This window comes from Carcharhinus amblyrhynchos, unplaced genomic scaffold (assembly GCF_965287045.1).
Source record: "Carcharhinus amblyrhynchos unplaced genomic scaffold, sCarAmb.v2.hapA scaffold_86, whole genome shotgun sequence".
Lineage (NCBI taxonomy): Eukaryota > Metazoa > Chordata > Chondrichthyes > Carcharhiniformes > Carcharhinidae > Carcharhinus > Carcharhinus amblyrhynchos.
In genome coordinates this window covers 556,871-701,049 of record NW_027649826.1, presented here as the reverse complement: position 1 = coordinate 701,049, position 144,179 = coordinate 556,871, and the positions used below count along the sequence as shown (strand labels likewise).

At 45.1% G+C, this 144,179-nt stretch overlaps 2 protein-coding genes across 2 annotated transcripts; one reads left to right on the top strand and one right to left on the bottom strand.

The window, feature by feature from the left end:
• Positions 1 to 12,815: 12,815 nt before the first annotated feature.
• On the bottom strand, positions 12,816 to 15,525 carry LOC145337962 (putative G-protein coupled receptor 139). Its single transcript, XM_080182741.1, has 2 exons — positions 15,426 to 15,525; positions 12,816 to 13,726 (listed from the first exon to the last, which is right to left on the bottom strand). Exons 1-2 carry the CDS (start codon positions 15,523 to 15,525, stop codon positions 12,816 to 12,818), a joined length of 1,011 nt encoding a protein of 336 aa, XP_080038867.1.
• A 14,071-nt stretch (positions 15,526 to 29,596) lies between these two features.
• LOC145337961 (NACHT, LRR and PYD domains-containing protein 3-like) lies at positions 29,597 to 118,545 on the top strand. Its single transcript, XM_080182740.1, has 12 exons — positions 29,597 to 29,670; positions 46,845 to 46,940; positions 54,349 to 54,515; positions 61,029 to 61,200; positions 61,304 to 61,369; positions 63,292 to 65,029; positions 75,463 to 75,549; positions 80,109 to 80,279; positions 98,717 to 98,887; positions 108,458 to 108,628; positions 116,129 to 116,296; positions 118,458 to 118,545. Exons 2-12 carry the CDS (start codon positions 46,877 to 46,879, stop codon positions 118,543 to 118,545), a joined length of 3,063 nt encoding a protein of 1,020 aa, XP_080038866.1. The 5' UTR covers positions 29,597 to 29,670; positions 46,845 to 46,876.
• The last annotated feature ends 25,634 nt before the right edge of the window (positions 118,546 to 144,179 follow it).

The window sequence follows — 144,179 nt, the reverse complement described above, 5'->3', positions numbered from 1 at the left end:
CTTGGTCACCCTATTATAGAGAGGATATTATTAAACTAGAAGGATTTACTAGGATGATATCGGGAGTTGATGGATTGAGTTAGAAGGAGAGACTGGATAGACTGGGACTTTTTTCTCTGGAGTGTAGGAAGCTGAGGGGTGACCTTATAGAGGTCAATAAAATAATGAGGGACACAGATCAGCTAGATAGTCAATATATGTTCCCAAAGGTTGGAGAGTCTAAAATTAGAGGGCATAGATTTAATGTAAGAGGGAAGAGATATAAAAGTGTCCAGAGGGACATGTTTTTTTTCCCACCCAGGCTGCAGAGATCCTGGAACAAGCTGCCAGAGGCAGTAGGTGGGTACAATTTTATATTCTAGAAAACATTTAGTTACATGGGTACGATGAGAATGGAGGGATATGGGCTAAATATGGGATTAACTTTGGGGTTTATAAAAAGGGGCAGCATGGACAAGTTGGGCTGAAGGGTCTGTTTCCCTGCTGTCAGCCTCTATGACACAATGAATGATGACGCACAGAAGTCCCGCCCACTCAGTGACGTTCGGGAAGCGGCCGTTAAACGGTTTCTGCGCGCGGCTGGAGGGGGGCGGGGGCGCTCTGACATCACTGCCCACGCACAGCACGTGTCTTGGATCTGACCAATAGGCGAGTGGAAATTCAGCAGCCCCCGCCTCCAGGCGCCGTAGCGCATCTCACTGCGCATGTGAGACTTTCCCAGTGGCGGGAAGACCGAATTTTTGAAAAACGGTAATGAATGAAATAAGAGGAAAAAGTCTCAACTTCAGCGGCGCTGCCTCTCGCTGTCTGGGATTGTCCCCAATGGCAGCGAATCCACGGCGAGTCGCTGCTTCATCACAATCTGTCCGGCTCCACCCACACTGCCTGTCAATCACTCTGCTGGAGAGGGTTCCTATTGGCTGACAGCAGAATGGACCAATGAGAGTGCAGTGAGGTCCCGCCCCCTGAGTGAAACCAGCGCGCGGCCGGAGAGGGAGTCTGACGTGTCTTCCCGCTCATAGCACGTCACCGGGATCTGACCAATCGGCGAGCCCGAAACCAGCGGCAGCCGCCAGGAGTGCGCATGCGCGGATTTCGCTCCGGGACGGTGCGCGCAGGCGCGGTGCCGTTTGTCAGTGCGGGGATTTGTGAATAACGGTAAGGAATTAACGGCTGAGAAAAAGGTTCAACATTCAGCTTCAGGATTAAAATGGTGATTTACTGTGTAAATACAGCGTGTCTCTGTATAATATTAACAGAGCCGGGGGGATGGTCAGTTACACTGTGAGGCGGCACGGTGGGGGCTCAGTGGTTGGTGCTGCGCTCTCACAGCGTCAGGGAGGCCCCGGCTTCAATTGGCGGCCTTGGGCTCAGTGTCTGTTTCCGGGGACACACTCCGAGACAAATATCAACTACTGCTGGAGGGTCATCAACTCGGTGAAGGATGCACTTTGGTCCGCCTGAAACTTGCTGACCTTCCAGCAGAAAGAACTGTCCTCAACCGAGTGTTGCAGACTAGCACATTCCAAGGTCCAGGCAGCCGCCGCAAAGGCACAGTGGGGAAAGGCCACACTGTAAGGCCTTTTAACAGAGGGAGACCGAGGGCCCAGGAACTGCAGAATACCCTCGACCTGCGGAGCTGTGTGCCAATCTGAGCACTAACGGCACACAGTAATTTATTGAGGCATGTAGAAAGGTTTAGGTATTGAAATGTAATCATTGTAATCACAACAAATCTGTAAATATTGAGGCATGGTTTTGAAATGTAGTCATTGTAGTTTGTACAGATCTGTAAAAGTGTTTTGATTCCACGTTGTGTTTGCTGTTCAAAGCCCTGTATATTTGAAATAGATTAATCGAGTTTTTTTTATGAATAAAGTATATTTTTGGTTAAAAAAAAGTCTGTGTGGAGTCTCTGCTGAAAGAGCTATCGGATTTCGATGGACGTTGTGGATTGAAGAAGCAGGCGTCGGACGACCGGGAGACGACCGTTTGTAACACGTGAGCTCTGCTGCTACTGGTGGATCTTAATGCTGGTTTCAAGCCTCTGGCTTGGACCTAACGCCGGTACAGTAAGACTCAGTGTCATCGAGCTATGGCTGCAGCTGCATCGAGAGCTACAGGCCAAGGTCTGCCCAACACCATCCGGGTGAAGGCTTCGGGAGGAGACTCGCCCGTGGGCCGCGACTTCGTGGTGAAGAAGGTTCTGTTCGAGTGCTGTGGGTTCCAGGCAGCAGACGTCTACGGTGTGGCTGAATACAACAACCAGCCCTACGTGGACGTCAGCTTCAGGAGCCTGTCAGGATGCCTCAAGTTCCTGACAGCCCTCAAGGAGAAAGGCAAAGAGGGGCCCCTCTCCATCCTGACGGCGGAGCCCCTGTTCACCGTACCGTCCCAGCGGAACCGGGTTATCACCTTCCAAATGTATAACCCCTACGTCCCTGCGGCTGACGTTCCTCTCCAGGTACATGGAAGTGAAGGGTGAGAGTGTGGACGTGATGGACAAGTACGGGATCTGGACCTGTAAGAGACAGGTGAGACTAACTCTCAAGACTGACCCCAACGGAGGCCTCCTGCACCCGCCCTCCAATTTTGCCATCGGGGGGAATCGAGGCTTCCTGTACTATGTGGGACAGCCACGAGTGTGCCGAATCTGCGGAAAAACCGGCCATTTTGCCGCAAGCTGCAGCACCACCTTCTGCAGAAACTGCCTGAAGGAGGGGCACACGACAAAGGACTGCAGAGACAGCAAATGTTGCAACCTGTGTGGGGAGGCTGGCCACGTTTACAGAGCCTGCCCCAAGCGGAAGGTCACTTACACCCAGATCACCGGAGGAGGAGTGAAGAAGGCAAGCGCCCCTGTCACCTCAGAGGAAAAGACGACCGGTACAGAAGCGGGCCCAGAGAAAGCTCCTGAAGGACGAGTGGACCCCCCAGTGCAGCAGGAGGACGCATCGTCAGCACCACCAACAGAGGACGCAGAGGCCATGGAACAGGAGAGCGCAGACCTTGAGAACCCCTGGCAGTGCGTCAAATCCAGGAGAAACATCCGGAAAAGGAAATCCGTGGCAGCGAAACCCTTCAGTGGTGACATCTCCTCAGATGATGAGAGAAAAGCTTCGTGGAGGAATTTTTCCAGAAACACACCTTTGACCACAGGGTGATTAAGCAGTGGTCAGCACGTAACGTCCTTGGGGGCCCTGAGAGAAAAGGAGATGACGGATCCTGTCGGAAGGTTCCCTGAGCAGACTGCCAGTGTCATCTGGCAGAACGCCTCATCGGCAGAACGCCTCATCACCAGAACTGACAAACAAGCACCAAGGTCTGGCTTGGCTGGTGGTGAGAAGGGCACTCCCTGTCAGATCCTTTATGCACGCTCGAGGTCTCAACAGCACCGCACGCTGCCCTCAAAGCGGCTGCGGGGCTGATAAGACGGTCACACACCTCCTTGTGGAATGTGCCTTTGCAAAGAAGGTCTGGAGTGAGATGCAGTGGTATTTGTCGAGGTTCGTCCCCAACAGCTCGGTGACGCAGGACTCTGTGCTCTACGGGCTGTTTCCGGGAACGCACACCGAGACAAATATCAACTGCTGCTGGAGGGTCATCAACTCGGTGAAGGACACACTTTGGTCCGCCCGAAACTTGCTGACCTTCCAGCTGAAAGAACTGTCCTCGACCGAGTGTTGCAGACTGGCACATTCCAAGGTCCAGGACTACGTGCTGAGGGACGGGCTGAAGCTTGGGGCAGCTGCCGCAAAGGCACAGTGGGGAAAGGCCACACTGTAAGGCCTTTTAACGGAGGCAGACCGAGGGCCCGGGAACTGCAGAACACCCTCGACCTGCGGAGCTGTGTGCCAATCTGAGCACTAACGGCACACAGTAATTTATTGAGGCATGGATATAGTCTTAAGTTTTGAAATGTAGTCATTATAATTTGTACAGATCTGTAAAAAATTTTTTGATTCCACATTGTTTTTGCTATTCAAAGCCCTGTATATTTGCAATAGATTAATTGAGATTTTTATGAATAAAGTATATTTTTGGGAAAAAAAATCTGTCAGCCATTCCAGCAGCTTTGAGCAAGTTTCCGTTGGAAAATGTGTTGTGCTTGTTCAGTCTTTAGTTGCTGAACTAAATTGTGTTCAGAAAGATACATCTCCCCTGCCGTTATTTGCCTGGATTGATTGCCTATTTACAGTTGAGGGGAATGCTGCCAGTTCAGTTAAAGGAAAGTTTGTGTCTGTGCCGTGAATCGATGGATAGGGCTTTATCCTTGTGGTTTGATGTTATTGCTGCAGGCAATTCTTGGATAACATTTGAATATTTGTCTGCTGCTTTTGCTCTGTCTTGAACTTCTGTATACAATCAGGGAGGGCAATGCATTCGATGATTGAAACTTGGCCAGTGTATGATGAATGTAGCCAAAGTGATTTTGTTTGGGAAGTATGACCAACACATTGCTTTGAAAATTTCAAGGTTAATGGCTGAAATGTGCTCATTATAAATGGATATGGTACAATAATAATGTTTTTTTTTCTCCTTTTCATTCACAGGTTTTAAGTCAGTCCGCCTTGTGTCCAACGAGGGGCATACAGGCGATGGGTCGTACTGGGGCTGCTCTTGGTTGTTCGAGATTGGCCTAGTGCTTCATGTCGTTAGTGTGTGCCTAAACTGGACAAGATACTAGGCAAGACGACAGCTCAGTGACTATCGCTGATTGCTGTTCAGACACATGGATTTGGGCCAGTGTCTGTGGGAGTTTGTGCATTCTCCCCGTGCTTGTGTGGGTTTTCTCCGGGTGCTCCGGTTTCCTTCCACACCCCAAAGATGTCCTGTTAGGCTGATTGACAGGAAGAAATTGTCCCTAGATCAGTTTTCCTCAATCTGGATGGCCATAAAACATTAGACAGGGGTCGTGGGGGGAGAGGGGGACTGGTGGTGTTGAGATGGCGGCGCGGGCTCGTTGGGCCGAAGGGCCTGTTTCCCGGGCTGATTTTGTTCTTTGTCTTTGTTTGTATTGGCTTTTGCCAGAACACTTTTCTGATCAACGCCAAACCCAATATCAGAGCAAGGTACCTCAACCCGAAAAAGGAAGCAGCTACAGCTCTGTTCCAACTCCTTACAGTGGCTCTGAAGCCTGAGATAATGGTGCTCCAAGTGTGTGGAAATTAGACATTTTTATTGAGCTGTTGTGGATCAGTAACTGTCTGAGTGAAAGCGGACATTTATTTTGAAAAATTGGTGTGGGGGAGAGGGGTGGAATTCTGCTTACGGGACGTTAGCGGTGTCCCTGCGATATCCACACTGAGGATAATGTTCTGGGCACTTGCCTTCAAATTCAAACTTGGTATTTGGTGCAATTTGAATTTGGGGGAAAAAATCTGGAATTTGAAGTTTCGGAATGGGTCCTTTATGTTTCATGTTTATAAACATAAAACCATTTGCAAAAATGCCTCTGGTGTTCTAACACCTGAACTGGTCTTGCTGACATGTGATTCCAGACCAACACCAGTGCTGTTGACTCTTAACTAACCTCTGAAATTTCTCTGTCTGGCTATTAGAGATGGACAATTTATTTTGTTCCAGCTGTCGATGTCCCCATTTCATGAACACATTTTTAATAAAAGCATGTAGTTTTTTGGGAGTGTATGAAGGACAGGGCTAGGTTGGCTGAATGGTCTTCCAGTCGTCAGGTGAAAACTGGTGGACCCCAGGGTCCATCCCAGTGACCATGTCTGTAGTAAGTGCAGGTTGCTGGAGGAGCTCCAGCTCAAGGTAAATGAGCTGGCCTCTGAGCTACAGACACTGAGGCTCATCAAGGGGAGAGAGGGTGTCATTGTCAATGGGGTACAAGTAAAATCCACCCTCCCTAGACTGGCTAACTCTAAGGGACAGGGACAAGAAGGGGCTACTGGGAGGAGGTAGGGGGGTGAGGAGTGGAGGCCTCAGCCTCTTAATCTGCGTAAGAGGTTTGAGGTTCTTACTTCCACTCTGGAAGAGGACGAGGCAGGTGAGGTTGGTGAGCAAACTGCACAAGGTACAGTGATGCAGCGTGACAAGAAAAGGAAAAGGAACATAGTAGTGATTGGGGATAGTGGGGTGAAGGGTATTGACACTGTCCTTTGTCACAATGACAAAGTGCACAGAAGGGTGTGTTGTCTGCCTGGTGCTCAGGTACAGGATGTCGCAGCTGGGCTGCAGAGGAACCTGGAGTGGGAGGGTGAAAATCCAGTCGTAGTTGTTCATGTGGGTGCCGACGACGTAGGCAAAATGCGAACTGAGGATCTGGGGAGGGAGTATGAAAAGCTGGGAATAGAATTAAAAAGCAGAACCGACAAAGTGGTTATCTCTGGGCTACTGCCTGAACCGAGTGCAGACGGGCGTAGGGTTGATAAGATTAAGGAAGTGAATGGGTGGCTCAGGGATTGGTGTGGGAAGAATGGGTTTGAATTTATGGGACATTGGCACCAGTATTGGGGTAGGTGGGACCTGTTCGGGTGGGATGGGGTGGGTCTGAACCGTGCTGGGATCAGAGTGCTGGCTAATTGTGTAAAGAGGACTGTAAACAGGGCTTTAAACTAATTAGGGGGGGGCGGGGAGGGTGTGAGGGTAGGTGACATTACAGGGTCTAAAGTTAAGGAGACTGTACAAGGAAGGGAAGAGGCTGAGGATGTCCCAAAAATAGAAGGAGTAAGGAGAGTGAGTATGGTTGGTGATGTTCTGGCAAAAAAGGTCCAGGTGAAGGCTGGGATGAAGGTGCTTTATCTGAATGCACGAAGCATTAGGAATAAAGTGGATGAGCTGGTGGCGCAGATCGACACAAATGGATATGATCTGGTGGCCATTACAGAGACATGGTTGCAAGATGACAGGGACTGGGAGCTGAATGTTCAGGGCTATCAAGTGTTTAGGAAGGATAGGCGGGAGGGAAAAGAGGGGTGCGTAGCTCTGTTGATTAAGGATAGCATCAGGGTGGTAGCGAGGAATGATATTGGAGCCAAGGAGCAGAGGGTGGAATCGTTGTGGGTAGAGATTAGGAACAGCAAAGGGAGGAAGACACTGGTAGGTGTCGTCTATAGACCCCCCAATAATGATCTGGAGGTGGGGAGAGCTGTTAACACACAAATAAGTGTGGCGTGCAGGAATGGGACGGCCATAGTTATGGGGGATTTCAATCTGCATATTGATTGGTCGACCCATATTGGACGCGGTGGGCTCGAAGAGGAGTTCTTAGAATGCTGCCGGGATAGTTTCCTGGAACAGTGTGTGTTGGAGCCGACGAGGGAGCGAGCTATCTTGGATCTGGTGCTATGTAACGAGGCGGGTAGAATTAGGGAACTTGCGGTGAAGGACCCTCTTGGGGAGAGTGATCATTGTATGGTGGAGTTTCTGGTGCAGATGGAGGACAACAAATTGGGTTCCCGGACATGCGTCCTTTTTTTGAACAGAGGGGATTATGGTAGGATGAGAGAAGAATTGGCGAATGTGGACTGGGAAAGAGCGTTGGAAGGTAGGTCTGCTGAGGAACAGTGGAGGATCTTTAAAGAGATCTTTCTTGGTGCTCAGCGGAAATTTATTCCGATGGTAAAAAAGGACCGTAGGAGGAGAGGAAATAAGCCGTGGATAACGAAGGAGATAAAGGAAATTATTAAATTAAAAGCAGACGCATATAGAGTAGCTAAGAGTAGTGGGCGAGAAGAGGATTGGAAGAAGTTTAAATGTCAACAAAGATTGACAAAGAAGTTGATAAAGAAAGGTAGGATAAACTATGAAGCTGGGCTAGCGCTTAATATAAAAAAGGATAGCAAGAGTTTTTATAAATATATAAAAAGGAAGAGGCTGGCTAAGGTGAACGTTGGACCCTTAGAGGACGAAAAAGGGGACTTAGTGGTAGGGGATGGAGATATGGCGGAGGTCTTGAATAACTTTTTTGTTTCGGTCTTTACGGAGGAGGATGTGAATAATTTGCCGGATGTTAGAAATGGAAAGGTGGTAGGACTAGAGGGTCTTGATGACATTACTGTTACTAGAGAGGCGGTGCTCGACAGACTGAAGGAACTGATTGTGGACAAGTCCCCAGGACCGGATGGAATGCATCCAAGGGTTCTGAAAGAAATGGCGGAAGTGATAGTGGATGCCTTGGTGGTTATTTTCCAGACATCGCTGGATTCCGGGGAAGTGCCGGAAGATTGGAAAACGGCTAATGTTACGCCGTTGTTTAAGAAAGGTACCAGGCAAAAGGCGGGAAATTATAGGCCGGTTAGTTTAACGTCTGTTGTAGGTAAAATGTTAGAATCCGTCATCAAGGAGGAAATAGCGAAGCATCTTGAGGAGAACTGCTTGATAGAGCAGACACAGCACGGTTTCTTTAAAAGGAAGTCGTGTCTGACAAATTTACTGGAGTTCTATGAGGATGTGTCTAGGGCGGTGGATAGAGGAGAGCCGGTGGATGTGGTCTTCCTGGATTTTCAGAAGGCGTTTGACAAGGTACCTCACGAGGTTATTACAGAAGATCAGGGGGCATGGAGTTGGGGGTAGGGTGTTAGCGTGGATAGAGGATTGGTTGTCAAATAGGAGGCAGAGAGTGGGGGTCAATGGGTGTTATTCGGATTGGCGGATGGTGACTAGTGGAGTGCCCCAGGGGTCGGTGCTGGGGCCTCAGCTATTTAACATTTATATAAATGATCTGGAGGAGGGAACTGAGTGTAGGGTGTCGAAATTTGCTGATGACACCAAAATTGGTGGAAAGGCAAATTGAGCGGAGGGTAGGGAGAGTCTACAGGAGGATCTGGATAGGCTGGGCGAATGGGCCAGGAAATGGCAAATGGAATTTAATGTTGGTAAGTGCGAGGTGGTTCAGTTTGGTAGGAATAATGGTAGGAAGGATTATTACTTACGTGGAGAAAAACTGCAGCAGGCGACGGTGCAGAGGGACCTCGGGGTCCTTGTGCATGAGTCGCAAAAACCCAGCTTGCAGGTGCAGCAAGTGATCAGGAAGGCAAATGGGATGCTGGCTTTCATCGTGAAGGGGATTGAATATAAAAGTAGGGAAGTCTTGCTGCGGCTGTATAGGGCGTTGGTGAGGCCGCAGCTGGAGTACTGTGTACAGTTTTGGGCGCCGTACTTGCGCAAGGATATTTTAGCATTGGAGGGAGTGCAGAGGAGGTTTACTAGGCTGATTCCAGAGTTGAGGGAGTTGAGCTATGAGGAGAGGCTAACTAGATTAGGCTTGTATTCGTTCGAGTTTAGAAGAATGAGGGGAGATCTCATTGAGACGTATAAGATGATAAATGGGATGGATAGGATAGAGGTGGAAAGACTCTTACCGCTCAGAAAGGATAGTAGGACTAGGGGGCCATAGCCTCAAGATAAAGGGGGGGCGGTTCAGGACAGAGTTGAGGAGGAACTTCTTCACTCAAAGGGTGGTGAATCTCTGGAATTCTCTGCCCATTGAAGTTGTGGAGGCTGCCTCGTTAAATATTTTTAAGACGTGGGTTGATGATTTTTTGATGAGAGAGGGGATTAAGGGTTATGGGGAGAGGGCGGTAATGTGGAACTGAGATCAGCCATGATCTTGAATGGCAGAGCAGGCTCGGGGGGCTGGTTGGCCTACTCCTGCTCCTATTTCTTATGTACTTATGTACTGGAGGGCACAGCCTCGAGATGGGGGGGCTGCAGTTTGGAGCAGAGTTGGGGAGGAACTTCTTCGCTCGGGGGTGGTGAATCTCTGAAGTTCTCTGCCCGTTGAGGTGGTGGATGCCACCTCGCTGAATATGTTTGGGACGCGGGTAGATGGGTATTTGGTAGGCAAGGGGATTGGGGGTTATGGGGGGAAAGTGGAAAGTGGAACTGAGCCACTTCAGATCAGCCATGATCTTATTGAATGGCGGGGTAGGCTCGAAGGGCTAGATGGCCTACTCCTGCTCCTATTTCTTATGTTCTTATGACCAAGGTATCACACATAAGGCAGGTATTGGAGTGATAGTGCAGAGAGAATTCAAGATGATTTATTCCAACAATGAAGGATATTAGTTAAAGAGATAAATGGGTGGAATTTGTAGTATTTCTTTTGTAGAAGAGGAATAGGAGCAGATGTTTATTTGAAGTGTTCTTTATCATGAGGGGCTTTGGAAAGTGAAGGTGAGGATAACATTTTGGTATTGGTCATAGAAGCGAGCAGAGAGGGCACATGTTTGGGAAGCTTGACAGAAACACCAGATATGACATGAGGCAAATGTAATGATGCAGTGTGTTGTCCACATGCAGAATGCACTGCCTGAGTGTATGGTCATTTCCAATCAATAATGGGTTTGAAATGGGAATTGGGTGATGAGCAGTTTTGTTTAAATAAATAAAAGAGCACAGACGGGGAGTGAATCTCAGGAATTTTACTTACAGATTTTCAGTACAGACACGTGGGGACAAATAACATCCTTCTGAACAGGGACTACTGCATGATCCACATTTCATAGCTGGTAAGAAGCTTTTCTTTCCTCAAACTATGGTGATTCTTTGGAACTCTCTTCCTGAGGGAGTTTTAATTTAAGTTTCACTTCGGTGGTAGATAAACACCTAACCAGTCTCATTTTCAGCTTTTTGTGGCCCTTGTATGAAGTACATTTGATATTATGATCAGATCAGCCATGATGGTTGTATTGACAGGGGAGACATGGCCAGGCTGACAAGCCTATTCATTCTCAGATCTCATATGTTCATCTGCTCCAATTATATTATCATTACAGTATTTGTATATGCTTGTTGTCCAGAAATGAGCAGAACTCATTCATCCACCTTTCTTGTTAGCTGGTGAAGGGCAAAGGGCAGAAGAAAATTGATGATCTGATCCTGGGCCCTGGTTTGCCCCCCCACCCCCTCCCCTGTCCCCATTCCCCCCGCCCCTTAGCTGTTAAAGCTGTGTTTGACATGCACCACTTAATAAATGCTGGGTATCTGGCATTCTTTGTTTTGAAATGATTTTATTTGAGAGGTATGTGATTAGTAAGTGAATAGAAGTTTGAGGTTCAGTGTCCAAGTCGGAGTGGCAGAAATGCTCGGGCACTGATACCCTACACCACCCTGAATCCATGCAGAGAGAGTTTAAATTTCAGTATTGAATGTCACCATCTCAGACTGCACTGTGAGACTTACAGCTCACCAAGTGAAAAAAAAATTGGAAATACATTTCAGAAGGATAGAAACATCAAAACCTTACAACGTAACATCTATTTGAGAAAAAAGGCTGGCATTCCTCCAGTACTGTTGACTGAGTGATGGATATTTTGCAAAATTCACATGTGAATCTTCTCCTCCATTCCTCCCTTGCCCTTTGTAATGAAGACGGTGAGATATTCCAGTTCTCTGAAGAACATGGGCTGCTACCTGAACTACATTGTGTCAGTGGACTCAGACTAAATACAAATGAACATCTATTTGACTATAAAACTTATTATAATCTCAAGAGGTGTTGGAGGGATCAGGAAGAATGCAAGTCCTTATTATAATATGCAAAGCGGGACAATTTTAACTTCAGCCAGAGAAACACCTTCATATGGTTACTGTTTGTTATAATGTTGACAAGTTGGATGTGACTCGAATCCGTATTGGAACTGGCTGATTATATCAGAAAACATTGACAAGGAGACTCTCGATTAGCCAGATGCTGGTCCCAAATCTGACTGCAACCACCCACTCACCGCCACCCCCCCCTCAACCTGATGCTTCCCGACCCGTTGTTCTACTCGGACAGTTAACTGGACCTGGGGAATCGTCCCCTATATCATCAATCAATGATAATTATTGGGGCAATTATCCGACTGTTCACACTGGTGGAATTCTCCTGTACTGCCAGCAGCACACAGCCCGATCCGGGTTTCCAGCATGACATCAATGGGAATTCCCATTAACAGTTGTAGGGCCAGATAATCACCACTAGAACACAATCTGCCACCAGCTGGGAGGCCAGAGAGTCTGGCACGTCATTTCTGACTAATTGAATATCAACCTCCAATTTCCTTCCATTTCCATTGCTCCTTCATCTAACACGTGAGCTGCAGTTGCACATCATTTTATTATTTTTTTCTGCTCCTATTACATTATTAAAGCTGCTGTTGTAACGGGGAATGATATGTTCCTTGAAACGAAACTTGGTCTGCCTCACTCAAGACCGGTGTTTTTTTTTCCCAGAGAGGTTTCTGTCATTTCTAATCTTGTCTGATTATTAACACTTTCATTGTCACTGTGGTATGTCACCTTATTCCGTTTCACTGAAAGTTGTTCGCATTCATTGCCATCTCATTGTTGGGGCCACACGCTGGCACCATGAAACATACATTTGCCAGAGTGCAGGTCACGAAGGATCACCACAAACTCCATGATTCACAAATGACTTCATATATCAGGCAACTCTTGCCCTCGATTGCTTCAGTGCCTCACCGGGCTACAAAACACATGGTTTCTTTTTGACTTATCAATTAACTCAATTACAAAGACTTACACTAATTTGTTTACAGTACCATCAGTTGTAAAGGATGTGTGTATAGTGAACTTCGAAAGGCCTAAAGCTGCATTTCGTCCCCACAGATTTCCCACAGGTTGGACAAACCCCATTGGTTCTCCCAACTGTCAAAGCACTGCATGATCAATAGGTTTCAATGTGGCCACTGAAATACTTTGAATGTGTGATTGACCATTAAAGTTGGCAGATCAGGCCTTCATGCTGCATGGTTTGCATAGTGACAAGAAGAAGCTTGAAGCTTGGTAAAAGTAATCATAGTAACCATATGAAAATGCTCATCCACTGAGTCAACTATCAGTCATCAGGGGAATTTCCCCAATTGGATGAGTCTCTGTGTAATTGTTTTGAGAGGATATGTCAACATCAAAATGAATTGTTCCCTAAACTTGCTAAGAGTGGCCACATAAATAAATGTGTTTGTGCAGCAATTTAAATTGAGCATTGGGCCTCCGACAGCTTGTAATATATACGCAGAGTCATTGATGGAAAATAAACCTACCACCTTAACATATATGAATTGTACAACATTGACTGACCACAGTAGAATGAACATTCCGGATATAGTGAAGAGTAAAATCATTGACTTTCTTCTGCTCTCCATCTCTGGATCAATGTTATTTCCATCCTTATGGGGAACAACCAGTCTTTTACGGACTCTACTAGTTATCAAAATATGTCTGACTGTCAGAGCATTAATCAATAGAATTAAACCAAATGGGAGCAATGGAGTCACAGCCTTATCAAACCATTGGAATCCGACCCATATGGGATCAGTAAATGTGCTTACCTTTGTTTCACAGCCCCACGGTACATTTTTAAATATGAACATAGGGCCCTTTGTAAAGTAGAAGGGAATATTTTTTAAACGAAGCAGAACACCAGTTGTTACAAGAATCACTGTTGCAGTTTTCCCAGTGCAATATTTCATTTTCAACGTCTGACAACGAATGGCCACAAATCGATCAAACGAAAATGTCACGGTGAACCAGACTGAACAATCTGTGGCTGCACCCATTAGGACAGATTTGAAACTACACACAGCCGTGATATACAGGAAACTACCAGGAAAATAATAGTCATTGATGGTGGTAAGTATAACCACAATGATAATGACCAGTAGATCCGCTGTTGCCATTGCGAGCAGGTAGCGAGTTGTGCAGATGGAGAGGCCACATTTATCCCGGGACAGGACCAGAATGTCCAGTAAATTAACTGTAAGACAGAGACGGTGGAAAAGCAGGATCAGTATTACTGCTGTTGCATTCTACTTTTCTGGTTCAGGCACTAAGGGAAGTGGTTTTGCACTAAACATTTTGCGGATTTGATCTCCGTCAGAAATTATTGTTTTAAAATCTCGATCCTGGCTTCATCCACCTATCTCAATTCCACACCAGATAAAGGATTAATACAGTCAGAGATCAGGCTTACAGGGGGAGGGTGGTTGATATTTCAAATGTTTTGATGAGTTTGGAGTTTGATTTAATGTTTTTGACAGAGTTAACAGATGACAGGTCACGTTTCGATATCGGACACCAAGGATTGGCATCAGTTGATCCGAACATCCCTCCAAATAAATATCTTAGATTGACACCCACGTTGACTGAATGCTTAGCGTTTGTAACAAATGGGGGATTGTCACATTGTTGAAGAATTACCAAGCACGTTCTGTGGCCAGATCATTTACCAGGATAACAAAGATAAGGAAATACAAGATGCAGACACAGACACAAATACTGCTGAGACATTCTATTCAGGAATAAAGCCTTGTTCATCCCCTCCCATGGCACACACTGCCCATGAATAGACTGTCCTCAGAGTGTCCATTTAACCCAATTATCAGGCGCACAACCAGAAGATGGCACTTGTCCCATGATGGCTTCTGTTTCACTATTGGACGCATGGATGTTGGGGTTCAGCTAGATACACACAGGAAGATATTGTGGCATCACAAGGAATGTTCACCTTTCAGGTTCAGGTCCACATGCAGATTTAGAACATAGAACATTACAGCCCAGAACAGGCCCTTTGGCCCACGATGTTGTGCCGACCAGTTAAAAAGCAATGACCCTCTAACCTAAACCAATCCCTTTCCATCCATAAACCTATCCACGGATCTCTTAAACGCCCCCAAACTAGGCACATTTACAACTGCAGCAGGCAGGGCATTCCAGTCCCTCACCACCCTCTGGGTAAAGAACCTACCCCTGACATCCGTCCTATAACTACCACCCCTTAATTTAAAGCCGTGCCCCCTCGTGCTAGCTTTCTCCATCCGAGGAAACAGGCTATCACTATCCACCCTATCTAAACCTCTAATCATCTTATATGTTTCTATAAGATCCTCTCGCAGCCGCCTTCTCCCAGGATCAATCATTCCACCCTCACACTGAGGGACTGTGCTTTCTCAGAATTAGAATAATACTGAGGATCACATGTTTCAACAAAATTGATGGTCAGACTTCCTTCACAATCATCCTCCTCCCTCTCCGCACCTTTAGCAATGAAAAATATTTCCAGGGGACAGACACCCTGAGTTGGAAATAATGCCTGCTGCTGGATGAAAACTGTCATTCATATAGCAACGACAGTTAGTATTACATATTTCACTGTGGATGAACCCCCCTCACACCCATCCTCCCTCTGCACCAAACACAGGTTAATACAACACACAGAAGTAGTACACATTCAGGATCCCACCCTGTCCTGATCAGGTAACTTCATCAAAATTAGCCACACACAAGTGTGTACGGGGGGTCTGAACATAAACAGGAAATGTTGGAAGACTCTCAACAGGTCTGACAGCACCTGTGAAGAGAGGATACAGTGAACACTTCAGTATTATAAAATAGTTTGACAGCTATGATTGTCACACTGGTAGCACATCTCAGTATTTGGAATACTTGGCTCATACTGTTCAGGAGCTCCTCAGGATTAGATCCTTTTCCTACATCAACAATGTCAGTATCGGAGAGCCCTCCACTTTCAGAATTGACCCCTAATAGCATGAACATGTCCCTCGATCAAAAAAGACACACAATTCTCTGGGACTGGATCAGCTCACTGTGAACAGTGAATGAAAGACTATTCCAACACACTGCCAGCCAAACTGTGAACAGATCCCCACATCCGTTATTGGACCCCAACCCCGGGTGCAAACTTCACATTTTCTTTGCGTGCTATAAATGCAGGCATGTCTTTCAGACTGCCTGAGGAAACAGGAGGAAACCCACACAGACACAGGGAAAACATGCAGATCCCACACAGGCACTGATCCCAGCCGGGTCCCTGGCGCTGTGAGGCAGCAGTGTTAACCCACTGTGCCACCATATATATAAAACAAAATGTCATTCCCTAACCCAGAATCCACCCCGGGCCACGGTGGTGTATGAAGCATTCCCGTGTACAAAGTAAAGGCAAACACACTTGTGGATAATGGAATCTGCGAACAACAAAGCGGAAAATGCTGGAAGACAGCAGGTCTGAGAGCATCTGTAGCGGGAATATAAAGGCAATGATTCTCCACAGATGTTTTTTTTCCCCATGTTTCTCGTCTTTGTCCTATGTATAAGGTATTCATGACAGTTCTAAACGTTTATGTGTTTGTGTGTATATGTCATCGTGTGTGTCTGTCTGTTGTGTTTGTATGTGCCTCTTCAGGCCGTGGACAGATGGGGTATGGAGGGGAGGCTGCATTGATGAAGAACAGTGTTAGAGTACTGGAGGGATTGTTGTCCAGGTAAACGACAGACAGAATTGGTTTGGCAGGAAATATGGAACAATGCAAGAACAATTGTACTCATTGTTCTAGTAAACAGACAAACAACCAGATGTTCAGGAACAAATTGGAATATTGCTCAGGCTTCAGCTTCAGTGACAGAATGTCAAGGCCAATGATTGAGAGCTCATACCCAGTGGAGTGCAGAACTGAAGGAACAAACAAATGGAGACACAGAATGGGGCTGGCAAACTGAATCTCAGCAAAACGGTGACACAATCTGTGCACGTACTTCTCCCAGTGTACAGGAGAATCCATTGGCGCTGTGGATACATTTACAGAAATACATAAACTTCCTGAACATCACTTTTTTTGAGCTGGAATGTGTGCTTGTCATTTTGGAATGTGGAAGATGTGGAGGTAAATGGACGTGTTTACATCTCCTGTATTTGCATGCAGGATGACAAAAAGAGTTATTTTTGGTTTGGGTGAGGCATATAAGTGGGACGGTTGTCGCATCAGTTAAAATTTTGTATTATGTAGTAGTGTTTATGGCAAGGTGAACTTTAACTTTATACAACATTTTAATTGCAGTCACATGATCAAGCAAATGTGGCATTTTCTTACAATGTTCAACTAAAAAAAGAACAATTGTCTGCTGCCAATTGTACCTGATAACAGGTCATAAAGTAAATTCATTCTGATTATAATGGGGCTTAGCCGAATAATGCCATCGCTGTCCTGTTAATGCAGAAACTCAACTAATGTTCTGGAGACCCGGCTTCCAATCCTGTCACTGCATATGTTGGAATTTCAATTCAATAAAAACAAAATCTGGAATTAATAATCTGTTTATGACCATGAAACCATTGCCGATTGCCAGAGAATAACAACATCTGGTTTACCAATGTTCTTTAGGGATGGAAATGTGCTGTCCTTACCTGATCTGGTGTATATGTGACTCCAAAGTGATTGAATCTCTGCTATCCTCTGGAATGGCCTAACAAGCCCCTTAGCGCAAGTGCAAGTGGGGTAGGGCGATAAACACCTGGCCAACCAGCGACACTCTTGTCCCACAATTGAATGAAAAAAGGAGAATACCTCAGCCGATGGATGAATGAAGGGGATGAGCTGAAGCTAAATTGCAGATGATACAATGATATGTACAGGGTCAGGTAGTATTGAGGAAGGAGGGGGGCTGCAGAAGGACTTGGAAAGATTAGGAGAGTGGGCAAAGAAGTGGCAGATGGAATACAATGTGTAAATAGATGTTGTGCAGTTTGGAAGGAGGAATGGAGACATAGACTATTTTATAAATGAGGAAATGCTTAGGAAATCAGAAACACAAAGGAGCTTGTGGGTCATCATTCAGGATTCCCTTCAGGTTAGCATGTAGGTTCAGTCAGCAGTTAGGAAGGTAAATGCAATGTTAACATTTATGTCGAGAGGGATGGAATATAAGAGCAGGGATGCACTGCTGAGGCTGGATAAGGCTCTAGTCAGACACCATTTGGAATATTGTGAGCAGTTTTGGGTGCTGTATCTAAGGAAGGGTATGCTGGCCTTGCAAAGGGTCCAGAAGAGGTTCACAAGAATGATCCATGTAATGAAGAGCTTGTCGTATGAGGAACAGTTTGGTACAGTTCTGAGGAACAGCTCTGGTTCGGTACTCGCTGGAATTTAGAAAGGGGAAGGGGGAACTTATTGAAACTTACAGAATACTGCGAGGCCTGAAGAGAGTGGAAGCAGAGAGAACGTTTCCAACTGTAGGAAAAACTAGAACCAGAGGGCACAAACTCAGGCTAAATGGACAATCCATTAAAACAGAGATGAGGAGGAATTTCTTCAGCCAGAGAGTGGTGAATCTGTGGAACTTTTTGCCGCAGAAGGCTCTGAAGGCCAGGTCATTGGGTATCTTTAAGACAGAGATAGATAGGGTTTTGATCAATAAGGGGATCAGGGGTTTGGGGGGAAAGGCAGGAGAATGGGGATGTGAGATGTATCAGAAATGATTGAACGGCGGAGCAGACTCGATGGGCCGAGTGGCCTAATTCTGCTCCTATGTCTTATGGTCTAGACAAACATTGAATAATTCATAATAAATTGAACACTTTAGACGGTTTAATTTCGTGTGAGCATTCATCTGTTTGATAAATTTGCTGAGAGATGACATTTAAATGTGTTGCCAGCTGAATGAACTGGCCTCATAATAAATTGAGCACAATGTGAAAAATCAGGATGTGATCAAGGCCAAGATAAGGATGGCATTGCGGGAGATTGGGAGGATTCATGTCTTGTAGTGACCAAAGGTGGATGTGGAATAAATGTCGAATCTGTGTGTTGAATGTATTTTCTGGTAACATGGAATTTGTGAATGAGGAAACTTTATGATTTCCACAAATGAAAGGTGAAGAGATGAAATAAATACATTCGGATTAGATACGATCGAGGGACCGTTTGAAAAGGAAAAGGGTTATCTGGGTTCAGGAATAATGCAAAAATACCAGAACCAATGTCTGGTAGGCAGCATTGTCAGAAATTATGGGTCAGAGCTCTAGTTAATGGAAAATACAAATACACAGTCTCTCCAAGAAGCTTTAGGGAGTGCGGACGTGCACATTTATTGGTGGAGAATTCATTGTGTTATTAGGAACAGAGCTGCAGGACTCGGAAAGATCATCATTACATAAGGTGGATATCTCGTTATGTTGAATGGAGTTTGATACATCGAGTGCTTGAAGGGGTTTGTAAGAAGGAGAACGTTGCAGAGAGTATGTCAGATACAAGTTCAAGGCGAATGCATTGAAATATTTATTTCAAGCAAACTAAGTACATCATTCCAACAAATAGATCTAAGTACACAGGCATGTGAGAAGGATTAAAACAGAGAATGAACAAAGAACAAGGAACAAAGAAAGTTACAGGGCAGGAACAGACCGTTTGGCCCTCTAAGCCTGCGCCAATCATGTACCTGACTTAACTTAATCCTTCTACCCTTCAGGGGACCATTTCCCTCTATTCCCATCGTGTTAATGCATTTGTCAGGATGCCCCTTAAAATTCACGACTGTATCCGCTTCCACTACATCCCCAGGCAAGAGTTCCAGGCACCTATATTGTACATCTCCTTTAAACCTTGTCTCTCACACCTTAAACCTGTCCCCCCTAGTAATTGACTCTTCCACCCTGGGGAAAAAGCTTCTGACTATCCACTCTCCATACCCCTGATAATCTTGTAGACTTCTATCAGGTTGCCCCTCAACCCCCGTTGTTCCATTGAGATCAATCCAAATTTCTCCAACCTCTCCTCATAGCGAATGCCCTCCATCCAAGGCAACATCCTGGTAAATCTTTTCTGCACCCTCTCCAAAGCCTCCACATCCTTCTGGTAGTGTGGCAACCAGAATTGAACACTGTATTCCAAGGGAGCCTAAATAATGTCCTATAAAGCTGCAATATGATTTGCCATTTTTTTTAAACTCAATGCTGCTGCTGATGAAGGCCAGCATGCTGTGTATGCCTTCTTAACTATCCTCTCCACCTGCTTTGCCACTTTCAGTGATCTGTGTTCTGTTCATCCAGATCCCTTTGCTCCTCAATATTCTTAAGTGTTCTTCCATTTACCAGATTTTCCCTATCTGTATTGGACCTTCCAAAATGCACTACCTCGCATTTGTCCGGATTAAACTCCATCTGCCATCTCTCCGCCCAAGTCTCCAACTGATCTCTATCCTGCTGTATCCTCTGATGGTCCTCGTCACGATCTGCAAATCCACCAAACTGTGTGTCGTAGCAAAAGTCCTAGCACTGATGCCTGAGGAACGCCACTTATCACAGCCCTCCTTTCAGATATGTACCCTTCCACTGATACGCTCTGTCTTCTGTGACCGAGTCAGTTTTGGACCCACCTTGTCAGCTCACCTCTGATCCCATATAACTTCATCTTCTGCACCAGTCTGCCATGAGGGACCTTGTCAAAGGCCTTCCTGAAGTCCATGTAGACAATATCCTCTGCCCTAATCTCAGCAATCATCTTTGTCACTTCCTCGAAAACTCGATCAAGTTTGTGAGACATGACCTCCCCTTTAAAAAAAAAACCATGTTGTCTCATTCATGTGTTCACCTATTTCCGAATGGGAATAAATCCTGTTTCGAAGAATCCTCTCCAATAATTTCCCTCCCACTGATATAAGGCTCACTGGCCTGTAATTACCTGGATTATACTTGATACCCTTCTTAATCAAAGGAAAACCATTGGCTATTCTCCAGTCCTATGGGACCTCCCCTATAGCAGTGAGGATACAAGGATTTCTGTCAAGGCCCCAACAATTTCCTCCCTTGCCTCTCTCAGTATTCTGGGCTATATCCCATCAGGCCTTGGGGACTTGTCTACCTGAATGTTGCTCAGGAACCCCAATAACTCCTCTTTCTTTTTGATCTCAACATGCCTCAACCTATCTACCTATCTAACCCTCATTATCCACCAATTCCTTCTCTTTGGTGAATACTGACACAAAGTACTCATTTAACAGATTGTACATTTCCTCTGTCTCCACGCATAGACTCCCTTCCTTGTCCTTGAATGGGTCAATTCTCTCCCTGGCCACCCTCTTGCTCTTTTTATATATGCATACCAAGCCTTGGAATTTTCCTTAATCCTGCTGTCTGATGTATCTTGTGACTCCTTTTAGCTCTCCTTACTCCTTGCTTAAGTTTTTTGTATGTCACACTTGCTTCATGTGTTCCCAGCCTCCTGGCTTTGACAAATCTTTTTTCCCTCTTTGACTAGGCTCACAGTAACTATCGTTATCCAAGGTTCTCAAAACTGACCATAATTAACTTCTGTCCTTACTGGAATGTGCCGTTCCCGAATCCTTATCAACCTACACTTGAAAGTCTTCCACATGCCAGATGTTGATTTGCCCCCAATCCACAGCCTTCAGTTCCAGCCTAGTATTGTTGTAATTAGCCTTCCCCCAATTTAGCACCTTAACTTGGGGACTACACTTATCTTTGTCCAGCAATACACTAAACCATACTGTTCCAGAGCTTCTCCCCTACTGAAACATCGACAACCTGGCCAGGGCCATTCAACACTACCAGGTCCAGTCTGACCCCTTCCCTAGTTGGACAATCTACATCCTGTATCTCCTTACATGTCCTGAGCACTTAGTGAGTCCCAGTCAATACAGGAGATGTTAAAATCTACCACCACAACAAACTCTGTTACTTTTACACCTTGCCAAAATACTCACTGAATGCTGTACACCATAGCTAGTGTAGTTACATTTCTTCTAAACAAAGGCTGCATAGCCAACATACATATAGAGAGACACATTGACAATGGATTAACCCTCGGGTTTCATGTGAACTCTGCACAACTATAACGGAGATCGGGGCATTGTATCAAATTCATACTGAGGAATCTGCCAGAGTTTAAATTTCAGCAATGGATATTATTAGGCCGGGAAGAGTTAAACTGATATTCGGAAGTGAGTAAAACTAACCACTAAAAAATGTCCTCACAATATCCAAGCTGAAAATGATGGAATGGAGTTGGCTGTGAGTTACTGAAAGCTGGGAATAACAAGAGTAATAACACACACACACACACACACACACAGATGGAAAAACACAAATGGAATTTTGGAGCACAGTTTCGAGCTCAGAATGATGGAACTGACACAAACTTTGGGATTGTCCTTGCAGAAGGAACCATTTCAGGAACATTCATGGCTTAAAGAAAGAACAAAATTTTCTGAGCAGGGGGAACTATACAGTCAAATAAAAGAGAATGAACTCAAATATATTTAAAGTGGAAAATTGATACATTATTCGAAAACTTCCAGTTGTGGATTACATCTGAAGGTATTAAAGCGAATGAAAAGGCAGGAAGGCTACTATTAATTGTTCAGTATTAATGCAGATAACAATATAAAAGGACTCATGGGGAATCAAAGTCAATCTTATATTTCAAACAGAGAATAGCACAAGCTCGAAAAATAATAGACATGATAAAACAATGTCCGTTTTAGGAAAAAATAATGAGAGCAAAACACAATATCTAATAAAACATGTATAAACACAAAATATGATCAGCATTACTCGGCAAAATGTACTGCAAACGCCCACACTTCAATACGTTATTCGACTGAATGTCAGAAATTAAAGATGACAGATTACAGTACAATAGAACACAGTACTTTAAGTTTAAAGAGAAATTCTGGAAATCAGAAGACAGCATACTCATGTCTAATCTCAACAAAATTACACTTAGGGGACAAAGGAACAGTACAGACAAAGATTAAAAAATGTCCTTTGTGGGTAAAAGGATTAAATCAGATCCAAGAATAGCGAGAAGTGGTCCTGCACATGACCATCTCTGGGATTGCTGTCTTTCAACATTTACAGAAAATATCTGGAATCATAAAGAATAAAGCTCATTGAGGTGTCCAATTGGAACATTGAAATTGAGAATATAGAAGAGGAAACAAGCAACATAATTCCTGAAGCCATGAAGTATAAATTAATAAACCTTAGAGTGAACATTTCAATGCTAAATTAATTTCATTACAGCTAACTATCAAGTGCTGCATTTTGTCTAAAATCATTACTTTTCCTTATGGTTCCTTTAAAATAATCTGATGTGTGCAGTCCATTGGTTCAGTGGTACACTAGGTTAAAAAACCCAGAAATCGAAAAGAACACATTGGAATGAACATAAGAACATAAGAAATAGGAGCAGGAGTAGGCCATCTAGCCCTTCGAGCCTGCCCCGCCATTCAATAAGATCATGGCTGATCTGTCGTGGCTCAGTTCCACTTTCCCGCCCTCTCCCCATAACCCTTAATCCCCTCTCTTATCAAGAACCCATCAACCTGCTTCTTAAAAATATTTAGCGAGGCAGCCTCCACCACTTCAACGGGCAGAGAATTCCAGAGATTCACCACCCTTTGAGTGAAGAAGTTCCTCCTCAACTCCGTTCTAAACCGCCTCCCCTTTATCTTGAGGCTGTGCCCCCTAGTCCTACTGTCTTTTTTGAGCGGGAAGAGTCTCTCCACCTCTATCCTATCCATCCCATTCATCATCTTATACGTCTCAATGAGATCTCCCCTCATTCTTCTAAACTCTAACGAGTACAAGCCTGCATTACCAAAAGAACAGAAGTGGGATAAAAATGCAACGTGCATTGGAATTTTTTTTAGCTTATTTTCTGAATTTCGGAATGCCAGCATTGAGTTGATATTTATTTGGTGGGAGAAGTTCACATCAAAGGGAGGCATAGTTAGACATTTCAGTCTCAATAACGCTTTATATCCTCTAGAAGTAAACAATTTCCGTTGTAAGTCGAACCTGTTATTTAAATACAGAACAATACTCAACATCTGGTGTCAATTATTCCACTCTGTTTGTGAACTCATCAGGTAAAGTCTGACATCGGCAGATACTCCCAGGAAGATGTGGTCACCAAGCTCAGACATTCCACTCTTTTTGGTGAACCACATTTAATACAATTCTACACTGAAAGTCTCTATAAGGGACAATCACTGTGGTCAGGCATTTCATCATGGTTCCTGTTCAATGTTCAGTTCCACACAGATATAAATCATCTTTGGGGTTCGGGATTCTAATGTGTTTACTGAGAGATATTTAATGATACGGTGCAGCTTCCCACAGTCATATTTACTTTCAAAGCATTTTCATTCACTGCCATCGATTTCACATTACATGGTATTCTCCTAATTGTGGCAGGTTGATATTTCAGAGAGTATATGAGTTATAAACTAGGTTTTTTATCTGTTGAAGGAACAGAATAATGCCGCAAGTCAGCCGGTATCACTGATAATGGGTTTCCTGAATGCTGTCCACTCTGTCATCATGAAGCTTATGAGAACAAACCAGAGGCAGCTTAAAAACAGATGTTTGCACATTCAATGGTCATAGCCACTTACCAGGGACACCAACGACGGCAAGTGCTGGGTAGAATATTTTATTTAACATTCGTAGAAGCATGTTGAATGCAGTGATGTGATATTATACACTGCAGGTATTCTCTCCGTATTAAACCCAGATTGAAAAATCCAGTCATTTATATCGTTTCCTTTCACCTCTGGGATATTCAGCTAGCAAAGTCTTCCTAAATAATGTTCTTCTTCCGTGAAAAAAAACATATAACGTCATCCAGTTCAGAAATAGAATGCATTATCTTTGGACTGAATTGCTGGTGATCAAAAAACTGGACATTACAAACCAAATGAGTTTTCTGATGAAAAGGTAAACTGCTGTATTTTCCCAGCTGCAGTGTCTCCACATGGTTTCAGGGTATTGCTGTGGTAGTGCCTTCCTATTTGGTTATCAAAGCTGGAACTGAAATAGTCACAGAGGATGGGAAGCAACTGTGTCCGACTCTCAGTGGGAGGGACAAAGGATACGACAAAGGACAATATAGCACAGGGCCAGGCCCTTCAGCCCTCCAAGCCTGCACCGATCATGTGTTCCTAACTAAACCATCCGTCTGTATCCCTCTATCCCCAGGATGGCCCATGTGGCCATCTAGATAAGTGTTAGATGTTCTTAATGTGTCTGCTTCATCCAGCTTGCTTGGTAGTGCATTCCAGGCCCCCACCACCCTCTGTGTAAAAAACATCCCTCGTATATCTGTGTTGAACCTTGCCCCACCCCCACCTCCCTTTCCTGGAACTTGTGACCCCTTTTGTTTGTCATTTCCGACCTGGGGAATAAAAGCTTCCAATTGTTCACCCTGTCTATGTCCTTCACAATTTGATAAACTTGTATTAGCTCGTCCCTCAATCTCCGTCTTTCCAGGGAGAACAATCCTAGTTTACTCAATCTCACCTCATCGCTAACATCCTCCGGACCAGCAACATCCTGGTAAACCGTTTCTGCTCCCTCTCCAAAGTCCCCAAGTCCTTCTGGTAGTGTGGCGACCGGAACTGGAAGTAATATTCCAAATGTGGCCCATCCAACATTCTGTATAACTGCAATATCATATGCCAACTTTTATCTTCTATTCCCCTTCCAATAAAGGCAAGTAGTCCGTATACCTTTTTCATTACCTTTTCCAGTCGTGTTGCCACCTTTAAGGATCTGTGGACTTGCAAACCCAGATCCCTCAGTGTATCTATACTCCTGAGGGTTCTGTCATTTATTGTATAGCTCCCCCCGCATTAGATCTACCGAAATGTGTCACTTTGTATTTATCAAGATTAAATTTCAACTGTCATTTCTACACCCAATTTTCCAACCTATCGAAATCCTGCTGTATTCTCTGACAATGTTCATCACAATCTGTAACTCCAGCAATCTTTGTGTCGTCTGCAAACTTACTAATCAGGCCAGCTACATCCTCTTACATAGATATATGTATCAGAAACAGCAGAGGTCCCAGTGCAGATCCCTGCGAAACACTACCAGTCACCGACCTCTAATCAGAAAAAGACCCCCTCCCCCCCCCGCCCCCCACCCTGCCCCCACTGCTTCCCTCTGTCTTCTGTGGCCAAACCAGTTCTGTATCCGTCCTTCTAGTTCACCTTTGATCCCTTGAGATTTAACTTTTTGCACCAGCCTGCCATGACATAGATCAGATATGGATCAGCTCCTTCAGTACCGATTGGTGCTGGAGGGCCCCTTCTCTGCCTGGCTGTGGTGGAGGAGCAGTTTGAATGAGTTTTAGGAAACCCGCCTATCCTTTGAGCTGGGAGTCCTGGATTATAACATGGGCCAACAAAATTCAGGGCCATATCTTCTAAAGGGGATTCACAGCTGGCAATATGTAGGACTTGGCCTCTATTAGTGCAGAACAGAAATCCGGCAGCAAAGTCTCCACTGTGGACAATACTCAGGCCGTGCTGACCTGTTTGACTAGGAGTGCTGGCACGCCTTCCTTGGACAGGGGGCTTCGAACACCTCCATGCTACCTTGCAATCTGAAGAGTGATAGGGATATGATTACCTGATGATGCCCTCTCTGCTCCTGGAGTAACAGAATAGAATAGAATAGAATAATAGAATCCCACAATAGAATAGAAACCTGGGTACCGAGATTAATGGATCAACAATATCAATAAATTATATTTACACGGATAGAATTGTAGCAAATTGGAGTGAAAATCTAGCGATTGAAAACGAATATATTTCAACGGCGAAGTTCAGTATTTCCTATCGCTGGTGTCTGAACCCAATGAAGCAATAATGTTTGAATTTTGAACTTTGGTCTCTTTGAAAATGTATGGTCCAATAATAGATACATTACACAGTAGGTAATAAAAAGAGAGAAAAATAAAAACACAAAAAATAAATATAGACTATTTCTCCGTGTGTCTAAAAGAGCAGGGGAAATGTAATCACTATCAACAGGCACAACATCCTTGTCAAAATGTATCAGTGAATAATCAAAATAATTCAATTAAAATGATATGCCGTTTAATTCAGAGCCAGCTCTAAATAAAAGTACAATGTGTTAATGGTTTGTGCTGAACAGGGTGAAGGTTTTGTTTCTGACCCTGATGTGTAGTTATTCTTTACCCAGGGTGTGTTCGATAATCTGCTCTAAGCTCTACACTAATTTATCAGGACTCCCTGGAACCAGAATCAAGAACCGCAGCACAAGGTAAGAACCGAGAATATACTGACAACTATTCCAGTGATGTAAGAAAGGAAACATGAGCCTTTGTAGCATTTTACAGAGTGCTCCAATAGATTAATTGAATGGTTGACAGCACTGAAGAACGTCAGCGAGTCTGATCAATCTCGCCCAAAAACCTTCAATCGCAAATATCCTGCCTTGCTTGTTGCCCTATTTCCTTCAAATTGATTTGATTTCTTTGGAAGAGATTGGAGAAATTGAGACAAAGATTTTCATTTTTCCAACAACAGTTACAGTTTCTCTGTATTTTGTCTACATCGCTCAGTACTTGTCTGTCACCTACAGAAAGTGTAGGCAGCAGACAAGAATAATAACACGATATTGAAGTTAACTAGTTGTAATATTACTGTTCAGAGATAAGGCTTAAAAGACAGAAATATCACGTAACTAAATAGGGACCATGTATAGGACATTCGGTCATTACTCTACTGTTAGTTGGTTTAAAAAAATCATGGAGGGAGCAGCACATAGTCAAGGCTGTATAAATGAGGTAACATGATAGAGACCTGATACCGAGATAAATCGAACCAAGTTGCAAATACATTCCATTTACTGAGATAAAATTGTAGCAAAATAGAATTGAAGATCTTATGGTTGAAAACAAAGTTTATTTAACACATATTTCAACACATTTCCTACATGATGATGTCTGAACCCAATAAAGGAACAATGCTCTTTGCACATTGCTCTGTCTGGACGTTTATATTCAAATAATAAAGACATTATACAGTGGGTAATAAAATAAGGAAAACATCAAATCTAACAACTGCGTAATGTTTCCCGGTAGATCTGAATTTACCAGGGGATGTATTACTCTCAACAGGCGCACAAAATGACTGACTTTGTTTAACTTGATCAGTGAATTATCGGTATAAGTTATAATATAATAGATAAGTTAGACAGTGGGTAATAACATCTAACAACTGCTGACTATTTCTCTGTGGGTCTTAAAGAATCTGTGGAAAATACTCTCGGTTATTAGGTACACAGATTGAATGACTTTGTTTAAACTGATTACGGATTTATTGAAAGGATTCAGTAAAATTATACTGTTTAATTCAGATCCAGCTGGCATTAAGAGGAAGGTGTGGTGAGGAGTTGCACTGATCAGACTGAAGGTCGTATTTATGACTGTGTGTAACTGATCTTTACCCAGGGTGTGTTTGATAAACGGTTGAATCCACTGTACTAATTTGTTCAGACTTTCTGGAACCAGGAGCGGGAACGGCTGCTCACGGTAAGAGCCCAGAATATCCTCACCACCTTTACATTGTTTTAATGTAGGGAATCTGAACAATCTCGAGTTTTGGTGCAGTAGTTCCATAGATCCATAGGTTAGAAAGTTCAAGGAGGTCAGAGTGTCTGTGTTAGTTCTCCCCAAGAACAATCCAGCCAGTCCTTCTAGCCTCCATTTGTCCATGTACCCCCTCATCCTTTCCTTCAATAATTCTTTGTTTCTGTTTAAACAAAGTGAAATGGGATAAAAATGCTTCCCAATCCTTCTAACAATGATAACAGTTTGTCTGCATTTAATATTGAACTGTTCAGTGTTTGTAACATCACATGAAACCTTCTGTTGAACCTTTTTTTACATGTGCCGACAGTAATCATGCAACTGAGTTCCTTCATCCATGTATGATTTTCCTCCTTTTCTTCATTCTCTGTGAACCTTACATCTTCACTCTAGTGTGTGTCTTTTATTTGAGGGGATATTCCTGCTTGAAGCCAGAACAAAGTTTCATAAAGTTTCATCGTAACCTCCTAGGTCTGAGCAAGTCACGTCTGACATGCAGTGTGGGGCCGGGGACATCCTAACTGTGAGGTATCCAAAGATGTCCCTACAACAGGCCAGAGGTCCTTTAGTCAGGGTTGTACCACATTGCCGAGAAGTTCAATTCTGAGGGTTCCCACCACCTCTCCTGTGATAATACTGTCACTCCCTCTGGTAGATCTGTTCTCTCATGGGACAGACATTGAGTGATTCCATTCCAAAAAATGGAACCAGCAGACAAAGCTAATTACCAAATATTGAGGCTAATTAGCTGCTATATTCCTGATCACATCTCAGGCTGTGAACAAAATAAAACGCAGATAACCAACTGAAGACTAGTCTGAGACATTCTCCTCATTAATCTACTGTTGCTGAGAGAATAACTGATGATGGAAAACACACACGTTCAGGGCAGTAGAATAGAATAGAAGATTAATGGATCAACAATATCAATAAATTACATTTACACAGATAGAATTGTGGCAAAGTAGAGTGAAAATCTAGTGATTGAAAATGAAGATATTTTAACAGTAAATCTCAGTGTTTCCTATCCTCTGGTGTCTGAACCCAATAAACCAACAATGTTTGAGTTTTGAACTTTGCTATGTTTGAAAGTTGATATTCCAATAATAAAGACGTTATACAATACGTAATACAAAGAGAAAAAAAAACATCACAGCCAGTAAATGGAGACTGTTTCTCCGTGTTTCTAAAAGAACAGGGGGAAATGTAATCACTGTCAACAGGCAACAAAATGAACATCCTTGTCAAAATTGATCAATGAATAATCAGAATAATTCAATTAAAATGATATGTCATTTAATCCGGATGCAGCTCTAAATAAAAGTACAATGTGTTAATGGTTTGTGCTGATCAGGGTGAAGGTCTTGTTTATGACCCTGATGTGTAGTTAATCTTTACCCAGGGTGTGTTCGATAATCTGCTGTAAGCTCTACACTAATTTATCAGGACTCTCTGGAACCAGAATCAAGAACCACAGCACAAGGTAAGAACCGAGAATATACTAACAACTATTCCAGTGATTTAAGAAAGGAAACATGAGCCTTTGTTGCATTTTACAGAGTGGTCCAGTAGATTTATTGAATAGTTAACAGCACTGAGGAATGTCAGCGAGTCTGTGCCGGACAGTGCAAGATCAATCCTTCTAACCCAAATATCCTGCCTCCCTTATCACCCTGTTTCCTTCAAATCGATTGGTTTTCTTTGGAAGAGATTGGAGAAATTGAAACAAAGATTTTCATTTGTTCAAACAACAGTTACAGTTTCTCTGCACTTTGTCGAAACCGCTCAGAACTTTAAACATCTATCGAAAAAACCTCTTAATTCTGTTCTCCATGTTGCTAATGTAAATTAATATTACTAATGTAACTGACTGTTATCAATATAACTGAATGTAATGATACCAATGTAACTGAAGATCGTCATTTCTGGCACCATTTTAATCAACATTTTCTTCACCTCTCTGAACAGGTTATGTTCTTTTTTAAGTATGTGTCCAATGTTCAACTCAATATTCCTGCGTAAGGCTGAACTAATAGTTTAGGTTATCTTCATTCAATTCGGGCTCATAGATTTCGCACTCTGAGACATCCTAATTGGGCATACCCAAAAAAGATGCTGGGGACACCCACGCCACACCCCAGAAATCCCCGGTAAATCTTGTGTGACAATTAACCGAGAAGTTCATAGAACATAGAACATTACAGCGCGGAACAGGCCCTTCGGCCCACAATGTTGCGCCGACCAGTCTTATTTTTAAAAAAAACCATTGACCCACTAATCTAAACCAATCCCTTTTCGTCCATAAACCTATCCACCAATCTCTTAAACGCCCCCAAACTAGGCGCATTTACAACTGCAGCAGGCAGGGCATTCCAGTCCCTCACCACCCTCTGGGTAAAGAACCTGCCCCTGACATCCGTCCTATAACTATCCCCCCTTAATTTAAAGCCATGCCCCCTCGTGCTAGCTTTCTCCATCCGAGGAAACAGGCTATCACCATCCACCCTATCTAAACCTCTAATCATTTTATATGTTTCTATAAGATCCCCTCTTAGCCGCCTTCTTTCCAGTGAAAACAACCCCAAATCCCTCAGTCTCTCCTCATAGGACCTCCCCTGCATACCAGTCAACATCCTGGTAAACCTCCTCTGCACCCTCTCCAAAGCCTCCACATCCTTCCTGTAATGTGGGGACCAGAACTGCACACAGTACTCCAAGTGCGGCCGCACCAGAGTTGTGTACAGTTGCAACATGACGCTGCGACTCCTAAATTCAATCCCCCTACCAATAAACGCCAAGACACCGTACGCCTTCTTAACAACCTTATCTACTTGATTCCCAACTTTCAGGGATCTATGTACACATACACCTAGATCCCTCTGCTCCTCCACTCTATTCAAAGTCCTCCCGTTAGCCCTATACTCAACACATCTGTTATTCCTACCGAAATGGATTACCTCACACTTCTCCGCATTAAACTCCATCCGCCACCTCGCGGCCCAGCTCTGCAACCTGTCCAAGTCACCCTGCAAACTTCGACACCCTTCCTCACAATCTACCACACCTCCGACTTTGGTGTCATCAGCAAACTTACTAATCCACCCAACTATACCCTCATCCAGATCATTAATAAAGATTACAAACAGCAGTGGCCCCAAAACAGATCCCTGAGGCACACCACTCGTAACCGAACTCCATGATGAATAATTACCATCAACCACCACCCTCTGTCTCCTATCTGCTAACCAATTCCTGATCCAAGTACCTAAATTACCACCAATCCCATACATCTGCATTTTCTGCAGAAGCCTACCATGGTGAACCTTATCAAACGCCTTACTAAAATCCATATATACCACGTCTACTGCCTTACCTCTATCCACCTCTTTGGTCACTTTCTCAAAAAACTCAATAAGGTTAGTAAGGCACGACCTACCCGCTACAAAACCATGCTAACTATCTCTAATCAATTCATTACTCTCCAAATAACTATAAATCCTATCCCTAATAATTCTTTCTAAAACCTTTTATTCAATCTTTTATTGAGCCATCGTCCTGTAATGGAACCACCAGATATTGTGATGTAAATTACAAACTTCTGATTGTTCAGACTGACTGACAATAGTCATCACTTAGACAAATTTAGAAAAAGATAAATCCACTTCAAACTTAGATCTCACTAGATTACTGATGCATCTATCGATAACACGGTGATCGATAGATCGATAGATCCACAGACCACCCACCAGTGGCTAATAATCCAATAAGAACAATAGACTGCCATGACACTCCATGTTATTCCACATCTAACTTCCTAACATCCTGACCGTCCCCTCGATCCCCTCTGGCCAAATCCACAGAACGCCTGTTCCCCTCCCCGTGTCCCGACTTCACCACCTCCACATTCCACTGGATCCCACGGAAAACCACCTGATCTACAGAGCACTTCTGACAGTGTCTTCCGTGTGAACCCACCAGACCATGCCTGCCTACCAGACACTGCCATGTGAGTTATTATGAGCCCCTTGGGGAAACCCCACCTCCCTTCCTCAGGACTACAAATTTAATTACCCCCCAGTCAACTCGTCGCTGACTAAATGCCATTGAGCACCATTCACTACTGACCCCTATACCCACTGATCATCCAGACCATCTGAACATCCCCCTGCAGCCCACCCTCCCCACTGAGCACCATTCACTACTGACCCCTATACCCACTGATCATCCAGACCATCTGAACATCCCCCTGCAGCCCACCCTCCCCACTGAGCACCATTCACTACTGACCCCTATACCCACTGATCATCCAGACCATCTGAACATCCCCCTGCAGCCCACCCTCCCCACTGAGCACCATTCACTACTGACCCCTATACCCACTGATCATCCAGACCATCTGAACATCCCCCTGCAGCCCACCCTCCCCACTGAGCACCATTCACTACTGACCCCTATACCCACTGATCATCCAGACCATCTGAACATCCCCCTGCAGCCCACCCTCCCCACTGAGCACCATTCAAAGACTTGACCATTCTAATGACTGACCCGGCTGACAATCTGACCGATCTCCACCAAGTAACAACGTCATTGAAAATATGACACCCCAGAGGAACTTCATTCACCGTCTGCCAACACCACACTGAACATGTCCTGTCCAAGCCTTTCACTGACCATCCCCTTGGTCATCCGTCCCTCTGGCAACTTCCTTGACCACCCAAAGGCCTAACATTGCCCATAGGTCCCACGCTACACCCTAACTCCACTCCCACTACGTAACCTGCCTACAAACCTCCCAGAGATCCATGGGACAAAGCCATTTCTCTTCACCACAAGATTAGCCCCTCCATCTTGAATAGGGCAACATAACTGTCCCCCCACCAGCTGATGGATACAACACTGCCTCACTTTCAGCTCAGTGCACCCATCGAGAACCACCCAACATAGCACAGAATTCCAGCCCATCTTCCACAGCCAAGCCAACACCCCACTGACTATTCTGATAATGATTTTCCAACCATCACTAGATATAGAGGAGCTAACTGAGGGCTGCAGAAAGGCAAACTTAGTTCAATTGTTTTAAAAAAAGATGTCAAGGGAAATGCCAAACAATTATAGGCCAGTTAGCCTTAAATTGGTGGTGGGCAAATTAATGGAAATAATCCTGAGTGAGTGGATTAATTGTCAAGTAGAAAGGCAGAGATTTATCAGGAATGGTCAATGTGTATTTGTTAAAGGAAGATCTTGCTTCACAAATTTGATTGGATTCTTTGAGGATGTGATGAGAAAGGATGCTGGAGGTAGTGCTGTGTATGTTGTGTACATGGAACTTAGCCAGGTCTTTGACAAGGTCCCATATGGCAGATTGGTGAAAAGTGTAAAAACCCACGGGGTAGAGTGTAATGTGGCAAACTGGATAAAATGTTCCACAGTGCTCGCTTTTGCAGCTCCTTACACTTTGTGTTACAGATTAACATTGTGGAAATGAATGGGGCAGCATGATTTGGAAATTACAGAGTCATAGCCATAGAGATTTACAGCATGGAAACAGGCCCTTCGGCCCAACTTGTCCATGCTGCCCTTATTTTTTTAAATCCCTAAGCTAATCCCAATTGCCCGCATTTGGCCCTTATCCCTCTATACCCATCCTACCCATGTAACTATCTAAATGTTTTTCTAAAAAATAAAATTGTACCCGCCTCTACTGCTACCTCTGGCAGCTTGTTCCAGACACTCACCACCCTCTGTATGAAAAAAGATGCCCCTCTGGACACTTTTGTATCTCTCCCCTCTCACCTTAAACTTCCAGTTTTAGACTCATCTGCCTTTGGGTAGGGGAGTCGAAAATTTGCAGATAGGAAAACATTGGCCCAGTAGTGAACAGTGTAGAGGGTAGCTATAATTTTGAAATAATATAAATGGGTTGGTGGAGTAGGTGGTGAAGAGGCAGATGCATTTTAACACAGAAGAGTGTGAAGTCATGCCATTAGGGAGGTAAAGCAGTTATAGAGATTACACGATAAATGGAAATATATTAAGAGGAATAGATAAGGTGAATGATCATGGTGTACAAGTACACTGGTGCCTAAATGCAGCAGTTCAAGTAGATAAGGTTGTAATGAAGGCATAGGGAATGTTCTCCTTCACTGCCAGAGGTATAGAATACAAAACTAGGGATGTAATGTTGGAATTGGACAAAATACTGATGAGGCCACAGCTGAAATGTTCTTGTCCCCATATTACAGTAAAAATGGAATTGTTCTGGAATGAATGTAGAGGAGGTTTACAAGAATGGTGCCAGGGCTAGAATACTGTTGCTATGAGGAGAGATTAGATAGGTTGTGGTTATTTTCCTTGGAAAATAGTTAACTTAACCCAAAAATTACTTGAGCCCGGACACATTATTGGAATCTGGAGCTTTTTCCTTCACAAGTGATGAACCCTGCGCTATGGTTTTGTGACCGAGATATCCCACACTTTGCGCCTAGAAAATGCATTTGGTACAGTTCTGATGCAATGCTGTTTCTGAAGACTCTAACACTTGATTCAGGGTTGCTGAGGTGTTCCTCCTCAGTTTTCCCTGTAATTAGATGCCATAAAAATGAACTCCTCCAGGAGGAAAACCTTGTCACAGATTATCCATTGTTCCCAGCATGGTTTGAAAACAGAAACTCCAGGTAATCACATACACACAGTGTCATCATTTTTAATAACAGGGATATTTGATGCTCCCCAACTGAATGGACTCATTGAGTGGCTGCAAAGAATCAAACTCCTCCTCCTCCACTTTACCTTTCATGGTGAAGGACACTGTCCAGTACTTGAAAAAGTGAGGAGGATAATCTGTGGATCAACAAACAACTTCACTATGGTGCCACGCAATGTACCCAGTTCATCTGAATATTTCTGACTGGAATCCTCTGTCACCTTTGTGTGCTTTATTTCATCCCAGTTCTACAGAACTTCACTGAGCAGCCATACCCTATGGATAAGGCTCCTTTCCTTTTACCACAAGGACGTGTTCTCCCTTTGTATGCAATTCCCATTTCTAACACTGGAAACAATGGTCTGGGCTTTCTGGTGTACATCTGAAGTTTGATCCCTGTCTGAGTAAGGGCTGGTGCCTGGTTAGAGTCCCAAGTTGTCTTGCTGGTCCTTTACAGAGGCAGAGGTTCCCGTGTCCACCACCACCTTGGTTTGTTTTCCACCGACCTCCACTGTTTCATAGATAGGTTTCACACACCCTGACTCACATTAAACATGTTGTAAGAGTGCTCCTAGAGCAAAGAAAAGTACAACACAAGAACACACCCTTCGGCCCTCCAAACCTGTGCTGATTATGATGTGCTAACTGAAATAAAAAGCCCTTCTGCCCTTACTCGGCCTGTATCCCTCTATTCCTTCCTTTTCCATCTACCCATCCAAATGCCATCTAGGGGTAGCACAGTGGTTAGCACTGCTGCTTCACAGCTCCAGGGACCTGGGTTTGATTCCCAGCTCGGGTCACTGTCTGTGTGGAGTTTGCACATTCTCCTCGTGTCTGCGTGGGTTTCCTCCGGGTGCTCCAGTTTCCTCCCACAGATGTGCAGTTTAGTTGATTGGCCATGCTAAAATTGCCCCTTAGTGTTCTGAGATGTGTAGTTTAGAGGTATTAGTGGGTAAATATGAAGGGTTGTGAGGATAGGGAATGGGTGGGATTGTGGTCGGTGCAGACTCAATGGGCCAAATGGCCTCATTCTGCACAATAGGGTTTCTATGATTCTATGATGGCCTTAAATGTTGCGAATGTGCCTGTGTCAACCACCACCTCTGGCAGCATGTTCCAGGCTCCAACCATTCTCTGTGTGAAAAACTTCCCCTGCACATCTGTCTCAAACTTTCCCCCTCTCACCTTGAACCCTTTTACTGACACTTGCACCCTGGGGAAAAAGCTTCTGAATTTGCACCATGTCTGTGCATCTCATAAGTTTCTAAATCTCTATCAGGTCTCCACTCAGCCTGTGGCTGTTCAGTGAAAACAATCCTTGTTTATTCAACCTCTCACCATAGCCAACACCCTTCAGACCAGGCAACATCCTGGTGAATCTTATTTGTGCTCTGCAAAGCTTCCACATCCTTCTGGTAGTGTGGTGACCAGAACTGCAGGCAGTACTCCAAATGTGGCCGAACCAAGGTTTTATATAGCTGCAGCATGATTTGCCAACGCTTGTAATCAATACCCTGGCCATATGTCTTAATAACTATGGCCACCTATGTTGCCATGTTTAGGGAACTGTGGACCTGCACACCCAGATCCCTCTGTGTCTTAATGTTCCAAAGGTTCTGCCGTTTACTGTACAATTCACACATAAACTTGATCCTCCAAAATGCAGCACCTCACATTTATCCAGATTACATTTCATTTGTCATTTCTGTGCCCAAGTTTCCAATCTATCTATATCCTGTTGTAAACTGAACACTATTGCCCTCTCCACCAATCTTCGTGTCACCCGCAAACTTACTAATCAGCCCATCCAGTTTTCCCCAAATGAAATAGGTCCCAGCACTAATTCCTGCAGAACATTACTAACTATAGATCACCATTCTGAAAAAAAAACCCTTGCCCTGCTGCTTTCTGGGGCGAATTTTCCTCTTCTGCCCACCATGGAAATCGGAAAGCCGAGGTAAGGTTTGTTGACCTCGGGTTGGCTTTTACAGTTTTGGGACGAGCACAGCCGTAACATCCTGCCCTCTGTCTTCTATCACCAAGCCAGTTCTGTTTCCGTCTAGCCAGCCCACCCAATTCCTTGTGATTTCAGTTGTTGTACTAGTCTGCCATGTGGCATCCTGTCAAACGCCTTAGTACAGTCCATATAAACTACACCCACAGACCTTCCCTCATCAGATATCTTTATCACCTCTTCGAAAACCTCAGTCAAGTTGGTGAGACATGATTTTCCCTTATAAAAACCACGCTGCCTGACACAAGCTAGTCAATGTCTTCCAAATGTGCACATATCCTCACCAGAAGCTTCTCCACCACAGACGTTAGGCTCAGTAACCCTTGATTTCCTGGATTATGCCGGCTTTCTTTCTGAAACAATGGATCAACAATGGCTATTCTCCAGTCATCTGGAATCTCGTCTGTGGTTAAAGAGGATGTGAAGATATCTTTTTTATTCCCCTATTTCTTTCCTCCCACAGTAAACTGGGGTCAATCCCATCTGTCCCCAAGGACTTGTCTACCTTCATTTAATTGAGATACTTATTGCTTTCTTCTTTGATATATTGACATTCCCTAGAGTGTTCACACACCTATCCTTGGCCTCAACATCCTCATGCCCAACCCTTGATGAATATGGATACAAAGTACTTATTAATGATCTCATTGACTTCCTGTGATTCCACACATACCATGTGCCCATTGCCCATGATTGGGCCTATTCTTTCTTGGGCTACTCTCTTGCTCTGAATACATACATAAAAGATATGGGATTCTCCTTCACCCTGTTTGCTAAAAACGTTTTAGCCCTCATAATTTGATGATTCAATTCATTTTTTTATTTTCTCCACACTCCTCAGAGGCTTTGTCAGTTTTTGTTTCGTTGCCTCGATCTATTTTTTGATTTTTTTTGACTAAGCTTACAATTTTCCTTGTCATCCATGGTTCCCGATTTCTGCCATTTCTATCCTTCATTTTCTCCAGGTCAGGCATGTCCTGCATTTCAACCAATTGGCCTTTAAAAGCTTCCCAAATGCCAGTCCTGTATTTGCCCTCAAAGAGCTGCTCCATATCCGCACTCCCCTGTTTCCTGTCTAATTTGGATGTATTTGGCCCTTGTCCAGTTGAACCGAGGGTCACTCTTGCCTTTATCCATTCCTACCCGAAGTCTTATGGAATGATATGGAATCCTTTGCTCCTGTATCTGCTCTGAGCTTTCCAGGTGATGTATAGCTGACTGAAGCTTTTTCAGATTTGAATTCCCTTACTCTGCTTTCGACTTGCTCTTAGCATCTTTACAGTTCTTCATTAAACGCCCCCTTTTTGTTGCAGTGGTGACAAACAGCATCAATAAATTTGTGGTGTGTCCCTCGATACCTGAAACATCCCATTGCTTTCACTAATCTTCTCACTGCCTCTTTACTTGATGCAGTGCCCCCTCCTGCACACCACCATTGGTCTTCTGGATATCTTTTGCTGCTGTTGAGATGGGGGAATATTATTCTGTCTCAGGCAAGGTTAGTTCCAAAGGAAGGTGGTGAAACTTGAAGCTGAACCTTAAGAAATGAGAACTACGTAGTCGGCAGGATTCAAACATGTGCAGGGAAACCTCAGTGGATTTCTAGTGCATTGTCCTAACCACTTGGTCGTGACTAAACATAACATAGTGTCTAAAATCACACTGATTTTATACCAAAATTGGAGGTGTGGTAGATTGTGAGGAAGGGTGTCATAGTCTGCAGGGAGACTTAGATAGGTTGCAGAGCTGGGCCGAGAGGTGGCGGATGGAATTTAATGCGGAGAAGTGTGAGGTAATTCACTTTGGTAGGAGCAACAGATGTGTCGAGTATAGGGCTAACGGGAGGACTTTGAATAGTGTGGATGAACAGAGGGATCTAGGTGTGTGTGTACATAGATCCCTGAAAGTTGGGAATCAAGTAGATAAGGTTGTTAAGAAGGCGTACGGTGTCTTGGCGTTTATTGGTAGGGGGATTGAATTTAGGAGTCGCAGTGTAATGTTGCAACTGTACACTACTCTAGTGCGGCCGCACTTGGAGTACTGTGTGCAGTTCTGGTCCCCGCATTACAAGAAGGATGTGGAGGCTTTGGAGAGGGTGCAGAGGAGGTTTACTAGGATGTTGCCTGGTATGGTGGGGAGGTCCTATGAGGAGAGACTGAGGGATTTAGGGTTGTTTTCGTTGGAAAGAAGGCGGCTAAGAGGGGATCTTATTGAAACATATAAGATGATTAGAGGTTTAGATAGGGTGGATAGTGATAGCCTTTTTCCTCGGATGGAGAAAGCTAGCACGAGGGGGCATGGCTTTAAATTAAGGGGGGGTAGCTACAGGACGGATGTCAGGGGTAGGTTCTTTACCCAGCGGGTGGTGAGGGATTGGAATGCCCTGCCTGCTGCAGTTGTAAATGCGTCTAGTTTGGGGGCGTTTAAGAGATCTCTGGATAGGTTTATGGACGAAAAGGGATTGGTATAGGCTAGTGGGTCATTGTTTTTGTAACTGGTCGGCGCAACATCGTGGGCCGAAGGGCCTGTTCTGCGCTGTAATGTTCTATGTTCTATGTTCTATGATCTCCAGTCAAAGAAATTACCAATGTTACAAAAAATGTTACCAAGTGTTTCAGCATCTCCCCAGGCTGATGTTAACTTTTCTACCCCAATATCTCTCTCCTTTTTTCTGCATCTTGAGGGGAATTGCTTGATAGAGCAGACGCAGCACGGTTGAGGGGAAGTCGTGTCTGACAAATTTACTGGAGTTCTATGAGGATGTGTCTAGGGCGGTGGATAGAGGAGAGCCGGTGGATGTGGTGTTTCTTGATTTTCAGAAGGTGTTTGACAAGGTACCTCACAAGAGGTTATTGCAGAAGGTCAGGGGACATGGAGTTGGGGGTAGGGTGTTAGCGTGGATAGAGGATTGGTTGTCAAATAGGAGGCAGAGAGAGGGGGTCAATGGGTGCTATTCGGATTGGCGGTTGGTGAATAGTGGAGTGCCCCAGGGGTCGGTGCTGGGGCCTCAGCTATTTACCATTTATATAGATGATCTGGAGGAGGGAACCGAGTGTAGGGTGTCGAAATTTGCTGATGACACAAAGGTTGGTGGAAAGGCAAATTGTGCGGAGGGTGTGGAGAGTCTGCAGAAGGATCTAGATAGGCTGGGCGAATGGGCCAGGAAATGGCAAATGGAATTTAATGTTGGCAAGTGTGAGGTGGTCCACTTTGGTAGGAATAATGGTAGGAAGGACTATTACTTATGTGGAGAAAAACTGCAGCAGGCGACGGTGCAGAGGGACCTCGGGGTCCTTGTGCATGAGTCGCAAAAACCCAGCTTGCAGGTGCAGCAGGTGGTCAGGAAGGCGAATGGGATGCTGGCCTTCATAGCGAGGGGGATTGAATATAAAAGTAGGGAGGTCTTGCTGCAACTGTATAGGGCATTGGTGAGGCCGCAGCTGGAGTACTGTGTGCAGTTTTGGGCGCCGCACCTGCGCAAAGGTATTTTGGCCTTGGAGGGAGTGTAGAGGAGGTTTACTAGGCTGATACCGGAGTTGAGGGGGTTGAACTATGAGGAGAGGCTGAATAAACTAGGCTTGTACTCGTTAGAGTTTAGAGGAATGAGGGGAGATCTCATTGAGGCGTATAAGATGATGAATGGGATGGATAGGATAGAGGTGGAGAGACTCTTCCCGCTCAGAAAGGACAGTAGGACTAGGGGGCACAGCCTCAAGATAAAAGGGGGGCGGTTTAGAACGGAGTTGAGGAGGAACTTCTTCACTCAAAGGGTGGTGAATCTCTGGAATTCTCTGCCCGTTGAAGTGGTGGAGGCTGCCTCGCTAAATATTTTTAAGACGCGGGTTGATGGGTTTTTGATAAGAGAGGGGATTAAGGGTTATGGGGAGAGGGCGGGAATGTGGAACTGAGCCACGACAGATCAGCCATGATCTTATTGAATGGCGGGGCAGGCTCGAAGGGCTAGATGGCCTACTCCTGCTCCTATTTCTTATGTTATGTTCTGATATCTCTTTCTACATATTCACTCCTTCGATCCTCCATCTCTTCAAGGGATATGGGGGGATGGGAGGAATGAGGATATTGAATTCGATGATCATCCATGATGGAAATGCATGGCGGATCAGGCTCGAAGGGCAGAGTAGCAAACTCCTCTTTCTAGTTTCTCAAAACAGAAGCAGGCCATTCCCCATCCCTGTCCCTTCCTCTCTGTTCCCCGGTCATACACTGAAAATTTCCATTCGAATTCAGTAGAATGATGAAAAACAATTCAATAAAATATTGATCAGGATAATTTTGGTGACAGTCATTGTCCTATCAACAGAATAAGATGAGACTAAAAATAAAATGATCAGCTCCTTTAAATCAAACAAAAAATCTGCAAGAAATAAAACTTGTAGTGGGTGCGAATGGATCTGTTGCGGTTATATTGGAATTGTTGAATGCCATAAATGTCTATAACCTGACTATATTCGAACTGGAGGTGGTTCTTCCACAGCCAAGATACATTCTCTGAATTTAATTCCGTGTTTAGTTCAATAATAATAGAATTGTGTTTCTCGGGTAGAAGGAGAGAAGTTTAGTTTTCAAACAGGTTCTGTAAATTAGTTTGATAACTGGCTGAAGATAGGTTTAGACATTTGAATCAGAGAGCATACAATGATCTGTTTCTGAGTGTTGCTTTGGTCGGTTTTGGTGAGCAGCTTTGCAGTTCTTAGATTCACATTTGCTGAGCGAGAGAGTTGGGTGAAGCGACACTCGAGGTGCTCCATTCATTTTTGATTATTCCTCAGAGATGAGCGACGGCCTGGTTAAGTAGGATTTGGTAGGTATTTGTGTAACCCTTATAATTATCAAAACTAGATGAAGTATAAGTCATGGGGTTGTGTTAAGGACAAGTCATGACTCGACAGTTTGGCCATGTGGAAAGTTGATGTGTGATGTGGGAAGGAAAGAACATTTCCAGAGCCCGCAGTGTGTCCACTTTCCTGAAGAGTTTCACGTTGTAACTACCTGGAGCTGGAACTGTGGCTAGAGTCACTGTGGAGCATGCACAACGATGACCTCTACATGGATTACATCACATTTAGGTGGCCCTACTGCAGTTAAAGACTGAGATCCTTGCTCTTGAAATTTATATATTTATGTTAGTAAAACCCAGACGCCATTCCACGAGCCTAAGTTAGCATTGTTATACTGCAAGTAGCATCACATTATGAATCCATTGTCGAACAGGTTTCAGATATGTGGGAACAACAGTATTTTTTTGTTAAGGCTGGGCAGCAGTTGACTGCCGGTGAAGTCCTGATTAAGACACTTTGCTAAAAGGGGCAGAATGTTAGAGATAGAATCGTGCTGCTCTAGAGCATAGAACAAGGCCTTTCGGCCCATCTTGTCTCTGCCGGCCATCAAGCACCTATGTTTTCTCATCTATTTTCCAGCACTTTGCATGTAATGCCTCTGCCATAGTATTGCAACCACTTGTATAGATGCCAAAATACTGTGAGAGTTCACTCACTTCTACCACCCTTTCAGGCAACGAGTTTCCAGATTACCATTACCCTCTGGGTGAAAACATTTTTTTCTCAAAACCGCTCTGAATCTCCTTCTCCAAACGTAAAATCGTTCCTCCCTTTTTATTGAACTGTCTTGTGAGATGAAAAGTTTTTTTTATCCTATCTACCCAATCTATGTTCCTCCATCTGGGCTAACATATTTCCCCAGGAACATATCAGTAACTTATTCAATCAACAATGAAACTCCACTCTCTCTCCCTTTCTGGCGGTACTTCTTAAAACATTGAATACTCCTCAATGCTTATTTCCAATACTTGGTAACCTAGCAACCATTGCTCTGTATTACAAAATAAAACAATAACCATTGACAACTATTCACACAACTATTCTATTTTGATTTGGAAGCTCTGAGCATTCAGGTATGAAATCGTAAGGTAAACACTTTTGATGTTTCTTGTCCCATTCCTAAAATTTTTACTGAGTCCTTATCTGACCCTGGTCCTTGATTTCACTGCCAATCAACATTCATATTCACCTTTTCCGTCTTTTTTCTTGATTACCCCAACTTGGAATAGTCACATAGATTCCCATCCCTCTGGCAAATTGATTTGAAGCCTGTCCAACCATTCTAGCAAGAACTCCCCAAGGATATCAGTCTTGTTCCTGCCCCGATGTAATTCATGTCTTGGCCTAAAATGATCAGAGGGTTAATTGAGTAAATCAATTGAAAATGTCCTTGTGTGTAATTGATAAGGAACTCATTATGAGAAAGTGAGGTTTGGAGGGATTATGATTTCATCATAACATCCTGTGGTTGAGAAAGTAATGTCTGTACTTAGGGGCACCCTAACTACGGAGTTCCCCAGGATGTCCACACCTGGGCTGGAAGTTCTCAGTTAACACCATATGTTAATTTCCTGAGATGTTCAATCTTGATTAATCCCTTCCAGGTTTCTGCCACCACCTCTGGTCGATCTATCCTCTGGTGGGACAGACATTGTGTAATTTAATTCCAAAAAGTATAAGCGCAGAGAAGAGTAACAACACAATATTGAAGTTACGTATTAGTCACATTGCTGTTTAGAAGGTTGGAAACAGAATTACCGCATGTAATGAAACAGAGACCATCTCCACAACATTTCAATCATTACTCCACTGTTGCTGGAAAATAAGCTATGAAGGAAAGTGTACACATTCAAGGCTGTTTAAACTGGTTAAAATGATAGATGTCTGGATACCAAAATTAATGGAGCAAAGATGCAAATACATTACATTTACTGAGATAAAATTGTAGCAAAATAGAATGAAAAATCTAGTGATTGAAAGGAAAGGTTTTCTTCAACAGGAGAGCTCAGTGTTTCCTATCTTCTGTTGTCTGAACCCAAACAAGGGACAATGTTCTTTTCACTTTTCTCTCTCTGTACATTTATAGTCAGAGAATAACATTATAGAGTGGGTAACAAAATGAGGAAAACATCAAATTGAACAACTTCAGACACAGTTTTTCTGTGGGTCTGAAAGAGCCGGGGAAGGCAGTCACTGTAAACAGGCATACAAAATGAATGATTTTGTCTAATTCGGTCAGAGATTTTTCAGAATAAGTTAATATAAATAAGGGTGTGTGAGATTCAGACCCAGCAGTAAATGAGAGCAAAACATGGTGAGGGATTGTACTGATCAGGCTGAAGGTGGAGTTTGTGATTCTGGTGTGTAATTGTCCTTAATCCAGGGTCTGTTGAATAAACTGTTGATTTCCCTACATTAATTTATCAGGAAGCAGGAATGATAACATTTGCACAAGGCAAGACCCCAGGATATCCGAACCATCACTATAATATTTAACATCGAGCACCAATGCCAAATCAACTTTTGATGAAGTTGTACAGCAGATGCATTTAAAACTTAGGTCGCTGAAGGAGCTCAGTGGTTCATATTAGGTTTCTGTCAGGACAATCCAACCAATATCACTACCCTGCCTTTTCCCCGTGACCCTGCTTCCTTTCCTTTAATACTTACTCATTTCCATTTGAAGACATTTATGAAAATGGGTTAGAAATCTGATGAATCCTTCCAACAATGGTAATAGTTTCTCTGTGGTCACTGTTCAATTTGTTTGTTGTTTTGAACATCATTTGCAAGATTCTATCGGTCTCTCTTCTTCCTGTCCAGATCCTGTCCATGCAGCTGAGGTCCTTCAAATCTAGTATGATATTCATCAATCATTTATTCACCCTATTTAACATTGTTACCTTTTTTCTCAAGTGAATGTTCTTTATTCTTTACATGACCTCGTTCTGCTTGAAACTGAACGAAAATTTTATGAAGTTTCATCATAACTTTCTGTGTCTGATTGATTAATATTGGAGCTGGGGTTGGTGGTGGGCAGGGAGGAGTGTCTTAACTGCAAATTCCTCCAAAGATTTGCCCTAAGTGCAACCAGCAGAGAATCGTAATCACAAATTATTGAATATATTTGCTTTTGATTTTCCTGTTGACAGCTAAGACTAAATATAAATATTTCAAATAACTGACTGGAGACATTTCCAGAGCAAACTAATCACTGTTCTGTTGTTACTTGGAAATGGACCTGTGAAGGACATTGCACAAACTCAAGGCTGGAGTACTTGGCTAATAAGATAGAAGCCTGGATAGTGAGATTAATAGAATCACGATGCCAATGCATTATATTTACTGGGATAGAACATAGAACATAGAACACTACAGCACAAACAGGCCCTTCAGCCCACAAGTTGCGCCGATCACATCATCACCTACCAACCTACAGACCTATCTATAACCCTCAATCTCATTAAACCCCATATACTCATCCAGGAGTCTTTTAAAAGACCCCAGCGAGTTCGCCTCCACCACCACTGACGGCAGCCGATTCCATTCACTCACCACCCTCTGAGTGAAAAACTTACCCCTAACATCACTTCTGAACCTCCCTCCTTGCACCTTAAATCTGTGTCCTCTCGTAGCGACCATTTCAAACCGGGGAAATAGCCTCTGAGAGTCCACCCTATCTATTCCTCTCAACATTTTGTAAACTTCTATCAGGTCGCCTCTCAACCTTCGTCTCTCCAGGGAAAAGAGTCCCAGCTCCCTCAACCTAACTTCATAAGGCATGCCTCCCAGTCCAGGCAACATCCTTGTAAATCTCCTCTGCACCCTTTCAATAGCTTCTACATCCTTCCTATAGTGAGGCGACCAGAACTGCGCACAATACTCCAAATGAGGCCTGACAAGGGTCTTATAAAGTTCCAGCATTACCTCCCGACTCCTAAACTCAATCCCTCGATTAATGAAGGCCAGTACACCATACGCCTTCTTGACCACCTCCTCCACCTGCGAGGCCGATTTAAGAGTCCTGTGGACCCGGACCCCAAGATCCTTCTGCTCCTCAACACTACTCAGACTTCTGCCCTTGATAGTGTACTCGTTCATCCCGTTGGTTCTGCCAAAATGGACGACTACACATTTATCCGCGTTGAAGTCCATCTGCCACTTCTCCGCCCAGTCCTGCATCCTATCTATGTCCTGCTGCAACTTTTGCCATCCTTCCAGATCATCCACAACACCACCGACCTTCGTGTCATCAGCGAACTTACTTTCATGGCGAAAAACTGCAGCATGCGACGGTGCAGAGGGACCTCGGGGTCCTTGTGCATGAGTCGCAAAAACCCAGTCTGCAGGTGCAGCAGGTGGTCAGGAAGGCGAATGGGATGCTGGTCTTCATCACGACGGGGATTGCATATAAAAGTAGGGAGGTCTTGCTGCAGCTGTATAGGGCATTGGTGAGGCCGCAGCTGGAGTACTGTGTGCAGTTTTGGTCGCCGCACTTACGCAAGGATATTTTGGCCTTGGAGGGAGTGCAGAGGAGGTTTACGAGGCTGATACCGGAGTTGAGGGGGTTGAGCTATGAGGAGAGGCTGAATAAACTAGGCTTGTACTCGTTAGAGTTTAGAAGAATGAGGGGAGATCTCATTGAGACGTATAAGATGATGAATGGGATGGATAGGATAGAGGTGGAGAGACTCTTCCCGCTCAAAAAAGACAGTAGGACTAGAGGGCACAGCCTCAAGATAAAGGGGGGGCAGTTTAGAACAGAGTTGAGGAGGAACTTCTTCACTCAAAGGGTGGTGAATCTCTGGAATTCTCTGCCCGTTGAAGTGGTGGAGGCTGCCTCGCTAAATATTTTTAAGACGCGGGTAGATAGGTTTTTGGTGGGCAAGGGGATTAAGGGTTATGGGGAGAGGGCGGGAATGTGGAACTGATCCACTTCAGATCAGCCATGATCTTATTGAATGGCGGGGCAGGCTCGAAGGGCTAGATGGCCGACTCCTGCTCCTATTTCTTATGTTCTTATGTTCTGATTTTCATATTTACATCTGACCCTGACATTGATATTATCCTTATTACAGAGTCTCAGAATCAGGGAACGTCTGTCAGTATCATGGCTGAAGGTTCAAACAGGGGAGAATGTTCAATATCTCCAACAAGAATGAGATTGGACACAGGTAGGATCACAAAAAATACAGATCTAATTTCTGTTTTGTCTGCTGCTCACACAGGAAGAGGGAACAGGACAGGGACTGAGTAGAAATTGGGAGTGAGGCACCATCTAGAGCGGGTTTATCCAAAGTTCAGCCCAGGGGCCGGGTGTGATTTGTGAATCTCCTCTATGTGTCCCCGGAGGCAGTTTTCAAATTGTTGTCAAACAGCTGAGTTCAAATTCAAATTTGGACATTGTAAGGTTGACAAAGGGTGACTCAAACAGAGTGTTCCTGAGTAACAGTGAGAGACGTGGGCCACAGAAATAGGAGTGATAGTGGTTGGAGATTCTGTTGTCAGGGGAATAGACAGATTCTTCTACAGCCCTGGCACATCACACATGGTAAGTTACCCCCTCGTACCAGAGGAAAGAATATCCTGGAACTGGTGGCATCGTCTTTGAGAAGGAGGAAAGACCAAAAAGATCCATGTTTTGAAGTAGTGACACAGATGGAAAGACGTTCATAGAGCAGCTGTTAAAACTGAAGCACTGGAATGAAAAACAAAGCATGAGTTAGTGATATCGGGATTATTCTGTGCTGGGTCAGGTCAGGAGGGAAATAAGAGGCTGGGTCAATGTGAAACTGCAAGGCTGGAACAGGAGTGGGGTTTCTCATTCTCGGCTTCAGAAGGAAGGGCCCCAGCATCTGGACCATGAACCCATCAAGGACAATGGAAAGATAAGTGGAAAAGGGAGAACAAACAATTCATACGAACATCTGAAATAGGAGCAGAAGGAGGCCGTTCGGCCCCTTCATCACTTCTGCTGTTCAATGGGATCATCACTGATCTATTTGTGTTTCAAAATCAACAGCCTCTGAAAGAAAAAACTCATCATCTCTGACCTAAAAAGACAACTTTGTTTTAAATAGTGTCCTGGACGTACCCACAAGGGGAAACATCCTTTCCATGTCCTCGGTGTCAATGCCGGATTTTATAGACTTCAATCAAGTCACTGCTCACTTTTCTGGAATCTGAAGGAAACAAGCCCAGTCTGTCTCGTGTTTCCTCATAAGATAACCCGCTTCTTCTGGGTATCAATCCAGTTAACTTCCTTTCAATAGCATCTAATACACGAATTGTTAAATAATGAGCTCGTTAACTAGGCACAATATTCATCAAGTCATTTAGTCAGAGGTTTACAGCATGGAAACAGGCCCGTCGGCCCAGCTTCTCCATGCCAGCCTTTTTTTAAACCAGTAAGCTGGTCCCAGTTGCCTGTGTTTAGCCCATATTCCAATACCCATCTTACCCATGTAACTTCTAAATGTTTTTTAAAAGACAACATTGTATCTGACTCTATTAACACCTCTGGCAGCTTGTTCCAGACACTCTCCACCCTTTGTGGAAAATACTGCCCCTCTGGTCTGTTTTGTATCTTTCCCCTCTCACCCTAAGCCTATGGCCTCTAGTTTTAGACTCCCCCACCCCCTACATTTGGGAAATGTTGTTGACTGTCTACCTTATCTATGCCTCTCATTAATTTACACTCTGTATAATATGTCCCCTCAGCCTCCTACACTCCAGGGGAAAAAGTCCCAGCTTATCCAGCCTCTCCTTATAACTCAAACCATCAAGTCCCAGGAGCATCCTAGTAAATCTTTTCTGCACCCTTTCTTGTTTAAAACTATCATTTCTAGAATAGGGTGACCAGAACTGTACACAGTATTCCAAGTGTGGCCTTCCCAATGTCTTGTACAACTTCGACAAGACGTCCCAACTCCTGACCAATGAAACCAAACATGTGGAATGTCTTCTTCACCACTCTGTGACTTCACTTCTGAGGAGCTGTGAGCCTGTTCCCCAAGATCTCTTTGTTCTGTAACTCACTAACACCCTACCATTAACTGAGTAAGTCCTGCCCTAGTTCAGTCTATCAAAATGCATCAACTCGCATTTATCTAAATTAAACTCCATCTGCTGTTCATCAGCCGTTTGAGATGTGGTCTTCCCAATTCCCTGTAAAACTGAAGCGTAATATCCTTTTATCTTCAAGTCCCCTCAAAATAAAGGACAATATTCCATTAACCTTAATTATTTGCTGTACCTGCAAATTATTTTTTTCTGACTCATGCACTAGAGCACCCAAATCCAAATGCATCAGAATTCTGCAGCCATTCTCCTGTTTTGTAATTCTGCTTATTTTATTCTCCCTGCCAAAGCAAACAGATTCACATTCTCCCACAGAATACTCCATCTGTCAGTTTTACTCACCAATGCACAACTTCCTTGTATCCCCTTCACAATAACTTTTTCTACTGATGTTTGTATCATCTGTAAATTTAACCTTGATGCCATTGCTTCTCTCAACTATTTCATTCATTTAAAAAAAAATAACAAGTTGATGTCACATCATAGACGCTTGCAGCATTCCACTTGTCCCAGCCTGCCAATCAGATAAAGCATCCATTCATAATTACTGTTTTCTACCAGTCAGCCAATCTTCAATCAATACTATTATGTTAATCCCTGCACTGTCATCTTTCATTTTCCACAAAACTTGTCCCTGGAATCCACGTGCAGCATGTCTACAGACTCCTCTTTATCCTTCAAAGAACAGCAAGAAGTCTCACAACACCAGGTTAAAGTCCAACAGATTTATTTGGTAGCAAAATCCACTAACTTTCAGAGCACCGCTCCTTCATCAGGCAACTGGGATTTCAGTTCACAAACAGGGCATATAAAGACACAAACTCAATTTACAAAATAATGGCTGGAATGTGAGTCTCCACAGGCAATCAAGTCTCAAAGGTACAGACAGTGTGAGTGGAGAGAGGATTAAGCACGGATTAAAGAGATGTGTACTGTCTCCAGCCAGGACAGTTAGTGAGATTTTGCAAGTCCAGGCAAGTCATGGGGTTACAGAGAGTGCGACATGGACCCAGTATCCTGGTTGAGGCCATTCTCGTGTGTGGAACTTGGCTATCAGTCTCTGCCCAGTGACTCTGCGTTGTTGTGTGTCATGAAGGCCGCCTTGGAGAACACTTATCCGAAGATCAGAGACTGAATGCCCGTGACCGCTGAAGTGTTCACCAACAGGAAGAGAACAGTCTCGCCTGGTGATCGTTGAGAGATGTTTATTCATCCTTTATTGTAGCATCTGCATGGTCTCCCCAGTGTACCATGCCTCGGGACATCCTTTCCTGCAGCATATCAGGTAGACAATGTTGGCTGAGTTACAGGAGTATGTACCGTGTATCTGGTGGATGGTGTTCTCCCGTGAGATGATGGTATCCGTGTCAGTGATCCGACATGTCTTGCAGAGGTTGCTGTGGCAGGGTTGTGTGGTATTGTGGTCACTGTTCTCCTGAAGGCTGGGTAGTTTGCTGAGGACAGTGGTTTGTTTGAAGGCAGGAAGTGGGGGTGTGGCTACTTTCAAAGAACACCAATGAATTAATTAAGCACGATTTCCCTTTCCATGCTGACTCTCCCAGATTTCCTTGAGTTTCTCTGTGTCCAGGTACAATCTTCTTAATGATCGATTTGAGTGCTTTATCTGTGACAGAACTCAAAGTAACTGGCCTAGAGTATCTTTTTTTAACCTCCATCCCTATTGAATACACAGGTTAAATTTATCAGGTTTTCAGCTTGATGGAACCATTTCACAAACTAGGGAATTTTAGAAAATTAACACCAATGTATCCAGTACCTCATTACCCATCTCTTTGTGATCCAAGGATGAATGCCATCTCAATCTGGAGATCTGTCAGCCTCAGCTCGAGCAGTTTGCTCAGTACCATCCTTCTCGTGATTGCAATTTCATCAAATTTCTTTCCTAATCACTGTCCTACAGATATTACTGAATGCTTCTGTATCCTCTAGAGTGTAGACAACAGCAAATTGTGTTCACTTCATCTGCTAGTTCATTATTATCTGCTAGTCTCTCCCCATTGTCACTCTCCACAGGGCCAGCACCAACTGTACCAACTCTCTTCCTGTTTGAATACTTGTAAAAACTCCTACTATCAACTTTCACCATTTTTACCGGCTACCTGTTTATTTCAGTGGACAACACAAGTCTTAGACCCATTCTTCAGCCTCAACCTGGTTCTTGTCAGGCAACATCTTTTACACTCTTGCTCTTTACTGCAGTGAACAGTGTCATTCCCCCTCACTAAATTCTTTTGGAACAAAGTGTCCGGCTATTTCTCTGTCTGCCTGATATTACACAGTGTCTTCAGTTCAGCTTCCAGATCAGTAATCCAGATACGAATTTCCTCCAGCTGCTTATACTTTTCCTGACAAATGCATCAGCAAATCGCCTTGTAATCCAAAAGCTCCCACATTTCCACAGCTGCAATGTAGCACCAGTGGTGCCTTTGCTACTTACGTTATTTACTTAAATTGATTGCTCATTTAATTAACTTAGAATAATTCCTATGTATACCACACCTCTCTCCCATGCACTGAAGTCCCACTTGAAGCTAATTTGCTGCTCTCGGTCACCGTCTTACTCTGGTGTAGTTATGTATCCCTTACACCCCTTTTACACAATACAAAATTAATATAGATACTGTTACCTGGAAAGAACAGCAATGAGTGAAAAAAACATATTTCGAGAGCATGAAATGAAACTTGCAGTGGTATTAAATCAACAGTTAGTTTTTTGGTTACATTTGGGAACAGACGGTGGTCAGTAATAATGTAGACCCTGTGAAAACTGATAATAGCGATATTGTCGGTGAAAATATGGAAATGTGGATATGTCAAATGCCAAATTTGCATCAGAATTTACAGTGAATTAGGGAATAACATGCCAGACATCTCCAGGAATCTAATGATGAATCAGAGATGAGGTTCATTCCAGTGTTTTAAACAAAGTCGGTGAGGCATTTTTCTCAGATTCATTATAGAGGTTTGAGCCTTGTTGGTGAAGCCTGTATTTATTACCCATCTTATCTTCCCTTGAAAGGTGGTGATAAGCTGCTGCTGACTTGAACCTTTGCAGTCCATATGGTGCAGGTAGACCCACAGTATATTAGGAAGGGAGTCCCGGGATTTTGAAAGAAGTGGGATATCAGTCCAAGTCAGGAAATTTCATGTGGTCATGTTCCCATACATATGCCACCCTGCTGGTGGTAAAGGTCATGGGCTTGGAAGTTGCAATAGTTTGCCAATCAAGCATGTTGTTTTGTCATTAATAGTATTGAGTTTATTGCATGTGAATGGAGCTGGTTTCTTCTGGGCAAGAGATGAATATTCCATCACTTTACTGACTTGTGCATTTTAAACAGTGAACGGGCTTTAGGGAATTGGGAAATGAGAAATATCTGCTGCAGAATTCCCAGCCTCTTACCTGTCCTTATAGCCACAGAATTTATATTGTTTGTCAAGTTCAGTTTTGTCTCAATGGTAACCCAGGGAATATGGTCAGTGGAAGATTCAGTGATGGTAATTCTGTTGAATGCCATGGGGAGATGATTAGATTCTCTGTTGGCAATGCTCGTTGTGTGGCAGTTGTCTGGTGTTAGTGTTACCTGCCACTTATCTGTCCATGCCTGGGTACAGTCTTGTTCCTGTTTTATAGGGACAGATAGCTCAATTGTACAGCACCTCACTCCCTTAGCCACCAATGCATAAGAACATAAGAAATAGGAGCAGGAGGAGGCCATCTAGCCCTTCGAGCTTGCCCCGCCATTCAATAAGATCATGGCTGATCTGAAGTGGATCAGTTCCACATTCCCGCTTTCTCCCCATAACCCTTAATCCCCTTGTCTATCAGAAACTTATCTACCCGTGATATTCAATGAGGTAGCCTCCACCACTTCAATGGGCAGAGAATTCCAGAGATTCACCATCCTCTGAGAGAAGAAGTTCCTCCTCAACTCCGTTCTAAACTGAACACCCCCCCCCCCTCCTTATTTTGAGGCTGTGCCCTCTTGTTCCAGTTTCCTTTTTAAGTGGAAAGTATCTCTCTACCTCTATCCTATCTAGCCCCTTCATATTCTTATATGTCTCTATAGATCACCCCTCAGTCTTCTAAACTCCGACGAGTACAGGCCCAATCTACTCAATCTCTCCTCAGAAGCGAACCCCTCATTTCCGGTATCAACCTGGTGAACCTTCTCTGTACTCCCTCCAAGGCCAAAATATCCTTTTGCAAATAAAGGGACCAAAACTGCACACAGTACTCCAGCTGCGGCTTCACCAGTACCCTGTACAGTTGCAGCAAGACCACCCTGCTTTTATATTCTACCCCCCTCGCTATAAAGGCCAGCATCCCATTCGCCTTCTTGATCACCTGCTGCACCCACAGACTGGATTTTTGCGATTCATGCACAAACCCCCAGGTCCCTCTGCACCGTAGCATGTTGTAATTTTTCACCATTTAAATAATAATCCATTTTAATACTATTTCTTCCAAAGTGGATAACCTCACACTTGGCAACATTATTCTCCATCTGCCAGGCCCTCGCCCACTCACTTAGCCTATCCAAATCTCTCTGCAGACTCTGTGTCCTCCACACAATTTGCTTTTCCACTCATCTTTGTGTCTTCAGCAAACTTTATTACCCGACACTCAGTCCCCTCCTCCAGATCGTCTGTGTACATGGTAAATAGCTGAGGTCCCAGCACCGATCCCTGCAGCACTCCACTAGTCACCAACTGCCAATCAGAAAAAGCACCCATTTATTCCAACTCTCTGCTTCCTATTAGACAACCAATCCTCAATCCATGCTAACACCTTACCCCCAACTCCGTGCACCTTAATCTTCTGCAGCAACCTTTTGTGAGGCACCTTATCGAACGTCTTCTGGAAATCTAAAAACACCACATCCACCTGTTCCCCTCTGTCTACCGCACTAGTCACATCTTCATAAAAATCCAGTAAATTCGTCAAACACGACTTCCCCTTCATGAATCCGTGCTGTGTCTGCTTGATCGAACTATTCCCTTCCAGTGTAATATATCCAATATATGCACAGTGACAGTAATATGTATCATTTACAGGAGGAACTGCGGCAACCCACCAAAGCTCCTTCAACATTTCACAATCCATGATCTCTGTCACCCTTGAGGGACGAGGGCAGCAGATATATGGGAAGGCCACTATCTGCAAGTTTCCCTCCAATGGCAGTTCAGGAAAGAAAACAAATTCAAACCTTACCAGCAACTCCCACATCCAGTGAATAATTAAACAAAAATGTTGGTTTTATATTTGGAATTGATAGCCTTTTAACAATGGATCTTTATGGATTTGGGGCTAAGTTTGTTACAGGGGTACGGTCAGATATACTTTCACTGAATGTTTCTGTGTTCCCACAAGGTGTTTGATAATACGGTTCACAGGGGGCTTCAGTTGCTTCTTGTAAAGTGTAACGACATGGATAGAAACTCATTGACAAGTTTATTTTTCTCCATTTGTGTTCACAGATCCAAACTCCACAATCCCTGAGTTCCTGACAAACTGTGATGAATATCAACTGTTCAAATTGACAAAATTCTACCGGGACAGACTAGAGCAGGCGATGGAAGGAGGAGTGGATGGAGTCAGCTTATCGTTAACATACGAGAGGATTTTCACTGGACAAGAACATGGGGTAAGTGGGAGGGACACAGAATGAATTATTTCAATCAGTGCAAAACTTTCAGGATATATTGACAAATGATGGTAAAAGAACAGGTTCTGTCCAGATAATCTTCGAGTATACACGGAATCACAAGCTGCACTGATAATGGAGTTATTGATGAATAATATTCCTGTCTGTAAGTCTACACCAGACCCAGGTACCCCCCCGGGGACAGGGGCTCGGCCGCACTCGCCCCGCCCGGGGACAGGAGCTCGGCTGCACTCGCGCCCCCCCCGGGGACAGGAGCTCGGCTGCACTCACCCCCCCCCGGGGACAGGAGCTCGGCTGCACTCGCCCCCCCCGGGGACAGGAGCTCGGCTGCGCTCGCCCCCCCCGGGGACAGGAGCTCGGCTGGACTCACCCCCCCCGGGGACAGGGGCTCGGCTGCACTCGCCCCGGGGACAGGGGCTCGGCTGCACTCGCCCCCCCCCGGGGACAGGAGCTCGGCTGGACTCACCCCGGGGACAGGAGCTCGGCTGGACTCACCCCCCCCGGGGACAGGAGCTCGGCTGGACTCACCCCGGGGACAGGAGCTCGGCTGGACTCACCCCCCCCGGGGACAGGAGCTCGGCTGGACTCACCCCCCCCGGGGACAGGGGCTCGGCTGCACTCGCCCCGGGGACAGGAGCTCGGCTGCACTCGCCCCCCCCGGGGACAGGGGCTCGGCTGCACTCGCCCCCCCCGGGGACAGGGGCTCGGCTGCACTCGCCCCGGGGACAGGAGCTCGGCTGCACTCGCCCCCCCCGGGGACAGGAGCTCGGCTGGACTCACCCCCCCCGGGGACAGGAGCTCGGCTGCACTCACCCCGGGGACAGGAGCTCGGCTGGACTCACCCCCCCCGGGGACAGGAGCTCGGCTGCACTCGCCCCGGGGACAGGAGCTCGGCTGGACTCGCCCCCCCCGGGGACAGGAGCTCGGCTGCACTCGCCCCCCCCGGGGACAGGAGCTCGGCTGCACTCACCCCCCCCGGGGACAGGAGCTCGGCTGGACTCGCCCCCCCCGGGGACAGGAGCTCGGCTGGACTCACCCCCCCCCGGGGACAGGAGCTCGGCTGGACTCGCCCCGGGGACAGGAGCTCGGCTGGACTCGCCCCGGGGACAGGAGCTCGGCTGCACTCGCCCCGCCCGGGGACAGGAGCTCGGCTGCACTCACCCCCCCCGGGGACAGGAGCTCGGCTGCACTCACCCCCCCCGGGGACAGGAGCTCGGCTGCACTCACCCCCCCCGGGGACAGGAGCTCGGCTGCACTCACCCCCCCCGGGGACAGGAGCTCGGCTGCACTCACCCCCCCCGGGGACAGGAGCTCGGCTGCACTCGCCCCCCCCGGGGACAGGGGCTCGGCTGCACTCACCCCCCCCGGGGACAGGAGCTCGGCTGCACTCGCCCCCCCCGGGGACAGGGGCTCGGCTGCACTCGCCCCCCCCGGGGACAGGGGCTCGGCTGCACTCACCCCGCAGCTTATTGGGATATTACTGGATACACAAACTGGAGATCTGGTCTCAAAATCCAGAAATCAACTCAGGTGCTTGTGTAAACCAGTGTTAAAGGAGCCCTTATGAGATCGGAGCTTTAAAACACCATGGAACATGCTTTGACATTAATATTCGAGTTTCGTCAAAACTGACTAGTTTTGCAAAAGCCCTTTCTAAAGTCATAGAGATTTTCAGCATGTAAACAGTCCCTTCGGCCCAGCTTATCCATGCTGCCCCACTTTTAACCCCAAAGCTAGTTCCAATTGCCCCTGTTTGTCCCATATCCCTCCATACCCATCTCGTGTAACTCCCAATGACTTTTAAAATACAAAGTTGTACCCACCTCTACTACTGCCTCTGGCAGCTTGTTCCAGACACACACCATCCTCTGGACCCCTTTGTATCTCTCCCCTCTCACCTTAAACTATGCGCTCTAGTTTAATCTCCTCTACCTTTTGGAAATGATGTTGACTATCTCACTGATCTGTGCCCCTCATTATTTTATAGACCTCTATAAGATCACCTCTCAGCCTTCTATGCTCCAGAGGAAAAAAACTCCCATGCAACTCGATCCATCAAGTCCAAGTAGCGTCCTAGTAAATATTTTCTGCACTCTTTCTAGTTTAATAATATACTTCCTATAATAGGATGACTAGAACTGGATACGTTATCCCAAGTGTGGCCTTATCAATATCTTGTACAACTTGAAGACATCCCAACTCCTGTATTCAATGTTCTGACTAATGAAACCAAGCATGCCGAATGGCTTCTTCACCACTCTGTCTGCTTTCAAGGAGCTATGAACTTGTGCCTCTAGATCTCTTCGTTCTGTAACTCTCTCCAATGCCCTATCATTAACTGAGTAAGTCCTGTCCTGGTTCAATCTACCAAAATGCATCACCTTACATTTATCTAAATTAAACTCCATCTACCATTTGTCAGCCCACTGGCTGTTACAATGCTAGATAACTGTCTTCACTGTCTGCCATGCCACCAATCTTGATGTCATCTGCAAACTTACTAACCATGCTGACTAAATTCTCATCCAAATCATTAAGATGAATGACACATAACAGTACACCCAGCACTGATCCCTGAGGCACATCACAAGTCACAGGCTTCCAGTTTGAAAAACAGCCCAATACAACCACCCTCTGTCATCAAGCCAATTTTGGATCCATTTAGATACCTCACCGTGGATCCCGTTAGATTTAACCTTATGCAGTAACCTACCATGCAGTACCTTGTCAAAGACCTTACTAAAGTCCATGTAGACAACATCAACTGCACTTCCCTCATCTACCTTCTTGGTTATCCCTTCAAAAAACTCAATCAAATTTGAGAGACATGATTTTCCACTCACAAAACCATGCTGCCTGTCCTCTATCAGTCATTGCGTCTCTAAATGTCTGTAGAATCTGTCTTTCAAAATATCTTCAAACAACTTCCCGATGACGGATGTGAGGTTCACCGGCCTCTAGTTTCCAGACTTTTCTCTTCGGCCCTTCTTAAACAAAGGCACAACATTTGCCACCCTTCAATCTTCAGGCATCTTACCTGTGATTTTAGCTGAGGAAACCTGTTTTCCTGACTCAAGCTGGCCTGTATGTGATCCACAAATGTGTTTGACTACTCACTGCCCTCTGAAATGGTCTAGAAAAAGAGGCAAAACAGCTTAATTTCTCCAATCAAGGATGTCTTGGCAGCACGATTACTGACTGAACTGTCCAGGCTGAACTTGTGGCAGATTCACTTGTTTATGACAGTGTTGGTAAGACTCAGTGTACTGTCTGTGTTGGAGATGAAGAACCTTCTTCAAACTGAGGAGTGGGTGTGGTGTTGTGCGATGCTATGTCCCTGTGAAATGTGCTAGATTATCAGGTGCAGCATTGCTTATCACCTCAATCTATTCAATAATAACATCACACATCCATCACTCCACCATTATAATCAAACCAGAGGCCTAACCCTGGCTCAATGAGTTGTGTAGATGAGTGTTATGATGGCCAGAAAGGACATGGGAGATGGTCATTAAATCTCCTGCTGGCTTTTTAAAGTACAAACTTTCTGTTTGAGCAGTATCTTTAACCGGACTGCTGGTTCTGGGATACAGACTTGCTGTAAGTTGTGATTGCTGTTCTTCCTTTTGATTTTCAATAAATGGTTTCTGGTGATGGGGAAGTGGATTTGGAGGCTTACTGCATTGGCGATGAGGACTCGCCTCTGCGGACGACTGCCATTCGTCAAGTAGCTTCAGTAATGAAAAGGAAATATGTTTGTTTTTGTGAAACCTGAGCCCTATGATAAGAGTGTACAGAGAGCATGCATTACTAATTTCATGTCAGCAACATTGAAGGAGATGATAAACAAATGTAATATTGTTGAGAGCATGCGAGGCCCTGACATTCAGTATGATTTAAAAAGTTTGACCTTGCTGCAGTCATGTTCCTGACTTAAACTATTGATGGACTAGTAGACCGAGGGGGGAAAAACCTCCATGACCCGAATGCCTCTGTTATACTCCAGAGATACCACTTCAATGTGGCTGAGAAACCTGTCGGGAACCTATCACCCAATTCCTGTCTGGATGATGAAAATTAGCAGAACATTTGTGAAATCTTGCTGCCTCGAGATGAATTGTGGTGATATAGATTGGTCTGCAGCATCAATAATCTAACTAGACCAAAAGAAGCTGTTGGTATAACTCAGTCTGGATTCACAACAAATAATTCCAATAACCTAATGTGAGAATAAAGCAGACGAGGTGCTCAGGAACTACAAGGGGCATCAGGCAGCAAAGTCATCCAACTGGGGAGATTGTCATTGTGTAAACAGTCTTTAATAGAGAGGGCTTGTGTAAACCAGGTGTTAAAGGACCCTTTGTGAGATCGGAACTTTAAAAGACCATCAACGAAAGGCAGTGATGACCCTAGGAGTGTTGGGGAACATGTGCCAGAGAGTTGCGGATGCCAGACAATAAATGATTACAAGTACAGCCAAAGGGCACAGCCAAGGTGAAATTACAGGAATCGGTAAAACGTGTGCTGCCTAGTGAAGAAACCATGGCCAATACCTGACCGTACCATGCTGCTATTCCTTCTTCCAGAGTCAGAGATATACAAGGGAATCACATCACCACAACAAAGGCTGCCCTCATCATTATAGAATTACTGGGAAATGGCTAAGCCCAAAGAACAAAAACAGGAACAGACCTTTCGACCCTCCGAGCCTGCACCGACCATGCTGCCCGACTTAACTAAATCCGTCTATGGTTCCAGGGAACCATATCCCTCCGTTCCCATCCTATTCATGTATTTGTCAAGATGTCCCTTAAATCACTATCGTATCTGCTTCCACTACCTTCCCCCCCCAACAGGGAGTTCCAGGTACCCACCACCCTCTGTTAAAAAACTTGCCTTGTACATCTCCTTTAAACCTTGCCCCTCACACCGTAAACCTGTGTCCCCGAGTAATTGACTCTTCACCCTGGGAAAAAAAGCTTCTGATGATCCACTCAGTTCATGCTCCTCATAATCTTGTAAGCTTCTATCAGATCATCACTCCAGTGAGAAGAAAGTTTCTCCAACCTTTCCTCATAGCTAATGTCCTTCACACCAGGCAACATCCTGGTAAATCTTTTCTGAACCCTCTCCAAAACCTCCATATCCTTCTGGTAGTGTGGCGACCAGAATTTAACACAATATTCCAGCTAAGATTCTATAACATGACTTGCCAATTTTTAAACTCAGTGCCCCAGGTGATGAAGGCCAGTGTGCCGTATGCTGCCTTGATTACCTTCTCCATCTGCATTGCCACTTTCAGTGACCTGTGTAACTGTGCACTCAGATCCCTTTGCCTATCAATACTCCGAAGGGTTCTGCCATTTACTGTGTATTTCCTTTCTGTATTAGACATCAAAAACGCATTACCTCACACTTGTCCAATTTAAACTCCATCTGCCACCTCTCTGCCCAAGTCTCCAACCGATCTATATCCTGCTATATTCTCTGATGTTCCTCATCGCTATCCACAAATCCATCAACCTTTGTCTCATCAGCAAACTTACTAATCAAACCAGTTACATTTTCCCCCAAATCATTTTTATATATATATATATGGCAAAGTTCCCAGCACTGATCTCTGACTACCGCCAGTTGTCACAGCCCTCCTTTCAGAAAGGTACCCTCCCACTGCTAATCCTCTGTCTTTGACCGAGCCAGTTTTGTATCCACCTTGCCAGCTCACCTCTGATCCCATGCATCTTCACCTTTTGCACCAGTCTGCTATGAGGGACCTTGTCAGAGACCTTACTGAAGCCCATAGAGACAACATCCACTGCCCTACCCTCATCAATCATCTTCGTCACTTCCTCAAAAAACTCGATCTAGTTAGTGAGACACGGCCTCCCCTTCACAAGTACGTCCGCTTATTTCCAAGTGGGAATAAATCCTGTTTTGAAGATTCCTGTCCAATAATTTCCCTACCACTGCTGCACATCATAATGGATAGCCATAATGGGCATTTGATACATCCTTAGCTGGTCTCTGTTACAGGAGAACAGACGCACAAACAAGCTAACCTGCACATCTTTGGACTGTGGGAGGAATCCGGAGCATCTGGAGGAAACCCACACAGACATTAGGAGAATGTGCAAACTCCACACAGACAGTGACCTAAGCCAGGAATCGAATACAGGTCCCTGGAGCTGTGAAGCAGCAGTGCTAACCACTGTGTCAATGTGCTGTCCCATCGCGTTGGACACTGAAGGACAGACAACTAATCACATGATTTCTAGTTCAGTTGATTCACATTTGTTTATTGATAATGATTGGAATGAGATTTTAAGAGAATTTTCAGTCCGTGTTTATTATGGATCAGGACTCGTCCCAGTGACTGATTTCTGAGCTGAAAACAACTGGGAAATCCCATCACTGAGCAGATCCTTTCCTTCTCATTCTCAGTGTTTATCTTTCACTCTGTGTCTCATTATTCTTCATTATTATTCTTCATAGAAAGTCACTGAGCTCGCGGATAAGGGAAACCGGGTGGACAGTTCCAAACTTCTCCTCAGTCTGGTGATGGGAAAAGGATCTCGGGCTCGAAGGGTGATGTGGGAATCCTTTGTGAGAATGCGTCACGGAGTCCCAAAGCTGGATAAAATACTGAAAGAAATACAGGAGCTTGGTACGGTAAAATCACAGTGAATTCAATTTCCCATTTAAACACTGCCGATATCACTGTAATATTACACAGAGCTGTTTTCATGGAAATTCATTTATTTAAACAGGTGCTGATTCGTTTGATTATATGGACATCGCACGTGGTTTATCTGAATTATCCAGTAACCTGAAAGGTAAGAGAGGAAATGGAGATAATAAACTATTTCACTTCTGAGAATCTGAATGATTGGAGCCTTTTTTAAGAGATTGTGAAAATCTGGGATAGTGAAAATTAAAGACTGTGGAAATTGGGTAGAGCATGATTCAGTTTTATCATTAATACTCAACCATACATAGTTTCAAATTACAATTCATATCATCTCTCGTTTTTTTTCCCAAAATTATGTGATTAATGCATCTTTTCACTTAATCCAGCTGTTAATTGCTATTAATTCTGAAGTCTTGTACACACCCGGTCGAAACCCGGTACTGTGTGAATCTCAGTACAGAGTTCCTGTGTGTCTGGATGTTCTAACTAACAGAAAGAAAAGATTGGGGGTAAACTGGTGTTTTTTTCTGGTTGGCGATCAATGACTAGTGTGCCTCAGGGTTGAGACTGCAATTGTTTATGATTTACAGTGATGATTTTGAGTTGTATGTCAAAATTGGCAGATGACACTAGGGTGAGTAGCAGAGAAAAGTGTGCAGAGGCTGATGAAAGTCTACAATGTAATATAGATAGTGTAAGTGAGTGGGCGAGGCTCTGGCAAATGGAGTACAATATTGATAAATGTGAGGTCACCCATTTTGGTAGGAATAACAGTAAAATGGATTATTATTTAAATGGTAAAAAATTGCAGCGTGCTGCTGTGCAGAGGGACCTGGGTGTCACTGTGCAAGAATCTCAAATGTAATTTTGTCCTTCATTGATAGACGGATGGAGTTTAAAAACAGGGAGGCTATGTTGCAGCTGCACCAGGTGCTGGTAGGTTCACACCTGGAGTACTGTGTATAGATTTGGTTTCCTTCCTAGATAAAGATATACTGACACGAGAGGGGGTGCTGTCAGCTCTGTGCCAGAGATCAGTGCGGAGCTGTATAAATTATTACAATGTGCATTTGAATCTGCTTAAAAGTCATTAGCAAGCCCAGCACTGAAATTTCCAGGCCCGTTAGCCTTTCTCCCTGTCACCACCTCACGTCAGGAGTTGTTCACTCCAACAGGATTTTGTAGGGAGCTGGCGAACAGACCCCGCTGGAGTGAAGGGGATGACATCGAAGCCCCTAGGAGGGTGGAGGTGGCTGGGGTACCCTGGGCATTGCCAGCCTGGGCCCCTGGCACTGCCAAAGGGGCAGAGTCCTAATGTCCAGGACACCTTGGCACTGTCTACTGGGTATTGAGCAGTGACAAGAGTTCAGGGCCTAATGGGGATCTGGCCTGTGGGAGTGAGGGTGGGGAGTCCCACTTCCACTCTGCATTCTGGCTGAGTGACAGAGGGAGGGAGGACAGTGATTGGGGCTGGCCATCAGGGTGGGGAGAGGGGATCAGCCTGCTGGGGGGGTGTGAAACCTATGTCGGGGTGGGGGTTGGGCCGGGACTGTGTGGGGGTGGAGGGTAATGATGGCCTGGGTGTGTTCATGGGGCTAACGACCAGGGTGCCGGCAGTGTGGGGTCACTATGCATGCGCTGATCTTTGTGCTGACACATCGCACGCACAGTGGCCACTCAGTGCGATGCTGCCGGTCTCTCCAACCGGAATAGGGTCCATTCACTGAGTTTCCATCTGATTCACACTCGTCCACTCTGCTGTGCACAGATTGTGGGAGATTCATTTTGAAACTCTCGCTGAAAAGTCCAGCATGATTTACTCCAGTTTTTATACACATTCGACATTTAGGTTCCTGTTTGGCAGAATCACCCCCAACATGTTATAGAAATATTGGAATTAAATGACAATCTGAAACTTTGTGGAAATTAATCATTGTCAAATGAGGTTTCCAATAACTCAATTTTATATCCTACTCAAACCTTGACTGACAGTGTAAAATAAATCCCTCAAATCAGCAAAGACAGTTTCTTAATGCAACTAACATTTTCTCTCTGTTCTGATTGAAGATCTCCAACAGAAACACAAGGAGACACTCCGGGTACAAACTGAAACTCTGAGAGTGAACACTATCCTCATAAAGGAGAAGGTTAAGATTTTCCAGCTGGTTGATCGATACGCTGAGCTAACGGTTATTTCCGATGTTCGAGATCGGACACTTGTCGAACATGAACTGCTGGCAAGAGGCCGAGACCATGAAGAATGGAGAGAGAAACATCTCCGGAGAGAACTGGAAAAAATCCGAACTGATCAATTGTTCCAGAGCAGCTTTTCCCAGAGAAAATCCAAATCTGGGAATTCAGCAGCAGTGAGCGGAGTCCCGGGAATTGGAAAAACAACAATGGTACAAAAGATTGTTTATGACTGGGCCACTGGGAAAATATACCCACACTTTCAATTTGTCTTCAGTTTTAAATTCCGGGATTTGAACACTATTAACTGTAGAATAAACCTGAGGAATCTGATATTGGATCAGTATCCTTACTTTGGGAATATTCTGGGAGAGCTCTGGAAGAACCCAGAGGGATTGCTGTTTATATTCGATGGTTTGGATGAATTCAAGGACACGATTGATTTTGCTGACAATCGGAGAAATACAGAACCTCAGTCCATGTGCACAGATCCTGAATGCTGGTGTGAAGTGTCTGACATTGTGTACAGTTTAATACAGCACAAGCTGCTCCCAGGATGTTCAGTGCTAGTGACCAGCCGCCCTACTGCATTACATTTATTAGAAAAGGCTGAGATCAGTGTCTGGGCTGAAATCCTGGGATTTGTTGGTGATGAACGGAAGAAATATTTCAACAAGTTTTTTGAAGATCAGACGGTGGCAGCAGCTGTTTTCAAACACGTGAAGGAGAACGAGATCCTGTACACCATGTGTTACAACCCTTCCTACTGCTGGATCCTCGGTCTGTCACTGGGTCCCTTCTTTACTCAAAGTGACGGGAAACAGCAGCAAGTTCCCAAGACCATCACCCAACTATATTCCTACTATATTTACAACATTCTGAAAAACCATGGCCGAGAGATTGAAAACCCCCGTGATGTGTTTCTGAAGCTTGGTGAGATGGCCTACGCAGGAGTCTCCAAGAAGAAGATTGTGTTTGGAAATGCAGATTTGATTGAGTACAATCTACAACCTTCCCAGTTCCTGTCTGGGTTCCTGATGGAACTTTTAGAGAGAGATGATTCTGCCCAGAGTGTGGTTTATACATTCCCACACCTCACCATCCAAGAGTTTGTAGCTGCACTCACACAATTCCTGACTCCAGATCCCGGGGAGATCGGGAAACTCCTCAGTGAAGCTCACAGCGAGGCAGATGGGCGATTTGAGATATTTCTCCGTTTTGTTGCTGGTCTCTCCTCCCCACAGTCAGCTCGACCCCTGGAGGAGTTTCTGGGTAAATTTCCTCATCAAACAACCTGCCGAGTGATTGACTGGGTGAAGGAGAAGGTTGAACGGCAGATTGGAGACACACAGACTGAAACTGGGAAACGGAAGCTCCTGAACACATTCCACTACCTGTTTGAGTCTCAGAATAAAGCACTGGCTGAGAACACAGTGGGATCTGTGAAAACACTTTCATTTAGGGGATTGCGACTGACCCCGATTGACTGTGCAGTCCTGTCTCATGTCATTGGACTCTGTGATACAATAAAACACCTCGATCTACAGCAATGCCACATTCAGTGTGAAGGGCTCCGGCGGCTGGGACCCGTTCTGCACAAGAGTCCGGGATTGAGGTAATTGTTTGGTCCTGTCCCTGATATTTTCATTGAGAAGCCATTTCCTTTCTCCCACATAAAACAGAGACATGTTCAGTTGAGGAAGTCGAGAGGGAAACAATGTCCAAAGGTCACAGAGAAAGTGTGGGAGAATGGTGTAAAGTAATAATGTTCATTTCAGAGCAGCTGCAGATATGATGGGCCGATTGGCCTCATTCTGAACCTGTAATAAATCGATGATTCTCTGATAAAACTACATTGTTTCAAGAAGGCAGATTCTCGTGGGTAAATAGCCATGGGCAATAAATGTTGGCAACACCAGCGATGATCGCATTCCTTGAGTGATTGAAAGCGTTATTGGGATACATTTTAAATAATTAGAGGTGTAAAGGCCTCCCTACAAAATTTAAAAATAAATATTTCACTCTCCCAACAAAAACCATCTGATTCTGTATGATGCTAGAAAACAAAATTGTTTCTCTGTGTTCAGTACAGCTTACAGTTTGTAGCTAATTATTATCAGGATTATTTTCCTGTACACTGCCTCTCATGTATTATAGTTCGTGTGTATTATATCGGACAGTGTCCCTTTATAATTCATGTGATCACCGGTGACATCAGTCAGGGTTGAAGTGGAAGTTCAGTCTTGTATTAACCTTTACAGTGGGCAGTTATGAAAAAAACCTCCCTGTTCGGTTACAGCAGCCCACCAGTTTTCTCTTTCACTGCAGCCTCATAAAACCTGAACCACTCACTGTGTTTAAAAAAAAGTTGTTTTTTTCACACTGTATTTGCAACTTTTGCAAATCAATTTAAATCGTGTTGTTGATCCTTGTCCAAACAGCAAATGTTGATTTGCTACCTGCTCTGTCCAGCACCATCACTATTTTGAACATTTCAAATCTCCTCTTAGCATTCTTCCTTCCAAGGAGAACAACCTCTCCAATCGATCCTCGTGACTTAAGTTTCACATCCTTGTAGCCAATCTTGTAAACATCTTCAGTACTCTCTCCAATGTGTTCTAAGCCTTCCTAAAGTATGACACGGTGCAGTGAGATCTTTTTTCAGATTTGGCACAGCCTCCTTGCTCTTGTACTCGATGCCCCTATTGACAATGTTATGATCCCAGCTGATGTCTGGACAGTCAGGTCTAAGAGCAGAACACCGGCTTAGTAAATCGTGACTTTCATTCATTGTTTTATTATTTAGAAATGGAGATGAACAGAATAACAAAGTAGTCGATTAACTTTTAACAAAAGACTAAAACCTTTGTTAAGAAAAAACTACAGTGCCCCACTACTTCACCCATCTAACTTCACAGATGTCTGCAGATCTGTAAGGATGACATGAGTTACAGAATAGATCTTATGCTCTAATGCTCTCAGTAAGTACACAGTCAGTGTAAACCAACAGGCCACCCATGGTCAGATACACCATCTGTGTAGGTGTGACCTGTTCAGTAAGGACAGGTGGCACTTGAATCCCAGGGGGACCAATATCTTGGTGGGAAGGTTGGCTAGGGCTACTGGGGGGAATTTAAACTAGAAAGGTTGGGGGGAGGGAATAGAGATGAGGAGACTGAGAGTGAGGAGGTTAGCTCCCGGGTAGGGAAGGACTGTAGACAGTATGAGAAGGAGGTTAGACGGGTGATGGAGAAGGGAAGTGCCCAGACCGAGGGTCTGAGGTGTGTCTATTTTAACACCAGGAGTGTAGTGAATAAAGTAGATGAGCTTAGGGCGTGGATTGCTGCTTGGGAATGTGATGTGGTGGCCATTACGGAGACTTGGATGTCTCAGGGACAGGACTGGGTACTTCAGGTGCCAGGATTCAGATGCTTCAGGAAGGACAGGGAGGGTGGCAGAAGAGGTGGTGGAGTGGCACTGTTGATCAGGGACAGTGTCATGGCTGCAGAGAAGGTGGATGCCGTGGAGGGAATATCTACAGAGTCTCTGTGGGTGGAAGTTAGGAACAGCAAAGGGTCGATAACTTTGCTGGGTGTATTCTATAGGCCGCCCAATAGTGACAGGGAAGTTGAGATGCAGACAGGGAAACAGATTCTAGAGAGATGTAGTAATAACAGAGTTGTCGTGATGGGAGACTTCAATTTCCCAAACATCGACTGGAATACCCCTAGGGTAAGGGGTTTGGATGGGGAGGAGTTTGTCAGGTGTGTTCAGGAAGGTTTCCTGACACAGTACGTGGATAAGCCTACGAGAGGAGAGGCTGTACTTGACCTGGTACTGGCGAATGAACCAGGACAGGTGTCGGATCTCTCGGTAGGAGAGCATCTCGGGGATGGAGATCATAATTCTATCTCCTTCACGATAGCATTGGAAAGAGATAGGATCAGGCAGGCTAGGAAGGTGTTTGTCTGGAGTAAGGGGAAATACGAAGACATCAGGCAGATAATTGGACGAATAAACTGGAAGGAGGTGTTCTTGGGGAAAAGTACTGAAGGAAGGTGGTGGATTTTCAAGGAATGTTTGTTTGGAGCTCTGCATGACAACGTTCCGATGAGACAAGGAGGTTTTGGTAGGTCGCGGGAACCGTGGTGCACGAAGGCTGTGATGAACCTAGTCAGGAAGAAAAGAAAGGCGTGTAAAAGGTTCAGAGAGCTAGGAGATGTTAAGGATCTTGAGGAGTATAAGGATTGTAGAAAGGAGCTTAAAAAAGAAATTAGGAGAGCCAGAAGGGGTCATGAGAAGGCCTTGATGGGAAAGATTAAGGAGAATCCCAAGGCCTTCTACAAATATGTGAAGAGTAAAAGGATGAGAAGTGAAGGGATAGGACCTATAAAAGGTGAAGGGGGGAAAAGTCTTTGTGGAACCGGGAGACATGGCAGAGGTGCTTAATGAGTACTTTGCCTCGGTATTCACGGTGGAAAGTGATCTGGGAGGTTGTACTACAGGTTTGTGGCAGTCTGAAAAGATTGAGTATGTGGATATTAAGAAAGAGGATGTGTTAGAATTTTTAAACTCTATCAAGATAGACAAGTCGCCGGGACCAGATAGGATGTACCCCAGGTTACTGTGGAAGGTGAGGGAAGTGATTGCAGAGCCCCTGGCAATGATCTTTGTGTCGTCGATGGAGATGGGAGAGGTTCCGGAGGATTGGAGGATTGCGGATGTGGTTCCTATTTTCAAGAAAGGGAACAGGGATAGCCCGGGAAATTACCGACCGGTGAGTCTGACCTCAGTGGTTGGTAAGTTGATGGAGAGGATTCTGAGGGACAAGGTTTATGAGCATTTAGAGAAGTTTAGAATGATCAGGAATAGTCAGCATGGTTTTGTCAAGGGCAGGTTGTGCCTTACGAGCCTGGTTGAGTTCTTTGAAAATGTGACTAAACACATTGATGAAGGAAGAGCAGTGGATGTGGTTTATATGGACTTCAGCAAGGCGTTTGATAAGGTCCCCCATGCAAGACTTCTTGAGAAGGTGAGAGGGCATGGGATCCAGGGGGCTTTGGCCTTGTGGATCCAGAACTGGCTTGCCTGCAGAAGGCAGAGAGTGGTTGTGGATGGGGCTTTTTCTGCATGGAGGTCAGTCACCAGCGGAGTGCCCCAGGGATCTGTTCTAGGACCCTTGCTGTTTGTCATTTTCATAAATGACCTGGATGAGGAAGTGGAGGGATGGGTTAGTAAGTTTGCCGTCGATACAAAGGTTGGTGGTGTTGTGGATGGTCTGGAGGGATGTCAGAAGTTGCAGCGTGACATAGATAGGATGCAAGACTGGGCGGAGAAGTGGCAGATGGACTTCAACGCGGATAAATGTGTAGTGGTCCATTTTGGCAGGTCCAATGGGATGAAGGAGTACAATATCAAGGGTAGGAGTCTTAGCAGTGTTGAAGAGCAGAAGGATCTTGGGGTCCGGGTCCACAGGACTCTTAAATCGGCCTCGCAGGTGGAGGATGTGGTCAAGAAGGTGTATGGTGTACTGGCCTTCATTAATCGAGGGATTGAGTTTAGGAGTCGGGAGGTAATGCTGCAACTTTATAGGACCCTTGTCAGACCCCACTTGGAGTACTGTGCACAGTTCTGGTCACCTCACTATAGGAAGGATGTGGAAGCTATTGAGAGGGTGCAAAGGAGATTTACAAGGATGTTGCTTGGATTGGGAGGCATGCCTTATGAAGATAGGTTGAGGGAGCTGGGACTCTTCTCCCTGGAGAGACGAAAGTTGAGAGGTGACCTGATAGAGGTTTATAAAATGTTGAGAGAAATAGATAGGGTGGATTCTCGGAGGCTATTTCCCCGGGCTGAAATGGTCGCTACGAGAGGACACAGATTTAAGGTGCAGGGAAGCAAGTACAGAGGAGATGTTAGGGGTAAGTTTTTCACTCAGAGGGTGGTGAGTGAATGGATTCGGCTGCCGTCGATGGTGGTAGAGGCGAACTCACTGGGGTCTTTTAAGAGACTTCTGGATGAGTATATGGGATTTAATAGGATTGGGAGTTACAGATAGTTCTATGGCTTGATAGGTTATAGATGTCATCGGCGCAACTAGTGGGCCGAAGGGCCTGGTTGTGCTGTAGTGTTCTATGTTCTATCTCTGAAACCAAGTGACAGATGCCGCCCAAAGTAACTGAGTGGATTCTTCTTCAAATACCCCCAAATGTTTGTAACAATGTGAGAAAACTTGTCTCACTGGGATTCTTGCTTCCACTCTACAAACTCCACTCTAGAAAAAAAAAGCCTTTGGAATCCTTCCCCAAACAACACTTCCTCTCAGATGCCTTCACCAAGGATCCCCCTCCAATATTTCAATGTTTCCTTTTAGTATTCCTCCATACTCAGCCAGGCCAACAGTACACAGCTCCTCTTGACTATATGAAGGTGTCACCAACTTTAGGATGATATCAGATGTCTGGATACTCGTGAGCAAACTTTACCATGTATGCATTTAGCAGCTCTGTCTGTAACTGGGAGCCTCTCTCTGCTCCTCTCTTTAACTTTGGGAGCAATAGCTTGTTCAGATTCAGGTTTTATTGTCACTTTGACTTCTATCTTCCTGACACTCCTCTTTTCCTCCTTGGTTTCTGACGGTGATTTATCTTTTGGGTTCTGCTTTCTGAATCCCTGCATTGTCCTGTCTCTATTGGCAGCCTCTGTAAACACCGTCTTGCTTCTTGGGTTAACTGGTTACAACTGAAACTCAGTGTTTCTATTATTCACTGTGGGTCTCTGAATATAAACAACCATTTTCTTAACCTCGATAACTCTTACAGTATCGTAACCCTTAAATTAAAATGCCGGGACAGTTTAAAGTGAAACCAGGCAGGCAGCTTTGTTTAACATGAAGTGAAATTAAAGTTTTGGCCCTTTCTGAGCTCACAAGCACAGAAACACAAATTAAACTTAAACTCAGGGATTATTATCTGATACCCACAAACATAAACTAATTCATAACAGTAAATCCCAAGATGCTGTATTCTTCATTAACTGCTACCTACACTTACCCTGCTAACAGCAATGGTCAATGTACATATACGTCCAGTCCCTCTGATCCTGCAATCCGTTAACAATTCTACTGATTATTTTATATTGCTTCCTCATGCGCATGTTTCCTGAAAGTCTCACCTCACACGTCTCTGCATTGAACTTAATCTGCCACCTATCTGTACACTCCACCATGGTCTGTTTTTCAGTCCCAAGCTCCCCTCCTCACAGTTTCTGATGCCTCAAAGATTTCTGTGACTAACAAACTTTGAAATTTTCCTCAAGACTGTAAACACCGAGATCAGTCATATATATCAGGGAAAAGCAAGGATCCCAATACTGACCGCTAGGATTCTCCACTACAGACATCCTCCAGCCTGGAAAATATCCATTACTCTTTATTCATCCAATTTTGTATCCACATTAATACTTTCCCATTTATTTATTGAGCTTATGTCACAAGTCTGTTGTGTCACTGCATCAGATGTTTTTTGAATATCCGTGTACACCACATCAACAGCAGAACCGTCATTGACCCTTTTTGTTGCTTCTTCCAATTCACAGCAATATAAAGCCAGTGGCAAACAACATGTTTTGTTTACCAACCAATGGATTTAGTTTTCCTCTATGTCACTATTAGATTCACCATTTCCCTTTTGAACTCAGTGTGGGCCACCTCAGAGTAGTTAAATGATTAACTGACCCTCCGACAATCAGCTAAGTTTAACAGCACTGCTCCAGGCTGGAGCCACAGGCTTGACTAAATTAGATAGACCCACTCTTTTAGGTTGTGGTTATTGGCTCCTGGCCCTCCCTTCATCCACTCCAACAAACTGAGATAGATGATACAATGTCAATAGTTAAGAGGGACTAAGAGGGATCCACTCTCACAGCTTTACCATTTAACTCTCCGTAAAATCTACAATTCTCATAAAATCCTGGATTTCTGTAACAGCAGAAATGATTTGAATTTCCGGAAACGTAGCAGGGTCAGTGAGATTCAGGAGGGTAATTCTGATGATCAGGAAATGAGACCAGAATGTGGGACATGTTTAAAATTACTTTCTTGTTCACAGGATGTGGGGTGGGGAGGATTTGAACGGGAGGGGAACTAATGTCTTAGCGGGGAGGTTGGATGGGGTGTTTATGAAGGGTTTAAACTAATATGGAGGGGGGGTGGGGAGGTGGCTGGGAGAGAGTCGGGTGAAAGGAGAAGTATCAGGGAGAAGGTGGTTCCGAGGGACACTTGTGGGTTGAACTGTGTCTGTTTCAATGCTAGGAGTGTGACAGGGAAAACGGATGAGCTTAGGGCCTTGATGTGTGTGAGGCAGTTAGATGTGGTGGCTGTAACGGAGACGTGGTTAAGGGAAGGGCAGGACTGGCAGCTGAATGTTCCTGGGTACAAGTGTTTTAGGTGTGACAGAGGAGGGTTGAAGAGAGGTGGAGGGGTGGCACTGTTAGTCAAGGAAAACATCACAGTAGTGCAGAGGGAGGACGATATGGAAGAGATAGGGATTGAGTCAGTGTGGGTGGAGTTGAGGAATAAAAAGGGAGAGATTACGTTGCTAGGGGTGTACTATAGGCCACCCAACAGCCCGAGGTCAGTGGAGGAAGGCATTTGCAGGGGCATTTTGGATAGGTGCAGGAAGAATAGGGTGGTTGTAGTGGGTGACTTTAATCTTCCTGGAGTGAATTGGAGGGGGCCTAGAGCTGGGGGTACGGAGGGAGAGGAGTTTGTGAAATGTGTTTTGGAAGGGTCTCTAGAGCAGTATGTAACTAGTCCGACTAGGGGAGAGGCTATACTGGATTTATTGTTGGGTAATGAGCCGGGGCAGGTGGGAGAGGTAGAGGTAGGTGAACATGTGGCAAACAGTGACCACAAGTCCGTCTACTTTAGGATAAAAATGGAAAGGGACGAGTGCCGGCCGAACGGGAGTGTGCTGAACTGGGGAAAGGCGAGCTATAGCAGGATTAGGAGGGAGCTGCAGGACACTGATTGGGAGGGACTGTTAGCTGGCAAGTCCACGGTTGGCAAGTGGGAGGCTTTTAAGGGTGAAATGAAATGGTTGCAGGGGAGGTATGTTCCGGTTAAGAGGAAGGATGGGAAAGGTAGGGTTAGAGAGCCGTGGATTACAGGGGGTATCGAAGACTTGGTCAGGAAGAAGAGGGAGGCGTATGTTAGGTCGAAACGACTGGGTACGGAGAGTGCGCTGGAGGAATATAGAGAGAGTAGGAGGGAGCTAAAAAGGGGAATTAGAAGGGAGAAGAGAGGGCATGAAATGGCTTTTGCTGGTAGGATTAAGGAAAATCCGAAGGCATTTTATTCCTATATTAGGAGCAAGAGAGTAGTTAGAGGGAAAATTGGTCCTCTTAGGGACAAGAGTGGAGAGTTGTGTATTGAGTCGGAGGGAATGGGGGAGCTCCTGAATGAATACTTTGAGTCGGTATTCACGAAGGAGAGGGGTTCGGAATCGTGCGGTCTCTTGGAGGGAGCTGAGGATCAGCTGCAGGAAATATCTATTACGAGGGAGGAAGTGCTAGGGCTTTTAGGTAGCGTAAGGACGGATAAAGCTCTGGGGCCTGATGGTATTTAACCCAGGCTGCTTAGGGAGGTGAAAGATGAAATTGCTGGGCCTCTGGCGCAAATCTTTGTCTCTTCTTTGGACACAGGTGAGGTCCCAGAAGACTGGAGGGTAGCAAATGTGGTACCGCTGTTTAAAAAAGGTAGTAGGGATAACCCCGGAAATTATAGGCCGGTGAGTTTGACATCGGTGGTGGGGAAATTAATGGAAAAAATACTTAGGGGTAGGATGTATGAGCATTTGGAGCGTTGCGATCTGATTAGGGATACGCAACATGGCTTTGTTAGAGGGAGGTCTTGCCTTACGAATCTGGTGGAATTCTTTGAGGAGGTGATAAAAACGGTTGACGATGGGAGAGCCGTTGATGTCATCTATATGGATTTCAGTAAGGCGTTTGACAAAGTCCCTCATGGTAGGCTGGTAGAAAAGGGTAAGGTGCATGGGATATGAGGTCAGGTAGCTAGGTGGATTGAGAACTGGCTGGGTAATAGGAGACAGAGGGTAGTAGTGGAGGGGACTTTGTCCGGCTGGAGGCCAGTGACCAGTGGTGTGCCGCAGGGCTCAGTACTGGGACCTCTCCTCTTTGTAGTCTACATAAATGACTTGGAAGAGGGTGTAGGTGGTGTGATCAGCAAGTTTGCAGATGACACCAAGATGGCAGGGTTGGCGGGTACCGAAGTGGATTGTGAGGTGATACAACAGGATATAGATAGGTTGGTGCATTGGGCAGATAGGTGGCAGATGGAATTTAATCCTGACAAATGCGAGGTGATGCATTTTGGAAGGAATAATGTAGAGAGGAGTTATGTGATTAAAGGTAGATAAATTAGGAGTATAGAAACACAGAGGGACCTGGGAGTGCAGGTTCACAAATCCATGAAGGTTGCGACACAAGTGGAGAATGTTGTCAGGAAGGTTTATGGAATGCTAGCCTTTATAGGAAGGGATATAGAGTTTAAAAGCTGCCGTCTAATGCTTCAGTTGTATAGAACGTTGGTTAGACTGCATTTGGAGTACTGCGTCCAGTTCTGGTCACCTTACTACCGGAAGGACGTGGAGGCTCTGGAAAGGGTGCAGAGGAGGTTTACCAGGATGTTGCCTGGTATGGAGGGGCTGGGTTACGAGGAAAGGTTGGAGAAACTGAGACTGTTCTCCTTGGAAAGACGGAGATTGAGGGGGGACATGATAGAGGTATATAAGATACTGAAGGGAATAGATAGAGTTAATAGTGAGAGACTGCTCCCTAGATTGGTAACAAATACAAGAGGACATGATTTAAGGGTGAGGGGGGAGAGGTATAATTTGGATATGAGAGGAAGGTTCTTTACGCAGAGAGTTGTGGGGGTATGGAACGCGCTACCGAGTAGGGTGGTGGAGGCAGGAACGTTGGACTCGTTTAAGGTTCAGTTAGATAGGCACATGAGTGAAACGAGGATGGAGGGTTATGGTAGGGGGTATTAAATAAGGGTTAGAACCTCGGGAGACACCGGAAAGGCAGGCTTGTGATTAACGTTTTTGTCTTTTATTCCACAGGTGGAGGTCCACCTTGTTGTCAAACGAGGGGCATGCACATGGTGGGTCGTGCGTGGGCTACTCTTGGAGGTTCCGGGAGTGGCCTAGTACTTCGTGTCGGTGTGTGTGCTTGATCCTGGACCGGTAGACGGGCGCCGCAACAGCTCAGTGACTAGCACTGCTAGCTGTGCAGATACATGGATTTGGGCCTGTGTCTGTGGGAGTTTGCGCATTCTCCCTGTGGTTGCGTGGGTTTCCTCCGGGCGCTCCGGTTTCCTCCCACACCCCAAAGATGTGCTCTTAGCCTGATTGGTTTTACCAAATTGACATTATTCTCCCCTGAATCTGGCTAAGTCAGGGGTTCTATACGTAGACACGCAGGGTAGAATAGGTGTAGGGTGATGCGGCGGCGCGGGCTCATTGGGCCGAAGGGCCTGTTTCCCGTGCTGGGTTGTTCTTTGTTCTTTGTTATCTCCTGCTCTAGGGGCCATTAGCAGTGGGAAATAAATGCTGGTCTCGTCAGTGACACCCATATCCCATGGACAATTAAACAAAATGTACATTTTGAGAGATGTAAAAGTGGTTTCCCCAGTAGGCAAACCAGTGAGAGTGAATTGTTCATCATTTTTCAATGCTGACTGTTGCCTTTTCCATTCAACAGAAAGGGTTTGATATTATTTGATTTATTATTGTCACATTTATTAGTGCCAAAGCATAACATACATAGGGAAGGAAAGGAAAGAGTCCAGAATGTAGTGTTAAAGCCACAGCTAGGGTGTAGAGAAAGATCAACTTGGGTGAGATATCGTAACTTAAATCAGTTCACCATTGGTGCTAAGTTTCTGACACAAAAATAGACCCAGCTATTTCTCCTGCCGAATATTAATCTGAATTTAGCGTGTTTTTCACTTTCTCCATTTAGTCTGATTGGCAAGAAAGTGGGAGATTCAGGAGTGAAACTATTGTCTGCGGCTCTGAGGAACCCAGAATGTAAAATACAGAAACTGGAGTAAGTATCAGACTGTGTGAGATTGTGTTAATAATCAGTGGATGTCTAACACTGTAAGTTGTTATCTGTGTCAGTAATCGTGCCATTAATAACCATTCCACATCATTCCTGTCAGTATTCATGTTAAACATCACGGATTCACTCTGATTCCTGAAATCTTTCTCTCTCTGATCTCCAGTTTGGAGAGTAACAGCCTCAGATATTCTCACCTCTGCTCTCAGTACAAACCAGTCAGTGATGTGTCTGAACCTGAGTTACAATAAACTGTGAGATTCAGGAGTGGAAGATTTAACTAATCATTTATAATTATTCTCAAAACCATTCATGAGAATAAAAAAGATGGACAAAAAAATTAAATGTTTATAGAATTACCAGATATGGCTGGTCACATGTTCAATTTAGTTAAATTTGTCATATAGATGTCTGTCAGCTTCTCAGTTTGATTAAACATAGAAAACTGCTGTATATTGGTAAGGCAGATTACAAACTACATTGAATTCTGATGAGTTTTATCCCGAGGGATCCACTCTCAAATTTATATTAAACGGAGCTTAAGGAGCATCTTAAAAGAGGATGCAGAGATGGAGGTGGGGAGGGTTATGAAGAGAATTCCAGAGCTTACAGCCCAGCAGTTCAAGGCACAGCTCAGCTGGAAATGGCAATAATCCCAGTGCAGAATAGTCTGAATCATGTCCCTATTAATAATGGACATTGTTTTTAAGAACACAAATAATGATACTAAATATACCATTGCTATCAGTATTCGTGTTATTAAAAACACTGTCTGCTATTAGTAAACACATAATAAGCTTGGGAGCAAAGTTGGAGACCCTGAAATAAGAGACAAAGGCAGCCTGGATATGAAGTTATCTGAGTGACAGGAGAGGTGAACTGTACCTTATCATTTATAGGAAGCTGACAATGGCTTTCCCCAGCAATCAATACTGTGTTACATATACGACTTTCGGTTTATCTAAAAATGAGGTGTAAACCTGGTGAAGCTCCAGCACACGGCCACCAGACCAGAGATAGGATACAGCATACGATAAACCGAGCTTGTGTCACAGTCGGAGCAGAAGAGGACCCACTGCCCACACCAGGGGCATCCTGAGAGGAGCTCCCAAATGCTGCAGGCAGCCGCTCCTCTATCCATTCAGGGCAAACTGGACCCTCCCTGTTCAGCTGGGAAGTCCTGACAGTGACTCATAGAACATAGAACATAGAACATTACAGCGCAGAACAGGCCCTTCGGCCCACGATACACTCCAGGTACATTTTCCCATCCCTCCCACAGCCCGTGTCCCACAGAGCTCCTGGAGGTGGTGAGAACATGCAGCTCATGTGTATTTGCTGTGGGTGATATGCTGGATGTGACTCTCCATGAAGGTCACCAATCTCTCTGTGGAGGATGTTATTTGTGCTCATACCTGAGACATGGTAACACTGCTGGTCTGGATTGACTCCTCCATCCTTTGTGTATGGATACACACAGCCTTTGGAAACTCCACCGGATGTTAAAATACCTTACACTGCAGCTCCAGTATCTGCTGTATTGTTAAAGACTCCAGTCACATTTCACCTTCCACAAGCTGGCTCTGCCCTCTCCCCTCAAGAGTGTGAGTGAACTCAGCTATTACTGCCTCCATCAGCTGCTCGGGTTTGTGTGTGCTGTCCTGTGCTGCCAGATTGTAACCCCTTTGCTACTCGTGTGAGACAGTATCTGCTCTGGCGGATGTTATGGGGAATAATATGACAATCCATCCTCTAACAAACCCTCCTCATCTTCAGAGCTGCACACCCGTCTCCCGCTCACCACAGCTGTTGATCTGTGAGAGAGTGAAGAATGTTAGAGGGTAATGCACATCCCAACATGTCCTGGAGACTGTCCCTAACCCAGAGCTCCATCTGACCAATGGTGAACACACAAACACCAGGTTTTGGACTCAGCAGCAGAGCCTCTCCTGTGCCCATCACTCACTCACTCACTCTCTCTGGATCCACAACCCATCTCACCATCAGCGATTGCCCACCCAGCCTCCAGGTCTCCGAGCTCCAGCACTTCATCTTCCATTGGCATAAGGATAACACAATCCAGACACTCTCACTCTTGGCTCCTTCTCTGATGCTCTGTGCCCTCTTCTACAAGCACATAAATTTCCATTGTTACTCACCCATCAAAGACACACACAAGCCTATGGTGCTGCCAGACTGCCCATCATGGGCCCACCAGGATGGTCACTCAGTGTGGGCAGTGCAGCAGTCATCTCTGACTGACCGGAACCCTTCACAGAGAGGCTGACATGTTCCTGAAGATTGATGCTGCTGTTTGGACATTGCCAGTGTCTGGGTGGAGATGTTCTTTCCACAATTTCTCTTCCATCCTTATTCACATATCAGCCTGTAAGTTTAACGCTCACCTTGTCAGAACATATCAGGTTATTGATCCTTTTGCCTCACTGCAGCCACGTGCTGCCTGCTCTGGCCCTCGGCAGTTTCTATCCAGACTTGCTTGTGTTGATGTGACAGGTCTCCTCCTCCAGTCCTGAGGGAACAGAACCTCCCTCCAAACCGATATAGCCTTGAGAATTTCCAGGGAAGTGTCAGTGAATTGGGTTTAATCTGCCTTCTGCCTTTGTTCATTAACCAGGGCTCCCTCACTGCTCCCTTCAGAGCCTTTAAAAGTGCTGCTGGCTGCCTTTAAGTCTGGTGCCAGCTTTGCCTGAATGGGATCTTCCCCTGCAGCCAGTGGTTAAGCTCTGGAATACACAGGGTTTTGGGGGAAGGTGAGGGAATGACACTTAGTGAGTTGCTCATTCGGAGAGTCAGTGCAGACATAATGGGCCGAGTGGCCTCCTTCTGCTCTGTAACAATTCTGTGACTCTGCCTGTGCTGCCTGAGTGGACGGATTCCCCTAACCTGTCAGATATTAATGTGTCCGTTCTGGTTCTGTGTGGAGTTGGTTAGTTCAGTTGGTTTGGTGTCTGGAGTGTGATGTGGAATGATGCTAATGTTGAGGGTTTGGTCCTCGTACCGGCTGTGGGGTTCACGGAGTCCCAACTCCTCCCATTGCCCCACGTTTACTAAGTTTTGTCCCTGAAGCTCCATGGAACAAATTGTCTCTCTCTCTATTGGAGAGAAATACAGATATTTCATCGAGTACTGTGGATACTAACACTGTCCACACAGGTTCATTCTTACTCACATCTGAACATCACACCCCAGGCATCTTTCTCCACACCCATTTCAACATCCTGATCTTCACGTGGGGGGGGGCTACTCCTCTTACCGGTCTAAGGCTGGGTCTGTAAAGACAAATGCCTCCTTGTCCGTATATGTTTAGTTCAGACCTCTTACACACTCTCACACTCTTTCATCACAGATGAACATCTACTGCACCTACTGTACTTTGACGCATTCTTTTAAGTTTGGTGATCTATTCCGGGGCTCTGGTCATTCCAGAGTTTAACCACTGTCTGCAGGGAAAGATCCCATTCAGGCAAAGCTGGCACCAGATTTAAAGGCAGCCAGCAGCACTTTTAAAGGCTCTGAAGGGAGCAGTGAGGGAGCCCTGGTTAATGAACAAAGGCAGAAGGCAGATTAAACCCAATTCACTGACACTTCCCTGGAAATTCTCAAGGCTATATCGGTTTGGAGGGAGGTTCTGTTCCCTCAGGACTGGAGGAGGAGACCTGTCACCCTGAAGCTACATTTAACAAATTGTCTGTCTCTATTGGAGAGAAATATTAATATTTCATTGGGGATTATGGTTACTAACACTGTCCACACGGCAACATCACCAACTTCCAGCTGAAATATCGATACATTTCCAACCATTATCTTCACAGAATTGTTACGGTTCACAGTGAGGCCATTTGATCCATCGTGTCTGTACTAGCTCACCAAATTAGCTTTAGGAATGTGTGTCATTCTCCAGCCTTTTTCTCGTTTCCTCGCTCAATGTTTCTATTCAAATAATCATCTAATTCCTTTCTGACTGTTTCGATACAGCCTGCCTCCACCACACTTCCCGGCTGTAATTCCAGACCCGAACCACTGGCAGTGTGAAAAAGGTTTCTCTCTCATCATCTTCAACCCCACCACACACTCCATTCCTGAGCCACTGACCATCCCATGTCCCTCCCTGTGACTCAGGGTAAGGACATGGGAATCCTGAGCTCTTCCCTTTCACCATCATCCTTTTTATCATTTAATCACTCCGACACTTCCATTTTATTCTTTCCTTGTCACCCGCCCATCCCCAGCTCCCTGTCACTTCAAACAATTTAATTCACTGCTACTTTCAAGTTCTAATTTTAACTAATTAAACTGAAACTAAATCTGTTTCTCTCTTCACAGATATTGCCTGACCTGATGAGAGTTTCCAACATATTGATTCATATTTCAGATTTTCAGCATTAATATAATTTTGCCTTCTGTATGAACTGAAGTTGTGTTTCTTGAATGTCCCGCACTGTACATTATTATCGTTAATGATCTTATTCTTAAAAACACTGTGGATTTACCCTGATTCCTGTTATTTTGCTCTCTCTGATCTCCAGTCTCTATGGTAATGCTCTCACCGATTCTTGTGCCGAGGACCTGGTCTCTGCTCTCAGTACAAACCGCTCACTGATAGATCTGAATCTGGGTTACAATAAACTGCAAGATTCAGGAGTGAAACTGCTGTCTGTGGCTCTGAGGAATCCGGACTGTGAAATACAGAAACTGAAGTAAGTAGCAGACTGTGAGATTGTGTTTATAATAACTGAATATTCAACAATATAATTTCACCACTGGTATTTGTATAAAAACACTGCCCATTACTATTGGTGTCAGTTATGAATAAGGAAAATTGTTTTTCCTCTGACTCCTGTTGCTTCTCTCTCTGATCCCTGAGCAATGGGATGTCAGTCCCACAGATCCTTATGTTGAGGGTGTGGGGGAATAATGTTATGGTTCACCCTCTGAGGTTCTCTCCTCCTCCTCAGATGTGTACAGCTCTCCCCGGACACAGCACCCATTGATTTGTGAAAGGGGGGAGAGTGAATAGATGACAGTAAATGGAGGACAGGACATGGTGGTGGAGTCTCGCTGTTAGTAACAGATGACAGTACAGCAGCGAGAGGTGAACTTAGTTCCAATGATCAAGGTGCAGAACCAGTTTGGGTAGAGATAAGAATTAACAAAGTTAAAAGGTCACTTGTGGGAAGCATTTATAGACCCCTAACAATATTGAGAATCTCTGACACAGTACACAGGAAATAATAATGGGGTCTTGTAAAAACAAACTGCAATAATCACGGGCGATTTTAATCTTCATCCATGAAGAAGAACAAAGAACCACACAACACAGTAACAGGCCCTTCGGCCCACCAAGCCTGACTCCTAATCCTTATTCAGACCCAGTCCTTACTGCCCATACGTGGTTTCTATTCATCTGTTCGTCTCCTGTTCCTGTGTCCATAAGAACATAAGAAATAGGAGCAGGAGTCAGCCATCTAGCCCCTCGAGCCTGCCCCGCCATTCAATAAGATCATGGCTGATCTGTCGTGGCTCAGTTCCACATTCCCACCCTCTCCCCATAACCCTTAATCCCCTTGCCTATCAAAAACCTATTAACCCGCATCTTAAAAATATTTAGCAAGGCAGCCTCCACCACTTCAACGGGCAGAGAATTCCAGAGATTCACCACCCTTTGAGTGAAGAAGTTTCTCCTCAACTCCGTTCTAAACCGCCCCCCCCTTTATCTTGAGGCTGTGCCCCCTAGTCCTACTGTCCTTTCTGAGCGGGAAGAATCTCTCCACCTCTATCCTATCCATCCCATTCATCATCTTATATGTCTCAATGAGATCTCCCCTCATTCTTCTAAACTCTAACAAGTACAAGCCTAGTTTATTCAGCCTCTCCTCATAGTTCAACCCCCTCAACTCCGGTATCAGCCTAGTAAACCTCCTCTGCACTCCCTCCAAGGCCAAAATATCCTTGCGTAAGTGCGGCGACCAAAACTGCACACAGTACTCCAGCTGCGGCCTCACCAATGCCCTATACAGCTGCAGCAAGACCTCCCTACTTTTATATTCAATCCCCCTCGCTATGAAGGCCAGCATCCCATTAGCCTTCCTGACCACCTGCTGCACCTGCAGGCTGGGTTTTTGTGACTCATGCACAAGGACCCCCAGGTCCCTCTGCACCGTCGCCTGCTGCAGTTTTTCGCCACGTAAGTAATAGTCTTTCCTACCATAATTCCTACCAAAGTGGACAACCTCACATTTGCCAATCTTCCAGCACTTCCCTGGAATCCAGCGACGTTTGGAAAATAACCACCAAGGCATCCACTATCACCGCCGCCATTTCTTTCAGAACCCTCGGATGCATTCCATCTGGTCCTGGGGACTTGTCCACAATCAGTCCCTCCAGTCTGTCGAGCACCGCCTCTCTAGTAACAGTAATGTCATTCAGGCCTTCCACTCCTACCATCTTTCCATTGCTAACACCCGGCAAATTATTCACGTCTTCCTCCGTGAAAACAAAAAAGTTATTCAAGACCTCAGCCATTTCCCCATCCCCTACCACTAAGTCCCCCCCCTCATCCTCTAAGGGTCCAACGTTCACCCTAGCCAGCCTCTTCCTTTTTATATATTTATAAAAACTTTTACTATCCTTTTTTATATTAAGCACTAGCCCAGCTTCATAGTTTCTCCTACCCTTCTTTATCAACTTCTTTGTCAATCTTTGTTGACATTTAAACCTCTCCCAATCCTCTTCTCACCCACTACTCTTAGCTACTCTAAGTGCCTCCGCTTTTAATTTAACACTTTCCTTCACCTCCTTCATTATCCACGGCTTATTACCTCTCCTCCTACAGTCCTTTTTAACCATCGGAATAAATTTCTGCTGAGCACCAAGAAAGATCTCCTTAAAGATCCTCCACTGCTCCTCAGCAGACCTACCTTCCAACGCGCTCCCCCAGTCCACATTCGCCAATTCTTCTCTCATCCTACCATACTCCCCTCTGTTCAAACAAAGGACGCGCGTCCGGGAACCCACTTTCTCCTCCTCCATCTGCACCAGAAACTCCACCATACAATGATCACTCTCCCCAAGAGGATCCTTCACCGCAAGGTCCCTAATTCTACCCGCCTCATTACATAACACCAGATCCAAGATAGCTCGCTCCCTCGTCGGCTCCAACACACACTGTTCAAGGAAACTATAAGATGTATGTTGAATGTTGGTAACATGTCTGCTTCCACCACCTCCATTGGCAGTGCATTCCACACCCCACCACTCTCTGTGAAAACTTTCCCCACACATCTCCCCTAAACTTTGCCCCTCTCACCATCATCCTGTGCCCTCTTGTAGTTGACCATCCCACCATGGAGAAAAGTCTCTGACTATCCACCATGTCGATGCCCCTCATAATTGTGTTCACCTCCATCAGGTCACCCCTCAGCCTCCCTTTTTGTACTGAAAACAATCCGTGTTTATACAATCTCTCCTCATAACAACCCTCCATGGCCAGGCAACGATCTGGTGAACCTTCTTTACACCATCTCCAAAGCATCCCCATCCTTCTGGTAGTGAGGTGAACAGAACAGCAAGCAATATTCACATGTGGCCAACTAAAGTTTCATACAGCTGTAACATAACTTGCTAACTTTTATACTCGATGCCCCAGTCAATGAAGATAAGCATGCTGTCTGCCTTTTTGACCACCTCGTCCACCTGTGTTACCATTTTAGAGATCTGTAGACTTGTACACACAGATCCCTCTGTAGGTCAATGCTCCTATGGGTTCTTCCATTTATTGTATAAATCGCTTAGATTGTAAAAAGTTGAATAGAAGATTAGTTCACAGAATGTATTCAAGCAGTTTCTTGGAGAAGTATGTTCCAGTGCCAATCACAAAACAAGCTGTTTTAGACATGGTGATGTGTAAATGTGTGGCGTTTCCAACAAAAATAGTTTCCTTTCATTTGAAAACAGCAGCAGAAGTGTTCCAGCCATTGCTAATTCAAGGAATGTATTAGATTAAGTGAAGATGTGGCACCGGGATTGGCACTGCTGCCTCACAGCGTCAGGGACCCGGATTCATTCCAGCCTGGGCGACTGTCTGTGGAGTTTGCACATTCTCCCCGTGTCTGTGTAGGTTTCCTCCGGCTGCTCCTGTTCCCTCCCACAGTCCAAAAAATGTGCAGGTTAGGTGGATTGGCCATGTTAAATTGCCCATTAGTGTCCAAGATGTGTAGGTTAGGAGGATTAGCAACATATGCAGAATTACAGGAAACCGGGCAGCTGCAGGTCTATTAGTCTGACAGTGAGAGTATGGAAGATCCTATAATGATCTATAATAAAGGAAGTGATAACACAACACTTCGTAATTAATGTCAGGATTAGACAGGGCCAGCATGGATTTATGAAAGGCTGGCACGGTGACACAGTGGTTAACATTATTGTATCACAGCCACGGGCCCGGGTTCAATTCCAGCCTTGGGTGACTGTGTGGAGTTTCTACATTCTCCCAGTGTCTGTGTGTTTTTCCTCTGGGTGCTCTGGTTCCTCCCACACTCCAAAGATATGCATGGTAGATGGATTCACCATGATAAAATTGTCTTTAGTTTCCCAAAATGTGTAGATTAGGTGGATTAGCCCTTGTAAATTTATGAGGTTATGGGGAGCGGACCTTGGTAAGATACTGCGTCAGAGTGTCTCGATAGGTGGAATGACGACCTCCCACACTTGGGATTCTGTAGTTGGAATGATTCACTCACAAGAGGTTATTAAAGAAAATTGGAGCATATGGGATTGGGAGCAATATACCAGCATGGATTGAGAACTGGTTAGTGGACAGAAACAAGGAGTTGGAATAAATAGGTTATTTTTGGGTTATGATGTGGAGATGCCGGCGTTGGACTGGGACAAACACAGTAAGAAGTGTCACAACAGCAGGTTAAAGTCCAGCAGGTTTATTTGGTAGCAAGTTAATGGCGTTTGCTTCCAAATAAACCTGATGGACTTCAACCTGGTGCTGTGAGAGTCTTACCTGTTTTTGGATTGACGACCTTGAACTAGTGAAGTACGGCTGTTATTCAGAATCTATATCAATGATATGGATGTGGGGATCAAATATAATATTTCCAAATGTGTGAATAATAGAAAACCATGTGGAAATCTGAATTGTGAGAAGGATGCAATGATGTTTGAAGGGGATGTGCAGAGGCCCAGAGAGTGGCCAAAAGTTTACCAGCTGGACTACAAGGTGGAAAAATGTGAAGTTATCTAATTGTGTAGGAAAAACAGACATGAAGACATCTCCAAAGATATTTTGATGTTCTAGTTCATGAGGCACTGAAAGCAAAGATGAGAGCAATTAAAATAACAAATGGTATGTTAGTCATTATTCTAAGAGGATTTGAGTTGAGGAAAAAGATGTCTTCCTGTAATTATCTGCAGCCTTGCTGAGACCAACCTGGAGAATTGTGGACAGTTTTGGTCTCCTGACTGAAGCAAAGATGTACTTGACATGTAAAGAAGGTTCACTAAAATAGATCCAGGGACAGATGGGTTGTCCTCTGAGGAACAAAAACACTTTATTCTCAGGCCTTTAGAAGAATGATAGCTGAACTTATTCAAACCTACACTATTTTATAGCGTTCAATAGACCAGATGTAGAAAGGATGTTTCCCCTTGCTGGAGGGTCTGAAACCTGGGACACAGTCTGAGAATAAGGGGCAGTTATTTAGGCTGAGATGAGGGGTATTTGATTCCCATTAGAATGCTGGTGAATCAAGGAATGCAGGGATAATGTTGGAAATGGTGTTGAAGCAGAGGATCAGCCATGGTCACATTGAATGATGGAGTGGATTTGAAGGACAGAATGGATGACTCCTGCTCCTGTTTCTTAACATTCTTATTGCAATAGGAATGGAAGGTAAGAGTAAGAAGGTTTTGCTGCAGTTTTACACGTCCTTCATTAGAACACAACTGGAGTAATGTGTATAGTGTTGAGCTACTTACATAAAAAAGGATAGAATTGTATTAGAACCAGGTCAGAGAAAGTTCACTCGGCTGATTCCTGGGATGGAGAGGTTTATTTTATGAGGAAAATTTCAGCAGATTGGAGCAAAATGTGTGAAAGTTCAGAAGATTAGAAGGTGATCGCATTGAGGAGATGAAACAGAGGAGTTGCTGGGAGGCTGTTTCTTTTTGTCCAGGACAAGGGGACAGATTTTCAAATGTAATTGTCAGTCCCTTAAGACTGAGATGAGGAGAATTTATTTTTTAGATGGTTGCTGGTCAGTGGAATTCTCTTCCCTGGAGACTAGTGGAGGCAGAGTCATTGAATATATTCAAGGCTGAGTTAGGAATGATTTTGGATTGAGGAGTGAATAAGGGTTACAGAGGAGTGAGCGGGAAAATAATTGTGACTACAATTAGATCAGCCTTGATGGAGCTCGAGGGGCTGAATGGCCTTCTGCTGCTCCTAGTTATTTTGTTCTTATCCCAATACATCCTTCAGACTGCTCTCTGTGCCCAGTGATGGATACACAAGCTCTATGTTTTATCCTCACCAGACTCTCTCCTGTACCCATTCATTAGGCCACCCACTCAACCCATCTCACCAGCAGTAATGACCCACTCTGTCCCCAGGCCTTCCTGATCCAGCACTTCATCTTCCATTGGTGTAAGGATGGCAAGACCTGGATGTCTCCACTCTTCTTCACTCATTCCCTGATGATGTTTGTTCTCTTTCCAAACACATAAATTATTCCTCACTCATCAAACACATGCTCTAGCCCAGGGTTGTCCAACGTGTGGACCAAGGGGTGAATGTGACCCTCGAAGCCCCTCAGTGCGGCCCCCGGAGCGAGTTTCCAGAATCTCAGTCACACAGTTCAGTTTGAATGGAAGAATCTGTATGGAGCTGCTCCAATCACAGGCCGTTTCTCTCCCATGTTTGCTGCTGATGGGTTTTTGAGCCAATCTGCAGCAAATGTGGGTGCAGGGTGTGGACATTGCTGGTTAGACCGACATTCATTGCCCATCGCTAATTACCCTCACATCCCCGAGGGGCCTGTACCAGTCGGTAACACGCGCTGGTCTTGCCAGTGACACCCCTGTCCATGAACAATTGAACAAAAACATACTTTGAGAGGTGTACAGGTGGTTTTCACCAGTAGACAAACCAGTGATAGCAATTTGTTTCATCATTCTTATACCCCAGGAGGCGGGACAGTAAGTTGCAATGAGGAAATAAGAATGACTATCGATAGGTTAGGAGAGTGGGCCAAAATCGGGCAGATGGACTTTAACGTGGGTAAGTGTGAGGTCGTACATTTCAGTTGGAGAAATGGCAGAGTGACTTATTATCCAAATGGGGAGAGACTTCAGGGTGTTCCAGTACAGAGGAATAGGGATGTCCTCGTTCATGAGTCCCAGTAAACTAACATGTAGCTACAGCAGATAATAAAGGAAGTGAATGTGAATGAAAGGAATAAAATATTAAAGTAAGAAGGTATTGTTGCAGCGATACAAGGTGAGGCCCCACCTGGAGTATTGTGCACAGTTTTGGTCCCCTTATTTGAGGAAAGATGTAGTGGAATTGGAGACAGTTCAGAGGAGGTTCATTAGATTGATTCCAGAGGTGAGGGGTTTGTCGTATGAAGAGAGATCGAACAGTTTAGGCTCAGACTCTCTGGGATTTAGAAGAATGAGGGGAGATCAGATTGAAATATAGAAGCTGATAAAAGGTATGGATAAAGTAGCTTCCACTGGTGGGACATTCTAGGATGAGAAATCCTCATTTTAGGATAAGGGGCAGCAAATTTCAAACAGAGTTGAGGAGAAACTACTTCTCCCAAAGGGTTCTGAATCTGTGGAATTCACTACCCCAAAGTGCGGTGGGTAAACTTACAAAGGATTTAGACAGATTTTTAATTGGTAATGGGTTGAAGGGTTATGGGGAGATGGCAGGAAAATGGGGATGAGGAGCGTATCAGCCATGATTGAATGGCAGAATGGGCCCGATGGGCTGAATGGCCTAATTCTGTTCCTGTATCTTATGAACTGGTGAATTAATGAGCTGAAGGCTCAGCTCAGCTGTCAGTGGTAATAATCACAGTACAGAATAGTCAGAATTATATCCCTATTAATAATGGGCAGTGTTTTTAATAACACAAATAACGACACTACAAGGACCATAGCTATCAATATTCGTGTTAGAAACACTGTCCACTGTTAATAGACACATAACCAGCTTGGCAGTAAAATTAAAGACCATGAAATAAAACAGACAATGACAGCATGGATATGAAGTTATCTGTAAGACAGACAGGAGTGGGTGAACTGTACTCTTTCAGTTAGAGGAAGCTTACAGTGGCTTTTCCCAGCAATCAGTACAGTGTTACTATGGCTAATTGTCTTTACATTTATTAACAAATTAGACTTGGGTGTATCTAAAAATGAGATGTGAACCTGGTGAAGCTCCAGCACACGGCCACTTGCAGCCCAGAGAGAGGAAGCAGCATATGATAGACCGAGCTCTGGATCAGATCAGAGATCTGCAGGCTTGCCATATCCACTCATAAATAGTGTTAGACATGGAACAAATGTTGGACATGCCGCTAACATTAGGTGACACGGTGGCACAGTGGTCAGCACTGCTGCCTCACAGCGCCAGGGACCAGGGTTCAATTCCGACTTTGGGTGACTACGTGTGGAGTTTGCACATTCTCCCTGTGTCTTTGTGGGTTTTCTCCGGATGCTCCGGTTTCCTTCCACAGTCCAAAGATGTGCGGGTTCGGTTGATTGGCTATGCTAAGTTGTCCCAAGCAGTCTGAGGATGTGTAGGTTAGGGGGATCAGTGGGCCATATATGTGGCGTTTTAGAGATAGGGCCTGGGTAAGATACTTTTTAAAAATTGGTGCAGACTCAATGGGCCCAATGGCCTCCTGCATTCTGGGAATTCTATGATTCCAGAAACAAGCCACAAGAATCCCATCGTTACTGATGAGGGAACCCAGACCATCAGTACAAACAACGAGACTGAAACATTAGCAGCCACCTTCAGTCAGAAGTGCTGAGTAGAATGATTAATCTCAGCCTCCTCCTGAGGTCCCCAACATTACAGATATCAGTTTGATTCACTGTATGTGAGGTAAAGAAATGACTGAAGGCACTGTGTACTGCAAAATCTGTCAGCCTGGCAGTACCCCAGCAATGGAACTGAAGAATTGTGCTCCATAACTAGCCATTCCCCGAGCCAAACTGTTCCAGGACAGCTACAACACTGGATCTACCGGACAATGGGGAAAAAAGCAGGACAAATCCAATCTGGTGAATTACTACTCCATCAGTCTGCTCTTGATCATCAGAAAATGTGTCATCCTTCCAGTGCCTCATGATCATCACTGCAGGAGTTCCTCAGGGTGATGTCCGAAGCCCAACCACCTTCAATTGCTTTATCAATGTCCTTCCTTCCATTATAAGGTCAGAGAGAGGATGCTCACTAATGATTGTACAATGCTCAGTACTGTTCACAATTCCTCAGATACTGAAGCAGTCCATGTCCATAAACAGCAAGACCGGAACAAAACAGAAAATGCTGGAAAATCCCAGCATCCTGACAGCTTCTGTGGAGAGAGAACAGTGAACCCTTCGAATCTGGATGACTTTTCATTGGAGCTCGGGGGCTGAAGAACATTCAGAATTAACCTGATAAATAGCAAGTTTGGCTTCAGTATGTTGTGTGCCAGGAGAGGACCATCTCAAACAGAAGGCAATCTAACCACATTCCCTTTACATTGAATGGCAGCACCATCACTGAATCCTCGACCATCAACATCCTGTGTGGTGGGGGTGCACTGGGACCATTGAACAGACACTGAACTGTAAACACTGTGGCTCCAAGGGTAGATCACAGCCTGGGAATTCAGAGATGAGCAACTCACCTCCTGTCTCGCAAATGCTTGTTCTCCATCAACAAGGCACAAGTCAGCAGTGTGATGGAATCCGCTCGTCTTACTGGAATGAGTGCAGCTTTAGAAATATTCAAGAAGCTCATCCGTGTCAGAGGAGCTCAATGGATCAGCAGGCCATCCACCAAATTAAACATTGACTCTCTCCATCACTGACACACAGTGCCAGCAGTGTGTATCACATACAAGGTGGATTGTAGCAACTCACCAAATTTCCTGAGACAGCATGTTCCAGATATGTACTAATTATCACCGAGATGGACAAGGATATCAGAAGAATGGAACACCAACCAGCTTCAGATTCCTTTCCAAGCCACACACCATGCTGACTTGGAAAGTATTGCTTTGCCATCACTTCTGTGGGATCATAATCCTGGATGTCCTTTCCGAATGGCATTGTACCAGGTGGCTGCAGAATTTAAGAAGATGGCTCACCACCCCCTTCTCAAGGGCAATTGGAAATGGGCTACAAGTGTTGTCATTCCCCATGACACCATCATCCCACGAAAAACTGAAGACCAGCGCTACCCACTGAAGGATTGAGTAATTGTCCCTGTGTGTAACCCAAACTCAGTTACAGAGGAGAAACACAACAGCTGCGACAGGGCAACTGGGGTGACCATTGAGCAGGCCAGAGAGTTTCTAAAGATAGATCTGGTGGAACCCTTCAATATACCCAGCGAGGGTCTCAATGTCCTGGTGTTGTGCTGTGCTCTCTACAACCTGGAGTTAGAGTGGAGAAGCTTTGAACAAAGTGTGATGCAATACAATGTTGACCAGATGCTTCATGATGAGGAACCCCATGGACCACAGGCCAGGGACATGGGATATGTGTCAGGGAGGATGGAGATTCAGTAATACAGACATGTTTCCCATGGACCTTAACTCACACAGCCATTCAGTGTAATAAATCTCCCACCATCTCCAGCACTGTTACTGTTTCTGTGAATGTTTTATAATTTCCCTGGAGCCGTCACTGCGTGAAACAAAGACATTGGAATTGTATTGAGCTCATTCAGTGCTGTATTTCCCATCTCACATTCCCAGTGAACTGTTAAAGACCCAGTAATATGGTGAAGGATTTATTTAGTGGTGTTCCATCTCTGAATTTACTGAAAATACAAACAGAACAAAGTGACCGGTAACAACAAAGTGTAACCCTGTGAAACCCAAGGAAGCAACCCCACCATGACAACCACCCCCATCCCCACACTTTCCACTGAGCTACAGGCAGGATCTTTATCTCTCTCCTCTGGGAATTTTGATGACAGTGGCCTTTGTCCTCAGATTTCCTGAGTCCTGGAACGATCCAGCCGACTGTGAATCCTCTGCACAGAACCTGGAGTTGTTTCCGTGATCACAGCTTCATGAGGTGTTTGTGTTACAGTCGGAGCAGAAGAGGACCCACTGCCCACACCAGGGGCATCCTGAGAGGAGCTCCCAAATGCTGCAGGCAGCAGCTCCTCTATCCATTCAGGGCAAACTGGACCCTCCCTGTTCAGCTGGGAAGTCCTGACAGTGACTCCAGGATCATTTTCCCATCCCTCCCACAGCCCGTGTCCCACAGAGCTCCTGGAGGTGGTGAGAACATGCAGCTCATGTGTATTTGCTGTGGGTGATATGCTGGATGTGACTCTCCATGAAGGTCACCAATCTCTCTGTGGAGGATGTTATTTGTGCTCATACCTGAGACATGGTAACACTGCTGGTCTGGATTGACTCCTCCATCCTTTGTGTATGGATACACACAGCCTTTGGAAACTCCACCGGATGTTAAAATACCTTACACTGCAGCTCCAGTATCTGCTGTATTGTTAAAGACTCCAGTCACATTTCACCTTCCACAAGCTGGCTCTGCTCTCTCCCCTCAAGAGTGTGAGTGAACTCAGCTATTGCTGCCTCCATCAGCTGCTCGGGTTTGTGTGTGCTGTCCTGTGCTGCCAGATTGTAACCCCTTTGCTACTCGTGTGAGACAGTATCTGCTCTGGCGGATGTTATGGGGAATAATATGACAATCCATCCTCTCACAACCCCTCCTCATCTTCAGAGCTGCGCACCCGTCTCCCGCTCACCACAGCTGTTGATCTGTGAGAGAGTGAAGATTGTTAGAGGGTAATGCACATCCCAACATGTCCTGGAGACTGTTCCTAACCCAGAGCTCCATCTGACCAATGGTGAACACACAAGCACCAGGTTTTGGACTCAGCAGCAGAGTCTCTCCTGTGCCCATCACTCACTCACTCTCTCTGGATCCACAACCCATCTCACCATCAGTGATTGCCCACCCAGCCTCCAGGTCTCCCAGCTCCAGCAGTTCATCTTCCATTGGCATAAGGATAACACAATCCAGACACTCTCACTCTTGGCTCCTTCTCTGTTGCTCTGTGCCCTCTTCTACAAGCACATAAATTTCCATTGTTACTCACCCATCAAAGACACACACAAGCCTATGGTGCTGCCAGACTGCCCATCATGGGCCCACCAGGATGGTCACTCAGTGTGGGCAGTGCAGCAGTCATCTCTGACTGACCGGAACCCTTCACAGAGAGGCTGACATGTTCCTGAAGATTGATGCTGCTGTTTGGACATTGCCAGTGTCTGGGTGGAGATGTTCTTTCCACAATTTCTCTTCCATCCTTATTCACATATCAGCCTGTAAGTTTAACACTCACCTTGTCAGAACATATCAGGTTATTGATCCTTTTGCCTCACTGCAGCCACGTGCTGCCTGCTCTGGCCCTCGGCAGTTTCTATCCAGACTTGCTTGTGTTGATGTGACAGGTCTCCTCCTCCAGTCGTGAGGGAACAGAACCTCCCTCCAAACCGATATAGCCTTGAGAATTTCCAGGGAAGTGTCAGTGAATTGGGTTTAATCTGCCTTCTGCCATTTCAGCCCTTTGTTCATTAACCAGGGCTCCCTCACTGCTCCCTTCAGAGCCTTTAAAAGTGCTGCTGGCTGCCTTTAAATCTGGTGCCAGCTTTACCTGAATGGGATCTTCCCCTGCAGCCAGTGGTTAAGCTCTGGAATGCACAGGGTTTCGGGGGAAGGTGGGGGAATGACACTTAGTGAGTTGCTCATTCGGAGAGTCAGTACAGACACAATGGGCCGAGTGGCCTCCTTCTGCTCTGTAACAATTCTGTGACTCTGCCTGTGCTGCCTGAGTGGTCGGATTCCCCTAACCTGTCAGATATTAATGTGTCCGTTCTGGTTCTGTGTGGAGTTGGTTAGTTCAGTTGGTTTGGTGTCTGGAGTGTGATGTGGAATGATGATAATGAAGAAGAAGAAGAACAACACAGCACGGGAAACAGGCCCTTCGGCCCAACGAGCCCACGCCGCCGTCCTACTATCTCAGTGACCTATTCATGATTTTAGTCTACGCCTAACGTGCGAGGATCAGGGAGGTCCAATATAGGGACAATTTTAGTACCCAATCAATCAGCCTAAAAGCACATCTTTGGGGGATGTGGGAGGAAACCGGAGCACCCGGAGGAAACCCACGCAACCACGGGGAGAACGTGCAAACTCCCACAGACACAGGCCCAAATCCATGTGTCCGCACAGTAACAGAGATAGTCTCTGAGCTGTCATGTTGCCCTCGAGATGGTCCAGTTTAAGCACACTAACGACATGAAGCAATAGGCAACTCCCGAAGCAACATCCAAGAGCAGCCCACTACAACCTGCCACCTGCATGCCCCTTGCTGGACTTAAATGCCTGTGGAGACAAAAAAATTCATTATTAAACAGGCAAAGACTAACATTCCTGAGGCAAAATGTATTCCCAAGCCTACAATGTTCAGTAAGGCCTACTATATCCCCCTATATGTAGCCCGCTCATATGGCTGTCTAAGTGACTCTTAAACAACCCTAGCGTGCCTGCTTCCACCACCTTACTCGGCAGTGCATTCCACACCCCCACTACCCTTTGCGTGAAAAACTGCCCTCTAATATTTGTCTTATACCTAGCCCCCCTCACCCTAAGCCCGTGACCCCTCGTTCTATCCATTTCTAGTAGCGGAAAAAGCTTACCACCATTTACTCTATCTATCCCCTTCATAATCTTATAAACCTCTATTAGATCCCCCCTCAGCCGACGTCTCTCAAGGGAAAACAGCCCAAGTTCATCCAATCTTTCCTCGTAAGACAGCCCTTCCATACCAGGCAACATCCTGGTAAATCTCCTCTGCACTCTCTCCAGGATCTCTACATCCTTCCGGTAGTACGGCGACCAGAACTGGACACAGTACTCCAAGTGAGGCCTAACCAACGTTCTATACAACTGCAACATCAAACTCCTACTCTTATATTCTATACCTCTTCCTATGAAGGCTAACATACCATACGCTTTCCTCATCACATTCTGCACCTGTACCGACACCTTCAGGGACTTATGCACTTGCACCCCCAGGTCTCTCTGCGTATCTATACTCCGGATAGTTCTACCTTTTATCGTATAACTCCCCTCCACATTATTCCGGCCAAAGTGCATCACCTCGCATTTCTCCGGATTAAATTCCATTTGCCATCTATCTGCCCAATCTACCAGCCTGTCTATGTCCTGTTGCATTGCCAGGCACTGCTCCTCAGTACCCGCCAATCCAACCATCTTGGTGTCATCAGCAAATTTGCTGATCACACCACCTACCCCCTCTTCCAAGTCATTAATATATACCACAAATAGAAGAGGTCCAAGTACCGAGCCCTGCGGCACACCACTGGTGACAGGCCTCCAATTGGAAAAGGAGCCTTCCACTACTACTCGCTGTCTCCTCCTCCCAAGCCAGTTCTCCACCCATCTACATACCTGGCCTTGTATCCCATGAGCCTTCACCTTTTCTATCAGCCTACCATGAGGGACCTTGTCAAACGCCTTACTGAAATCCATATAGACAACATCAACGGCTTGTCCTTCGTCAACCGTTTTTGTCACCTCTTCAAAAAATTCCACTAGATTCGTAAGGCACGACCTCCCTGTAACGAAGCCATGCTGCGTATCCCTGATCAGATTGCAGCGCTCCAGATGTTCATACATCCTATCCTTGAGGATCCTCTCCATTAGCTTGCCTATAACTGAAGTCAAGCTCACCGGCCTATAATTCCCTGGGTTATCCCGCTGACCCTTCTTAAACAACGGTACTACATTTGCAATGCGCCAATCCTCTGGGACCTCACCTGTGTCCAAAGAAGAGACAAAGATTTGCGTCAGAGGCCCAGCAATTTCATCCCTCACCTCCCTTAACAGCCTGGGATAGATGCCATCAGGCCCTGGAGATTTATCCGTCTTTATACTATCTAAGAGTCCCAACACTTCTTCCCTCGTGATGACTATATCCCTCAACGGATCCTCAAACTCCTCAAGCACAGCACCAGACATCAGGCCCCTCTCCTGCGTGAATACCGACGCAAAGTATTCATTCAGGATCTCCCCCATTCCCCCAGGCTCCAAGCATAGTTCCCCTCCTCTGTCCCTGAGAGGGCCAATCTTCCCTCTAACCATCCTTTTATTTCTAACATAGGAGTAAAATGCCTTAGGATTTTCTTTAATCCTACCCGCCAAAGCCATTTCATGGCCCCTTTTTGCCTTTCTGATGCCCCTTTTAAGTTCTCTCCTACATTCTCTGTATTCCTCTAACGCTATCTCTGTCCTCAAATGCCTAGATCTAATGTACGCCTCCCTCTTCCTCCTGACCAGGTCCTCAATATCCCTAGTTACCCACGGCTCTCTAATCCTACCCTTCCCATCCTTCCTCTTGACCGGCACGTGCCTTTCCTGCAAAGATTTTAGTTTTCCCTTGAGAGACTCCCACATACCCAGCGTCGACCTGCCATCAAGCAGCTTACCCCAGTCCGTATCTTTAAGATCCTGCCTAATCCGGTTGTATCTAGCCCTCCCCCAGTTTAACACCCTCCCCTTAGGACAGGCTTCATCTTTATCCATTAATATCTTAAACCAGACAGAGTTGTGGTCACTGTTAGCCACCTGCTCTCCTACTTCAACGTCAACCACCTGCCCAGGCTCATTCCCCAGAACCAAGTCCAGTATAGCCCCCTCCCTGGTCGGGCTATCCACATACTGCTCCAGGGATCCTTCCATTACACACTGTACAAATTCCTCCCCGTCAGCACCCTCTGATCTCGGCACCTTCCAGTCTACCCCGGGGAGATTAAAATCTCCCACTACCACCACCCTATTCTTCCTGCACTTATCTAGAATGTCCCTACTTATCCCTTCTTCCACAGCCCTCAGGCTGTTGGGCGGTCTGTAGTACACACCCAACATAGTAACATCTCCCTTCCTATTCCTCAACTCCACCCATAGCGACTCGATTCCTATATCCTCTATTCCTCCCTCCCTCTGCACTGCTATGATGCAATCCTTAACTAACAACGCCACTCCCCCACCTCTCTGTGACCCTCCCCTATCATGCCTGAAGCACTTATACCCGGGAACATTCAACTGCCAGTCCTGCCCTTCCTTCAACCAAGTCTCTGTCACCGCCACCACTTCCAACTTCCTTTCGAACATTATTGCCTTCAGTTCATCTGTTTTGCCAGTCACACTCCTAGCATTGAAACACATGCACCGAAGACACTCAGAAACAATTCGATCCTTCTTCCTACCCTCTGGGCTTACCCTATCCCCAATCCCAGTTCCGTCCACATCCCCACCCCCCCTCCATATTAGTTTAAACCCTGCCGAAACACTCCAGCTAACCTTCCAGCTAAGATATTCACACCCTTCCCAGTTAACTGTACCCCATCCCTCTTATATATTTGCCCCTCTTTCATAAAGACTTCCCAATGGTCTACGAATCTAAAACCCTCTGCCCTACACCAATCCTTCAACCACGCATTGAGTTGGAGTATCTCATTATTTCTAGCCCTGCTAGCCCCAGGCACCGGCAGCAGCCCAGAGAACGCCACCCTGGAGGCCCTACATTTCAGCCTAGCCCCCAACTCCCTGAACTGCCTACGTATGTCCCCCCTGCACTTTGTTCCTACATCCTTCTCTCCTATGTGCACTATCACATCAGACTTGGTCCCTCCACCCTTCAAAATTCCCTCTACCCTTTCTGAAATAATGTTGAGGGTTTGGTCCTCGTACCGGCTGTGGGGTTCATGGAGTCCCATCTCCTCCCAGTGCCCGACGTTTACTAAGTTTTATCCCTGAAGCTCCATGGAACAAATTGTCTCTCTCTCTATTGGAGAGAAATACAGATATTTCATCGAGTACTGTGGATACTAACACTGTCCACTCAGGTTCGTTCTTACTCACATCTGAACATCACACCCCAGGCATCTTTCTCCACACCCATTTCAACATCCTGATCTTCACGTGGGGGGGGGCTACTCCTCTTACCGGTCTCAGGCTGGGTCTGTAAAGACAAATGCCTCCTTGTCCGTATATGTTCAGTTCAGACATCTTACACACTCTCACACTCTTTCATCACAGATGAACATCTACTGCACCTACTGTACTTTGACCCATTCTTTTTAAGTTTGGTGATCTATTCCGGGGCTCTGGTCATTCCAGAGTGTAACCACTGTCTGCAGGGGAAGATCCCATTCAGGCAAAGCTGGCACCAGATTTAAAGGCAGCCAGCAGCACTTTTAAAGGCTCTGAAGGGAGCAGTGAGGGAGCCCTGGTTAATGAACAAAGGCAGAAGGCAGATTAAACCCAATTCACTGACACTTCCCTGGAAATTCTCAAGGCTATATCGGTTTGGAGGGAGGTTCTGTTCCCTCAGGACTGGAGGAGGAGACCTGTCACCCTGAAGCTCCATGTAACAAATTGTCTCTCTCTCTATTGGAGAGAAATATTAATATTTCATTGGGGATTATGGTTACTAACACTGTCCACACGGAAACATCACCAACTCACAGTTGAAATATTGATACATTTCCAAGTATTATCTTCACAGAATTGTTACGGTTCACAATGAGGCCATTTGATCCATCGTGTCTGTACTAGCTCACCAAATTAGCATTAGGAATTTGTGTCATTCTCCAGCCTTTTTCTCGTATCCTCGCTCATTGTTTCTATTCAAATAATCATCTAATTCCTTTCTGACTGTTTCGAATCAGCGTCCCTCCACCACACTTCCCGGCTGTAATTCCAGACCCGAACCACTGGCAGTGTGAAAAAGGTTTCTCTCTCATCATCTTCAACCCCACCACACACTCCATTCCTGAGCCACTGACCATCCCATGTCCCTCCCTGTGACTCAGGGTAAGCACAGTAAAAAGTCGGACAACACCAGGTTTTAGTCCAACCGATTTATTTGATAATAGACTCACCTTCGGACCTTCGGGTAAGCATTCTCCAAGGCGGCCTTCACGACACACGACAGCGCAGAGTCGCTGAACAGAGACTGATAGCCAAGTTCCGCACACATGAGGACGGTCTCAACAGGGATCTTGGGTTCATGTCGCACTACCTGTAACCCCCGTGACTTGCCTGGGTTTGCAAAACCTCACTTACTGTACTGTCTGGAGACAATACACATCTCTTTAACCTGTGATCAGTGCTCCTTCCACTCACATTGTCAGCCACTTCAGGTCTTGAACAGCAGGTTAGGTGTAAGGATTCGCATTTTAATCAGTAATCTCTAAACTGTCTGTGCTTTATATGCTCTGTCCGAGGCCAGAACTCTCCATTCACCTGACGAAGGGGCTAACCCCGAAAGCTAGTGAATCTATTATCAAATAAATCGGTTGGACTAAAACCTGGTGTTGTCAGACTTTTTACTGTGTTTACCCCAGTCCAACGCCGGCATAGCCACATCATGACTCAGGGTAAGGACATGGGAATCCTGAGCTCTTCCCTTTCACCATCATCCTTTTTATCATTTAATCACTCCGGCACTTCCATTTTGTTCTTTCCTTGTCACCCGCCCATCCCCAGCTCCCTGTCACTTCAAACAATTTATGCACTGCGATTTCCAAGTTCTAATTTTAGCTAATTCAACTGAAACTAGATTTGTTTCTTCACAGATATTGCCTGACCTGATGAGAGTTTCCAACATATTTATTCATATTTCACATTTACAGCATTAATATAATTTTGCCTTCTGTATCAACTGAAGTTCTTGAATGTCCCGCGCTGTACATTATTATTGTTAATGATCTTATTCTTAAAAACTCTGTGGATTTACCCTGATTCCTGTTATTTTTCTCTCTCTGATCTCCAGTCTGGGATATAATGATCTCACCGATTCTTGTGCCGAGGACCTGGCCTCTGCTCTCAGTACAAACTGCTCACTGATAGATCTGAATCTGCATCACAATAAACTGGGAGATTCAGGAGTGAAACGGCTGTCTGTGGCTCTGAGGAATCCGGATTGTAAAATACAGAAACTGAAGTAAGTAGCAGACTGTGTGAGATTGTGTTTATAATAACTGAATATTCAACAATATAATTTCACCACTGGTATTTGTATAAAAACACTGCCCATTACTATTGGCGTCAGTTATGAATAAGGAAAATTGTTTTTCCTCTGACTCCTGTTGCTTCTCTCTCTGATCCCTGAGCAATGGGATGTCAGTCCCACAGATCCTTATGTTGAGGGTGTGGGGGAATAATGTTATGGTTCACCCTCTGAGGTTCTCTCCTCCTCCTCAGATGTGCACAGCTCTCCCCGGACACAGGCCCTTTGGCCCATCGAGCCTGTGGCAGCGACTCATTCTTATTCAGATCCAGTACTTGTTGCTCATTCACAGTTTCTATTCCTCTGTTCGCCTCCCGTTCATGTTTCTGTCGAGATAAACCTTGAACATTGGGAATGTGCCTGCTTCTGTCAACTTCACTGGCTGTGCATTCGAGGCACCCACCACCCTCTGTGTGAAAACTTTCCCCGCACATCTCCTCTAAACTTTCCCCCTCTTGCCTTCAAACTGTCCCGTCCTGTAGTTGACTTTTTCACCCTGGGGAAAAGACTCCAACTATCAACCATATATCTGCCTCTATCAGGTCACCCCTCAGCCTCTGTCTTTCCAGTGAAAACAATCCGAGTTTATTCAACTTCTCTTCATACCTTAACCAGACCAGGCAACATCCTTGTAAACCTTCTTTGGTTCTGAATATTGTTAGGGGCCTATAAATGATTCCCACAAGTGATCTTTTAACTGTGTTAATTCTTATCTGTACCCAAGCTGATTCTGCATCTTGATCATTGGAACTAAGTTCAACTCTCTCTACTTACATCATCTGTTACTAACAGCGAGACTCCACCACAATGTCCTGTCCTCCATTTACTGTCATCTCTTCCCTCTCCCCTTCTCCAAAGCATCCACATCCTTCTGGTTGTCTGGCGATCAGCACTGCACTCAATATTCCATATTGGGCCTAACTAAAGTTTAATACAGCTGTAACATAACTTGCCAACTTTTATACTCGATGTCCCGGCCAATGAAGCGAGCATGCTGCATTCCTTGTTGACCAAGTTATCCACCTGTGTTACCACTTTCAGGGATCAGTGGACAAGTATGCACAGATCCCTCTGTATGTCAATGCTCCTGGTGTTTTACTCAGATAGAGAAAGCTGGGGGACAACCATGTGGAGTTCTATCAAATTATAGAAAGAAATCTTTCTTCTTCGTTTTAGGGGGCAGTAATCAGTTGTATTGATTTAAGGCATTGAACAGGAGTTCCAGAGGAGAATTGAAGATGACTCAGTGGTTAGCATTGCTGCCTCTCAACATCAGGGACCTTTGTTTAATTCCAGCCTCTGGTGACTGCCTGTGGAGTTTGCACGATCTCCCCGTGTGTGCGGGTTTCTGTCAGGTACTCTGGTTTCTCCCACAGTCCAAACTAGTGTAGGTTAGGTGGATCGACCATGCTAAATTATCCCTTAGTGTCCTAAGATGTGTAGTTTTGGTGGATTTGCCATGGTAAATGTCCAGTGATAAGCAGTTGTGTGGGCCTGGTTAAGATGCATCTTCGGAGAGTCAGTGTAGAGTGGATGGGGCGATTGGGAGCCTTCTGCACAGTGGGGATTCTCTGGTTCTGTGGAAATGTTTTTTCACCCAGAGGGTAGTGGGAATCTGGATCTCACTGTCTGAAAGGGCGGTGGAGTCAGGAACACTCACAACATTTAAGAAGCATTCAGACAAGCACCTGAAATGCCGCAGTGTACAAGGCTATGGAGCAAGTGCTGGTAATGGATTAGAATAGATTGGTGCTTGATGGCTGACACAGACACGGTGGGCCGAAGGGCCTCTTTCTGTGCTGAAAACCTCTATAAAGGCCCAGGGATTGGAAGTTATGAACCAGAACCTGAATCTTCACTAATCCCTGTTATTTCTCTCTCTCTGATCCCAATGCAATGGAATGTCAATCACATTGATTTTTGTGCCCTGGGTGTAGGGGAATAATGTAACGGTGACCCCATGAGGACCCCTTCACATGCTTACAGGGGGACAGGTGTCACCCAGTCTCACAACCCTTGGTTTATGAGGAAGGGGAAAGAGTGAATGGAGGCAATTGTTAAAACACAGGCCAGAAAATCCAAGGTGTTTTGTGAAGTTAGCCTGGACCTTTAGTTTTATATTTGATTTTGGTATTGATGAGCATGAGGTGTTTCACTCCAGGTATGAATCAAGTGACCCACTAGGATGCTTTTATCAAACACAGTTTATTTAAGAATGCAATTAGAATGTAACAACAAGAATTAGCATAACCTTTACCAATTACAAGACATAAACATGACACAGTATAACTCATAACAGCTAGCTATCTCTGTTGTTCCAATATAAAGCAATACCCACATACACACACCCTTCTCCAACATTAATTAGCACAAAAACAAGAATGCTCGCGTGTTGCCCATTTCCAGCTTTTTAACACTTCCAGACAGCCAACCGACAATTGTTTTCAGAGAAGGATTTAGCCTCCGAACAGCCCAATCGCAGAGAGGTAACCCCAGTCTCTGACAGCTTCCAACACAGCAACACTTCAACAGCAAAAACTCCAACTTCAGAGAGGGAAACAGCACTGCTGTTTGTCTTAACTTCAAGCAGCTTCTGAAAGCAGAATAAAAACTAGAATGCTCTGTGAAAAATAGCTGTCCCTCAGTCACATGACATAACCTGTCAATCACCCACAATCAAGCTCTACTCTGCCATCCCAGGGGAACACTGAAACAACAGAACACTGCATTAGTTCAGATTAAAATCAACATGATGTCAATTATACTGCTTCAGTAACAATAAAGGAAACCGGTTACAGATAGCACGGTGCCGACAGTATAACCTGCATAGAAACATGATTAAAATAGAAACTAGAAGCAGGAGTTGGCCATTTGGCCCTTCGAGCCTGCTCCTCCATTCATTTTGTTCATGGCTGGTCATCGAATTCAATATCCTTCAATATTGAGTATATTTCTTAAGGGTATAGTTTGTAATAAAATGTACATTCCAACACATGCTTCAGCTGGTTCCATGTTACCAGTGATGGGCGAACAAGCTCTGTGTGCCAGAGAGTCTCCTGTACCCATTCATTCAACTGCTCACTCTGAGCTTCACAACAGATATCACAGTCAGTGATTTCCCACGCAATCTGCTATTCTCCCACCTCCAACAGAATGAGGGGAGATCTCATTGAGACGTATAAGATGATGAATGGGATGGATAGGATAGAGGTGGAGAGACTCTTCCTGCTCAAGAAAGACAGTAGGACTAGGGGGCACAGCCTCAAGATAAAGGGGGGGGGGCGTTTTAGAACGGAGTTGAGGAGGAACTTCTTCACTCAAAGGGTGGTGAATCTCTGGAATTCTCTGCCCGTTGAAGTGGTGGAGGCTGCCTCGCTAAATATTTTTAAGAAGCGGGTTGATGGGTTCTTGATAAGAGAGGGGATTAAGGGTTATGGGGAGAGGGCGGGAAAGTGGAACTGATCCACTTCAGATCAGCCATGATCTTATTGAATGGCGGGGCAGGCTCGAAGGGCTAGATGGCCGACTCCTGCTCCTATTTCTTATGTTCTTAAGATCTGGACGTTGTCAGCATTTTTAACTCATTTCCTGTCCTTTCGTGCTCTCTTCTACAGGCACGTGAAGGTCCACTGTTACTCTTGTTGTACTGGAGAATTTCTCATTTCCCGAGTTGTGATAATTAAACTTAACAAAGTTTGCTTTTCTAAAAATCAACTAGTTTTTATTATCACAAAACTGCATGTAGTAAATGGCCGAATCTTGGAAACAGAGAACAGTCCGCACAAACTGCTGATTCTATCCCAAGACTGTACCCACGACAAGGGTCAATTCAATAATTATACATTTTCTTATCAGCTTACATGTTAGTAATACAAGCAGTGGCACATTGAACAAAACAAATTCTGTGACTCACTCATCCCCAACCTTGGTTCTGTGACTCCTTCATGCCTTGTTTCCTGTAATAAACAGGTTCTGTGACTCCCTCCTTCCTGACCTTATCTAATGTCTCGTATGTTATCTCAAGGTATCTGGAGTCAACTGTGTAAAGGCCGACTGAGGCCAAGCATTTGGCCTTCACTGGTTGTAGTCATTTCTTTGTTCAGAGTCAGTCAGTTTTACAGGGGTCTGGCATGTTGAGTTTGTCCTTACTCTATCATTTTAAATACTTGACCATTTTTCTCATCAGGCCACTGCTTCATTTGTACCCTATCACATTATCCCATCAAAGACACAAGTCTGTGCTGGTGACAACCTGACTGACCATCGTGTCTACACAGGGAAAGCCTGTGACCATCTCACAGTGCAAGAGTTATCTGACTAACCAGAACGCTGCAGAGAGAGACTGACATGTCTCTGACAGTCGATGCTGCTGTCTGGGCATTTCCTGTGTCTGTGTAGGGATGGCCTTTCTACCATTTCACTTTCATTCTCATTTGACCTCATATCCCTCTGCTTACATGTTATAGGATGCTTCACCACCTTGTCAGAACATAGCAGGTTCTTCATCCTTTTGCCTCACTGCAACCGTATAACCCACACCTGCTCAGGTCTCCGGCAATCTCCATCCCGTTATACTTGGATTGATGTGACAGATACTCTCCAGTCCTGAGAGAACAGAAATTTGCTCCAAACTCACGTAGCCTTGGGGAACACGACCAAGTGTTGCCAAGTGCATCATTGAATTGAGTTTAACCTTCCTCCTCCTATTTCAGCCCTGTGTTCAGTAACCAGGCCTTCCTCACTGCTCTCTCCAGAGCTGCTGCCTATGAAATTGCTGCTGGTGCCAGCATTGCCTGAACCGGGACATCCCCTGCAGCGAATGGTTAACGGCTGGAATTCACTGTCCGAGAGTGTGGTGGAGACACGTTCAGTTGAAAATTTCCACAGGGAATTGGATTATTATCTGAAAAGGGAGAATGTGCAGGGTTACGGGGAGAATTTGGGGGAATGACAAAGAACAAAAACAGCCGGGAAACAGGCCCAGCGGCCCAACAAGCCCGCGCCACCATTTTAACATTACCAGTCCCCCCTCCTGTTGTTTATGGCATTCCAGATTGAGGGAAACTAATTTAGGGGCAATTTATTACCTCCAATCAGCCTAACAGCACATCTTTGAGGTGTGGGAGGAAACCGGAGCACCCGGAGAAAACCCACGCAAGCACGGGGAGAATGCACAAACTCCCACAGACACCGGCCCAAATCCATGTATCTGAACAGCAAACAGCGATAGTCACTGAGCTGTCGTCTTGCCCAGTATCTGGTCCAGTTTAGGCACACACTAACGACATGAAGCACTAGGCCAATCTCGAACAACCAAGAGCAGCCCCAGTACGACCCACCGCGTGTATGCCCCTCGTTGGACACGAGGCGGACCGACTTAAAACCTGTGAATGAAAAGAGAAAAACATTATTATCATTCCACATCCTTACACATTACCAGGGACGTCCCAATGCTAATGAACCTTATTTAAAACAATCTCCTATACCCACCCATCTCCAACCCACTCATGCGCCTGTCTAAGTTACTCTTAAACAACTCCAGTGTGCCTGCCTCCACCACCTTACTTGGCAGAGCATTCCATACCCCCACTACCCTCTGTGTGAAAAACCTCCCTCTAATATCTGTGTTATACCTCTCCCCCCTCACCCTAAGCCCATGGCCCCTCGTACTGTGTGTCTCTAACATAGGAAACAGCTTACCTCTGTTTACTCTATCTATACCCTTCATAATCTTATATACCTCTATTAGATCCCCCCTCAGTCGGCATCTTTCAAGGGAAAACAGCCCCAATTTCCTCAATCTTTCCTCATAATCCAGTCCTTCCATACCAGGCAACATCCTGGTAAACCTCATCTGCACTCTCTCCAGAGTCTCCACGTCTTTCCAGTAGTAAGGCGACCAGAACTGGACGCAGTACTCCAAATGCAGTCTAACCAACGTTCTGTACAACTGCAACATTAGACTCCAGCTCTTATATTCTATACCCCTTCCTATAAAGGCTAACATACCATAGGCTTTCTTCACCACACTCTCCACTTGTACTGCCACCTTCAAAGACTTGTGCACTTGCACCCCCAGGTCTCGCTGCGATTCTATACTCCTTACGGGCTTACCCTTTATCATATAACTCCCCACTACATTATTCCGGCCAAAATGCATCACCTCACATTTATCCGGATTAAACTCCATTTGCCATGTATCTGCCCAATCTACCAGCCTATCAATATCCCGCTGTATTGCCAGACACTGCTCCTCACTGCCCACCAATCCAGACATCTTAGTGCCATCAGCAAATTTGCTGATCACACCACTTACTCCCTCTTCCAAATCATTTATATACACTACAAAGAGAAGAGGTCCCAGTACCGAGCCCTGCGGCACACCACTAGTGACAGACCTCCAGCTAGAAAAGGACCCTTCCATTACTACTCTCTGTCTCCTCTTTGCAAGCCAGTTCTCGACCCATCTAGATATCTGGCCACGTATCCCATGAGCCTCAAACTTTTCAACCAACCTGCCATGAGGGACTTTGTCAAACGCTTTACTGAAATCCATATAGACGACATCAACGGCTCAGTAAATTGCTGATTCAGAGAGTCAGTACAGACAGTGTGGGCCGAATGGTCTCCTTCTGCTCTGTAACAATTCTGTGATTCTACCTGAGAGAGATACCAATGGCCCTTAGTGGACTCTGGTTAAATTATCTAACCCTGTTAACACTGCAACATCACCAGCTTCCAGTTAAAATATCAATACATTTCCAAACATTATCTTCACAGAATTATTGCTGAGCACCACGAGGTGAAATGTGTCTGCCCCGGCTCACCAAACTAGTATTAGGAATTTGTCTCATTCTACAGCCTTCTCCTCGTATCTTTACACATTGTTTCATTTGAATGTTCATCGACTGCCCTCTGTTATACCTCGAATCAGCCTCCCTCCACCACACTTCCCGGCTGTAATTCCAGACCCGAACCACTGGCAGTGTGAAAAAGGTTTCTCTCTCATCATCTTCAACCCCACCACACACTCCATTCCTGAGCCACTGACCATCCCATGTCCCTCCCTGTGACTCAGGGTAAGGACATGGGAATCCTGTGCTCTTCCCTTTCACCATCATCCTTTTTATCATTTAATCACTCCGACACTTCCATTTTATTCTTTCCTTGTCACCCGCCCATCCCCAGCTCCCTGTCACTTCAAACAATTTAATTCACTGCTATTTCCAAGTTCTAATTGTAACTAATTGAACTGAAACTAAATCTGTTTCTCTCTTCACAGATATTGCCTGACCTGATGAGAGTTTCCAACATATTTATTCATATTTCAGATTTACAGCATTAATATAATTTTGCCTTCTGTATGAACTGAAATTGTGTTTCTTGAATGTCCCGCGCTGTACATTATAAGAACATAAGAACATAAGAAATAGGAGCAGGAGTAGGCCATCTGGCCCTTCGAGCCTGCCCCGCCATTCAATAAGATCATGGCTGATCTGTCGTGGCTCAGTTCCACTTTCCCGCCCTCTCCCCATAACCCTTAATCCCCTCTCTTATCAAAAACCCATCAACCCGCTTCTTAAAAATATTTAGCGAGGCAGCCTCCACCACTTCAACGGGCAGAGAATTCCAGAGATTCACCACCTTTTGAGTGAAGAAGTTCCTCCTCAACTCCGTTCTGAACCGCCCCCCCTTTATCTTGAGGCTGTGCCCCCTAGTCCTACTGTCTTTTTTGAGCGGGAAGTGTCTTTCCACCTCTATCCTATCCATCCCATTCATCATCTTATACGTCTCAATGAGATCTCCCCTCATTCTTCTAAACTCTAACGAGTACAAGCCTAGTTTATTCAGCCTCTCCTCATAGCTCAACCCCCTCAACTCCGGTATCAGCCTAGTAAACCTCCTCTGCACTCCCTCCAAGGCCAAAATATCCTTGCGCAGGTGCGGCGCCCAAAACTGCACACAGTACTCCAGCTGCGGCCTCACCAATGCCCTATACAGCTGCAGCAAGACCTCCCTACTTTTATATTCAATCCCCCTCGCTATGAAGGCCAGCATCCCATTCGCCTTCCTGACCACCTGCTGCACCTGCAGGCTGGGTTTTTGCGACTCATGCACAAGGACCCCGAGGTCCCTCTGCACCGTCGCCTGCTGCAGTTTTTCGCCCCGTAAGTAATAGTCCTTCCTACCATTCTTCCTACCAAAGTGGACCACCTCACAGTTGCCAACATTAAATTCCATTTGCCATTTCCTGGCCCATTCGCCCAGCCTATCTAGATCCTTCTGCAGACTCTCCACACCCTCCGCACAATTTGCCTTTCCCCCAATCTTGGTGTCATCAGCAAATTTCGACACCCTACACTCGGTTCCCTCCTCCAGATCATCTATATAAATGGTAAATAGCTGAGGCCCCAGCACCGACCCCTGGGGCACCCCACTAGTCACCAACCGCCAATCCGAATAGCACCCATTGACCCCCACTCTCTGCCTCCTATTTGACAACCAATCCTCTATCCACGCTAACACCCTACCCCCAACTCCATGTCCTCTGACCTTCTGCAGTAACCTCTTGTGAGGTACCTTGTCAAACGCCTTCTGAAAATCCAGAAAGACCACATCCACCGGCTCTCCTCTATCCACCGCCCTAGACACATCCTCATAGAACTCCAGTAAATTTGTCAGACACGACTTCCCTTTAATGAAACCGTGTTGCGTCTGCCCTATCAAGCAATTCCCTTCAAGATGCCTCGCAATTTCCTCCTTAATGACGGATTCTAACATTTTACCTACCACAGACGTTAAACTAACCGGCCTGTAATTCCCCGCCTTTTGCCTGGCACCCTTCTTAAACAACGGCGTAACATTAGCCGTTTTCCAATCCTCCGGCACTTCCCCGGAATCCAGCGACGTCTGGAAAATAACCACCAAGGCATCCACTATCACCTCCGCCATTTCTTTCAGAACCCTCGGATGCATTCCATCCGGTCCTGGGGACTTGTCCACAATCAGCCCCTCCAGTCTGTCGCGCACCACCTCTCTAGTAACAGTAATGTCATTAAGACCCTCCAGTCCTACCACCTTTCCATCGCTAACACCCGGCAAATTATTCACGTCCTCCTCCGTGAAGACAGAAACAAAAAAGTTATTCAAGACCTTAGCCATATCCCCATCCCCTACCACTAGGTCCCCTTTCTCATCCGCTAAGGGACCAACGTTCACCCTAGCCAGCCTCTTCCTTTTTATATATTTATAAAAACTCTTGCTATCCTTTTTTATATTAAGCGCTAGCCCAGCTTCATAGCTTCTTCTACCCTCCTTTATCAACTTTTTTGTCAATCTTTGTTGACATTTAAACCTTTCCCAATCCTCTTCTCGCCCACTGCTCTTAGCTACTCTAAATTCCTCCGCTTTTAATTTAACACTTTATTATTGTTAATGATCTTATTCTTAAAAACACTGTGGATTTACCCTGATTCCTGTTATTTTTCTCTCTCTGATCTCCAGTCTGAATCGTAATGCTCTCACCGATTCTTGTGCCGAGGACCTGGCCTCTGCTCTCAGTACAAACCGCTCACTGATAGATCTGAATCTGGGTGACAATAAACTGGGAGATTCAGGAGTGAAACGGCTGTCTGTGGCTCTGAGGAATCCGGACTGTAAAATACAGAAACTGGAGTAAGTAGCAGACTGTGTGAGATTGTGTTTGTAATAACTGAATATTCAACAATATAATTTCACCACTGGTATTTGTATAAAAACACTGCCCATTACTATTGGTGTCAGTTATGAATAAGGAAAATTGCTTTTCCTCTGACTCCTGTTGCTTCTCTCTCTGATCCCTGAGCAATGGGATGTCAGTCCCACAGATCCTTATGTTGAGGGTGTGGGGGAATAATGTTATGGTTCACCCTCTGAGGTTCTCTCCTCCTCCTCAGATGTGCACAGCTCTCCCCGGACACAGCATCCATTGATTTGTGAAAGGGGGAGAGTGAATAGATGACAGTAAATGGAGGACAGGACATGGTGGTGGAGTCTCGCTGTTAGTAACAGATGACAGTACAGCAGCGAGAGGTGAACTTAGTTCCAATGATCAAGGTGCAGAACCAGTTTGGGTAGAGATAAGAATTAACAAAGTTAAAAGGTCACTTGTGGGAAGCATTTATAGACCCCTAACAATATTCAGAATCTCTGACACAGTACACAGGAAAAATAATGGGGTCTTGTAAAAACAAACTGCAGTAATCACGGGCGATTTTAATCTTCATCCATGAAGAAGAACAAAGAGCCACAGAACACAGTAACAGGCCCTTCGGCCCACCAAGCCTGACTCCTAATCCCTATTCAGACCCAGTACTTACTGCCCAATTTATATTCCTCTGTTTATCTCCTGTTCATGTATCTATAAAGATACATGTTGGACATTGGTAACATGCCTGCTTCCATCACCTCCATTGGCAGTGCATTCAAGGCACCCACCACCCTCTGTGTGAAAAGTTTTCCATAATTGTGTACACCTCCATCAGGTCACCCCTCAGCCTCCCTTTTTGTAATGAAAACAATCCGTGTTTATCCAACCTCTCCTCAAAACTTAACCCCCCCTTGACCAGGCGACATTCTGGTGAACCTTCTTTACACCCTCTCCAAAGCATCCCCATCCTTCTGGTATTGTGGCAAACAGAACTGTAAACAATATTCAAATGTGGCCAACCAAAGTTTCACACAGCTGTAACATAACTTGCCAACTTTTATACTCGATGCCCCAGTCAATGCTGTCTGCCTTCTTGACCACCTCATCCACCTGTGTTACCATTTTAGGGATCTGTAGACTTGTACACACAGATCCCTCTGTAGGTCAGTGCTCCTATGGGTTCTTCCATTAACTGTATAAATCACTCAGATTGTCAAAAGTTGAATAGAAGATTAGTTCACAGAATGTATTCAAGTAATTTCCTAGAGAACCATGTTCCAGAGCCAATCACAAAACAAGCTGTTTTAGACATGGTGATGTGTAAATGTGTGGTGTTTCCAACAAAAATAGATTCCTTTCATTAGAAAAAACAGCAGCAGAAGTGTTCCAACTGTTACTAATTCAAGGATTGTATTAGATTAAGTGAAGATGTGGCACTGGGATTGGCACTGCTGCCTCACAGTGTCAGGGACCCAGATTCATTCCAGTCTGTGGAGTTTTCACGTTCTCCCCGTATCTGTATGGGTTCCACCGGCTGCTCCCACAGTCCAAAAAATGTGTAGGTTAGGTGGATTGGCCGTGTTAAATTGCCTGTTAGTGTCCAAGATGTGTAGGTGGGGGGATTAGCAGCGTAAATATGTGGGGTTACAGGAAACCGGGCAACTGCAGGTCTATTAGTCTGACAGTGAGAGTATGGAAGATCCTATAATAATCTATAATAAAGGAAGTGAGAACAGAACACTTCAAAATTAATGGCAGGATTAGACAGGGCCAACATGGATTTATGAAAGACTGGCACGGTGACACAGTGGTTAGCATTATTGTATCACAGCCGGGGGCCGGGTTCAATTCCAGCCTTGGGTGACTGTGTGGAGTTTCTCCATTCTCCCAGTGTCAGTGTGTGTTTCCTCTGGGTGCTCCGGTTTCCTCTCACACTCCAAAGATATGCATGGTAGATGGATTCACCATGATAAAATTGCCCTTACTGTCCCAAGATGTGTAGGTTAGGTGGATTAGCCCCAGTAAATTGTGATGTTGTGGGGAGTGGATCTTGGTAAAATACTCCATCCGAGTGTATCCTACACTGGGGTTTCTTCAGTTGGATGATTCACACACGAGAGGTTATTAAAGAAAATTGGAGCATATGGGATTGGATGAAATATCCCAGCGTGGATTGAGAACTGGTTAGTGGACAGAAACAAGGAGTTGGAATAAATGGGTTATTTTTGGATTGACAGCCTCTAACTAGTGGAGTACGGCAGGGATCAGTGTTTGGGTCTCAGCTATTCAGAATCTATATCAATGATATGGATGTGGGGATCAAATATAATATTTCCAAATTTGTGATGAATAGAAAACCATGTGGAAATCTGAATTGTGAGGAGGATGCAATGATGTTTGAAGGGGATGTGGAGAGGCTCAGGGAGTGGACAAATGTTTCCCAGCTGGATGACAAGGTGGAAAAATTTAAGGTTATCTAATTTTGTCAGAAAATAAAACTGACATTGAGACAACTCCAAAGATATAAGTATAAGGACTGTAGGAGGGAACTTAAAAGGGAAATTAGGAGAGCCAGAAGGGGTCATGAGAAGACCTTGGCGAGTAAGATTAAGGAGAATCCCAAGGCCTTCTATAAATATGTGAAAGGTAAAAGGATAAGAAGAGAAGGGATAGGACCGATAAAAGGTGAGGGGGGAAAGGTTTGTGTGGAACCAGAAGAAATGGCGGAGGTGCTTAACGAGTACTTCGCCTCAGTATTCACGGTGGAAGCCGATCTGGGAGATTTTGTTATGGATTTGCAGCAGATGGAAAGGATTGAGTACGTGAATATTAAGGAGGAGGATGTGTTGGAACTTTTGAATTCTATCAAGGTAGATAAGTCGCCGGGACCAGATGGGATGTACCCCAGGATACTGTGGGAGGCGAGGGAAGAGATTGCAGAGCCCCTGGCGATGATCTTTGCGTCGTCAATGGAGACGGGAGAGGTTCCAGAGGATTGGAGGATTGCGGATGTAGTTCCTATTTTTAAGAAAGGGAACAGAGATAGCCCGGGAAATTACCGACCGGTGAGTCTGACCTCAGTGGTTGGTAAGCTGATGGAGAGGCTTCTGAGGGACAAGATTTACGAACATTTGGAGAGGTTTGACATGATCAGGAATAGTCAGCATGGATTTGTCAAGGGCAGGTCGTGCCTTACAAGCCTAGTTGAGTTCTTCGATAATGTGACTGAACACGTTGACGAAGGAAGTGCCGTGGACGTAGTGTACATGGACTTCAGCAAGGCGTTTGATAAGGTCCCCCATGCAAGACTTCTTGAGAAGGTGAGAGGGCATGGGATCCAAGGGCCTTTGGCCTTGTGGATCCAGAACTGGCTTGCCTGCAGAAGGCAGAGAGTGGTTGTGGATGGGGCTTTTTCGGAATGGAGGTCAGTCACCAGCGGAGTGCCTCAAGGATCTGTTCTGGGACCCTTGTTGTTTGTCATTTTCATAAATGACCTGAATGAGGAAGTGGAGGGATGGGTAAGTAAGTTCGCTGATGACACGAAGGTCGGTGGTGTTGTGGATGATCTGGAAGGATGGCAAAAGTTGCAGCAGGACATAGATAGGATGCAGGACTGGGCGGAGAAGTGGCAGATGGACTTCAACACGGATAAATGTGTTGTCGTCCATTTTGGCAGAACCAACGGGATGAACGAGTACACTATTAAGGGCAGAAGTCTGAGTAGTGTTGAGGAGCAGAAGGATCTTGGGGTCCGGGTCCACAGGACTCTTAAATCGGCCTCGCAGGTGGAGGAGGTGGTCAAGAAGGCGTATGGTGTACTGGCCTTCATTAATCGAGGGATTGAGTTTAGGAGTCGGGAGGTAATGCTGGAACTTTATAAGACCCTTGTCAGGCCTCATTTGGAGTATTGTGCGCAGTTCTGGTCGCCTCACTATAGGAAAGACGTAGAAGCTATTGAAAGGGTGCAGAGGAGATTTACAAGGATGTTGCCTGGACTGGGAGGCATGCCTTATGAAGTTAGGTTGAGGGAGCTGGGACTCTTTTCCCTGGAGAGACGAAGGTTGAGAGGCGACCTGATAGAAGTTTACAAAATGTTGAGAGGAATAGATAGGGTGGACTCTCAGAGGCTATTTCCCCGGTTTGAAATGGTCGCTACGAGAGGACACAGATTTAAGGTGCGGGGAGGGAGGTTCAGAAGTGATGTTAGGGGTAAGTTTTTCACTCAGAGGGTGGTGAGTGAATGGAATCGGCTGCCGTCAGTGGTGGTGGAGGCGAACTCGCTGGGGTCTTTTAAAAGACTTCTGGATGAGTATATGGGGTTTAATGAGATTGAGGGTTATAGATAGGTCTGTAGGTTGGTAGGTGATGTGGTCGGCGCAACTTGTGGGCCGAAGGGCCTGTTTGTGCTGTAGTGTTCTATGTTCTATGTTCTATGATATGCATGGTAGATGGATTCACCATGATAAAGATATTTTGTCCTTGTCCATGAGGAACTGTAAGTGAAGATGAGAGCAGTTAAGATAACAAATGGTATGTTAGCCATTATTCTAAGAGGATTTGAGTTGAGGAAAAAGATGTCTTCCTGTAATTATATGCAGCCTTGCTAAGACCAACCTGGAGTATTGTGGACTGTTTTGGTCTCCTGACTGAAGCAAAGATGTACTTGGCATGTAAAGAAGGTTCACTAAAATAGGTCCAGGGACAGATGGGTTGTCCTCTGAGGAACAAAAACACTTTATTCTCAGGCCTTTAGAAGAATGATAGCTGAACTTATTCAAACCTACACTATTTTACAGAGTTCAATAGACCAGATGCAGAAAGGATGTTTCCCCTTGCTGGAGGGTCTGAAACCTGGGACACAGTCTGAGAATAAGGGGCAGTTATTTATGAGATGAGGGGTATTTGTTTCCCATTAGAATGCTGGTGAATCAAGGAATGCAGGGATAATGTTGGAAATGGTGTTGAAGCAGAGGATCAGCCATGGTCACATTGAATGATGGAGTGGATTTGAAGGACAGAATGGATGATTCCTGCTCCTGTTTCTTAACATTCTTATTGCAATAGGAATGGAAGGTAAGAGTAAGAAGGTTTTGCTGCAGTTTTACACGTCCTTCATTAGAACACAACTGGGCTATTGTGTATAGTGTTGAGCTATTTACCTTAAGGATAGAATTGTATTAGAACCAGTTCAGAGAAAGTTCACTTGGATGATTCCTGGGATGGAGAGGTTTATTTTACGAGGACATTTTGAGAAGATTGGAGCAAAATGTGTGAAAGTTCAGAAGATTAAAAGGTGATCGCATTGAGGGGATGAGACAGAGTGGTTGCTGAGAGGTTGTTTCCTCTTGTCAGAGAGACCAGAACAAGGGGACAGATTTTCAAATGTAATTGTCAGTCCCTTAAGACTGAGATGAGGAGAATTTATTTTTTAGATGGTTGCTGGTCAGTGGAATTCTCTTCCCTGGAGACTAGTGGAGGCAGAGTCATTGAATATATTCAAGGCTGAGTTAGGAATGATTTTGGATTGAGGAGTGAATAAGGGTTACAGGGAGCGAGTGGGGAAAAGTTGTGACTACAATTAGATCAGCCGTGATGGAGTCTGCTCGAGGGGCTGAATGGCCTTCTGCTGCTCCTAGTTATTTTGTTCTTATCCCAATACGTCCTTCAGACTGCTCTCTGTGACCAGTGATGGATACACAAGCTCTATGTTTTGTCCTCACCAGACACTCTCCTGTGCCCATTCATTAGGCCACCCACTCAACCCATCTCACCAGCAGTAATGACCCACTCTGCCCCCAGGCCTTCCTGATCCAGCACTTCATCTTCCATTGGTGTAAGGATGGTAAGACCTGGATGTCTCCACTCTTCTTCACTCATTCCCTGATGATGTTTGTTCTCTTTCCAAACACACAAATTGTTCATCACCATCAAACACATGCTCTAGCCCAGGGTTGTCCAACGTGTGGACCAAGGGGTGAATGTGACCCTCGAAGCCCCTCAGTGCGGCCCCCGGAGCGAGTTTCCAGAATCTCAGTCACACAGTTCAGTTTGAATGGAAGAATCTGTATGGAGCTGCTCCAATCACATGCCGTTTCTTTCCCATGTTTGCTGCTGATGGGTTTTTGAGCCAAACTGCAGCAAATGTGGGAGAGAAACAATTTGTGATTGATGAGGATTAAACTCTAATCATCATCTTTATTTATTCCTCATTATTGTGCTCAGCAAGTTGTTTCTTTTCATATCTCAGTTTAGTTTTTAATTGAAATTTCTGCTGTGCCAAACTTGATCATTCTGAAATTTACTCATTGGCCCCTTGAGTGAGAAAAACATTGCCATGTGTTTGCCCAGTGAATATGTTGGTGAACCCTGCTCTAGCCTATGCTGGTGCCAGCCTAACGGACATGTCTCTGACAGTCAATGCTGCTGCCTTTGCATTGCCAGTGTCTGGGTGGAGATGTTCTTTCTACAATTTCCCTCTCATCCTTATTCACATACCAGGCTGTGCTGCACTCACCGTGTCAGAACACATCAGGACACTGATCCTTTTCCACACTGTAACCACGTGTCTGAAACCTGCTCACCTCCCAGCAATCTCCATCCAGACTGGCTTGTAATGATGGGATAACCTCCTCCCATCCTGAGGGAACAGGACCTCCCTCTGAGCCTGAGCAGCCGGGAGGAGTCCCTCCAGGGAGGAATTAGTGGTTGGGGAGCAACCCTTGCTCTGCTTTCTGACATTTCAGCCCCTCATTCAGTAAGCAGAGCTCCCTCGCTGCTCCCTCCAGAGCTGCTGTGTTTGAAAGTCCTGCTGGCTGCCTTTGGAGATGGTGCCAGCATTGCCTGAACCGGGACTGTCCCCTGCCCAGGCTGCCTCAGTGGGCAGCTCCCCCTGCCTGCCAGCCGTTAATTGTCCGCCTCTGACAATATCACCTTCATAACTCTGCCTATCCTGCCCACACAGACACACCACCCATTTCCAATCCCCATGTTGGGAATTCACAGCTTCTGGGAAAATCACAGCCATTATCTTCACCCTCACCACAAACTGCATTCCCAAACCACTGACCATCCCATGTCCCTCCCGAGCCACTCCGAGTAAGGACATGGGGATCCTGTGATTATGGTCCTGTCCCATCACCACTTTTACCATTTAATCACTCCTGTAATTCCAGTTTGTCCTTTCTTTGTTTCATCCCCAGCCACCCACCGCTGTCCCTTCAAACCTGTCAATTCACTGCCAGTTCCCAGTTCCAATGGAAGCTCAAAATTTACCCCTGTTTCTCTCTTCACAAATATTTCCCTAACCTGCTGAACATTTCCAGTTTATTTATATTTCATTTTCAGCATTGAGTATTTCCTCATTCTACAGAAATGCAAGCTCTGTTTTTGGAATGTCTCCCACAATACATTATTATTGTTATTAACAGTATTATATAAAACACTGGGGAATGAGCCTGATTCCTGTTATTTCTCTCTCTGATCTCCAGTCTGTATAGTAACGCTGTCACAGATTCTTGTGCTGAGGATCTCGCCTCCGCTCTCTGTACAAACCAGTCACTGAGGGGTCTGAACCTGGGATCAAACTCCTTCACAGATCAATCTGTCCCGGCTCTCCGCCGCCTCATACTGACCTGCAGGAGTCTGGAATGGATCTTGTGAGTGTTTGTGTTAATTTTTAGTGTAATAATGAAAATATAAATGGATTTAAAATATAAATGGGCCTGAATCTTCCAAGCAGCAGCAATGGTTAGCAGATTGCCGGTATGTGTGAAAATTCCCCCCAACCTGAAACTGCTGCATATTTCTTCCAGAATCTACAGCACAGTGACCCCGGGGAGCTCCATCAGAGCAGAGTCGGGGAAGAGAGAGCACACACCCTATTTACAGCACAGTGACCCCGGGGAGCTCCGTCAGAGCAGAGTCGGGGAAGAGAGAGCACACACCCTATTTACAGCACAGTGACCCCGGGGAGCTCCATCAGAGCAGAGTCGGGGAAGAGAGAGCACACACCCTATTTACAGCACAGTGACCCCGGGGAGATCCATCAGAGCAGAGTCGGGGAAGAGAGAGCACACACCCTATTTACAGCACAGTGACCCCGGGGAGCTCCATCAGAGCAGAGTCGGGGAAGAGAGAGCACACACCCTATTTACAGCACAGTGACCCCGGGGAGCTCCGTCAGAGCAGAGTCGGGGAAGAGAGAGCACACACCCTATTTACAGCACAGTGACCCCGGGGAGATCCGTCAGAGCAGAGTCGGGGAAGAGAGAGCACACACCCTATTTACAGCACAGTGACCCCGGGGAACTCCATCAGAGCAGAGTCGGGGAAGAGAGAGCACACACCCTATTTACAGCACAGTGACCCCGGGGAACTCCATCAGAGCAGAGTCGGGGAAGAGAGAGCACACACCCTATTTACAGCACAGTGACCCCGGGGAACTCCGTCAGAGCAGAGTCGGGGAAGAGAGAGCACACACCCTATTTACAGCACAGTGACCCCCGGGAGCTCAGTCAGAGCAGAGTCGGGGAAGAGAGAGCACACACCCTATTTACAGCACAGTGACCCCGGGGAGCTCCGTCAGAGCAGAGTCGGGGAAGAGAGAGCACACACCCTATTTACAGCACAGTGACCCCGGGGAGCCCCGTCAGAGCAGAGTCGGGGAAGAGAGAGCACACACCCTATTTACAGCACAGTGACCCCGGGGAGATCCATCAGAGCAGAGTCGGGGAAGAGAGAGCACACACCCTATTTACAGCACAGTGACCCCGGGGAGCTCCGTCAGCGCAGAGTCGGGGAAGAGAGAGCACACACCCTATTTACAGCACAGTGACCCCGGGGAGCTCCGTGTTAGTTGATGGGGGGAGTGAATGGGTTGGTGTGTAGCTGGATGAATGGTTAGTCAGGGAGCTGGGGAGAGGTTGGAGGATTAGTTCTGGGTGTCGGGGGAGTGGATGAGTTGTATTGTGTTGGGTTGGAGGGTTAATCGGGAGTTTGGATGGTGACTGGGAGTTGGTCATGTTGTTGGGGTCTAAACAGATGTGGTTGTGTGGTGGGGGGTTGGGATTGGTTAATAGCTTTGAAGAGGGTAGTGGGGTGGGGTTGGTTCTGGGGGAATGAGTTTAAGTCAGAGGTTTAGTCAAGAATGTATTCAAGAGGCAGCTGGATAGAGCACTTGGGGTGAACAGGATCAAAGGTTATGGGGAGAAAGCAGGATGAGGCTATTGAGTTGGACGATCAGACATGATGGTGATGGATGGTGGAGCAGGTTCGAAGGGCCAAATGGCCTCCTCCTGCTCCGATCTTCTGTGTTTCTATGTCAGGTGAGGAGAGGTTGGCTCAGGATGAGGCCAAGTTGGGAGGGTCAGTCCGATTAGTTTAAGGGCTCATGGGAGGTGGCCAGGCTGGAGGGGAGGTAGGGATGAGTGGGTCTAGTCAGATTGTGGGAGGTGTAGTATGGGGGATCAGTGGGAAGTGATTGGGGGACTCGGTTGTGCTATTCAGGTATTAGCCCAGGTGGTGAGCTGTCTAACATTACCTGAGTAACTATCCAGGTAAATTTTGTGGATCTGTCCCAAGTCTCTGACTCTAACTGCAGCAGGGGACTTCCCCAATAGTAGTTACTACCTCTGGGACAATTCCCAGGTAGATCAGTGTGTCAGGACATCCACAGGGTCCCGATGCTCATCTTCAGTTGTGTGTCTGGGTCTCTGGTGATCCAGAAACCAGAAGATTTGTCCCATTAACTCCAGTCTCCTGTTATTTACCCTGTTGTTCAATCTGTTTATTTCCTGTTTCATCTTTAATCTGTTTCAGGCTGAGGGGAAATTGGTTCAGTTCAAATGGAGCGCGACAGCTGGAGTCACTGCGGGGAGTCAGATCGGGACTGACAGTGAAACTGTGAACATTTCAATCTCTGAACATTGCTGCTCCACCGGTTACAGTGAAATCCTGAATTGTGAAGATCTTCGACAGCTCCTTCCAAACCCTTCATTCCTGCCCCTCTCCCTCCCTATTCCATCAGCCCCTCCGGCCTGGCAGTGATTTCCCTGCTTACCTGGTTTCCCAGCTGGAAAACTGTTGTAGTTTTAGTCTCCACATTGAAGGAAAGATTGCTGCAAACCATTGTTTAAGCAGCAATGTGTTGTCAGTGTTCTCAGCAACAGAGTCTTCACCCTCCTTTCAAAATGGAGCAGCAGAGATCATTCTCCAGAGAGAGGGAACAGTGTGTGTGATTCTGACAGTACCCAGCAGAGGACAGATTGGTCAATCTTGTCAGAGTTTCCTCTCTGTCTCTGTGAATGAATTAAAGGCTCCACCAGCCTCTCCTCAAAACCTCTTTCACTATCTGGGGATTAAAGTCACACAATGCCACCATCTGCTGGTGGCTCACACCTACTGCAGGCGCTGCTCTTTGTGAGCCTCAGACAAGTTCAGTCAGTCCCATGTCTGCATCTGGGAACCGGTTACTGCAGTGTGAATATTGAACAATATTGACAGGGATTGGAGTTTACAGCAGGAACCTCGGCTGGTGAATTAACCCTTTTATCACCAGATACTGTACATGAACTCTGTTCCCTCATTCCCTATGGGAGATATTGTCTGGAGATTGTCATTGGGGATGATCTCAGACTGTAATGTGTATATTTGGTGCAGTTATTAGACACTAATCCCATTCAGAATGGGAGTGGGTAAACTGTGCTGCACTCTGTAATTCCTGTGTCAGACATTCAGTGTTTAATCTTCCACAGTGGATCTTACTAATGGATCTTTTAATATTTCCCAGATAATTGTCTCAACCTCACAGACTGATACTTTGAAAATTGGAAATACAAACATTTTGAGACACAATTACAACCGTTCATCAATTTTGTCCGTGCTCGAACAGAAAATAATTTCCAAACAAACTATTCCCCTTTTCCTTTTGCTTTACAATTCCACAGGTTGATACAGAGAGCATTTCCATTGGAATCCAAACCTGCCAATTATCAACATCAACACAAGTTCCCACAGATTTACCTGGGAAAGTTTCAGTGTTAACTCTGGTGAAGCAGGGTGTTGATTCCTTCACCCACAACACGCACACACACATACATATACACCCGCACACACACACACACACACACACGGTAAATGTTAATTCAATTATTTCTGGAACTGTTAAAATCCCAAATGCACAGGTTGATTAAAGTGTTTCCAAACCAAAGGTGGAATATGTTTCTGATTTATAATCTCAATCACACAGAGGCACTGACAAAAAACATACAACCACAAGCATAATCTCACACACACACATTCACTTTCACACAGAGACACAGTGACACATTCATGGAACCAAACATACAGATACATAATCATACACATACACACATCTGTGCATCCTACACACATCCCTCCAAACACACACACAGATACACACAGACACAAACTGACACCAACACACATTCACACACTGACAAACTCACACACAAGTTCCAGGTCACAGAGATACACACTCCCTGAAACACACACATACAAAGCCAGACAAGTCCACACTCTTACCCACGTATTGACACACAGAGAGACTTCAGAGGGAAACACAGAATCTCTCTTAAATACACACAACACACATCACAAACCCATGCATTACAGCGGTTAATAAATTCTCAGCACCCCATAAACAAATGAAATTTAATTTAGACAACAGTGATAACATTTCCTCTGAAACGGACGTCCCTAGACCGAAAATAACAAATGAACACTGGGGCAGCACTGGACGGGATCGGAGCCTCGGAAATACAGTTTCCTCTTTCCTTGTTCCTTATATCTCACTGAGCAGAAGCAGAGCTATAGCACAGAAAGCTAGAATTCACAATTTCACTCTGTCCCTGCACACTCACCTCAGCTTTATTTAATTTCTGAATGTATGATTTATTTTGGATTGTCCCAAATATCTCAGGGCAGATGCATGATGTCAGATATGACCATTATTTATCAAACTGTTTATTTGACCGTGACAGATATTACCTGGGGTTTGTCAGATTGTTGTTTTTCATCCATCTGCAGTTGCAGATGTCAGCGTTAAAAACTGGAGAGATATTCTATACCATTAAAAGAGTCACATTGAGTCAGGGAAATTCTTCAAAGACTATGAATTAATCACTTTCAAATTAGTATTATTTCTTCAGAACAAACTATTCACATCATCTATTATTAAAATTTAAACTCACTTTATTGTGTTGTCTGGTCTGTACTAGTTTTAACTGAATACTGCTCAATATGTGACATGATCTATGTTATTGAGTTTTGAAAGAGAAAGGGTTAATGCTGCTGCTCTATAATTGTAATGGATATTCCTCATGTTATCATCTGTATCACTGTAGGTATTTGTAATTAAATATTGCATTTTTTTATGTTCAATGCTAATTGGTAATCACTGCACTCCTGAAACTAATACATGCACAAGCTAATAAAGAGTGGGGGACTAGGATAAATACTGCAGCTAACAGTGAGAGTGAAACTAAAAAGACCGTAAGATACAGGAGCAGAATTCAGCTGTTCTGCTCATCGAGTCTCCTCCGTCATTTAATCACAGCTGATAACTTTCTCAACCCCATTCTCCCACCGTTCCAATCAACTGCCTGTCTATACCTGTCTTAAATACAATCAATGAGAGAGACAGTAAGCAGAACATGTGAGGGGGAGGGTCGGTGAAGAGTGAGGGTGTGGGGAGAGGGTGATGGGAGATAGTGTGAGGGAAGGAAGTGAGGAAGGAATAAATTCAGAGTGAATGAGGAGGAGAGATGGTGAGGGGAGCTGATGAGGAGAGAGTGATGGGGAGAGACAGAGGAGAGAGCAAGAGGACAGGGTGTGAGAGAGGGATGGGGAGAGTGTGTCAGGAATGGAGCGAGCTGGTGTGAGTGAGGGGGGGAATGGGGTGGGAATGATAGGACAAGAGGCTGAGGGAGAAAGGGTGATGTCAGTGAGGGGGAGACACTGAGAGTATAGGGGAGAGAGTGTGGGGGAAGATTTTAGAAGAATAGTGTGAGATGCGGTGACTGAACAGGAGATATTGTAAGGGACAGATAGAGTGGGGGGAGGGATCATGAGGGTAGATAGAGTGAGGGGAGAGATAGGGAGGGGTGAAAGTGAAGGGAGGGAGCATTGGGAGATAGATTGAATGAAGAGGGGAGAGAAGGGGCAGGAGTAGTGAGAGAAGGTGGGTGAATGAGGGAGAGTGAGTCGGGGGGAAGAGGGAATGACTGGGAGAGAGCGCAATGGGAGATAGATTGAGTGAAGAGAGAGGGGGAAGGCATTCTGAGGGGGAGAGAAGGTGAATGAATGAGGGAGACAGAGGAAGGAGAGTGTAAGGGGAGAGAGTGAGAAGAGAGCGCAATGGGAGATAGATTGAGTGAAGAGAGAGGTGAGGGGGAGAAAAGTAGACTCAATGAGGAAGTGAGAGTCAGGAGGGAGAATGAAGGGGAGAGAGTAAGGGCAAGAGTAAGTGAGAGAGTGAGTGAGGGGTAGAGTGTGAAGGGAGATGGAGTGCTTTATCCAAGGAATGTTTCATCACATTTTTATTAGTTTAGGAAAAGCAGGAATTAAATTGCTCAGCACCCCAGTGTGGCCTCGTGTTTATTTCAATCAGCCCCTTCACATTCAAACATGAAGTTTCGGATACTGTCTGTGTCAGTGTTTGTGGATTCAGTTCTTCTCTCGCGTTTTTCACCTGTCTGAAGAATTTGAATGATAGACATTGTTTAATCATTCCTGGAACTGGTGAATCTTCAGGGGTGACAATCTCATCAAACTAACAAAGAACTGTATCTTTATTCATCCATCATTTCCAATCTCTGAATAGCTCACACACATTTCCAGAATGCAGGAAGCTCTCAATAATCTCCAATTATTTCCCAAAACAATTGTTCCCACTTTACTGTGAGCTACATTCCACTGACACTCCCAAAGCAGCAACAGAAAAGTCACTGGTTATTTTAAACCTTTAACCTGAGCTCTTTGAACTTACCATTCACTCACATTGTACAGAAATGTTGACCCTGTTTTGATGAGAGTGACCAGATTAACATTAAATCATGAAAGCAGTTTCCGTACTGAGATTAACCACATTGGCAGCAATTCCAGAATATCAGAGACATTGCTGTGTGTACTGTGTGAATCCAGCTGTGAAATATCAGAATATTTTTCAGCTTCCACATTTTATCGTTTAATAAAAGACATTATTCCATCCATTTTCAATCTAAATCGTGTCAATTTACATCTCCCTGCACTGAAACTCTCCACGGAATAACTCTTTGCAATTTGATATTTCCAGCTATACTGCTTCCAGTGCTGGCTAATGTTTTGTGTCCTTGGCAGACCAGGGTGTTTAGCATTCTGTCACATTAAATGGTCAACAAATATGTCAAAACTGTGGATACATTTCTGTGTGTGGGGATGGGGGAGGTTGTCAGCATGTGGGTCAATGTATTTAAATCTCAAATATGTGCAGTTCTCGGCCGTTTGACTGAACGAACCTGATCCAGTGGTGAAAATGTGGAACAAGAATTTTCAGAGAATAATACGAGACAGATGAGGCTCTTCGACCTGTTCATGGGACAACTAATATCATAACTAATTCAATATCTGGCTCACAGCTATGCATGTTATGATGTACCAAGTAATCATCCAGATTCTTTACAAAGGATGTGACACAACCCACCTCTACCAGCCTCCAGGAAGTAGATTTCAGACCATCACCGACCACCAAGTAAAACAAAATGGTCACATTCCCCACACGTCCTGCCTCTGACCCTTCAATTAATGGGAACGGATAGAAACGGATGCTCCTTATCCACTCGATCAATGGCCCTCATAATCTTGCACGCCTAAATTAAGTCACCCCTCAGTCATTGTTGCTCCAGTAAAAACAATCCAAGCCTCTCAATTCTATTTTCACAAGACCCTTGTCAGACCCCACTTGGAGTACTGTGCGCAGTTCTGGTCGCCTCACTACAGGAAGGATGTGGAGGCTATTGAAAGGGTGCAGAGGAGATTTACAAGGATGTTGCCTGGATTGGGAGGCATGCCTTATGAAGATAGGTTAAGGGAGCTGGGACTCTTCTCCCTGGAGAGACAAAGGTTGAGAGGCGACCTGATAGAAGTGTATAAAATGTTGAGAGGAACAGATAGGGTGGATTCTCAGAGGCTATTTCCCAGGGCTGAAATGGTCACTATGAGAGGACACAGGTTTAAGGTGCTGGGGAGCAAGAACAGGGGAGATGTTAGGGGTAAGTTTTTCACTCAGAGGGTGGTGAGTGAGTGGAATCGGCTGCCGTCGGTGGTGGTAGAGACGAACTCGCTGGGGTCTTTTAAAAGACTTCTGGATGAGTACATGGGATCTAATGAGATTGGGAGTTACACATAGGCCTGGTAGGTATGGATATGATCGGCACAACTTGTGGGTCGAAGGGCTTGGTTGTGCTGTAGTGTTCTATGTTCTATAACTTCAATCTTCTAACACAGGCAACCCTCTTGTGAAGCTGCTCTGTGTTTCCATACACTGTCTTGGGACTCCCTGGCCTGTAGTTCGCTGGTTTGTATCCTCTAGAATATCTTCCGATTTTCAGTGCTTTTACCAGCCAGAGTATACCCGTGTACCCTCTTTACTTTTCTAATTACTTTCTTAAGCTACGTTCTGTACTTGAATAATGCATCCAATCGTTTTAGTGCTCCTTCACAACTAAAAGTACATTTATTTGTCGTGCTAACCTGTATATCTCTGGTCATTATGGATATTCGAGCTAGTTAGTCCTTGCTAACATACTTGAGGGAATATTTTGGGATTGCACTGTCCCCATTTCCTATTTCAGAATCCCCACCTGTACTTCAGCAGATCCTCCAACAATCGCTGCTCCTCTCTACCTCGGCAAGATCATTATTGAACCAAACGCCACTCCTGCTCAGTCCAAAGCAAGGTTTTGTTGTGAAGTGCTGAAGGTTTTATCTATACCAACTGTGCCTGAATGGAGTTTTAAGTTCAACATGCTGAAAGATCGCCACTCAGTCCAATTTATTTTTTTGGTGACAGTTGATTTATTTTGCATTACGTTGGGATTTCCATGTGGCTCGCAGCCTGGAATTTGTCAAAGAACAGAAGGTTTCAGATTCAATCCCTCTCCCTTGGCAGAGACGAGTTCTGAACAGGCTTTAGGGAGCCTGTGTTCCTTATCTGGGCATTGGAATGGAAACAATATGCACTGAATTGGCCCAGAGATGACGTTTGGAGTGACCAATTCTGTTTGTATTGAATCGAACGACCCACGTGGGGTTCTGATCAATTCACTGTCGAGTTAGCAAGGAACATTTGGAGTTTTAACTCTGCTAACAGTCCATCTTGTTCAGAAAGTCGGGATGAAGAACCTGGGAACCAAGCTCACAAGGAGAGACAACATCTGGAAGACGAGGACAAAAAACTGACTCTGTGTGACAGTGAAATCCTGAGCAGGTTTTAATTGCAAGTGGAAATCAATCGTAAGTTAAATACGGTAAGAGATAGTGAGCATTTCATTTATGTCTTACATGTAGCTTCAGGAAAAAAAGGAAAAAGTATTTAAAATCAACTTTGTGTCTTTATTCTCTGCAGACTTTAAAACACAGGTTTGGAAACATAAGTGGCCCCTGAGCTGTGACCCGACAAGAAACAGAGGTGGAAGTTGCTCCGGGTTAGATTCTGAAAACTTTTGAAGTGATTTTGACAAACCTGATATTGACTCTGATCCAATAAATGCAGTAAATGGTATTATAGCTTAAGCAATGGCGGGGGGTGGGGGGGTAACTCTAGAGCCAGCTGCAAGAAGAAATGATCTTTTGATAGTATTGTGGGGGTAAGGAGTGGATAGATTCACTTGGCTGATACTCCAGGGATTCAGGGAATAGAAGATATTTCATTAGCACAAAGTGAGTTCCTGAGCTAAATGGCCTCATTCCCTCTCTTAGTTTACACCAGATGGAATGGAGAAAATGGCAGAGTGTTAGAAATGGGAAGAAACGTTGAGAAATAAACTCCATTAAAAAAAAATGGCCACATTGGGTGGAACTTGGCATCAATAGTGAAGAAGATCTGGGATCCCTCAAAAAGGGTGTGGAGCCCAAGGGGAGCGAGCAGATGAAATGATTAAAGTTACAGCGATTGTGAGTTGTTTGGGGGCAGTTAGAGGGAAAAATAAAGGGAAGTTAAGTGAAGAAATGATAAACTGGAGAAAGCAGATTCAGCAATAGAGTAATAATGAAAATGAGTGAGCATATTGTAGATACAAAAGCAAAGAACGTGTAGGAGGATGCTAAAATTAAAATAGATAGAATGTAGGGAAAGGTGAAAGAACTTTGAGTTTAAGTGGCAGATCAAGAAAAAAAGAAACCAAGCTAATATGAGAAGATAAGAACTAAGAGCAGGAATAGTAGGCCATCTGGCTCCTGGAATCTGTTCTGCCATTCAATAAGATCACCTTAAGGCTTATCTTATCGTGGACTCAGCTCCATTATCCCGCCTGGTTACACTAGCCCTTAAACCATCTACTGTTTAAAAAATGATCTATCCTTGCCTTAAAAACATTCAGTTATGTCGTTTCAACTGCTTCACTGGGCAGAGAATTCCACAAATTCCCAACACTTTGAGTGAGGAACTTTGTCCTCAACTCAGTCCTCAATATAGGGGCACGAAGTGGTCTTGGCAGACAGGATTAAGGAAAATCCAAAGGCATTTTACTCCTATGTTCGGAACAAAAGGATGGTTAGAGGAAAAATCGGTCCCCTCAGGGACAGAGGAGGGGAACTGTGCTTTGAGTCTGAGGGAATGGGGGAGATCCTGAATACTGACTTTGTGTCAGTATTCACGAAGGAGAGGGACTTGTTGTCTGGTACTGTCTTGGAGGGAGCTATAGACCATTTGAAGGAAATATCCATTACGTGGGAGGAAGTGTTGGGATTTTTAGGTAGTATTAAAACCTCGTGTCCAACGAGGGGCATACACGCGATGGGTCGTACTGGGGCTGCTCTTGGTTGTTCGAGATTGGCCTAGTGCTTCATGTGGTTAGTGTGTGCCTAAACTGGACCAGATACTGGGCAAGACGACAGCTCAGTGACTATCACTGATTGCTGTTCAGACACATGGATTTGGGCCGGTGTCTGTGGGAGTTTGCACATTCTCCCCGTGCTTGTGTGGGTTTTCTCCGGGTGCTCCGGTTTCCTCCCACACCCCAAAGATGTGCTGTTAGGCTGATTGGCAGCAATAAATTGTCCCTAAATCAGTTTCCCTCAATCTGGATGGCCATAAAACATTAGACAGGGGTCGTAGGTGGACAGGGGGACTGGTGGTGTTGAGATGGCGGCGCGGGCTCGTTGGGCCGAAGGGCCTGTTTCCCGGGCTGATTTTGTTCTTTATAAATCTCTGGGGCCCGATGGTATTTATCCCAGGCTGCTTAGGGAGGCGAGAGATGAGATTGCTGGGCCTCTGATGCAAATCTTTGTCTGTTCTTTGGACACAGGTGAGGTCCCAGAGGACTGGAGGATAGTGAACGTGGTACCGTTGTTTAAACAGGGCAGTAGGGATAACCCGGGTAATTATAGGTTGGTGAGTTTGACATCAGTGGTAGGGAAGTTGTTGGAGAGGATTCTAAGAGATAGGATGTATAAGCATTTGGAGAGTTACGATCTGATTAGGGATACGCAGCATGGCTTTGTAAAGGGGAGGTCGTGTCTTATGAATCTGGTAGAATTTTTTGAGGAGGTGACAAAAACGGTTGATGAAGGATGAGCCGTTGATGTCGTCTATATGGATTTCAGTAAGGCGTTTGACAAAGTCCCTCATGGTAGGTTGGTAGTAAACATTAAGGCTCATGGGATACAAGGCCAGATATCTAGATGGGTAGAGAACTGGCTTGCTAAGAGGAGTCAGAGAGTAGTAGTGGGAGGGTCCTTTTCTAGCTGGAGGTCTGTCACTAGTGGTGTGCCGCAGGGCTCAGTACTGGGACCTCTTCTCTTTGTAGTGTATATAAATGATTTGGAAGAGGGAGTAGGTGGTGTGATCAGCAAATTTGCAGATGACACAAAGATGGCTGGACTTGCTGACAGTGAGGAGCAGTGTCAGGCAATACAGCAGGATATAGATAGGCTGGTAAACTGGGCAGAGAAATGGCAGATGGAATTTAATCCAGATAAATGTGAGATGATGCATTTTGGAAGAAATAATGTAGGGGGGAGTTATACGATAAATGGTAGGACCATCAAGAGTATAGAAACACACAGGGACCTAGGTGTGCAAGTCCACAAGTCTTTGAAGGTGGCAGCACAGGTGGAGAAGGTGGTGAAGAAAGCTTACGGTATGTTAGCCTTTATAGGAAGGGGTATAGAGTATAAGAGCTGGAGTCTAATGCTTCAGTTGTACAGAACGTTGGTTAGACCGCATTTGGAGTACTGCGTCCAGTTCTGGTCACCTTACGACCGGAAGGACGTGGAGACTCTGGAGAGAGTGCAGAGGAGGTTTACCAGGATGTTGCCTGGTATGGAAGGACTAATATATCCTTTCTCAGGTAAGGAGACCAAAACTGTACACAGTACTCCAGATGTGGCCTCACAGCTGCAACATAATCGCTCTGTATTTAAACTCCATCTCTCTCAGAATAAAGGACAAAATTCCATTTGCTTCTGAATTATTATCTGTGACAACTACAAAGCAGCTCCTTGAGATTCCTGCACAAGCAAACCCAGGTCCCTCTGCATCGCAGCATGCTGCAATTTATTCTACAATTTAAACAGTCCATTCTGCTGATATTTCTACCAATATGGGAGAGATTGATTTTACTGCCATTGTATTTCATCTGCCAGACCCTCGCCCAGTCCCTTCAGCGTTCTCTATCCTTTGCAGACTTTCAGCGTCCTCTGCACATTTTGCCCTTCCAACATCTTATGTCGTCTGTGAATTTTGAGACACTGCACTTGGTCCCCAAGTCCAAATCATCGATAGAAATTGTAAACAATTGCGGTCCCAACACTGATCCCTGAGGCACGCCACTAGTCACTGATCGTCAAACAGAAAAAAACCTACTCATGGACCATCCCCACCCACTCCTTCTTTCTGTTAGTTAATTAGTCCTCTATCCATTCTAATATATTACCCGTAACAGAATGCACCTTTATCTTATCAGCTGTGCTGCACACAGCTCTGTTTCAGATTCAATGAGAAAAGTCTCACCATGAAAAGTAGCGAGTTATTCATGGAAAGGATGAGGCTGAAAAGCTGCCACTGCGTTAACAGAGAAATGCACAAATCTGCCGTCAGAGTTTAGTGTTTTTACACCAAGTCAGTAATGAAAAGCAGGTGCCTGCTGCTGCTCATTCAAAGCCCCAGTGAGAAACTGAAAAGTTGAAGTCACAGTGATCGATAGAGCAGGGAATGAAGTGTGTGTTTGAGATAGGATAGAGCCATGCAGGGTGAGGAGAATGCCTGTGCTGTCTTGCAGGTAATCAATGTTTATAATATGATGAAAATTGGGGCCCCCCCACTTCCCTTCAGGGCCACATCCTGTTCCAATGCACCCGATAACCATTCAATGTAACTGGGACGATGGGTCGTATACAGTCACAAATTTAACTTTTTTTACGGTAGCTGAAGTAACAAATCCTATTTGACCATCCAACTGCCAAAACTGTGGAGGACAAATGTATTAATTAACGGGATATCGAAACACCGAGGCACTGGTGGGAGAGGGTGTTGTATTTTTCCAGTCCTGACCAATGAGAAATCCCAGCAATGACGTACAGTTTCAAAGTGAATTTAACAAATGTAAGTGGAGGGGTAAAATGTCTCTGAGTGAAAACAAGAACCCAACCAATCAAACCCACTTTTAATGGACAGATCCTCTCCTGTTTTTGTATTCGGTGACACGAGCCTCCATCCCTCAGGCACATAGAACATAGATTTCAACATCTATGTTACAGATCATACCATACACATCTCACCTGCAAAGCACACGGCTCTGTCCCAATAAAAAACCTGTCATACATGTTTCTGTCACCGTATCAGCAGGCTTGGATTCCATTCTGTTAACATAGGGGGCTGTTTAGTTTAGCTGTCTGGATCGCTGATCTGTGACACACTCTGATACCAACACTCCATGTTGACTGAGGTATATGAAGGCCCACCAGTCCCACAATGCCCATCACCTCAGGTTCTGTCATCCTCAGCTTAAATCAGCACTGGTCAGCTCTCCCCATCAAATGGGGGAACAGAATATTGTCATAAGAACATAAGAAATAGGAGCAGGAGTAGGCCATTTAGCCCCTCGAGCCTGCCCCGCCATTCAATAAGATCATGGCTGATCTGAAGTGGATCAGTTCCACTTTCCCGCTTTCTCCCCATAACCCTTAATCCCCTTGCCCACCAAAAACCCATCTACCCGTGACTTAAATATATTCAGCGAGGAAGCCTCCACCACTTCAACGGACATCCAGAGATTCACCATCTTTTGAGTGAAGAAGTTCCTCCTCAGCTCCGTTCTAAACTGCACCCCCCCCCCACCTTATCTTGAGGCTGTGCCCTCTAGTTCTGTTTTCCTTTCTAAGTGGGAAGAATCTCTCTACCTCTACCCTGTCTATCCCCTTCATTACCTTATATATCTCTATAAGATCCCCCCTCAGCCTTCTAAACTCTAATGAGTACAGGTCCAGTCTATTCAATCTCTCCTCATAAGATAATCCCCTCAACTTCGGTATCACCTGGTGAACCTTCTCTATACTCCCTCCAAGTCCAATATATATAAATAGGAGCAGGAGTAGGCCATCTAGCCCCTCGAGACTGCCCCGCCATTCAATAAGATCATGGCTGACCTGATAGTGGTTCAGTTCCACTTGTCCGCCTGCTCCCCCTAACCCTTAATTCCCTCATTGGTCAAAAATCCATCTATCTGTGTCTTAAACATATTTAACAAGGTAGCCTCCACTGTTTCAATGGACAGAGATGTCATTTGTGACTACGAGGGCTTTATCTTACCTTTATCATAGAGACTGCACTTCTTTTATATTCCCACATGGCCCAACCCACCACATCCTTCAAACCAATATAGGAAACTACTGTTGGAATAGTACAGCAAATGTAAAACAAAACATGTGGGAACTTAGCGGCTTAGATGTTCCAACAATTGAACCACTCACAGAATTCAAATAAAGGGAGATTTCAGGAATTTCTTCAACTGCTCTCTGAACTTCGTCTGGGTCACTACATAAATAAATGTGTTCGTGCAGCAACTCAAGAGCTGCAACATGAATCCCAATTCCAGAACGTAATATGGCACTAATGTATAAGTATATCCCATCCAAACCATTCGGTTCAAAATGGAGAATACCTTTAATGTTGACCATAGCAGGATGAAATTTGCTGAAATTACAAACAGTAAAACAATGGATTTCCTCCGGCTATCCATCTCTGGGTCTCTGGGAGCCTCCCCACTGGTGTAAGTCTGGAGTCTTCTCCGGGCTCTGCTGGTCATTAAAATGTGTTGCACTGTGATAACATTAAGCAGCAAAATCAGGACAAATGGGACAAACGGTGTGAGAATATAGTGCAAGAATGAGATTGTTGTCCATGTCCGAGAGAACAGAACATCAATTGTTGTGAAACAAAATCTTGGTGAGTTCTGCAGCATAAACTCACCTGTTAACATAAAATACCAAAAACTGTTCTTTAAACAGCTCAGCACGGCCACTGTTCCCAACACAACAATCGCTGTTTTCTCAGTGCAATATTTATGGCTAAGCTGATGGCAACAAATGGCCACAAGTCTCCCAAAGGTGAAAGAAATGGTAAACCAGACAGAACAATCAGCGGCTGTAAAAAGCAGAATGGCATGGATATTGTACACAGGATTGATTTCAGGAAGATAAATTGCTCTTTATAAATAATTGGAATCTGTATCATTATTAGGTCCAGTATAACGAGTAGCAGATCTGCCGTTGCCATGGCCACTAAATAACAGGCGATACATTTGGGGAGACCGTGTTTTCCACGAGAGAGAACGATAATTGTCATTATGTTTACTGTAAGAAAGGGAAATGAAGATTAACATTACAAATCAGAATGGAGGAAAATTTAAGATATGATGAATTAATCATTTGGAACGCTTTCCAGAATTGGGTGACTTGTTACAATGTTTGTACATGAGCAAACAAACAGCCGTATATCTGCTAGATTCGAACCTACTCTGGTGTTACAACTTACCCAATGACTGGGTCATTGAATCTGCTTTTATTCACACTTTGTGATGGGCACGGTTTGAATCACTGAGTCCTTGTTGTTGACGGTTTTGCTCGGTGAGTCAACTGTAGTTAATTGCTGGCGCTTGTTCATTCTCCATCTGATCCTGGCACTTGGTGCATTGAAATTAAAAAAAATGTTTAGAAACACGATTGTAAAGGAATCCGAGATTTTCGCAGCTGAATGCAAAAGTAAAACCATGTGGCTTGCAGCTATGAGGCTGCGTGTTGGCCTGTATTGACTCTTCACTTGTACAATTCCCCTTTCTCTTCTGCGGACAGTGAATGACTTCTTCTACAGGCTGGGACTGACATTTATGTGTGTAAGAAAAGAAAAACATTTATCAAGTTGGTGCAGAATGTTTGGGAGGTTTCTCTGTCAAAGGTGTTCCCAACTCAAGGAAGAGCGTGACTTTGCAGACTCCATCTCATTTGTTGATGATAGAATATGAGTTTGAAGATTAATAATGAATAGAACAGAAGTAATTGCTAAAGAACAATTTGTGGAACTCACTGCCCCAGAGTGCGATGCAATCTGAACAAGTGAATGGTGTCAAGGAGGCGATAGATATATTTCTGATAGCAAACAGTAAATGGATATATGGGGAGAATTTAGGGAGTTAAATTTGACACAACGATGAAGTTCAGCCATGATCTGATTGAATGGCAGAGCAGGCTGGGAGAGCTGACTTCGCCTAATCTTGCTCTGAATTCCGATGTTCCTATGGAATATTTTGGTGACTCATCAGTTTTGCAGCTGGATTGTAATAGGCACACGGTCAGGATGTACTGAGAAACATAATATTATTAAAAATAACAGAACTTGTTGAACTCTGATATAAAAGGTAATCTGGTTGCCCCGGTAACTGGACCATAAAAAGTTTACAAGAATTTAGAGCGAGTAATTACGAAGAAATATGTCTCAATGTCGCCCATTGAAAGTAGAATTTAATCCAACACAGAGGCGTTGTTGAGATAACATGTCGATTATTGTGTCAGTTGCTGTCCGTCAAAATCAGATTGATTGAGAATGAGCGGAGAGAAGTTTCATTGGGCTGGTTCCTCAGTTAAAAGGGTTCTCAGATCAGGCAGGATCTGCCCCATTGATTATTGGAAGCCCGTCCTGATGGAACACATATGATCCTGAGGGGTAGTGGGAGAATTGACGCTAAAAGGAATTTCCCCTTAATGTTGGAAACAGAACATGTGGACGTAAGTTTAGGAATTGTGTTAATGAAGAAGACTTTACTTGTTCTCATCACCTTGCCAGCTGCTTGAGGCAGGTCGAAGTCTGCTCACTGAAAGTATTGAGTTTCTGATTGAAATGATGGGGTGAGAAGGTGTGTGTGGTAGTTATAAAAGCGGTGTGGAAACCACAACTGACCAGCGGTGATTTTATTAAGTGCCCCAGGAGGGGCGGGAGAGCAGTTATTCAGAAGATGTCTTATTGAGTTGGCATTGCCCTCGGTGAGTGTATGTGAGGGTTTAGACCGAAACCATTCCTAAATCTCACTCACCCAGCACTCCATGGGGAGCAAATCCGCCAGCCCCCGAGTCCCAACCCCACCTCAGCACCTCTCCAGGAAATTCCAGTCTTTCCAATCACTGGGAAGGAGGCATTTGTACAGAACAGATTCAGCACAGCCGCCTCCAGATCAACATACAGACTAAAGAGAATCCATTTCTGACGGCAATTTGAACTGCCCCGTTTTTCATCTCATTCCCTCCACAAGTGTTAACCGCTATGCCATGCCTTCGAACCCCACATGCTTCTGAACAGCACGATCAAACCTCATCTGAAGCATCTCCAATTAAAACAGTCCAGCATTCTCCAATAGGTTTGTGTAAAGGACATTCCCATCCCTGTAATGATGCTTGTGAATATTTCCTTCTTTGGAATCAGTTTGGGTAAATTTGAATAGATTAGCAGATGGAATATGCAGCGTGTCTTAGGTGGAAAATGTTGGACAAACTGTGCCCACATCGGTTGGAAGTTATATGAGTAACCGGTGATTTATTTTAAACACACAATATTCTCAGGTATTTCAAAGGTGTAGATATGGATCCGATATTTCCCGAAAGGGGACTAAAGAACTCGGGTTCACTGTTACTATTAAAGGTTTACCATTCAGACCAAAGTGAATACATTGTTTTCCTCTCTCAGGGAGTTTCGGGATTCCCTTCCTCCAAAGCAGATTGGAACCACAGATATTGAATAAGGTTCATGCACAGACAGATAGATTCTTGGGAAGCAAGTGGCCATTGGCTGCTTGAATACGTGAGGTCACTTCCCTTGACTGTGTCAAATGTTGAATGGAATGGGATGTTGGCCTTTATAGCGAGGGGGATAGAATATAAAAGCAGGGAGGTCTTGCTGCAACTGTACGCAACTCTGGTGCGGCCGCACTTGGAGTACTGTGTGCAGTTCTGGTCCCCACATTACAGGAAGGATGTGGAGGCTTTGGAGAGGGTGCAGAGGAGGTTTACCAGGATGTTGCCTGGTATGGAGGGGAGGTCCGATGAGGAGAGACTGAGGGATTTGGGGTTGTTTTCACTGGAAAGAAGGCGGCTAAGAGGGGATCTTATTGAAACATATAAGATGATTAGAGGTTTAGATAGGGTGGATGGTGATAGCCTTTTTCCTCGGATGGAGAAAGCTAGCACGAGGGGGCATGGCTTTAAATTAAGGGGGGGTAGTTATAGGACGGATGTCAGGGGCAGGTTCTTTACCCAGAGGGTGGTGAGGGACTGGAATGCCCTGCCTGCTGCAGTTGTAAATGCGCCTAGTTTGGGGGCGTTTAAGAGATCCGTGGATAGGTTTATGGACGAAATGGGATTGGTTTAGATTAGTGGGTCAGTGTTTTTTTAAAAAAAACTGGTCGGCGCAACATCGTGGGCCGAAGGGCCTGTTCTGCGCTGTAATGTTCTATGTTCTGTGTTCTATAACAATCCCTCCCCCTCCCTCTAATATCAGAGAATCATCGAAACCCTACAGCACAGAAAGAGGCCCTTCGGCCCATTGAGTCTGCATCGACCGCAATCCCACCCAGCCCCTACCCCCTTATCCCTACACATTTACCCACTAATCCCTCTAACCTACACATCTCAGGACACTAAGGGGCGATTTTTAACATGGCCAATCAATGGAACCTGCACATCTTTGGACTGTGGGAGGAAACCGGAGCACCCAGAGGAAACCCATGCAGACACGAGGAGAATGTGCAAACTCCACAGAGAGTGTGGAATATGTTCTCCCTGTGTGTGAATGGGGGATCTTTGAGTGTCCACTAACTCCTGGGGTTAACAGGACAGCTCGATAAGGTGGTTTCGACCGGTAGACAGAATCCTTTACTGGTTAATGTATACAATGCAGTAAGGAGTCTCAATACACCAGGTTAACGTTCAACAGATTTATTTGGTAGCAAAAGCCACGAGCTTTCAGAGCACTACTCCTTCATCAGTTGAGTGGGATTTCAGTTCACAAACAGGGCAGATAAAGCGTACACCACAGTTAGGATCGAGGATACAGCTGTGGTCACCATGGTGGGGGTGCAGAGAGAATTATCCCCTTGTCTGTGTGGATTTCCTCCGGCTGCTCTGCTTTCCTCCCATCCAAAGATGTGCAGTTTAGGTTGACTCCTCACGGTAAATTGTCCCTTAGTATTAGGGGAGTTAGCAGGGTAAATATGTGGGGTTCCAGGAATAGGGCCTGGCTGGGACTGTAGTTGTGCAGGCACTATGGGCCGAATGGCCTCCTGTAGGGATTCTCATTTACAGAGGAAGTTATCAATTGTGGCACAGATTTGAAAAGCAGAGAAGTGATATTGGAGTTATACAGAACTTTGGTCAGGCCACAGCTAGAGCACAGTGTGCAGCTCTGGTGGCCACATTATCGGGAGGATGTGATTGCACTGGAGGGGGGTACAGAGGAGATTCCCCAGGGTGCTGCCTGGGGTGGAGCATTCCAGCTATGAAGAGAGGTTGGATAGACTTGGGTTGTTTTCCTTGGAGCAGGGAAGACTGAGGGGCGACCTGATCAGGGTGTAAACCATTATTCAAAACGGCAAAAAAGGAAACATGCAGAAATCAACCAAAATATCCATTCAGATGAACGCAGAAACTATGATTAATGATCAAATCTTATGACTTTGTCAGAACAAATGCAATTACATTTTCATACACAGCAAACATGATCTAAAATGAGCACAGAACACTTTGCCTTAAACATAGTCACTCTCACAGATAATCTGAATTCAAATAAACACGAGATTGCAAGTAAAACACCCCACAAAACATTCAATTATAACTCACAGAAAGGGCATACACAGAGCACAGACACACAGTCACACACGGAGACTCGCGTATATAGTGACACGGATATAGACCAGTGATACTCAAAGTAACACACAAACAGACACACACACACGGAGACACAGAGACACACAACAGAGGCACGCAAAGACAGACACACAGAGACATAGGCACTTACACAGACACAGTGACATACAAAGTAACACACAAACCGACCCACACACAGACACACATCGACACACACAACACACACACCCACACACAGACACACACCCACACACACACACACACACAGACACACACACACACACACACACACACAGACACACACACAGACTTACACAGAGATATACACATACACGGTCACACACGGAGATATAAACCCTGGTTTTTGTCTCCAAAGCTGCATCTCTGTCACATTTAAAATACGATGTTACCTTGGTGACGAGACAACTCTGTCAGAAATAACTCAGTGTTGTGTTCACATAGAATGGCCACTGTGAAGCAATGCCAAATGGCTGACTGATGTTTGTGGGTATTTTTCACAGATTCCCAGAGAGGGAGAGAGAGATGGGACAGAATACACAGACGCAGAGATTGAAGAAAAGGGCGAGACAGAGATTGAGAGAGGTATACAAGGTCTCCCTTCTGCAGAACATTTTAACTTGTTCCCATTGAATGTATTCAACGACCCAATGCCCACTGCACTCTGGGGAAGGGAAATCTAAACACTAACCACCCGCCGAGAGAAAGAAAAATTCCTCCTCATCTGCCTCTTTAATAGCAGCTGTATGAATTTAAAACGGTTCCCTCCCTGACACTAGATTCCCCCATGTTGGCCCTGTTCTGTGATAATTAATACAGATGTTTAAAGATGATTCAGTAGTTCTTTAAGGGTAGCAGACACAGTGAAAAGAAGAAACGACTCTGTACACAACAGATATATTTCAAGGGGATATTGCAGCCAGCTGTATCTGAGTGGGCAGGAATCTTCTCTCAGAATCAGATTGTGGGTTCAGCTCAGAGCCTCAAATACTGGGCTCTGAGCATCGATCAGAAACTCCGAACACAGCATGATGGGAGAGGGGACAAAGGAAAGTGGGGTTGAATTTGAGAACCTTGCCTTGTGGAAAGCTTTAGTGCTTGGGGAGAATGTCAACTTTTCAATGGACCCACCATATATTAAGCTGATCTTTCTCTATACCCTATCGGTAACTGCAACATTATATTCTGCATCCTCTCCTCTCATTCTCCCCTATGTACTCTGTACGGAATGTTTTTTCTGTATAACGTACAAGAACCTCTGCTCAGTCCTGTGTTGGGTGTGGGATCACCATTTGCTTTTCTCAACCCGCACTTATATTTCCCAACAAAGGCAAGAGGTTTCAATGTTTAAAAATGTACACATTTAAAAACAAAAGTAGACCGGATTTGGTTAAATCTCACAGGGTCCAGGGTGAAGTTGTCAAATGGATACAAAATACAGTGATGACAGAGGACAGAGGGTGGTTGTAGAGGGTTTTATGTTCAAGCTGGATGCCTGTGACCAGCAGGGTGCCTCAGGGATCTGTGCTGGGTCCACTGTTATTTGTCATTTACATTAATGATTTGGATGAGGATTTCGGAGGCATGGTTAGCAAGTTTGCAAATGATGTCAAAATCTGTGGCAGAGCGGACAGTGATGAAGATTCTTGTCCACTGTTGAACCATTCGATCGACTATTCTCAGATCATCACAGCGTGTTGTTAAAATACGAGACTCTTTCCCTCAGATTCTGAACCAACCCTCATTCTTCGACTTGTTAATAGACGTGGCAATCACTCCAGAGGCACTGCTGGGTTCCAGGGGCAATGACATTAATTAACAGTCACTGAACAAACTGGTTCAGTTATTCCCTTACAATCCAAATGTACCAAAATAAAGTAGAACAACGAATGGTGGGATAATGGTGTAAAATAGACAGTATTGCAGTTGATACCGGGGATGTGCTGGAAATTCTTGAGGGCTTGAAAATAGATAAGTCCCCTGGTCCGGATGGGATTTACCCTAGGATTCTCTGGGAGGCTAGAGAGGTGATTGCAGAGCCTCTGGCTCTGATCTTCAGGTCGTCGTTGGTCTCTGGTATAGTACCGGAAGATTGGAGGACAGCAAATGTTGCCCCATTGTTTAAGAAGGGGAACAGAGACTTCCCCGGGAATTATAGACCGGTGAGTCTTACTTCTGTTGTGGGCAAGGTTTTAGAAAAAATTATTAGGGATAGGATTTATAGTTATTTGGAGAGCAATGAGTTGATTAGAGATAGTCAGCATGGTTTTGTAGCGGGTAGGTCGTGCCTTACTAACCTTATTGAGTTTTTTGAGAAAGTGACCAAAGAGATGGATGGGGGCAAGGCAGTTGACGTGGTATATATGGATTTTAGTAAGGCGTTTGATAAGGTTCACCATGGTAGGCTTCTGCAGAAAATGCAGATGTATGGGATTGGGGGTGATCTAGGGAATTGGATCAGGAATTGGCTAGCAGATAGGAGACAGAGGGTGGTGGTTGATGGTAAATATTGATCATGGAGTTCGGTTACGAGTGGTGTGCCTCAGGGATCTGTTTTGGGGCCACTGCTGTTTGTAATTTTTATTAATGATCTGGATGAGGGTATAGTTGGGTGGGTTAGTAAATTTGCTGATGACACCAAAGTCGGAGGTGTGGTAGATTGTGAGGAAGGGTGTCATAGTTTGCAGGGTGACTTAGACAGGTTGCAGAGCTGGGCCGAGAGGTGGCGGATGGAGTTTAATGCGGAGAAGTGTGAGGTAATTCACTTTGGTAGGAATAACAGATGTGTTGAGTATAGGGCTAACGGGAGGACTCTGAATAGTGTGGATGAGCAGAGGGATCTAGGTGTATGTGTACATAGATCCCTGAAAGTTGGGAGTCAAGTAGATAAGGTTGTTAAGAAGGCGTACGGTGTCTTGGCGTTTATTGGTAGGGGGATTGAATTTAGGAGTCGCAGCGTCATGTTGCAACTGTACACAACTCTGGTGCGGCCGCACTTGGAGTACTGTGTGCAGTTCTGGTCCCCACATTACAGGAAGGATGTGGAGGCTTTGGAGAGGGTGCAGAGGAGGTTTACCAGGATGTTGCCTGGTATGGAGGGGAGGTCCTATGAGGAGAGACTGAGGGATTTGGGGTTGTTTTCGTTGGAAAGAAGGCGGCTAAGAGGGGATCTTATAGAAACATATAAGATGATTAGAGGTTTAGATAGGGTGGATAGTGATAGCCTTTTTCCTCGGATGGAGAAATCTAGCACGAGGGGGCACGGCTTTAAATTAAGGGGGGGTAGTTATAGGACGGATGTCAGGGGTAGGTTCTTTACCCAGAGGGTGGTGAGGGATTGGAATGCCCTGCCTGCTGCAGTTGTAAATGCGCCTAGTTTGGGGGCGTTTAAGAGATCTATGGATAGGTTTATGGACGAAAAGGGATTGGTTTAGATTAGAGGGTCAGTGTTTTGTTTTAAAAACTGGTCGGCGCAACATCGTGGGCCGAAGGGCCTGTTCTGCGCTGTAATGTTCTATGTTCTATGTTCTATAACATTGGATGCCTGAGGGAAAGAAGATGAAAATACTGGATGCACCGGCAAACCTGTCCGTCACGATAGTTTATGGTTAATTCTCAGGGTGTGAACGTGTGTTCTTAATGGCAAGATTAAGGGTTGTGAATCTTCTAATTTTAGCCTGTTGGTCTGATTTTACTGATGATGGAAGTCCGAGGCCACAATGAAGGACAGCAGGATTGTTTGTTGGTAAGAAAAATGCTTTAATAAATGGAAATCAGCGCAGATATGTGATTGGAAAATTTTGTCTCATGAACGTAATCAAGTCACAGCTGTATTTCCTGAAATAGCAGAAGGAGACAGAGATGTCGGTGTTGTGTGCACGGGCTTCGAAAAGTTGTGCAATCAAGAGCAATTTAACAGAGTTGTCATACAAACTGCAATGTATCAATTCACGGGCAGTATCCGCAGAGAGGTTATTTTCTTTTCCCCATAAAACAGGAATCACAGGTGAATGGAGAAGGGTCTTTTTCACATGACTTCATTTTTTTGTGTAAGTGATAAACAGTGAGTTGGTTGGATGCAGGGTATTAAAGATAAAGATTGGTGAAACAGGATCGGCAGTTGGAAATGTTCATAAGGAAGAGAGAAATGAAAAAGAATATACTTTGGAGATAAGGAGAGATAGATGGTAAAAATATCAGATTAAAGTATTAACGATGACTTGTTAGGTCTCAGCTGGAGTGATGTGCCTCATTCTGGACACAACAATCCACCATGTATTCACTGGCCATGAATATTTCCGTCTCCGAGAGATAACATGCAGGGAAGAAGCAATGAACTCGTCATTTATTGCAACTTTCCTGGTGCCTGTCAAGGCAGATGTTTGAGAGGCAGATCCTGCCACAAACTGCGATACTTACGCTGTCAACTGACATGGTTGGTAGTAATATTGGACTTTGGCACCTTTTCCCAAGATCCCATCGTTACTGCAAATTGTCCCGATGGATGTTAGCTCATATGAGCTGTCGCTATTTCCCTTTTTCTCCGGCTATACTCCGCATTAGTTGATGTTTCGAGCCTTAACCTCTTTCCAGCATTCCTCAGCTGAACATTGACGCCAGTTGGGGCAATCTCACCGTATTAAGAGGCAACATTGCTGCAAAACTGTTCCATTGTGTGGCTGTGCGTGATCCTCCAAAGTTGTCTCTATATGACAATTCCCACAAAACTTCCCAGTTCTTCCTTTGTTGGAGTTCAGAATTCGTGACTGGTTTTCAATCGGCACAGACCTATGGCAAGCCAGCAGACAAAAGGAGGCAAAATTAAATTCTAAGTCGCCACGCACCACCAACTTTCCATAACCATTGCATCTGGTGCTGGGAATGCGAACGTTACAATCCAGCAGATTGTTCCTAAATTTTAGCTCCATGTCATCCTGTACATGTGTTTTGATTTGTTCAAAGATATTGACGACTTTACCTATCCGTGCTTTGAGCTCTGCTTCAAGGATAGTGATGTCTTTCAGCCTGAAACCAATTTAGTTGCATCGGCTATCCTCTTCCTGTGGATTTTCATTTAGTTTCAACAGGGGCACAAACACAAACTGAAAACTAGCCTCATCCTCAGTTTAGTCAGGAGGAAACAGTTCAATTTATCTGAGAGAGACTCACAAAGTTTCCATGACTACTACAACATTTCCAGCCCTGATGATTCGTTTCTTCAAGATGTGAAATTGTGTCTATTTTGTCTGCACTGAATGTCTTTCCAGGTTGCAGATCTTATTGTCTGGCCAAGTGAGTATATGAATGCCTTTAGTATCTACAGATTGGAATGGTGGGGAAAGAAATGACACAACTGTGTGGAACAGAGGGGATATTTCACCTCATTCCTCATTCTTTAGTCTGAGCGGAATGGGAGAATTGAAATTATGAGATGCATTGCATGTTGTCATAGAAGGATGGGATGAGGCTGAACAGCTTATGTGAAAAGAAAATGTACTCACAATTGTGTTGTCACCATCTTCTTTAAACACATTGAATACATTATTGGGATATGATCAAATAAATAAATAATTCATATATAGTGTAGATCATAGCCAGAGTATATCTGTTCGCATGAGTGCAATTGTTCCACTGGTCAATGAAGATTCTTCTGCTAATTCACATAACATTACATCTTCCTGTTGCTAAGAATGGAACTAGGTTGTGGTGATGCAGTTTGCTGTGTTGTCCTTGATTGTGTGTTGTTAGGTGACTTTGACTAAAGTACACCCTGTGGGTGAGAGTCTATCTTCCAGCAGAGAAGTAAACATGTTGAATGATCTTGCGCTGGCTGGGGCTTTCTCTTTTTTCTGAGCAGTTCAGCAAAGGTTCTTTCTTTTCCATGTTTACAATGCTCCCTGTTGGTCACTTCTCATTATAGGTTCAATGATGCAGATTGTCATGATCTCATTCTGCACTGTGGGATTCGATGGTTATAACATTCGATGCATATCATTCAGGGTAGGAATGTATAAGCCACTGCCAAGAACAAAGAACAAAAACATCCCGGGAAACAGGCCCTTCGGCCCAACGAGCCCACGCCGCCATTTTAACATTACCAGTTCCCCCACCACCCATGACCCTTATCTATGCTTATGGCATTCCACATTGAGGGAAACTAATTTAGGGACAATTTATTACCTCCAGTCAGCCTAATAGCACATCTTTGGGGTGTGGGAGGAAACCGGAGCACCCGGAGAAAACCCACGCAGGCACGGGGAGAATGCGCAAACTCCCACAGACACCGGCCCAAATCCATGTGTCTGCACAGCAATCAGCGATAGTCACTGAGCTGTCGTCTTGCCCAGTATCTGGTCCAGTTTAAGCACACACTAACAACATGAAGTACTAGGCTACTCTTGAAGCAACATCCAAGAGCAGCCCTCGTATGACCCACCACATGTATCCCCCTTGTTGGACAACAAGGTGGACCAAATCACCTGTGAAGTAAAAGAAAAGACATCAATAAACATGCAAAACTTTTACAAATATTTACAGAATCCCCAGAAGCTCAGAAAACAAGTCAGCCATGAAATATGTTGGAAGATCCATAGGAATCAATTGATTCCCAGGGACATCCCACTGCCCTTGATCTTTATTTAGATCAGTGTCCTATATCCTCCATGTATAGTCCACTCATGTGCCTGTCTAAGTAAGCCTTAAACAACTCCAACGTGTCTGTCTCCACCACCCTACTTGGCAGAGCATTCCATACCCCACAACCCTCTGTGTGAAAAACCTCCCTCTAATATCTGAATTATACCTCGCCCCCCCCCCCCCCCCCCCGCCCCGCCTCACCCTAAGCCCGTGGCCCCTCGTAATTTTTGGATCCAACCGAGGAAAAAACTTACCTCTGTTCACTCTATCTATACCCTTCATAACTTTATACACCTCTATTAGATCTCCCCTCATTCTCTGCCTTTCTAAGGAGAACAACCCCAATTTGCCCAATCTCAACTTCATAACCCAGTCCTTCCATACCAGGCAACATCCTGGTAAACCTCCTCTGCACTCTCTCCAGGGTCTCCATGTCCTTCCGGTAGTAAGGCGACCAGAACTGGACGCAGTACTCCAAATGCGGTCTAACCAATGTTCTATACAACTGCAACATTAGACTCCAGCTCTTGTACTCTATACCCCTTCCTATAAAGGCTAACATACCATAGGCTTTCTTCACAACCTTCTCCACCTGTACTGCCACCTTCAAGGACTTGTGCACTTGCACCCCCAGGTCCCTCTGCATGTCTATACTCTTAATCGGCCTACCATTTATCGTATAACTCTCCCCTACGTTATTTCTACCAAAATGCATAACCTCGCATTTATCTGGATTAAATTCCATCTGCCATTTCTCTGCCCAGTTTACCAGCCTATCTATATCCTGCTGTATTGCCTGACACTGCTCCTCACTGTCAGCAAGTCCAGCCATCTTTGTGTCATCTGCAAACTTGCTGATCACACCACATACTCCCTCTTCCGAGTCATTTATATACACTACAAAGAGAAGAGGTCCCAATACTGAGCCCTGCGGCACACCACTGGTAACAGACCTCCAGCTAGAAAGGGACCCTTCCAAAACTACTCTCTGCCTTCAGATGTTTGGTCATCATGGCGTTCCTTTTAGAATAATGAAGTATGTTACCTTAGCAGGCAATGCCGAAATCCAATATTTATTTTCGGATCTCATTTTGCGAATAAGGTTCCTCTTGCTTCACGGATGATTGAGCTTAGTGGCTTTCAACATTCCTCAAATTCTGTTGATGCAACGTGGGCCCTTGTGGATGGACATCTCAAATGTATGTCTTTGCATGATCACTTTGTGAAGAGATCATTTCTTCTGCATGGCATTAAAATGTTCTT

Excerpts from the sequence above, each read along its gene's own strand:
- LOC145337962 (XM_080182741.1), bottom strand. The coding sequence starts at position 15,525 with ATGTTCATGCTATTAGGGGTCAATTCTGAAAGTGGAGGGCTCTCCGAT. Across the intron at positions 13,727-15,425 it reads TCCTGAGGAGCTCCTGAACA|TTAATTTACTGGACATTCTG; the intron begins GTATGAGCCAAG and ends TCTGTCTTACAG.
- LOC145337961 (XM_080182740.1), top strand. The coding sequence starts at position 46,877 with ATGGCTGAAGGTTCAAACAGGGGAGAATGTTCAATATCTCCAACAAGA. Across the intron at positions 54,516-61,028 it reads TCACTGGACAAGAACATGGG|AAAGTCACTGAGCTCGCGGA; the intron begins GTAAGTGGGAGG and ends TATTCTTCATAG. Across the intron at positions 61,201-61,303 it reads GAAAGAAATACAGGAGCTTG|GTGCTGATTCGTTTGATTAT; the intron begins GTACGGTAAAAT and ends TTATTTAAACAG.